The sequence below is a fragment of the Cricetulus griseus genome, chromosome 2, assembly GCF_003668045.3.
Source record: "Cricetulus griseus strain 17A/GY chromosome 2, alternate assembly CriGri-PICRH-1.0, whole genome shotgun sequence".
NCBI lineage: Eukaryota > Metazoa > Chordata > Mammalia > Rodentia > Cricetidae > Cricetulus > Cricetulus griseus.
Window position 1 is genome coordinate 107,119,678 of NC_048595.1, and position 144,179 is coordinate 107,263,856.

General features: G+C 39.6%; 2 protein-coding genes and 1 pseudogene across 3 annotated transcripts in view; 2 read left to right on the top strand and 1 right to left on the bottom strand.

Moving 5' to 3' along the window:
* Positions 1-3,106: 3,106 nt before the first annotated feature.
* Positions 3,107-95,537, top strand: Znf292 (zinc finger protein 292). 2 transcript variants are annotated; one of them, XM_027403394.2, is made up of 8 exons: positions 3,107-3,305; positions 60,184-60,338; positions 60,522-60,600; positions 60,703-60,838; positions 74,156-74,358; positions 78,118-78,254; positions 80,792-80,933; positions 86,608-95,537. In XM_027403394.2, the coding sequence occupies exons 1-8, from the start codon at positions 3,144-3,146 to the stop codon at positions 93,715-93,717; spliced, it is 8,124 nt and encodes a 2,707-aa protein (XP_027259195.1). In that variant the 5' UTR covers positions 3,107-3,143; the 3' UTR covers positions 93,718-95,537. The 2 variants fall into 2 exon arrangements, with proteins under 2 accessions (XP_027259195.1, XP_035295821.1); XM_035439930.1 differs by lacking the exon at positions 3,107-3,305 and adding an exon at positions 34,774-35,202.
* On the bottom strand, positions 40,188-41,485 carry LOC100767280 (annotated as a pseudogene).
* A 48,373-nt stretch (positions 95,538-143,910) lies between the features above and the next one.
* Smim8 (small integral membrane protein 8) overlaps positions 143,911-144,179 on the top strand; it is a 5,668-nt gene continuing 5,399 nt past the window's right edge. Inside the window, exon 1 of the mRNA XM_027403395.2 lies at positions 143,911-144,064. The gene's annotated coding sequence lies outside the window, so the exon portion shown is untranslated. The remainder of the gene's footprint in view (positions 144,065-144,179) is intronic.

The window sequence follows — 144,179 nt, forward strand, 5'->3', positions numbered from 1 at the left end:
CCTTAGTTGAATCCATATGCACTGTCTTTTTTTTTTTTTTTTTTTTGGAGGGGTGGGGCGGTGTAGAGACAGGGTTTTTTTTCTATAACAGCCCTAACTGTCCTGGAACTAGCTCTGTAGACCAGGCTGGCCTCAAACCTGCTACTTAATTGAGAGTGACTTCGCTCTCCAAATGTTTTTGCCTCAATCTCCTGAGTGACAAGACTATTAGCCTCTGCCACTGCACCCGGATTCTACACACGTTTTCATAAAAGATTGTTCTGTTGTGGGTGTTACAATCACCAGTCACTCTTCCACGGAACTGTTCCTTAAAGATAGAGATCATTTTTTATTCTATTCTAATTTTTCTCAGACCAGCTACTGCCTGCTAAATATTGAGTTCTATTTATATTATTTACCCCCCAGACCTTATCCTTTCCTTATTTTTGCATACATATAATGAGGAAGAGATGTAGAAATAGATAGGATTCACAGATGCTAGATGAAAGTAAAAGGTACAGCTGCTTTTATATGGCAGTACTAGTACTCAGAATCAATGTAGTATCCCAGTTTCCTTTAAAAATTATTCTATATGTGTGGGTATTTCACCTGCATGATGTCTATGCACCACTTGCATGTCAGGTGTCAGAAGAGGGCATCTGATACGGTGGAACTGAAGTCACAGACAATTGTGAGCAGCTTTGGCTGTGCTGGGAATCCGACCCCAGTCCTCTGGAAAAGCAGCGATGCTCTTAACCCCTGAGCCCATCTCTCCAGCCCCTAATTCAGTTTCTTTAGCTGTAAGTGTATCATGGTCTGAAGTTGTAATGACATTTTTAGGTGGCGCCCCGCCCCCCATGACCAGGGCCTCATGCATGTGCTCTACGATTGAGCTACATGCCCAGCCCTAAGTAATCATTTAAAAACTATCATTCAAGCTTATTTCATTTGGGATATAACTCGCCACATCCCCCTAAACACACATTTTTTCCCCCTCACTGTAGAAGAATTGTGGTGTAATTCATTACAACTGAAGAAAAAGTGAACTCCCATAATCTTTGATATCTTACAGTCCTTAGATTTACTAGTGAATTGGGTAATCACATATTTCTTTTTCTTTTTTTGAGACAAGTTTTCTTTTGTAGCCTTGGCTGTCCTAGAACTAACTCTGTAGACCAGGCTGCCCTGGAACTCAGAGATCCGCCTGCCTCTGTCTCCCAAGTGCTGGGATTAAAGGTGTATGCCACCACCACCTGGCCACTTATTTCTTTTTATACTTTTTACTGGAATCCTAAAATAGCATAAGTTGATAAGACTTCATTTCAATACCTGAATAATGTATAACTTGGGAAAGCAAACTGCAGAATTAAAAATTGTTAGCAAGGAGGGTACAGGATAGCTCTGTGGTAGTGTCTGCAGGCACCAGGCAAAGACAAAACAGCTGCCTTCATTGTTGTTTTTTCATGGCATTTGAACTGTTAATCCACTAGGGGAAATCCTTAGTCTTTCAATGTGCTCCCCTGGTCTCTTGCATAAGCAAACACTAGAAGACTCTGTCTCGTTAATATCTAATGCTGATGCTGTTTTCCTAAAAGGTTTAGTTGTGCTTGTTCATTTTATGTAATGATTTTTAAACATGCATTACAAAACATTCACTGGGGCAACATTATATTTAGAGAACATTTTCCATCTAATGTCCTTCTGCCTCTATCTCCCAAGTACTAGGATTACAGGCTTGTGCCACATCTGACTTTATTATATAACTTTCCTGACAAGGCCACTGTACACAATAGAAATTACTTTTTGAGACAGGGTATTACAATGTAGCCCAGGCTGCATTGGACTAGCAGACTCTAGGCTTCAGCTTCCTGAATGCTGCTGTCCTGCTTGAGCCAACAGTCAGGAAGAATTTTTACTTTAGATATCTATACTTAGAAAAATATAGCTGTCAGAACATAATAGAAACTTGACTAGTTATCTTATCTCTATTGTTTTTTGTAAAGGATTCAGTTGTAAGAAAGACCTCTTGCCTCTTATGTTAGCATTAGATTGCGGGTTTTTGGTTTGTTTTTACTGGCCTGAAACTGGCTATGTAGCATAGTTGAACTTCTGCTTCCACCTGGGGAGTGGTTAGATTAAACACGTCGCTGTGTGCCTTTGGCCTGGTTTTTGCAGCGTGGTGTACTGAATCCAGTCCAAAGCATTCTACCAACTGAGTCACACCCCCAACCCCCAAACATTGGTTTTGCTATTAGCTTGATTATGAAATTTATGGTTAAGCACTTTGATTTTCCGACTACCTCTTACCCCCCCTCACTTTTAAAAATTATGCTTGTTTTAGGGTCTCCTATAGCATGGGCTGGGTTGGCCGAGAAAATACTATATAGCCAAGGATGAACTTTTGAACATCCACCAAGTGCTGGAATTACAAAGATGTACACAATACACAGCCCTTTTCTACAGTTCTAATGCCAACTATTCTTTGCTTTCGGCTTGCAAGTGAAAAGTATGGTTTAGAAGGTCCGTCTGTTTGCAGCATCAAGGGAGAAAATGCTGGTGGTATTTATTTATTGACACCCTTCTTCTTTTACTCTAGCATCCTTAATAGTATTCTTTTTTTCTTGACCTACTTTCAAGAGCCTGCATTAGGTGTTGTTCCTTGTAGCGTGCAGCAGTCTTAAACAGCGGCGAAATAGATTTATTTTAGAAAAGCTTTTGTGCCTTTAGAACCGCCTGGCTACAATATTAGTCATTTCGGTCTGTTTGAATTCTCTCCAAACTATACTTTTCTTGTGTTCGCTACTAGGTTTTCCAGAATGAGATCTGAACGTCATTCTGTTTTGACCCAATTGTTTCCTTTGTGGCCTCCAACACCTATGGAGAGTGTCTCCAGGAGGCGTTCTTGGGTGGGCGCAGAGACCAGGGCGAGCGCCGGCTCTGCACTCTGCCCTGGCCTCCAGCTGTTCTGCAGCCCGTGCACTCGCCCGGGCTGCGGCCGCAGCAGAAGCCTCAGCTCGCTGCAGCCCTGCACCGGCAGCTCGCCCCGCACCCGGCCTTTGTACGTGCGCCCAGGCGTGCCAGCGCACCCGGCACGTGACCCCGCCGAACGTGGCATTGTGTTATCACGTGACCCAGGTGCGTACGCGACGGAGCGGGCTGCGAAGATGGCGGACGATGAGGCCGAGCAGGAGCGCCTAAGCGGTGGCGGCTGCGCGGCGGAGCTGCGGCGCCTGGGCGAGCGGCTGCAGGAGCTGGAGCGGCGGCTGTGCGAAAGCCGGGAGCCCGCCGTGGAAGCGGCCGCCGCGTACTGCCGGCAGCTGTGCCAGGTGAGCCCCTCCCCCTCCGCGGGCCTGAGCGGCCGGAGCGCGGGCGGTCCGCGCCTTTGTGTTCGGCGGCCGGGCTGGGCCGGGTGGCCTCCGGCTCCGTGCACGCTCCCGGGTTGCGCCGCGGGCTCCCGGCTGGCCCTCGCGCGGCGGTCCCCGGGCTTGGCCGGTGCGCGCAGTCGCCCGGCCTTTGTTGTTGGGTTAGGCTCCGACCGTCAGGTCTTTGTTGATGTTCTCGAGCCAATCCCGCCGGACCTGCAAGCTGGGAGTGGCGGCCGTGTCTGCGCCGCGGCCGTTGCTGCTGGCTGCTGTACGCGGTGCAAAGGAGCTGTCACCGTTCCGTAGTCGGTTGTCCCTTGGGGGCGGCTTTTCAGCGTCGGTTTCTCCTTTACGTTCCGGAAGAGTAGGATTTCCGGCCCTCTGCACCCCCACCCCAACCCCACATTTCTTGGGTTCTTTTCCTGTTGAGTGTCTTAGTTGACAAGGGATTTGTGCTTGGGTCAGTTTCAAGACCGTTCCATTCTTTTCTTGCCCAAGGACATTGCTTTTCAGCAACGTGCTCTAACTAGGGGTTAGAATGTTAGTAACAATTTGCTTATGACAGAATCAGAGCTTGGGTCTACACTTGGACTTAATCACGATTCCCCCCAGATAACATGTGGATTTCCCAAGGAGCTGCTGCTTGCTATGGAGGACATTGATTAAATGGCCTAATTGAGGAGGAAGTAGACCGTCTTCACTTAGGAGTGAACCTAATGGATGTGTCATTGTTGAAATTTTGTTTTGGAAACACTGGTCTTTGAACGGTGGTGGAGCATTGTAGGATTTCAGAGTTACACCTTACCTCGCCAGCTTCCAGATTCTGACATCTTTTCTTTATAGGCTCAGGGTACCTGATCACATACAGAAGATTCTCCATTGCTGTGTGCGCTGTATGCTCATACATTATTGAATTGCTGTTCATTATTTTCAAAAGAACTTTGTAGGGTCGAGGATGACTTGTTTACAGATATATGTAATCAGAAAGTTGCAGGCAACATTAACGAGTCATTGTTTTAACCTTTGTATTAAAGAACTTTTTAAATTTTCTGTGCCCTGAAAGTGTCCATTTATTCTTACTTGGACTTTATGTGCGAAACTTATTTTAAACATGAGAAATTGTTTTGGTATAATTTACAAATAAGAAGGCTTTCCTTTATAAGTGGAGTCCACTATTTGGGGTTTTGTTCATTAAGTGGACTGGGGGTGGGGTGGGGTGGTTTATTTTGAGATAGAATCTTACTGTGTAGTCCTGGCTGGTGTTGAAATTTGGGTAGTCGTCTACTTCCCCATCCCAAATGTTGGGGTTACAGATTTGAGCCACCATGACCAGTTTGGAGTCAGCTTTTTAACCAGTGGGGGAAAAAATACTAAAGTATGTTTTAGTTTGGCGTATTATTCCTTAGTAGTGTCCACTGGTTATGGTTTTAAGGATTAATAATACTGAGAAAATGAAGTCTCATGTAATAAAGACTGAAGGGCGTTCTTTTCTTTTTGACAGTTGATATAAAAGTATCAGTGTATGTGTGTGTGTCTGTATTCATTCGAGTGTGTGCGTGTATGTAAAATAGTACTAGGATTTGACCTGAAGGCCTCTATTGTGCCAGGTACACCTCCAGCTTGTAAAGGAATGAAACATTTTAAAAAATAAAAGTAATTTCCTATATTGGGTTTACTAAGTGATAAGTCTTAAGGTACATAAATCATGTCTTATTCTTGCTGACAAAAATCAGACAGTAATGAAATAATCAGTGGTTTTCAAAAACTGTAAGTTATAATTCATATTGAGGACAGTATTACGAAGCACAGGCTGGCCCCCTCAAACTCATTAGTGGAGGATGACCTTAATCTTTGGTTTTCTTATTTCCAAATCTCCAGTTCTGGGATTACAAGTGTGTTCCATGATGCTGGGTTTTACTCCGTGCTGAGGGTTAAATCCAGTGTCTCTTGGGTGCTTGGCACCCCCAAATTATGAATTATAAAAGCCATCTCTAGAGCTGGTGTACTGCTCTAATCCTGCATTTGAGAAGCTGAGGCAGGCAGATGGGATTTTGGGGCCACTCTGGGCTACATAAAGAATGGGGGGTGGGGCTCTAAATGGTGTCTAGACATCTACCTCAGTTAACATGGTATTTAATGTTAGAAGTAGGAGGAGATAGAAATTAAGTCTTGTTTTCTAACCTTGGAATTACAATTCAACCTTTTCTACATTTTTCTCCTGTAGAACCGGGCTGCTCACATGCTTTAGGAAGGCCAGAATGAATAAACTTTTGTCAGCCACTGGGCTTCAGAGATAATATTCTGTGAGCATTGAGCAGTGCTCAGTTTTTTTTTTTTTTTTTTTGCTTCTCAATTTTCTGTTTATTTATGTAAAGATTTGTGCTGTGTGTGTCAGTATCAGTGTGCATGTGCCGTAGCGTGTACAGGTGAGAGGAAGGCTTGCACGTGTCAGTTCTTCCCGTCTGCCTTGTGGGTCCCAGGGATCAAACTTGGGACTTGACTGGGCTGAGCCTTGCTAGCCCTATTTTATTTCTGTATTACTAAAAAATATTTTTAAGGCTTATTTTTATCTAATATGTATGGGTGTTTTGTCTGCATTTGTGTGCATCATGAATCAGAAGCCTAAAGGTGGTGTCTAATGCTTTCCACCTTTGGGGTGGGGTGGTCTCTGCAACCAGAGTAACAGTCTGAGGGTGGCAAGAAGGTATTTCAGTTCAGCATGACTAAATAGCCAGTGTTTGCAGGAGAACTGCTGCAGCAGGGGGATTCGGGTCCCAAAGAAGCTATGTGGAGTAGGTGGGGGGTGAGGTGGGTGGAGCATGAACAAGATCTGAGTGTGAATCAGGTGGCTGCCAGCACAGTGTAATTGAGAAAATATCACACCTTTTATACTGTTTATTGGCACCTAGGATTAAATGGGAGACAAGGGGAATGTGAGCTGGGATGTGGTTCAGATCAGGAATCTGGCATTGACCTTGACAGTAGGCATCAGTCATATGTTAATGAAGGGCCTCAAGTTTATCAAGCCCCCAAGGAAATGGAGAGACTTACCCAAATGTCTGACCTTGGGAAAAGGACTTCTGGGGAGCTGACACTATACTACAATTTGTCTTACTCTGTGGGCCTGGTCCCCTCATAAAGCTCCCAGAAGGGAAGGCCCTGATGTCCTACTCTTTTTTCTATTATACCGCACCATTCTGATTTCTCAGTATTTGTTAACTGAACTCTTGCCCTTAATGGCCTCAGGCTCTGAGTCTGAATTGTAGGCATCTCATCCTTGGGATCAGGTGTGGCTAGTAAATCTCTAACATTCCTGTTCTTGGTGTAATGAGGAGGGCACATTGGAATTGCTGGTTCTATGGTGGTGGGTTTTTTTTTTTTTTTCAAAGAATTATTTTGTTCAGAGTGCTACCATTGTACACGTTCTTATCCTTTACCAAAGCCCACACAAAATTTCCCTAAGGAAAGGCATTAGTATTGAGAATCATTAAAAATGAAGATGCTGGAAAAGTGTGGGTTTGCAATGTTGAAATGCTGGAACTTTGTCAAGCAGCAATGGTCACCATGTGTTGGTTCTAACTTCAGGACTGACCCCAAGTAGCTTATTTTAGACAGATTTAAGCACAGTGCACTTTGGTGAAAAGTTTCCTGGTCAATCTCATGTGCACATTAAAGTTTAAGATGTGACATCTTTTCTAAAGATAGGTTCTATAGATTGATAAGCTACACAACAAGAGTCTGGGGGAAGATTTGGTGTGACTTTGGCTATTCCCCACATCCACTTAGCCTTCTGGGCAGATAACAGGTTACACATCCCTTACTTTGAAGGACCAACCCTGTGTGTTTTACATTTCTGGTTCCCTTAGTGCTTATTTGTGATCATAAGGACCTCCATGCCTCCCACAGGACCTGGAGTTACAGTGTTATGAACACAAATGTGGGAGCTGGTAACCTACTGAAGGTCCTCTTCAAGAGCACCAGGTGATTTAACCATGGAGCCCATCTCTCCAGCCTATTTATTTATTTTACAGTCGTTATTATTCTATGTTTGTGTGGCATGTGTGAAAGGAGTCCTGTCACAGTGTGACTGCTTTTAAAATTGGATTGCACTTTCACAGTGGGACCCAGGGTCAATTTCAGATCATCACGTTTGTGTAGTAAGCACCTTTGCCTTTAGAGCCATTCTTACAGCCCTGTATTGTAAACTAAGCCAGGTCCCCACATTCTGGAATCTGAGGCAGGAAAATTGCTGAATTCTAGGCCAGTGTGGGGAACCTGTGTCAGAACAACAGCAACAACAAAAACCTAATAACAACAAAAAACAATTAGCCAACTGTTTACCATCCCCCCTTCTTTTCCTTTCCTTTAAAAAACAAAACAAAAGTCTCAAAATGTACCCAGGCTGGCCTTGGTCTTCTTCCCTCAGCCTCCTAAATGCTGGGGTTATTATAGGTATGTACCACCATGGTTTGCTTGCCTGCCTGCCCACCCTCCTTCCCCTCACTCCCCTCCTTCCCTCCCAGTAATTGTACATATATTTGGGACAGCTTATGTTACTGTTGTACTTGTATTTGTTATGTAATGATTGAATCAGGGTTATTGTTAGCTCCACCACCTCAAAACATCAATTTTTTTTTGTAATAAAGCTATTCTATATCCCTGATTCTAGCTAGCTATTTTGAAAAACACATTACATTATTCTTGTTATTCTAACATGTAATAGGGCATCCTATTCCTAATTGTAACTTTTTACTATTAAGTAAATTCTGTTTGTTCCTTCTTCAGGCTCTGGTTCCAGTTTTGATTCTATATATGACTGAGATTCTTTGTTTTGTATTTCCGTGTTGGGTTCCTTTAATTAAACTTCATATCTTCCAGTTTAGTCCCTGTTTTTGCAATGGCAGAATTCTGCCATTTTATCAATGGATGAATAGTATTCCATTGTATATGTATCTCACATTTTCTTTATCCGTTTATCAGTTGATGGGCACTTGGTTAATTTCCTATCTTGGTTGTTGTGAATAGTCTCCACTGGATATGATATACTGATTTCATTTCCTTTGGATGCAGACCCAGCAGTAGGATTTTTGTTTTTTTGTTTTTGTTTTTCGAGATGAATCCCTATGTGTAGCCCTGGCTGTCCTGGAACTCAGTTTGTAGACCAGGTTGTCCTAAAACTCACAGAGATCCACCTGCCCCTGCCTCCCAAATGCTAGGATTAAAGGCATGTACCATCACTGCAGGATTTTTGTTGTTAGTTTTGTCTTTTTTATAATAACCATTGACTGGGTGAGATGATTCTGTGGTATTATTCTTCCTTTCATTTGAACCCAGGACCTTGCAAATGCTAAGCTAACATGCATTATCATCTAGCTGCATCCTCAGCTACCTTATTGGGGTTTTCAGTGTTGTTGTTTTTTTTTTAAGATTTTATTAATTTATTATGTATACAGTTATCTGCATGCATGCTTGAACACCAGAAGGGGGCATCAGATCTCATTACAGATGGTTGTGAGCCTCCATGTGGTTGCTGGGAATTGAACTCAGGACCCCTGGAAGAGCAGTCAGTGCTCTTAATCTCTGAGCCATCTCTCCAGCCCCTGTGTTTTGTTTTTGTTTTTGTTTTGTTTGTTTTTAATATATCATTCTTAGAAGTTTCTGTCAAAGTGTTTTTGGCCATTTATGAGTTTGTTTTTTGCTGTTGAGTTGTTTGAATTGCTTGTTCTGAACATTAACCTATTAGAGGAATAGTTTGTACAAACGATTTTTTTCTTCTTTTAGAAGGTTCTCTTTATCTTGTTTCTTTTTCTGGACAGAAGTTCCGTAGGGACTTTCTAGATGTAATATCTGTCACTTTTTTTTTGCTTTTAGGGTTATATCCAAAAAGTCTTTGCCCAGTCTCTCTCGCTCTCTGTGTCTCTCTCTCTTTCTAGTAGCTTTATAGTTTATATCAAAGTCTTTTTCTGTTTTGAGTCATTTTTGTGTAGAGTGAGAGAAAGGAGTTCAGCTTTATTTTTCTCCTATGAGTATTGGATTTTCTCAGTTCCTCTTACTGAAGACAGTATTCTTCCCCAATGTATGTTCTTGGCGCTTTGTGGAACACCAGTTAGCTGTTGATGTGTGAGCTAAAAATCAATTTAAATTTTGAATATTACCTCAACAGGAATTGGGGCTGGAGACTACAGTAAACACAAAAAAATAGAAATTGCTTTTGACCCCTATTTGACACAGACAGTCCTGGCCTTCAAGTCATCCTTCTCGCCTGCTGTGCAAGTGAAGAGAAAAATAAAAGTCTAAAGTTTTAGTTACTGGGAAGAGTGCAGAGCAATAGAACATGGATGTATGAGAGAACCTGTTGTAGATCTTTAATTTTCCTGTTTTTTAAGAGTCAGCTTAAAATTATTTTATGTAACTATTTTAATTGCATTACATATTTTCTTAATATTGTCTCATAATGAGATAATAATGTCCCAGGGATGATCTGACATTGTTTCAGAATAATTTCTCTAGTTCCTAATGTAAAGCCTGGCTGTCTAGATGGAACCTTTTGAATGGTTATGCTGTTGAACTAGCCCTGACAGTATTTTCATTGAGTGTTTACTGCTATGGGTCAGGAACCGTAGCCATGATTCCTGGCGTCAAGTAGTTTACAGTCTACAGAAGAAACAAGTAATTTTTAATGTGATCTGTCTTTCTTATTTCTACGATGAATACAGTTATTTGTTTAGGGATCTAAATAGGAACATTCGACAGTTCTTAAAGGCACTTAAAGATAATGCTCATTGAAAAAGAATCTAATTTAGTAGTTGAACAGTGGTTCATTTGGGTATAATGTTTGTTTACAACATTGTATACTGGGCTGGTTGTTGATTGTGACTGTTTCAAGTCTTTGTCATATGGTACCTAGCTCCTGTTTATAAACATGTTACTGTTTTAACTACTGGGGACTGAACCTCAGGAGTTGGTGCTAGCCAAGTGTTTTATCACTGAGCTATACCCCAAGCCTAGTTCTTTTTTAGCACAGTTGCAATTACTTGAAACAGCTGTTTACAACAATCTGCCATCGAGTCCCAGCTTTTTGGGTAAGCTGAAGGTAAAGCAGCTCTGCAGCCAGGTGAGGTCAAGCAGGGGCTCGAATGTAAATTAAAAAGAAATGGAATGGAGCCTGGTCTGGTGGCTCCCGCCTAACCCTGTAGTCCCTGCGGTGAGGAGGCTCAGCAGTAGGAGGGTAGCTCTGAATCTGAGGCCAGCCTGGGCTATATGGTAAGACCTGCTCCCTCAATCTGATGTAATTGAGATTCTGTTTCTTTTTCCTTTCTTTTTTGGAAACAGTCTCAATCTGTAGCTCTGGCTGGCCGGAACTTGCAGTGTAGACCAGGTTTGCCTCAGGCTCACAGAGATCCGACTGCCTCTGCCTCCCAAGCACTGGGATTAAAGATATTCTGAGTTTTTAAGGAAGCATTTAAACCAGGCAGGAGGAATGAGAGTTCAAGGCTAGCCAGGTGGCTGGAGACATGACTCAGTCATTGAATGCTTGCTGCTTTTCCAGAGGACCATGGTTCAGTTCCCAGCATCCAAGTTGGATGACTCATAACCTTCTGTAACTCCTGCTCCAGAGGTTCCACCATGGACATCTACAATATGACATAATTCTCTCTGTCGCTCACACACATACAACTAAAATATTTTTTAAGTCAAAAAGCATTTATATTCGAAGGCCTAGGTTTAGATGGTATAGGAGTTGTAAGATGCCGGGACTCTAGGAAGATATACATTAATACAGCAAGATTTAAATGCCAATTCATTAGGTCTGTCCAGAGATGTCAGAAGACTATGTATCAAAAAAGAAAATAGTTTTGCTTTTGCATATTGAGAGTTGACCCTGGAGCCTTGTGCCTGCTAGGTAAGCACTCTACTACTGAGCATATAGCCCTTTTGTCTTTGTGAAAAAGTTTTGCTAAATTGGCCTAACAAGTCTTGAACTTAGTATGTGGCCTAGGCAGTCCTTGAACTTTGTTTTCTTTCTTTTTAAAATTACTTTCTTAGGGTATGGGGGTGGGTGGAGAGTAGGCTAAGTGTGGAGCTCTGAGGAGAACTTGTTAAGAGTTGTCTCCTTTCGCCCCATGCTTTCCAGTATTGAACTAAAGTTGTCAGGTTTGGCAGTAAGCTCCTTTACTTACTGAACCATCTCATCAGGCTAGGCCTTGGGACTTTTTAAACACTTCTTTTTTATCCTGCTTTTCCCCACCCCCCAGTAACTTGGGGCTATAAGCCTATCCTTGGGGTTCTGTCAGGATATGCCCTCAGCTGCCACCACTGAGAACATCACCTGTGCACATTCACTATGTTCACTTTTTAAAGAGCCCTGTCCACCTCCCCGACCCTCTGTTTCTCTTCTCTTCTGCTGCTCCTGTCCCCAGAGGCTGGTCTCCCTTCTCTCCTCCTTTTTCTCATTCATGTTCCCCCAATAAAAAAACCCCTCCTCCCAAGTTCTGTCGCATGGCATCTTTCTCTGGTGCAGTGCTTTTAAAAATTACAACAAAGCCTGTTGTTTTAATAATAACAAAAAATGTGTTTTATTGCTAACTCTGCCTTTTTATTGAAAATGTCTAGTATATTATGTGTCATAAAAGGCTGTGTGATGTATATATCATATAGTCTAATACTTATGTAATAAGCTGTACCATTTAGATTTGTGTAATGCAAGCATACTGTTTAATCTTAGAACAGTGACAAAACTACCTGGTGATGCATTTGTCAAAATGTATTCCTGTTTTGTGTGTGTGTGTGTGTGTGTGTGTGTGTGTGTGTGTGTGTGTGTGTGTGTGTTTAAAGATTTATTTATTTATTTATTTTAGTGTGCATTGGGTTTTGCCTGCATGTATGTCTATGTGAGGATGCCAGATCCCCTGGAACTGGAATTACAGACAGTTGTTAACTGCCCAATGGTTGCTGGGAATTGAACCCAGGTCCTTTGGAAGAGCAGCAGGTGCTTTTAACAGCTGAGTCATCTCTCTAACCCCTATATTCCTGTTATGAAGCAACACATGATTGTCCATTGAAATAGATAGTAAATATTCAGATCCAAAGAGGCAGTGTGTGTGTGTGTGTGTGTGTGTGTGTGTGTGTGTAATCTTTATAGTTAAAGGTAACATAGTCTACCTTGTATTTTCCTGTGGTTGTTTTCTAGTACTTGGCAGATGGAGCCCGGGCCTCCATGCTAGGCAAGCACTTTACACTGAGCTACACCCCCAGCTGCCCTGTTTTGTTTTTTATGTGTGTTTGACTCAAAATATGTTGTGGAAATAATTTTGTAACAAATCATATAACTCTTTGGCTTTGTGTTTTAAAATTGAGCAACAGTCAGGCATGATGATAACGAACCTTTGTAATCTCAGCACTCTGTAAACTACAGTGTGAAATCCTGTCTAAACAACAAGAAATCCCAACAACAAACAACAAAACTCTGCCTGATAATTGTGGTTTGGGATTTTGTCTGACTAGGCAATTATTGGTAGATATTTGGAAGAGTAAGTAATTTATTTATTAATTTTGATTATTTTATGTTAGAGTGTTTTGCCTGAATGTGTGTGTATGTACCATGAATGTACATGTACATGAATGTACCATGTACATCCCTGGTGCCTGTAGAGACCGGAAGAGGGCGTGGCTTCCCTGGGATGTCACTCAGTGGTAGAGTGCTTAAGTAGCAGGACCAAAGCTTTCATTTCTAAGTTGTAAAAATGTAAGGGCAAAGTGTTTGAAACTGCATAAGCATGTTCCTTAAGAGACTAGCCTGATTTTGATTAGGGGCGCTCTCAGTTGGAAGACACATTAAATCAGAATATAAGATGGCTTGCTTCTTAATTAGGGATAATTACTTTAGGTATTGAGGGAGTAATAGGCCATTTAAGTTTTAAAAACTTAAATAATGCTCATGGGAAATATTTTAAATGTTCATAATTAGTATGGTTTTGCATACTGAAGATGAAGTCCTACTTTCTAAAATATGCTTATGTCAATTTTAGCAAGGGAGGAAACTTCACCAAACTTCTTTCTGCTTTATACGTTTTTTGGTCTGAAATTGAAATGAGGAATGAGAAGATGTGCTCAGTAGTTGTCCTTTATACCTTTGTTTCTTGGTTTATTTATTGATTGTTTTCAAGTGCTGGAGAGCCAAACCAGGAGTCTTGATCATGCTAGCAAGTACTCCACCAGTGATTTACACTCTGCAGCTCCTGGGGACATTGGCTTACAATACAGAGAACAGGGTTTTGTTCTGAGACCAGGTCTCAGTGTAGCCTGGGGCTTGCTGTGTAGCTGAGGAGGACCTTGATCTCCTGGTCCTCCTGTCTGACCTTCCAAGTGCTGTGGCTCCCTGAGTGCTTCCTGGGTGTACCTCAGAAGAAAACTGTTATTTTTTCCCCTCTAACTTTGCATTAAAAATAAATGATCTTCAAGTATACATATTTAGCCCAGAAGATTTTTTATTATTAAATGCATGCTTTCTTTATTTAATCAGAGTTGTGGAGTGTATCTCTGCTGTTATTGCTTATAAAACCCAGGGAATATATATATTGTTGAGCAATAACACCAGGTAGTAAGAGCCTAGTGATAGATATAGTAAGTGGAATATGGGTTAAGAGAAATAGAGCTTTTTGAGGAAAAAATGCTTTTGAGACTATGGCTTCATGCTGGCCTCGAATTCACTGTATAGAACAGAATTTCCTCAATTTATAGCAATTCTCAGCATATTGGTTATTGGAATTACAAGTATGAGCTACTACACCTTTTTTTTTTTTTTAAAAAAAAGTATCTTAAAAGATTTATCTATTTATTTTATGTGTATGAGTGTTTTTGTCTGCATGTTTGAATGTGTGCCGTGAGTGCCTGGTACCCACAGAAGACACAGTTAGGGAGATCCCCTATAACTGAAATTACAGATGTTTGTGAGCCACCATGTGGGTGCTAGGAACCAAACCTAGGTCTTGTGGTGGTGTTCGAATCTTCTGGGAGAAACCAAAGACTTAGACTCAATTTAAATGTAGAATAAATTTATTCTTGCTGCTAGCATAGGATCTTAGAGCCAAACAGCATGCCATGTAGAAGGAAGGTTAAGGTGGGATTCTAAAGGAGACATCAGAAAGGTGTGTATTATTATCACTATCCATGGAACCCACAGCTGGACAGGAAAATTGTCTTACTTCCTACTGTCTAGTAATCAAAGATCATTTTATCCCTTCCCCATAGTGATAAGCAGGTTTTACAGAAGCAAGGGCAGCTGTTAATCTATGCAGGCCACTAAGATCTCCCAGAGCAAAAGGCCTATGGCCCTCCAGGGACTCCTAGCTCTATATTAAGTTTCTTTAGTCATCACAAGGGACCTGTGTTTATTATTCCTTAGGTCTGAACACTCTAATGACTTCATTTCTGGGCAGTCAAAAACACAGTGCCATCAGGTTAGGACTGACTGTCATGTCCCCACAGGTCCTTTGCAAGAGCAACAAGCATTCTTAATTGTTGAGTCATCTCTCCAGCCTCTTATAGTTTTATTTAAATAATCAATCAATTTGAGATAGGGTCATCTCTTATTGTAGTTCAGGCTGGGCCCAAACTCATGGCACTCTACTTTAGTCTCCTGCATGTTGAGCCACCACACCTAGAACCTCTCTCTACTCACTAATCCCAGCCTTTAAAAAAAAAAAAAATTGTCCTACCCCTTCACTATGACTTTGGAAATTTTGTAGAATAGACTCATTTTATCATGTTTCTTTGTGATTTGATTGTACAATCTAATAATAGCATCTTAATTCTTATCCCAATATTAGGTCTTCTTGCTTATGAAGTCTTTTGTCTGTCTTCCTCATTGGTAGTCTAGCACTTGAAACAATATTTTTAAAATTTAGGTTTTATAAGAACTTAAGAAAATCTGTAGTTTAACTTGTGCTCATGAGATGTAACTTTCTCTTGCCACTCTGAAACAAAATTATCACACAGTGCTTACAATGTGTAACTCCTCCCTTCTCCATGGAACTCAGACCCTGTTAGATGAGCACTCAAACATAGCACTCGCTATACTCTCAGTGCCTCCCTCCCCCTTTTTTTTTCCTTCTTGCAATGCTATGACTGGGATATTGGGGCATCTGCATACTTTCATGGGCTCTGTCCCTGAGTATATTCCCAACCTCCCTCAAAACATTCTATTTGACTAGGAGAAACATCAAATTTAAAATAGTTGTTTTTTGAGTCAGGCTCTAGTGTATCCCACATCTGGAATTTACTGTATAGCTGAGGATGACCTTCAGTTCTCAGGTCACACTCCATTACTGAGGGAAATTAGAGCAGGAACTCAAGGCGGGACCAGGTGTGAGGACTGAAGCAGAGACCACAGAAGAATGCTGCATACTTACATAACTCAGGATCACCTATCCAGGGGTGACACCACCCACAGTGGGCTGGACCCTGCCACATCAATCATTAATCAGGAAAATGCCCCACAGACTTAGCCATGGGCCAGTCTGGTGGGTCATGAGCTCTGTTGAAGTTCCCTTTTTTTCAAATGACTCTTGCTTGTATCAGGTTAACAAAAACTAACCAGGGCAATTGATAATTGTATTTTCAAGTCATCTGTTGTTACCACTTTGAAAATAGCACCATCATTGATTTATTTATCTCTTTGTTTAAAGCCTGCATTTTAGAGAAGGTAAAAAGGCTTTTTGCAGCGATGCATGTAGGTATGCTAGGCGGCTATTGTTTTAGAGATGAAACCTTTCCTTTGTTCACAGAAAATGAAATTGTTTTGAAGATTTCCTTAGCTTGCCCCCAAACTTAAACTGGTGGCAAGTGGGGTGGGGTGGGGTAGGCTGGGATGGTTTTTGAGAGAAGCTAGGAAGTTGAAAGTATAGTTTTAGAACTCCAACTTGAATTCCAACTATGGTCCTTCTATTGTCTCTGTTCTCATATAGAGCCCCAAAGCAGAATGATTGCTGATGTAAAGGGTACACACTAGTTTATTACGATTAGAAGGTGCAGATGCAGTCTCCCCTTCACCCAAGAACCTTAGTCTTAACAGTAGTGAACTACTGGGCACTCTGGGTTTGAGTCAGTGGCAAAGCACCTACCTAGTTCTCATCCCTTAGACCTAAGAGAATGGAGGAGGGACCAACTTCAATTACTTGTCTAGATAGTGATTTTTAAGCTAAAAAGAAAACCAAACATCTCTTTTCTCTCCAAAGTTTTACTTCTACTTTGATGTATAAAATAGAAAAACTAGTCTATGAGCATTCCACCTTGAAACATGTCTTGTCTTGTCTAAAATAGAAAAATTAACCTCTGTAGAAAGTTGGGCAAAGATTAACAACATCAGTGGTGGGATTGAGTTCATACATAACTTTAGTATTAGTTTCTTCCTGAGTTGGTGAGGTTTTACTTTTCTTGTGTGTCCTCATTCTGTCATCTTTTCTTACGTTGAAAGACAATCAGCAATCTTGCTTTAGAAACACAGACTTTCCCCTTTTATGTTATTAATGTTTTAGTTAGCAAACAGAGTAGTGGGCTTTAGTATGATATTTTAATGTGTATCACTATACTTGTATGTGTTCCCCATTACCCTCCCTTGTCTCTCATACTTTCCTTGTCTCCATTTCTCCCCCAGATAATTCCTCTTCTGACTTACATGACTGACCAGTTGATTGATTTGATTGATCAGTCAGTCTAAACTCTGAATGGGCGGGGCGGGGGGGGGGTCCAGTATTTTGTCTGTCTTCCCTTCTGTTAACCTCCCATTTTTCTTTTTGGTGGTTGGGATGAGGTCTCCCTATTAGCTTAGACTGGCCATAGCCTTGTAATCCTCACACCTCTGCCTCTCAAGTTCTGGTATTACAGTTGTTTGCCACGAGTTCTGGCTGTTTAAGACTTTTAACCCCTCTAGCTTTTAAAGGGGTGTGGCACAGTAGTGGCATTATCTTTAATCCCAGGACTCAGGAGGCAGAGGCAGATTGGTTTCTGAGTTCAAGGCTAAGCTGGTCTGCAGAACAAATTCCAGGCCATCCATAGCAAGACTTTGTCTCCAAAAAGAAAAGGAAAGAAAGGAGGAAAAAAGAAAAAGACTTAATTGTGCTGTTTAGTCTCTCTGCCATAGTAAGGCACCTTAGATAAGCTTACTGCTTTGGTGCTTAAGACTTTATATCATATCTGGAATCATGGTGCTGGTATATATATTGTATAATATAGAAACTATACTTTTGTCAGAGGAACAGCAAATATTAGATAATAGTGAAATGCATAAAGGTAGTGTTTTTATTCTGAAACTTAATTGGAAAGAACTAGACCATTCTTACACATATTTCCACCTGATTTGCACTTCAGATTTTAACTTTGTCATTACTTAGTGGTGTGTGTGTGTGTGTGTGTGTGTGTGTGTGTGTGTGTGTGTGTGTGTGTGTGTGTGTGTGTTATGTGCCACTATGGTCATATGGAGGTCAGAAGACAACTTTGTAGAGTTGATTCTTTTCTAACACTGGGTAGGTTCCAGGGATTGAGCTCAGGTCATCAGCCTTCATGGGCAAGCACTGTAGCTCCCTGGGCCATTTTATCTCAGATTTTCTTTTCCTCCTTGGGTTTTTAAAGAAGTGACTGTTTATCTCTCTCCCCTTCTCTTCCTCTATCCCTAGCCCCCTTTCCTCCCTTTCTTATCTGTTTTCTCATTTCCTTTTGAGACTAGGTCTGGTTTGAACTTGGGATCCTCTTCCCTCAGCCTTGAAAGTATCTGGAATTGCAGCCTGTGGCACCAGACCATGGTAGTTTCTCTTCCAAGTTGCTTTTTAAAACTCTACACATGTAATTAGCATCTCCCAGCTTTGCCTGTATCGTCATCACTTTTCTTTCCTTCATTGTTTTAGTCCTCTAGTCTGTAGACAGGCACATGTGTCTTTCTCATATGTTTTATTCCATTGGACACCTGTCTCCACGTAACATCCTTCCTCTGATGTTTCCCTACATTGGAGATTTTTCCTGTCCAGGACAGACTTTGCTTTGGTTGGTCTTGATTTCTGTTACTTAGTGCTGTACTTAGTAAGGAACCATGGTTACTGTCTTCATTTCTTGATCTTCCATTTCAGCTTGAATTCCACCAATCATTACATCAGTTTAAAAGTCATTTGCTTGGAAAATCTATACTTTTTAACTATAGACTTAAGAAAGCAATCTGGCAGCCCACAGGTTGTTTAATGTTCTTTTGTTTTTTTTTTTTTTTTTTTTTTTTTTTTTAGAAAAATACAGTTAATATTTTAAGATCACAATTTGATTTTTAAAATGAGTTTTATTTTCCTTATTGGAAGAATCCTAACTTAATGTGTGATTTATGGGGCTGAAGTGGCTGCCTACTAAGCCCTTGTTGGTTCAAACTTAAAGTCTCATAGTGCAAACTAGCCAGAGTTGTAGCAGTTCACCTGTCATCCCAGGAACAAGCAACCCAGATGTGTGAGACAGACCTTGCTGGACTGATCCAGTAGCAAGCACAAAAGGTACTAGGTTTTGGCAAGTTTCAGTAGCAGGCACAGAAGGTGCTAGGTTTTGGAAAGTTTGTGTCATGTGAGAATAAGTTGTTCTGAACTCAGGAAGCATTGGTCAGTCTCTTCTGATTATACAGTTTGCCATGAATATAATCACACAGTAGAAGGTTCTTAACGAAAACAATTTGAAATAATGTAGCACAGAGTATGTTTACCTTGGATACTGAGGAAAGGTAAGAATTTACAGCAGTGAGGACTTTGCACATGTAAAAATACGTAAGAATTTTGCTCCATCATCTTATGGCCCACATTTTGAGAGAATAGATTCTTCCAGTTTAAAGACTTTGGTGACTAGCCAATGGTTTTGCTGTGCAGTCAGTGTGACTGAGACGATAGAAAGAGTTGTAGGAGGAAAAGGACCAGGGTCAAAATCTAGGAAGATAGGCTGCTTGAGACAAGACCAGCCAGCATAACCAGTCTATGGACCAACCAGCCTTTAATACCTCTTTGTAGGGAGAGGTCTCTAGGTACCTGTAGCTCTGACCACACCCACTTGGCATGTGGGATAAAGATCTGAGGAGAGGGCCACTGGTCTTCACTCTCGGGGTTCTGGTCAGGTCTCGGAGAGCTGCTGAGACAGGATTCTCAGTGTGCCAGTCTGGGTTATCTGTTTCTCATGTAAGTGACTACCCCTCAATAAATAATCAACGATATCCATATCCCGTGTACGGTTATTTTACTCTACACCTCTTTGGTGAATAGTCTACAGAAGTTACATCACTAGTGATTTTCTACTATAAAGGCCTTATCTAGAAGAATTTGTGAAATCATATATCCCAGAAAGAAACAGAAAAACAAAGAAGAGTTGATGAAGAGTCATGTCCAGCACAATAATCCAACAAATCCTTCCAGCCCCCAACTAATAGAGAAGAAAAAGAAATACCAGCAATACAATGAACTGGAATATTTCCCAAGTAAATTTGTAGAAAGTAGTCTCAAGGTGCCGATACACAATGTAGATTAAACTGCCTGCATTAAAAAACAAGAACCAGCTAGATGTGGTGGCCCAAATATTTAATCCCAGCATTTGGGAGGCTAGTTTATATAACAAGTTCCAAGCCAAGCAGTGCTACACAGTGATACCTTATCTCAAAATTAACAACACCAAAAAGCAATACAAAATAAACCTCACAAACAAGTAAACCACAAGAACCTGCAAAAAAAAAACCTAGAAGCTTAGTGTCTGTGGATAAGAATCATCCTTCCCTGCAAACAGAAGCTGTGGACAAACATGTGTAGCTGTTCTTAGTCTGATAAAGTAGGCTCCAAATGAAAACTAGTAAAAGAGATATAAAGAAGACCAGTGCATTGCTGGGCGTTGGTGGCGCACGCCTTTAATCCCAGCACTCGGGAAGCAGAGGCAGGCGGATCTCTGTGAGTTCAAGGCCAGCCTGGTCTCCAGAGCGAGTGCCAGGATAGGCTCCAAAGCTACACAGAGAAACCCTGTCTCGATAAAACAAACAAACAAAAAAAAAAACAACAACAAACAAACAAGAAGACCAGTGCATCTTGGCAATAATAATCGTAAATATTATGTACCAGTTGTTGGGGCTCCCATTTCAAATACCAAAAGCACACATAGGTCCTGAACATAGTAAGTAGAAAACTTCAATACTCTATTCATATTTAGACTTAAAACCAGCAAAGAAACTTTAGGCCTAAATTATGCCATCAATTTAACAAATAACTCTAGAAGGTTGTACCCAACAGGTTAGTGGATATATACTCAGCTGTACATGGAATCTTCTTCTCCAAGATAGATCACATCATGGGATCACAAAGCAAGCCCTGGCAGATACAGAGAATCAGGATAATTCCTTGTATCCTGTTATACCACAGAAGAATAAAAGCAGAAATAAACAGCAGGAGAATCTTCAGAAACTAAAGAATACAGGACACTGACCAGATACTATTGTAGAATATTATTTTAAGGTGTGAGACTTTTGTTAATGCTGCATTTGTTTAACTCTGAAGCTGTGATTTTTTTGTCTGCCTAGCACACCTGATGGTTTAATAAAGAGCAAGGCAGGAATAAAGTTAGGTAGGGCTGGCAGGCAGAGTATAAATAGGAGAATGGAGGAGAGAACGAGAAGAAGGAGAGGAACGTCAGAGGCCAGCCACCCAGCTACACAGCAATCCACAGAGTAGTAAGAGTAAGATTTACAGAAGAGAACAGGAAAAGCCCAGAGGCAAAAGGTAGATGGGATAACTTAAGAAAAGCTGTAAAGAAACAAGCCAAGCAAAGGCCAGGCATTCGTAACTAAGAATAAGTCTCCCTGTGTGAGTTATTTGGGAGCTGGGTGGTGGGGCCCTCAAAAAGACAAAGGGGCAAAACCAACCCATAACATAAAGACACCATTGAGTGGACAGTTGGTCATTGAAGAAATTAGAGAAGAAATTTAAACAAATGGAAAGTGTAGCACAGTCCACCAGATCCTCTGGGACACAGCCAAGGCGGCCCTAAGAGGGAGTTTATACCTATAAGTGCTCACATTAAATAATCAGAGACGTGTACCTTGGGCTCCAGAAAACCAAAATGAAGCCATTCCTACATGAAATAGAGACAACAACAACAACAACAACAACAAATCAGAATTGGTCTTTGAAAGGTAAACAAGATTAACAAACTCCTAGCCAAACTAACAAGACCCACATTGATAAGATAGAGCCAAAAGAAGTTGTTAAGACAGCCTGCACTCCAGTGAAATCCAGATTTGTAGAAAATACTTTGAAAATGTATATTCCCCAAAGTTAGAATCCCTTGAAGAAAAGGAAAAACTTCTAAATGTGTTTGACTAACCAAAACTACAGCCAGAATATATAAACAGACAAATCATTATAAGCAATAAAATTGAATCTGTAACCAAATCTGCCTATAGTGAAAAGCCTAACACCAGGTGGAATCACTTATTCTTTTTCCTTTTAAAGAGAGAGTCTTACTGTGTAACATGGCTTGCCTGGAACTCACTATACAGAACAGGGTAGCCTTAAACTGACAAGTGATCCACCTGCCTAGTGCAGGTGTGTGTAGAGGACCAGTGTAGATATAGGGAATCTTTCCATTGCTCCTTCTACTTTATTCTTATAGGCAGTATCTCAGATCCAGTGCCCACTGATAACGTTGGTCTTACTAGCCACCTTTCTCTGGGACTCCCTGTCTATCTTCCAAGACTGGGATAACAGTGGGGTGCTCCTAAACCACCCAGTGTTTATGTTATGTAATGTGGTGTGGTCTTTTTTTTTCGGGGAGGGGAATTTGAGACAGGGTTTCTCTGTGTAACAGCCCTTGCTGTCCCAGAATCAGGAGGCTGACTTCAAACTCACAGAGATCCACCTTTGTCTGCCTCCTGAGTGCTGGAATTAAAGACCTGTACCACCACACCCAGCTTGAGCTCTGGTCCTTTTGCTTTTGCAGCAAGTGTTTTAACCAGTGAACCACTCATCAGCCCTCTATGAGATTTTTTCTTTGTTCTTTTTCTTAGAAAATATGTAGAGCTGGGTGGTGGTGGCACATGCCTTTAATCCCAGCACTTGGGAGGCAGAGGCAGGTGGATCTCTGTTGAGTTCGAAGCCAGCCTGGTCTACAGAGCAAGTGCCAAGACAGCCAAAGCTACACTGAGAAACCTGTCTCAGAGAAAAAAAAAAAAATTAAGTTATGTTGAGACTGGGTCTTGTGTAGCCTTGGCTAGCCTCAGGTTTGTTCAATAATTGAGGGTGATCTTGAACTCCCAGGTCTTCCTGCCTCCTCCAAAGTGCTGGGATTGTAGGCATGTTTTCACTTGCTAGGCTAATCTTTTACATTCTTTCAATTTGTTTGTACCTTTGTGACTTTGCAAAGTCTTCCTCTCACTTGATGAACATTAGTTCCTCATGCCTCCTCCTCCTGAGTTGCTAGGGTTACAGACATGTGCTACCATGCCTGGTTTTATGTGGTGCTAGGACTTCATGAATGCTAGGCAGACACTCTACCAGCGCAGATTGCCTATGCTTTTGTTGTTGCTGTTCTTTTCCTTGTAGGATAGAAGAAGGAATTGTCTCTCTTTACTGCACCAGGCCCATGGCTGGGGTGTGTATGGCAAAATCAGATAAAGAACAACCTTTAAAAATAACATGAATTAAAACCCTTTGGAAATGAAGGCTCAAAGAAAGGAATATCTATTTTATGCTTAGAGTGGTGAAGAGGAAATGGTTACAGAGCTGTTTGAAGGGACAAAGCAGGTAAGACCTACTAATAATTAACTAGAGTAACATTGCAAGACCTGTTTCTTGAAATTTCAGCAAAGGCTTCACCCAAAGGTTGCAGGATCAGAAATGCCAGTAGCAGCTCAATGTCAGATGTTGGAAAACGTATCTGGGCTTGGTGGCACAGGCCTTTAATCCCACTACTCAGGAGGCAGAAGTAGGCGGATCTCTGTAAGTTTGAGGCTCATGTGGAAAACAGGTTCCAGGACAACCAGGGCTGTTATACAGGGAAACCCTGTCTTGAAAAACCAAACCAAACCAAATCAAATCAAATCAAAACAAACAGCCAAGTTGGAGACCTCACAACTGGAAAGTAGATCATATAGTTTCCAGGCTGAGAATGAAGGCTGGAGTGCATTCCTCACAGCCACAGTAGAAGTCAGCCCAAAGACAAAGAACCTGGAGTCTGATGTAGAAAAGATGCAGCAGCAGAAACTTGTAGGGAGGAAGGGTGAGCGTGAGAAAGAACATGTTGCCTCTTCTTAGGGGCTTCTATTCGTAGGGCTGCTGCCACCCAGTTAGGGGTAAATCTTCTCTACTAACCCAGAAACCATCCTTCCCTGGAAACAGATATTCCTCAGACACTCTTTCATAATAAAATAGTCATACACTATACCCCCTCTGCTCTGCTAGTCCTGTAGTCAGGAAGCCACAGGCACAAGACTTGGAATGATTAATGTTGTCAACAGGGTGGAGAATCACCAATAAGATAAACCTCTGAGTATACCTGGAGGGCTTGCTTTGATTAGGTTGATATGGGAAGACCCATCCAGTTAAGGCATTTTATCATAGCAGCAGAAAAAACAAAGATTTCTCATGTGATGATGTTAAGATTGTGGAGAATAAGGCCTGCTTTCAGAGATACCATGTGAAATTTAGGAGCTGACCAGAAGTTTCCAAGGTGCTTGGAAGGTGGTTTGAAATAAGAGTAACTTCTGCTGCCCCACCCCCAGTACAGGATGGTAGTTTGTGTAACTGTCAGGTACATTGAGTTGCTTTGCTCATATGAAAGAGGAAGATAGTGTGTCTATGCAGCATATATATGCACACAAACTACCAAAACAGAGCCATGAAAGTCAGCCTACCAGTTAAAGGTACAGCTCTGTTAGTTTTCTTGATAGGTTTAACATGGACAAAATGTAAGAAACCCAAGTGGAAGTGACTGGAGATAAATATAATGTAGAATTCATTGGTGGTCAACCTGGTACTTTCTCTTGCTATTTAAATATAGGCCTTGTCAGAACTATATAACTGGCTATAAAGTTTTGGTGAGATCTTGGAAGGAAATGTTGATGGAGACTTTTCTGTCCATCACAGAACCAGAGAATCCTTTGGTTGTGATTCTGAAAGCAAGGAGTTGATTCAGAAGTGCATTTTGGATTATAGTGTTGCAGATTATATGTGATATGTAATGGAAGATGAAAATGCTTACTAAGAAATAGTTCTTTCAGTACATAAAGAGCAACATAACACCAGACATAGAGGTGATGTATAGGAAAGTCTGTGTTGGGATAAAAGAGAATGTAGTCTATGAGAAGCTTAAAAGAATAGTTAAAAGAAATACAACACCCCCCACCCCCCCACCCCACCCCCACCCCCACCCCCGCAAATGTGCCTTTCCTGAAAGAAATATTGGGTAGCTCAAAAGAAGGCAAGTTTTCTAGAGTACAGGAATGAACTACTGAGAGCTAAACCAATTCCCATGAATTTTCTTCCAGATAAAAATAATACATTCACTGACCAAGCCAAGAAGGGGAAGAAAAAATAAAAGTGGTTCATACTTAGGTATGAGGGAACACATCTATAATTTTAGCTATATATTGAGGAGATTGAGGTAGAAGGACCATTGGAACCTAAGGGCTAGGGCTAGTTAATATTACAAGATTCTTTTTACATATTAACGGTAATTTGTAATTAATGTTTATTTATGTAGCTTTCCCAGCTAAATTACAGAATTTTTGGAGGGGGAGGGGTTAGGCCCAGGTAGATGCAGTGAGCTAAAACGAGTTAGAACATGTTTACAAAAGCAAGGATCATACCACATTCCCCCTCCCCTAATATATGACACATTCGAATCATTTGCTCGTCCATGGAACCTAGCCTTGATGTTAAAGAGTAAACTACCATGATGCATTTTCTTCACTCTAGTAGGTTTGCAGTTATGCAGTTATGCTCCTCAAAGTCATCGACCCCTAAAATAGTCAGTGAGATAGGGAGTAATTATATTTCCATAATAGTTAAAGTCTACATGTCTTAATGTGAGCAGCCAGAAAGCATAAACCTAAACCATGTAGCCTAAGCTGGCCTGGAACTCACAGTGATAGTCCTACCTCAGCCTCCTGAGGATTAGGATCACAGGTGTGTGCCACGATTCCCTTCCTGACGTGTCTTAAGTAGTTCTTAGAGACAATAAAAATGGAAGAAAAATATGTATTTTCAAGGAAGCTTATAGAAGGTTTCTCTGTGACTACAAATGTCTTTAGTGCTAATCCCATCTTTAGTACTAATCCCATCTGTCTTAGGTTTCTATGCTATGAAAATACTGTGACCAAAAGCAGTTTAGGGAACGGAGGTTTTGTTTTGCTTACAGTTCCAGGCAAGGGTCCATCACAGAGGGAAGTCAGGACAGGAACTTAGAGGTAGGAACTGAAGCAGAGGCCATGGAGGAGCACTGCTTATGACTTACTCAGTTTGCTTTCTACCTTCCCATGTATTGCACTGTACACAATGAGCTGGGCCTCCCACATCAGTCATCAATCAAGAACTGCACTAAGCCAGTCTGGTGAGGTCATTTTCTCCATTAAGGTTCTCTCTTCCAGAATGACTCTGACTTGTGCTAATTGACATAAAACTAGCCGGGACACCCTCCCTCTGTGGTATTCTTCCAATGTCTTCTCCTCTTAAGCCCCTCCCATTTCCCCCTTTTTGTCCTTCTTAGCACATACATTCTATTCTGCTACTGAATATGGAGCTTTCACCCCTACCCTCTAACTCCCTCCCCCCTTTCCACTCTTCTGGCCTCTACATTAACTTCAGGTTATTCACCGAAACCTAAAGATTGAGGTCTTTAGGATCCAGATATAAGAGAGATCAGGTGGCATTTGTCTTTCTGGGTTTGGATTACCTGACCAAGAATATTATTTTCCAGTTATATCCACTTATTTGCGGATTTCATTTTTTCTCTATAGAATTCCATTGTGTATGCATACCACATTTTTATTAGCCATTCATCAGTTGATGGACACCTAGGGTACTTGGATAATTCATAGTGTCTAAATGTGTTATCTACTCAAGGTACCAAGGAAGAAAAGTTATCAACAGTCCTGCCCAGCTGTAAATCCTGGAAACTACAGTAACAACTAACCTGGCAAGACATGCCCAAATGGTGCAATAGTGGCAATGTCATTTTGGAGATAACCAGCAGATGTCTGGTTGGCCATAAGGCCTGCTCAGTAGGATGTAATACACTTGGTATTATCAATATAGCCAAGAACCTACAACTAGAAAGATCATCAGCCCTAGAGGAGAACTTACTACTGCCATTTACTCAAGTTGATAAAGTACCTAACAGCCTTCTAAGTAGGCATCTTGATACTCACAGATAACTGGAATCTCACATATCAAAGAAGCTTCTCTTTGTAGCAGACAGACTATTACAGAGAACTACAGCTTGTCAAAATGTAGAGAATAAGTTACTAGAGTGTCCATCCCCAAATAGCCCTTACACCAAAGACTCAGGTGACAGTCATAGGAGAAGGGACAAAAAGATTTTAAAAGCCAGAAGACTGGGATGACTTCTGTGAGATAGTGTCTTCTGGACACGACAGGACTGTTGTACATAAAAACTATATGTTGGTTGTCTGTCCAAAACCACACCAGTTGACATCCCATCATGGCTGGGGGAAGACCTCACAAGGCCTCAGCCCCAGTTGAAGAGGTACAGGCAGTAAACGGCTGCTGAGAGAGGGAGAGTCAGTTTTCTCCAGGGATGTGCACCTAATAGGTTGCCCATGCTGGAGTGGTCAGCCCTAACCCATGTACATATAGGGAATACTAGTTAAATTCAGGAGGTTATATATGTATGTCTATAAATATAGAAGAGAAGTGTGTTAACTTGAGAGGGTGATGAGAGCACATGAGTTGGCAATGATAAAAATACATTGTCCTTGTGGATGAAACCTTAAAGGAAAAATACAGTTTAGGGAAAAATAATTTAGAGTACGAGAATCCTTAGAGAAGCAAGCCCAGTGCCTTGGCTGTTGAGTCTAGTCCTTTCCCTCCCCCACCCTTTTTTAAAAATAGTGTCTCACACTGTAGCCCAGGTCTCCTGTCTCAGCCACTTGAGTGCTGCATTGACTGTAGTGAGTCACCACACAAAGCATGTTTTGGTTTTGTTTTTTTTTAATAGTTGTTTGAGTACACTCTAGCTCATCTGTTTCATTAAAAGCATGCACTCAATCTCCACCTCTGCTCCCTAACTGCTCACATTCAGTTACAGACAAAAGTTCATGTGCTGATTAAATATGTTACATTTTGTTAGTTCAGGATTCCAGTTGTATATTAACACTCTAATCTCTTCTGGTTACTATGTGACTATAAGTTACCTTTTACCTTTTGATTAAGTGGCATCGTGTTTATTTTGTGATTTTTTTTTTTCATTTATCTTATCATTTTTTCTAGTATATACCTATAGTTTCTAGACTCAGGTCAAATGACAGTCATAGAACTATTCTACGGTTTAACCACAAAACACTGTTCTTCAACTTTTTATTATTCTCTTTTAGGATTTCATACATAAGTGTCCCATATTTGCAATCTTTCCACATTCCCTCCTTCCCCCTCCTTTCTATGTCCCCTCAACTATTCCTCTCTAATTCATCACCTTATGTTTTATATTACATACTTATAGAAGTGTGTGTGTGTGTGTGTGTGTGTGTGTGTGTGTGTGTGTCTTACACAATAGTGAGCACGGTGGTGTTGCCTTTATTTGCATGTGTTTAGGGCTAAGCTCTTAGGATTGGAGTGATTAAACAAACAAAAATCAACAGAAAACTGCCTGGTTGTTCCCCCCTTTATAGCCATTTGCCAGTAGGTCTTTATCTAGGAGTGGAGCCTTGTGAAATTTTTCCTTCATCTGTGTTAATGTGTCAAAGGACTTGTGCAGTTTCTGGGAGTTTCCTGGTATATTTTAATTTGACTTCTTTTTCAATTTGTATTGCTTTCACTTTTTCAATTTGTATTACTTTCATTTCCTTCTCTTGTTTTACTGCTCTAGCTGGGACTTCAGGCACTATATTGAAAAGAGATATAGAGAGTAGACCACTCTGTCTTATTCCTGATTTTAATGGACATAATAGTAGGTTTTTCTGTTGCTGTAGTAAATACCTGACAAACAGCATTCCCTTATAATTTACTAAATTTGTTGTCTATTGTAATGTTTTCCTGTTCATCTCTTAATTTTGTTGATGTGGTTTCTCCCAACTCCTCACCCTTTCAGTTAATTCAGCTGAAGTCTGTCTATTTTGTTTGGTTTCTTTTGATGAACTAGATCTCTTACAGTTATGATTTTTGTGTTTTTCTATTTTCATTAATTTATACTCTGGTTTCTGGGTTTTTGTTTTTGTTTTTTTTTGTTTGTTTGTTTTCTATCCACCAAATCTGCAAATCTGGGTTTGGTTTGTTCTTGTTTTTCTAGATTCTTTAGGTGCATCATTGAGCTACTTATGCTTCCTCCTCCTCCTCCTCCTCTTTGGTGTAGGCACCCAAAACTATGCATTTCCCTTCAGGGACTGCGTTAATGTGGCCCACAGACCTTGGTCTGGCATGTTTTCAGTTTCATATTTCCTTTTTAATTTTTTGTTTGAGTGGTCTTTCCATAATGTGTTGTTTAGTCTTCATGAGTTTGTCTACTTGCTAGAGATTCTTTTGCTGTTGATTTTGAGATAGATTGCTTAGCGTTGATTGTCAGCTTGAAGAGTTCTGGAGAAGACAAGCTTTGGGACAGGTCTCAGAGGAATTATTTGGATTTGGTTGTCTTCTGGGCATGCCTGTGATTAGGTTTGTTGACTGGGCAGCACCTTTCTGTGGGCCTGGGTCCTAGAGCTGATACCCTTCTACTTCCTGGCAGTGGATGCTGTGTGGCCAGCTGTCTTCAGTTCCCACCACCAGGTCTTTTCCCACTATGATAGATTGATTAAAAAAAAAAATCGTTCTTCCCTACATTGATTTCCTCTAGGTATTTTATCACAGTAACAGGTACAGTAAATATGGCCATTAGCATTCATAGTGAAGTAAGGTAACTAGTTAGTGCATGGGTTATTTTGTATGTCTTTGCATTTTGTGTTTTCTTAAATCTTAGTTCTATAGGGTATGGATTTCATCTTCTACCTAAATTAAAAACAAAACAAACAAACAAAAAACCCCACTGGCCTTGGTGGCTGTTTATATTCATAGCATTCCAGAAGATAGAAGCAGAGAGAATCAGGAATTCAAGGTTAACCTTGTCTACATGAGACCATATTTCATATCTCATACACCTGTCCCCTCCAAAAAAGAGGCAACACATAAGTAAGAAATTTATGATTTGCTCATATTTTGTTGAAATAACTTTGGGGTGTTTGTTTTTTAAGTAGAGGGGTCTGGTGATGACTCAGTGGTAAAGAGTGCTTGCTGTTCTTTCAGTTTGGATCCTAGCACCCAGGTAGCTCACAGTTGCATACAATTCCCATTCCAGGGGATGTGCTACTTACTTCTGGCCTCTGTGATCACTTGCATACAGGTATATGTTCATAAAATAAAATTTAGCCGGGCGTTGGTGTCACACGCCTTTAATCCCAGCACTCGGGAGGCAGAGGTAGGCGATCTCTGTGAGTTCGAGACCAGCCTGTTCTACAAGAGCTAGTTCCAGGACAGACTCCAAAGTCACAGAGAAACCCTGTCTAGAAAAAAAAAATTAAAATTCATTTTAAAAATTAACAGAAATGACAGTATAAGCACCACATATATATGTTTCTCTTCAAGATTGCTTGATCTTCAGGTTACAAATATTTAATTTGTGATTATGTTATGGTTTTGTTACAACCAGAGATGTTAGGGTCAGAGCCAGGACATCAGTTTGTATCTGAGTACTCTGATTTCTATTATGATTTCTTCATCCGTGACATAGAATTGCATTTAAAATTACCCTAGGTTGGTAGGTGTATTCTCTTTGTTAATAGAATATAACTTTATTGCACTGTGTTCAAGGAATGTGAAAGGAATAGCATTTGCTATTTTATCTGACTTTTGTGCATGCATGTGTGCAGATTTATTAGAATGGCTTACAGGATATGGTCTGGGTAGTCCAACAATGGCTGCCTCATACTGGAGAGGCTGAGAATCCTGCAGTTCCATTCAGGAGACTGGATGTTTCAGCATTCACAACTGGTGCTGACGGCCTGGAGGATTTATGCAGAGATAACCATAGCTGGACACAGTGCAGAGGTCAACCAGTTGTGGGGAGCCCAAACCCAGTGGTTACATTGCTATCACAGCTCCTGCATTTGTGGTTCAGGGAACATCACAGAAGAGGAGTCAGAAAGATTTTCAAAGCCAGAATATGAAGAAGTATGCTGTGACTAAGTCTCTCCTAGAAATGGCTGCATAAGTAAGACTGGAAAAATGGCAATATCAAATATATGTTAATGTGGAAGAGGAAGTATATATATGAGATCCCAGCTCTAGACAAAGAACTGTTGGCAACTAATGACTGCTGAGAGAAGGAGAAGTAACCTCTCACAGGGAGGGCCACTATGGTTATATAGCAAAATGGTCAGCTCTGAAATCACACACACAACAAAGCCAGACTCAGCTGGTGGTATTTATGTGTTTGTGCAGAGATGTGTATATATGTGTGTGTTGTAATTATAAAGAAAAAGAGGCTAACTGATTGGGAGGATCTGGGAGAGGCCAGTGCTACAGTTCTATTTTAATTAAATGTATTTTCAGAAATTCTGTTTTAATTAAAATGTATTAAAACACAATTTTTAAATGTATGGAAATATTTGTCTTCATTTTTAATGTGGTGGCAGATTTTCCCTTGGCCTCCAGTGTTCCTCTTGAAGAGACCACAACTCTTGCCTGTCAGACTTCGTTCCTTTCTCCCTGAGTTCCAGCTTTTATGGAATAGTGTCTTGGTGCGTCTTTCTTTCAGTAATCATGCTGAGTATCTCAGTGGGTCTTTATGTTCTCAAAATTCAGGTCCTTCTAGGAAATTAAATGGAATTAGTTTGTTTGTTTGAATTTCCTTTGTCTATTCTGACCTGGAACTCCTCTGTCATTTTTAAATGGAACTCTACTATAGTTCTGTAAATCTTTTATGTTTTCTCTCCTAGCTTCTAGAGACATTTTAGAAATTCATTTTCTAATTCTTGTTGTTGGAATATCATTTTTACTACTTAAAGTTTTTATTAGTTTAACCTATAAGTACTCCTTTGTTACATGGTATTTTTTTGTTCATAAGTGTATATTTATTTACACTTCTCTGATAATACTGATGCTAAACAGTTTCTTGAAAATTTTATTTTTCCTTGCAACATGTCTGCTTCACTTTGAGTTGATTTCTGTCATCTTGTTTGAATTTCTCATGTTAGAAGGTTTTTAAAATGACATGTGGTCTTTGAGGGTCCACATTTAAAGATGCAGCCCTAAAGAGCTTATTCAGAGCTCCAACTCTGGCTAGTTGTTTTGTTTTCTTTTTTAATTTTTTATTAAACCAGGACCTATTGGTCTTGGTCCCTGGCAAAGTCTTTTCTTTGTGAGCCCCAGGAATGGACTCAACTAAAAATTAAAGGTTCTGGCAGTGAGAGCAGAGCTCTTTCTCTTTGTTGTGTAAAGTTGACTTAATACTGGGAAATAAGAGATGCTTCCTCTTTACCTTGTCAGAACATCTTTATAGACTATGCCCGGGATGTAGCTGAGTCCTGCTTTGCCTGGCTTTGTTCATTTAGAGAATGAGGAACAAAATAAAGCAGGCTTGGCTAAGTGAACTTTCCAAACCCTCACATTGTTAACCTTCTTTACCCTTGTTTCCAGAGGAGCCTTGTGCTCCCAGTTCCCACACCTTTTGGTGATTTCACAGTAAGCACTGTGTGTGATTGTGTTTTTTGAGGCTGTACTCAGACTCACTCCTGCTTCTACTTTTGTATCCCAAATGTTGGCTTAATAAGTGTACATCACCGTAGTGACTTTATGTTTCTTTTTTATTACATTCTTTATTATTTATTGTGGGTGAGGCATGTGTGTCCTGTGTAAGTGTCAGAGAACAACTTTCTGGCACTGGACCTCTCCTTCCGTCACTGGTTCCCAGGGATGAAACTCAGGTTGTCAGGCTTGGTAGCACCTACTCAACCTTCTCAACTGTCCCTATTTTTAGACCTAAAGTTTCCTGAAAAGTCATTTTTTTTTCTTGGAGTGTTACTATTACATATGCTGACTTACTCATTGTATTGCTGTGAGGTACACTTAGGTGCCTAAGGCATTTAATTAGGGTCTTACTTACAGTCTTGGAGGCTTAGTCCATTATCATCATGGTAGGAGCATGACAGCATGCAAGCAGATGATGTTGGAGTAGTAGCTGAGAGTTCTACATCTTGATCTACAGGCAGAGAGACTCTGGGCTTGGAATGGACTTTTGAAACCTCAAAGCCCACTCCCAGTGATAGACTTCCTCCAAAAAGGCCACACCTTGGATCTTCTCAAATAGTGCCACTCCCTGATGACTGAGCATTCAAAATGATGAGCCTGTGTGGAACATTCTCATCCAAACCACCACATATGCTTTTCACAGCTGTTGATTTTTGTTGCTGTTTCCTGGTTTGTTGTTCAGGGGTGGACACTGCTGGTGTTTAAGCACATGTCTGTACATTATAAATATCCATATTCTCTGACTTCCAGTTGTCTGCTGTTTTCCTGTTTATTGAAGGAAATTGCTATACTTTTAGTGAGAGATAGTGCAAGTTGTAAATATGACTATTATACCATTCTATATAAAACTAAATAATGTTCTCAAACTAAATAATGTTCTCCCTATTTTAAAATAGGGCTTACCATATGGTCCAGACCTGCTCTCAAACTCCTTGAACCCTCTCAAGTGTTGGTATTACAGGCATGTGCCACCACACCTAGCAAAATAAATGTTAATAACATACATTTATCAAAAGCGTGGGGTGGAAGTCAGAGTTATAAGATTTTGTTCAATTACCACATTGTTGAAAGGTTATATGATGCTATGTTGTGATTATGAAACCAATATAGTAAGCATGCGCTTTAAGTCATTGATTTTTGAAATAGGATCTTGGTAGTTTGGGCTGTCCTGGAACTGACCATTATCTAGACCAGGCTGTCCTTGAACTCAGAGATCTGCCTGCTTTTGCCTCCCAGGTGCTGGGATTAAAGGTGTGATATTTAAAGGTACAACGATGAAGTAATGGAACTTAAGAAAAACAACAAAAGGGCCCGGGCGTTGGTGGCACAGGCCTTTAATCCCAGCACTCGGGAGGCAGAGGCAGGCGGGTCTCTGTGAGTTCATGGCCAGCCTGATCTCCAGAGTGAGTGCCAGGATAGGCTCCAAAACTACACAGAGAAACCCTGTCTCGAAAGAAAAAAGAAAGAAAGAAAGAAAGAAAGAAAGAAAGAAAGAAAGACAACAAAGCTGCCTCATGTACACCTTAATACACAATGTAATTATAACTTTCTCAAACCACTTTAATGTTAAAACGATCTCATTTAAAACTGAAACTCTTGTTTAGAAAATTTGATCATTTGATCAGTAAAGCCTATTTTTTCCCCTTAGTCACTAAATGAAGACTAGGAACTGTAACTTGTCTTCATTTAGTAATTGTAAATTCATGAGGGGGAAAAAACTACAGATACTTCGTAGCATAATAAAAATCTTAGGTCTGGGCAAATGGCACATACCTGTAATAAAGGCACTGGGAAGACCAAGACAAGAGTACCCACATTTGAGGTCAGTATGTACTATATAACTATATAACACGACTTTTTTATTTTTTTTAAATTTTTTTATTAGTTCAAATTAGGAGCAAGCTTGTTTCACATGTCACTCCTTTCTCCTCTCCCTCCCTCACTCCCCCCTCCTCCCCACTCCCAACCTAACCCCCCACCCCATCCATCCTCCACTCCCCAGGCAGGCTAGGGCCCTATATGGGGGCTCCCCAAAGTCTACCACATCATCCTGGGCTTGGCCTAAGCCCTTCTCCATGTGTCCAGGGCAAGAGTGCATCCCTTCATGTGGGATGGGCTCTCAAAGTCCCTTCTTACACCAGGGAAAAATACTAATCCACTACCAGGGCACCCCTGGAGTGCAGAGGCCTCCTCATTGACATCCATGTTCAGGGGTCTGGATAAGTCCTGTACTGGCCTCCCAGACAGTATCTGGGGTCAGTGTGTTCCCCCTCATTCAGGCCAGCTGTTTCTGTGGGTTTCACAAGCCTGGTGCCGACCCCTTCGATCTTCATTCCTCCCTTTCTGCAACTAAGTTCCAGAGTTCAGTTCAGTGTATATCTGTGGATGTCTGCCTCTGATTTCATCAGCAATTGAATGAGGGCTCTAGGATGGCATAAAGAGTAGTCATCAATCTCATTTTAGGGGAAGGGCCTAGTTCCCGGGTCGGTCGGCGGAATGCTACTTTTTTTTTTTTTTTTAACTACACCTTAGGAACGAGAAGTTACAAATATTCATTTTTTCAATAAGCAAAAATGTGCAAAATGTAATGCAAGAAATAAGCAAAAATGTAAATATCCCATAAAGAAAACACCCATAATATTCCAGGGTTAACAACACCATTATTTCATTAAGAACGAGATGTATTTGGTGGTAAAGTTGGTGTTTTTGTTTGTCTCATTTTCTTTTGGTCTTTATGAAGGGAGGCAGTATAGAAAATACAGAGACATGACAAAATGAAAGGAGCACCTTACCTCAGAATGTTGAAGCCTCTCACCACTGGAGAATCAAGAATTTCAGTGCAGTTAGCAGCATTTGCTGAGAAGGTATTCCCTTTATATGGAGATTTTTAAATGATGTGTATGCATGAAGGGTTGGACACATGAGTGCAGGTGCATGTGAAGTCAGAGAAACAGATCTTCTGGAACTGGATCCAGTTCACATTGGTTGTGAAACTTCCAACATGGGCACTGGAACCGAACTTAGGTCCTATGGACAAACAATACATTCTCTTAGCCACTTAGTCTCTGTGGTAGTTTGAAAGAAAATGGCCCCAAAAGGAAGTAGCACTATTTATTAGGGGGTGAGGCTTTGTTGGAGGAAGTGTGTCTCTGTGGAGGTGGACTTTGAGGTTTCATATATGTTCAAGCCACACCCATTGTCTTAGTTTACTTCCTGTTGTCTGCAAGTCAAGATGTAGGACATTTGGCTGTTTCTCCAGCACTATGTCTGTCTGCACACCACCCTGTTGCACCATGGTGATAATGGCCTAACCTCTAAAAATGTAAGCCACACAATTAAATGTTTTTCCTTTATAAGAGTTGCCGTGGTCATGGCATCTCTTCATAGTAACAGAAACCCTAGCTAAGGCAGCCCCCTTTCTAGACCCTTGATGTTTAATTTGAAATAACAATGGGCTAGGCCTGAAGCCTGAATATATATGACCTCTGATAAGGCCTCTTTCATCAAGTGGAAGCCATCTACTATATAATGTATAATGTACACTTTCTTCAACTCAACACCTTTAAAAGCTGTAGGCTTTGTTTACAGTAGAACTTGTCCCCCTTCTGGACACTTTTTGGCAACTATTACCTGGCATAGTCCTGCCAAGTGCCCCTCAGCAGCCACTAGTGATCCCATTTAGGTTTCCTAGCCATCCCTTGAAGATAATAACTTCAAACCCCACCAGAATTCTGTGTATGACTACTGTAGACACCCAAACCTACATTGTGCTTTTGGATGTGTCTTTTCTTCTGAGCACCTTTCTTTTAAACAGTACATGAACCCAGGACCTGGCATATGTGCATGCACTCTACCAACACATTCCCCCCACTTCCCTTCTTGGCAGAGTGATTCTGTTCATGGTGTATTTCTGAGCAGTGACATGTCAAGAAAATAAAAGTCTACTGACAGGAACTGGGATTGATGTTTCTTGGCAAAGATTTCCTTGTTCCTAAAAGAGAATCACATAAGGAGATGATTTTTGCCTCCTGGTTATTGCTAAATCTGTGTAAAAAGCCTGTTTGTTATACTCTTGAATGGTGGAAGCAATGATAACAGGGTTGAAGAAAAAGTTGAGTAAAAAAAAAACCAAACCAAAACAAAAATACTAATTTTGAACCTGCTCTTTCTCTTAGTTTCTTCTGTGAAGACTTTCTTATGGTATACACTGCTCTGGTTTGGATTTTCTAAAAGTAAGCATAGACAACAAAGAAGTCAAACTGTAGCTGCAAATTGAGGGAGAAGTACTTGCTACTTAGAGTTGTGGGGAACAATACATTGACACTTTGTAAGTAAAGGTTGTTTTGTTATTATAGAGTAACTCTGCTAGTTTATAGTTGAGCTAAATTACCAGAAGATTCATTTGAATGCTGCAGAGGGAATTGGCTGCTTGTCTTTGCTATTTACCTATTGTGTGTTACTGTGCATTTCACTGGATCCTCTGACATTATAAAACAGAATTAAATGTTCTTTCTTTACAGTAGTGGATGATAAAGATTAAACTCAGGGTGTCAAATATGCTAGGCAAATACAAAGCTACGTCTCCAGCCCTCTTCCTTTTTACATTTTGAGACAGTAATACTTAGTTGCCTTTTAACAGGTTGGCCTTGAACTCATGATCATCCTGCCTCAGCGTACTGACTGACTATAGGGTTGTACTCCCAAGACCAGATCTAAATTACATGATCTCTAAATCACTTGTAACTGAAATGACTCTGATCATTTTTTTATTCCTTCCTAAACACTGTATACGTTAAGACAATGATACAAAATGTAACTTAGTAATCAAATAAAGTATAACTGTTACATTATATTGTAGGTATTTTCCATTTTACTGACATTAGTAATATTTGTTTGACTAGTGTTTTAATAACAAGGGAGGCTATACTTTTGTCAGTATGCTTTTTTGCTATGAATGTCAACTCTTAAGACTTTTAAACAGATTATTAGCACTAGCTTTTAAAAATTTTTATCTTTTTTGTTTCTTTTTTGTTTTGGAGACACAGCTTCTCTGTGTAGCGCTGGCTGGCCTGGATCTCACTCTGTAGACCAGGCTAGCCTTGAACCCAGATCCTCTGCTTCTAAGTGCTGGGAGTAAGTCACCATGCCTGCTCTTTGTCATACCCCCACCCCTCCCCCATATTGAAATAGGGTATTACTATGCACCTAGGCATAACTTGAACTCATTGTGTAGCACAGACTGACCTTGCACTTGAAGTAATCCTCCAGCCTTAACCTCCTAGATGCTGAGATCATCAGTATGTGCCACCATGCTAGCTTTTATTTTTATTTTTGAGAAAAAGCTTCATTATGTTGTTCAAGCAAGTATTAAACTCTTGGCTTAAGCCAGCCTCCTGCTTATTCTTCCACTGTGGTTGAGACTACAGACATGTACCACTTTATCCATCTAATTTAGAGCTTTAGTAATCTTGAGACCTTTACTGCTGACACCAAATGCAGTCTTTTCAAGTAGCTTTTTCTTGATACTGCATACCTGGCAATAGACTCCACAGGCCAAAGCTTTGTCTTCAAGGATACCCATACTTTAGGTTCCAGGGCACAGATTGCCCTGTACTTCATCAAATGTGGCTCCAAAGTTAAAGACTTTTATAGTCCCCTCTTCAGATTTTTTGTTTTGTTTTCAAATTTTGACCTTTTAATCTTTTTAATTGAAAATAGGGTCTTTTCCTCATATAATACATCCTGACCACAAATTTCCCCTCCCTCTACTCCTCGTAGTCCCCCCCCCCCCAGATCCACTCCAACTCTGTTTCTTCTTCAGAAAAGAGCAGACCTCTAAGAGATAACGGCCAAACAGGACAAAACAAGATACAGTAAAGCAAGGCGAAATCCCCCATATTGAGGCTGGACAAAGCAACCCAACAAGAGGAAAAGAGTCCCAAGGACAGGCCAGAGTCAGAAACACTTGCTCCTACTGTTAGGAGTCTCATAGAAACTGCAAGCTTACAGTCATAACATATATGCAGAGGACCTGGTGCAGACCCATGCAGGTCATCATGATTGCCATCGAAGTCTCTGTGAGCTCATGTGAGCCCTGCTTAGTTGATTTGGTGGAATAATTTGTTAGAATGATTCAAAGAATTCAGGAAAATGCTAATTGTTCTAGACTGTGATGAAGGACACAGGTACAAAGGATGAGGCTTAGGGGCTTCCCTGTCCCTGTGGAGGTAGAATATGCCACCCCTTTGAATGTTAATGCTTAAGTTTTGTTATATAAGCATGGTTCATTAAGTTATAGATCATTGGAAACTAAACTCAATCCCTAACTCTTTTCCTTTCCTCAGAAGCTTCGGCATAGTGGGACTGAAAGTCCCAACCTAATTCTGACATGGCCATTCTATTAACCAGTCTCCATCCTGAAGTTATTTTGGCTCCTGTCCAAAAGAGAGACTTCGAAACTCAAGTAGACATCAAGGGTTTTAGAAGTTCTGTGCTAGAAACTGAATGTAGAAACCAGGGATGGGGTCCCATATCGCTGAATGCCTATGGCCCAAGCTGGAAAGACTGGCAGCTTAACAGCACTGTTACAGAATGGTTGCATCACTGAATTCCCAGTGTTCTTGCTTTTTGTTTCACGTTGGGTTATCCAGGAACTAATGCCAGCTTGTAATTGCTCTAGTCAGTCACCATGTAGAGTTCTTTGTTTTTTTTTTTTTTTTTTTTTTTTTTGCTTCCCACTTCATTACTCATCTGAATGGTCTAGCTAGTTAAGAGCCTGGAGGATATCACCAGATCTATGAAAAATGTAAAGTTACTCCTTATCTCAGGGATATTTAGGAAATAAGTAATAAGAATTCTGCAAGAAAAGTGAATCAAATTGGAATGACATAACAGTGGCTGAGCCATCTAGGAACTAAGACATCAGCCTCACCTCATTTTCTGTCCTGACCAGAGAGCCCTTCTCATAATTGCAAAGTCCTGCACCCTCTTGGAGAATTCTTTGAGAGTGGCTTTGTGGAGAAACATGAATCCCCCTTTTCCTAGTATTTGGATCACCTCCCTTCATTAATAGGTAAGGAAGGAGTAGGTCTGGTGGTGCATATCTGTAATCCCAGCACCAGGGAAGCTAAGGCAGGGTGATTTAATGGATTTGAAGCTGCTCTGATTTATGTAACAAAACCCTGTCTGTGGGGAAGAAGACAAACACAAACCTGTAGTCCACCCCCCCAATAAAAACTCAATCTCTGTATTTATATTTCTGCATATTTCCAATTTGGGTGGAGATCCAGAAGTTAGCTGGTTGTTTCTGTCCCCACATAGCACTTTATACCATGAAGCTAAGTATAACGGGATGGTGAAATGAGGAGAGGTGTGGATCTAAGCAGACCAGGAGTCTAACGAGTCTTTTTCCCTCAGGGTACCCTCTGTCTTTTATTTGAGCAGAGGATGCCTGGATTTGCATGTGTGATTAAATATGTCTTCAACATTGAAGCACAGAAGTCACCAGTTGTGGAAGTCTTCTATATTATAAAGACATTTAGAGTCACATATCATTCAGCATAACTGTAAAGACTTTGGGGAGTTTTTAGTAACTGATGATTTTATTTATTTTTTCATTTATTTATTTATTTATTTATTTATTTATTTATTTATTTTGAGGGCTCTTACTGAGGCTTTTATTTTGACTCAGCCAATCACATAATTACAAAGCTGGGGTTTCCAGCAGGGCTCCAGGTGGCCTAAGGAAGTGGTGGCATGGGAGACGCAAGCACTGGGCCGGCCTTGAGCTGCCTTGATGACATCAGGGACAGGGTCTAAGCAGCAGGTGTTTCCAGAATCTCTATCCACTTTACTTGGCCAAGGGGTTCCTGAAGCATCAGCCAGCAAACTTGGCCTTGCAGCCCAGCTCTTCCTCGATTCTAAGGATCTGATTGTACTTGGCCAGACACTCAGATTGGCAAGGGGCACCAGTCTTGATCTGCCCAGTGCAGAGCCCCATCACCAGGTCAGCAATGAAAGTGTCCTCAGTCTCCCCGGAGCAATGGGACGCCGTGACACCCCAGCCATTGAACTGAGCCAGCTTACATGCCTGCAGAGACTCAGTTACAGAGTCAATCTGGTTGACTTTGAGCAGGAGGCAGTTGCAGGACTTCTCACTGATAGCCTTGGCAATCCTCTTAGGGTTGGTTACTTTGAGATCATCCCCAACCACCTAGATGCCAGCACTAGCTGTGAACTTCTTCCAGGCCTCCCAATCATCCTGGTCAAAGGGGTCCTCGATGGACACCACTGGATACTCTTGGATGTAGGACTTATACAGGTCAGCCAGCTGGCCGGGTGTGCTGGGGTCATCAGAAGACTTGAAGCCCAGGTCATACTTGCCAGACCTGAAGAACTCAGAGATAGCCACGTCCATGCTGTTGACAACCTGGTCCGTGTAGCCAGCCTTCCCGATTGCATTCTTCCCCAGCTCCAGAGCTTCTTTGTTCTCCAGGATGTTGGGCGTGAACCCGCCCTCATCAACCACATTGGTGGCATCCTTCCCGTATTTCTCCTTGATGACATTATTCAGGTTGTGGTAAACCTCTGCCCCAAAGCACATGGCTTCCTGGAAGCTGGACGCCCCCTCGGGAAGGATCATGAACTCCTGCATGGCCAGCTTATTGCCAGCGTGGGAACCACCTTTGATCATGTTGAAAGCCAGGACAGGCTGTATGACTTCAGGGTTGCCACCCAAGTCAGCGATGTGACGGTACAGGGGTACCCCCTTTTCTGCAGCACCAGCTTTGCAGACATCCAGGGACACTCCCAGGATGGCATTTGCACCAAATTTAGATTTATTCTCAGTGCCGTCCATCTCAATCATCAGCTTGTCCGTCTTCTCTTGCTCCACAACCTTCAGTTTCTTGCTAACCAGAACAGGTGCGATAGTTTTATTGATGTGCTCCACAGCCTTTGAGACAGGCTTCCCCATGTAGCGAGTCTTATCATTGTCGCGGAGTTCTATAGGACTTTGTAGATGCCAATGGAGGCACCGCTGGGCACAGCCGCTCGGAAGAGACCTTTTGAGGTGTAGAGATCAACTTCAACAGTGGGCTTCCCACGGGAATCAAAGATCTCTCGGGTGTGGACCTTGAGAATAGACATTTTCTGGCAGTCGGGAGGGCGAGCAGGAAAAGAACAGAGGTTCCTATAAACACGCTGGAGAGCATTTAGGAGGGATGTGCACACAAGCCGGTTCCTGAGCTGATCAGGGTGATTTTAACAGCTGGACCTTTATGTTGTTTGTGCACTTTCTGGTGCCAGTATCTTCCATCTCTTTAGTCAGTGAGGAAGAGAAACATTTTTCTTTTTGAAAAAGTTTCATAACTGAATTATGAGTGATATTTTTTAATTCAAAACTCATTATTACAAATATTGCTTCGACCTTGTAATCATTCTTTAATATCTTTAAAATTGGTCTTGTATGTGGGGTCTGCAGAAAAATAAAACTTATCAAAATAGTATGTCACCACTCTTCCTATGTGAATTGAAGTATTCTCTTACACTCTTCATCCCATGCCTGTGAACTCTTGCTTGCTCAAGTGTCTTCTAAGTAATTTCTTTTTGGGAGGGTGGTACTCTTGACTGGAGAAGAAAGACTATTGCCTTATATTATTATATTTTATTTCCAGTATAAATAAAATGTTTATTATCATGCTTTCCATACCAGTTTTGCATATAAGTTGTATTTCTTTAGAACTTAATTAAATGAAACCAGACAAAATAGCTTCTCAAATTTAAGGTTTATTTTAATCACATGTATCAACCATGGCACATAAATGTATGTCAGCATATTAAGCATTAGAATTTATAATGTTAATAAAATACTAAAATAATTTTTCAGTAAGGAAACTATAGAACTTAACATTTAATTATATTAAAGTTTATTTACAAATTCATCTTTATTGAGTTATATGTTCCTGGTGTTAATTAAACTTTATAAAGTTAGTAAGAAAGTGAAGTGAAATAACATACAAGACTAACTTTTCAAATAATTTTCAGGTACCGTGCTTATGTTAGCCAGAAAAAAAAAGTTTTGAAAGTAAATAAAAATGGGGAAATTACCTCATTCCTGATTGAATTGTGATAAACTTACCTAATTCTGCTGTTTATTTTATTCTTCTGAATGGACCACCCCCATGGACATTCCTGTTTGCGGTAGCCAGATGTGATAATCAGAAACTCTCAGAACCTTGCAGCTGTTGGGACCTTGGAGAGGGCATATCAGGAATCTAGACTTGCCTGGAGACATCCTTTTATACCTGACTACCTTAAAGTGTTTCTTCAGCACTGGAGCAGTAGCAGCATGCTCAGTGAGTGGTAGCAAACCCACCTACTGTCTGTAGAAAAAGAAAGGGGCGGGGCATCTGAAGAGTCCTAATTCTCCTTAACAAAGTAAGGGAACAGAACAGGGTAGTTAACCTCAGTTTAGAATTTACCCTCTCACCCACATAGCAATGCTTATTCCAGAAAATATTCTTTAGTATGTACAACTTTAGTATGCTCAACTATGAGCATATTAAAGGTACATTTTCCTGGTTTTTCTTTCTGCCTTAAGTAATGATGATATTTATTCATGTATTTGCAAAAGTAAGTAATGTATATGGTAATATCTTGCTTATACAAATAAAGCCTGTCTGAAGATCAGAGGATGGAGCTTGCCTCTAGCTAACTATAGAGGTCTGGAGTTCTGTACAGACAGACAGGAAGTGAGATGGCTGAAGGGGGAGAGGATTTAAGTGGGAAGAAACAGGAACTCTCTGGACAAGAGTTCATTGAGACGCTAAGGAGGTAGAGGTGGCTTTGGCTTGCCCTTCTCTCTGATTTCTCAGGATTTTCCTCTATATCTGACTCCAGGTCTTTGTTAAGAACTCCTTTTTACAAATGTGTGGATAACTTAGCTTGCATAACCTTCCAAGAAATTGTATGACTTAATGCTAAAATAAAATTACTCATAGCCATTAATATTGCCTAATTTGGGCAATTTCATGTGACTTTTCACCAGTTCCCAACTTTTGAAATGAAGTTTCATGACTTGTAAAGACTTAATCTGAGCACTTTACAGTTGTGATAAAGACAACATACAGTTTATGAAAGAATATGTAAATTATTATGCATTAAGAGTGTTGTAGCTTCAAACAAAAGCTGAATATTCTACTAACTTTGAATAGAATTAGGAGTGCATTATAATACATAACCTTGATGGCATTAGGAAACTTTCCCTTCTGAGAGGGGCAAACCTATTCTGTTAATATACATTCACAAGAGATCGAAAAACCTACCACACAATTTATACTTTGTCTAATAGTAATTAAATTTTTATTATTGTACTTTAGCTAGATGCTGTATATTAATTACTTTTGATTGCCTTAGTAAATAAATGTTCAACTCAATTACCAACCTTGAGATTTTTATTTTAGATGTGTAATTGTATCAAACATTGAAGATTATCTAGACTCTAAAATATTTGTTTTACATTAAAGTGAGTTGAACAGTTTATGACTTAAAATATCAGATAGATTATTCATTAAACAAAAGTAAATGGTATGGTCACAATTGTGTGTTAATTTAATATAACTTTTGTAAGGGGAAGTGTCTTCAAACTCAGCTGTTTAACATGTTGTGAAATAATGAACTGTACGAATTTCTCAAATTGCCTAATACAAATATAGAATATATAGAATACTTTGCAAGTTAATGTACCCTTGAGTTTTATCCATACTGTATTATGTAATAACTTCCCTTGAATCTGAGAAGTATTTTTTTAAATTTATTTTTATTTTATTTGCATTGGTGTTTTTTGGGCATGTATGTCTGTGTGAGGGTGTCAGACTTGTAGTTACAAACTACAAGTGAGCTGCAATGTGGGTGCTGGGAATTGAACCCGGGTCCTCTGGAAGAGCAATCAGTGCTCTTATTTACTGAGCTATCTCTCTAGCCCCTAATTTGGGAAGTGTTTTGAGTCAAACATCTGAATACTCATTTAAGTAGAACCTATGTCATATTTTGTTATCAAATAAATTACAAATGAACTTATTTAAAACAATTTTTCATTTTCTTTTGGTCCTAGAAATAAATTTTATTTAAAAAACTGTCAAAATAATTAATAAAAGTGTAATTAAGGGGGGAAGGAATGGAAGGAGAGGAGGGAGGGGAAACTCCAGTCAGGATGTAAAATAAATGAAAAAATTTAATTAATAAGAAAAAAGTGTAATTAAGGACATGGGGAAAAAAAAAAACCCATAATCCTCCAAAGGAAAGGGCAGCAGAGTTGTATTTTAAAAATCTTTTTTCTTATTAACAAAGTTTTATTTTGAGTTTTAATTAAAATTTCATATATCATTTCCCACCTTTCCCCCCCTCCCGTTCTCCATTGTCCCTCAAATTCCTCAAATTCAGACCTCCTCTTAGTGAATAATTATTGTTACATATTTATGTGTGTACACATGGATATGTAAATGCAACTTGTCCATTTAGTGTTGCTAATATGCACATGTGTTCAGGGCTGACCTCTTGGGGTTGGATAATCTATCAGGGGTCTTGTCCTAGGAGAAGACTGATTCTCCCTCTCTCCAAAGCCATTAAGTACTTTGTCTAAGGGTAGAGCTCTGGTGATTTCTCCTATTTTTATTGGCATGTCAACTGGTATTGTCATTGTGCTGGTCTTGTTTAGGCAGCCATATTGTTGAGATTTTATGGGTGTGATTTCCCTGTAATATATAGATGAGTCTCATAGCAGACAGCATGGTTCTGGCTTCTAAAATCTTCCAGTGTTCCTTGAGCCTTAGCGGTAGGGGTTCTTGTTTTCTGCATTTTGACAATTTGTGGGTTAGCTTCTTTGATGTGTGGTGAAAGAGAATTAAGTATTTAAAATGCAGTTAGAAATTACACAGATTTAGGAAAGTGGGCAGTAGATTTCCCTATAGGGCACATGACCTCACCATCTACAGTATTTGGCTAGGTTTACAGTACTCAACATGAATTTATTCCTATTGAGCAGTTCTTAAGTCTAATTAATAGGTAGCTGCTGATTATACCCAAGATTATAAGTGACAGTATTATACCCTTGGGGATATCTTGCCTTGATGGTCATTATGCTTCTTAGTCTTTACAGCTAGATAAGAATATCCCTTCTTTACTCCCTTGGCAGCTTTCATAGCAACCTCAAATATTCAGGGAGGAGGCTTCCAGGTCAATTCCAGCTTGATTTCCTTGGAGTACTATGTTCAAAGTGTGTGGTGTCTTCAGCAATAGGTCTTATATTCAAGTTGTGGGGGGTAATCTAGAATGGCAATAACCTATATTGTTTTGGGAGTTTCTTGGACTCCAACCAACAACTTTAAGAGAGGCAGTTGGGTTTTTATTAGTCTCTTGACTCTTGGGGGCAGCATTGTCACTCCAAGTTGTATAACTTCATTTGAACTCTGTGCATGCACGCACATGCATGTGTGTGTAGTCTCCTTTTTCAAACATCTTTAGTATTAGTTATCCCTCTACTCTGCCTATCCAGGTAGTGCACCCCCATGTTTTTCATTTTCCCCTCATACAGCACTCACGTTATACTCCACAAATGAGAAAGAAGATATGGCATTTGTCATTTTGGATCTGGGTAACCTTACCCAGTATATTTTCTAGTACTGTCCACTTACCTGCAAATTTCATTTTTCTTTACAGATGAGTAAATACTCCATTGTGCTTATATACTACATTTTTTTTATTCATTCATGTAGTCTATTTTCTATTTTCTTGCTGCTGTGAATAGAGCATGAAGCGATATGGCCAAGCAAGTATATGTGGAATAGAATGTGAATCATTTGGACATATGCTGTGGAATGGTATAATTAGATCATATGATAGTTCTACTTTTTGGGGGGGGTTCTTTTTTATTTAGAAACAATCATTTTACATATCAATCCCCCATTCCCTCTCCCTCCCAGCCTCCCAAGCCCCACCCATATCAACCCCCCCAACCCACCCCTACCTGCTCCCCATTTTTTTATTTAAAGATGTATTTATTATGTATAAAGTGTTCTGTCTTGCATGTATCCCTGCAGGCCAGAAGAGGGCACCAGATCTCATTAGAGGTGATTTCTCCTATCTTTATGAGCCATCATATGGTTGCTGGGAGTTGAACTCAGGACCTCTGGAAGAGCAGCCAGTGCTCTTAACCACTGAGCCATCTGTCCAGTCCGATAGATCTACTTTTAGCTTTCTTTCTCCACACTGATTTCCATAGCAGCTATACTGGTTTGCAAACCCACAAATCATATATATCCTTACCAATATTTCTTGATCTTGGCCATTCTGACTGGGGTAAGATGAAATCTCAATATAATTTTAATTTGCTTTTCACTAATTGTTAGTAATGTCGAGCTCTCTCTCTTTTTTTTTTTTGAAAAGATTAAAAATCGTAACCACTTCTGTTTCTTTTGTGAACTCTGGAGATCTGTAACAATCCCTTCCCCTTTTGTTTTTGTCACTTTTTTTTTTTTGTTTTTTGTTTTTTACTGTTTTTCAAGTTCTTTTGACTATCTGGGATATCAATCCTCAGATGTATAGTTCACAACTCTTTACTTAGTTGATTGTTCTTTAGCTTTAGTGTAATGATGTCCCATTGGTCTTTTTTTGGCCTTAATTACTTGGCAAATGGAGTCCTGCTCAGCAAGTCCTTTCCTGTAGATACTGCTTTTGTCTTTAGCAGTTTCAGAGTTCCAGGTACCACATTGAAGTCTTGTGCTGTTTGATAGATAGGGGTCTAATTTCATTCTTCTACATGTGGCCACTCAATCTTCCCAGAGCTTTGTTGGTGATGACTGTCTTTTCTCCAGTGCATATATATGACATCTTTGTCAGATACCAGGTGGCTATAGTTATATGCACCCATATTCGGTTCTTCTGTTCCATTGGTTGGCCTGTTTTTGCGCCAGTGTTGTGCAGGTTTTTTTTGTTTGTTTGTTTTTTGGCTATTGCTCTGCAATATATCTTTAATCTAGAATTGTATTACTTTGGCCATCCTGAGTCTTCTGTTGCTACTTATGAATTTTAGGGATCCCCTTATTTCTGTGGAAAATGTCATGGGAATTTTGATCAGAATTGCATCATTCTGTACATTGCTTTTGGTAGAATGGTTATTTTCACAATACTGTATCATTTTATGAGTATGGACTGTCTTTACATCTTTTATCTTAAATCTCTTTAGAGATTGAAAGTTTTCATTTAGAAGTCTCTCACCTCCTTAGTTAGATTTATTTCTGCCCCCCTTTGAGGCTGTTATGAATGAGAGCATACCCATGATTCTCTTTTCAGTGTGTTTGCTGTTGGTGTACAGAAAAAAATTGTAAGTTGATTTTGTTTCCTACAAATTTGCTGAAAATGTTTAACATTTTTAGAAGTTTCTGGTAGAATTTTCAGGATCTCTTATGTATAATTGATGTCTGTCTTATCATCTGGAAATAGAGATAATTTGACTTTCCTATTTGTATCCTGTTGGTTTCTTCTCTTGCCTTACTGCTCCAGCTAGTACTCTGAGCACTACATCAGAAAGGTGTGTGGAAGTTAGATGGTTCTTTCTGATCCCTAATTGTACATATTTCTCTCATTATTTTATTTTATTTTGAGACAGGGTTTCTCTGGGTAGCCCCAGCTGTCCTGGAACTCTCTCTATAGACCAGGCTGGCTTCAAACTCAGAGATCCACCTGTCTCTGCCTGTCAACTTCTGGAATTAAAGGCTGTGCTAACACAGCCCAGCTTGAATTTTTATTTCTCTATGATGATGTTGGCTGTGGATTTCACATTTACAGCCTCTATTTTTTTATATGTTGTTGAAGATTTCCTCAAGTTCTCCCTTCTCTGGGACCTTTACTCACACTAGGAAATTGCTTTAATAATGCTGTCTGTAAAAGTACTGTTAGGATAGGGCAGCAAGTGCACATTGGACGTGACTAACAGACAAGCTATGAGTGAATAGAGTTCCCACTGCTCCCATGCTTTAGTTGCTAGGGCAGCTCTGGGCTACTTCCTCCTCCTCCTCCTCCTCCTCCTCCTCCTCCTCCTCCTCCTCCCCTTCTCTTCCTCCTCCTCCTCCTCCTCCTCTACCTCCTCCTCCTCCTCCTCCTCTTCAGCTTGTAGTATCCTGATACTACTTGTATTAAGACACCAAGGTGGTCATGTTGCTCTCAGCCTTGGAGAACTCCACCACATCTGTGCCTTCATCCACCAGTGCATGAAGCCCTTGCTCCAGAACTCTGGTGGTTCCTGCTGGTGGTGCAGTTGCCATTGAAAGTGATGGACATAGGTAGTCCCTGAGGTGTAATGTCACAGACAGCTATTTTCACATTGTTGGGAGATCCGCTGCACTAGGTCACTGCTGTTGTTGTTTGAATGTTAAGGATCTGTTGCACCTCCTCCATGGACACGTGACACATGAACATGACAGCTGTTGTCAATTAGAGCACATGGCAATAGCGGGGCAATGAGAGTCACAGAATGGTCATCATGTTCTTGCCATCAGACATCTTTTGGGTGAGCTCACGTACTGTCGGTGTGGAGTACTAGTGGCTGCCAGGCATGAAGAAGTATAGGCAGGGAGAGGGTACCTTATTTGCAGGCAAGTGGTTACCTTCCTTGTGGTAGCTGTTGTGCCCAGGCTCTGGACTCCCCAAACCACCAAGAGGCCCAGATCTATGCAAAAGCAACGAGTCTTCTTAATTTACAAGTTAACTTGGGTCCTCCAACTGTCCGACACAGCGGGTGGAGTAGGAGGGACCCCGAGCAGCAGTGAGGCAGGGCATATATTGGGTATAGAGCAAGGGGCGGGTGTCTGGGGGTCTGCTAGTTGCATAGTAACAGTCTCAGGATTGGCACAACTCTGGGATGGGAGAACCTGACCTGAGTTGATTGGTCAGCTGCAGCTACAGAAAGGTTGCTATCTGTGCCTTGAGCTATCTCAGGGCTGTTGCTAGTACTGCATGCCACCATTATCACTAAAGCACATCCAAAGCCTGCCAGACAACTTCTGACTGGTTCCTTACCGAATGGAGGGTATCTGGCAGTTTATTCCCAGTAATTGGAGCAAGATCGGGCAAGGTGTGTATGGGGGTGGGGGTTCAGCACATCCTGCTGAGTCAGAGGCCTACATCTTGCTGGGTCTTTTCTACAGCCTGTTATAGCTGCCAAAGCAGGGGGCTGAGTGAGGGTCTGGGCCCTTCAGTAGCAAATAGCGTTTAGGTCACTATAAGTGGGTATGAGCAGTGTTAGGCTTTGAAGCAGATGTGATAAGTCATATTGCTTTCAAAGCAACAGGTCACACCTGTGTTTTCAGTTGATGGACTGAAAGGGTGGTGAGGGCTCAACTACTGTGTCTGACACTTCAGGACAGGTGCTACACTGTGTTCATGATTCTGTCTAGATACTCCTCTCAGATCTTGCTGATGAGGAGGATACCCTACCCAGACCCATGGATTGGGTCAGCTGAAAACTCTGCAGGCAGTCACTGGTTTCAGCTTCCTCACAATGTCCCAACACCAACTCAAGCAATTTCTGTGTAGTGTCTTAGCTCATTTGTTCCCAGCCTTACTTTAACCTAAGAAGTTACCAGTCCTGATGATCTTCTAGAAGCGCCCTGAGCTCACTGAATCGTGGTGTGGGGCTCTAGGTCTATGAGCATAGCGCATAACATGGGGCACATACTTGTGGCCTTGTTGTACTGTTGATACACTCCATCTAGAGGTTACTATCTCTGTAGTATGTGGAGGTAGGATCAATGTCATGCTTATCACTGATCACTTGACACTAAACTGATGGGCACATTGCCCAAGCCTGCAGGCTCATGTCAGACGCAGCTGCAGAGTGCCTCAGAAGCAGGCACAGAATATTTCTCTGGTACTGTCACTATTGAAGACATGTTAGATTTTGTCAGAGGTCTTTTCTGCATCTGTTGAAATGATTACATGATGGTTGTCCATTTGTGTGACTTTATTAGTTTTACTGATTTACATATGCTGAATCATCTTTATCTCTAGGATAAAGCCAACTTGATCAAGGCAGATGATCATTTTGATAAGTGTACTGTTCATAGTTCTCTGTAGAAAATCAGGTAGAATTCTGCTATGAATTCATTTGTGCTTGGGGTTCATTTTAGTGAGAAATCTTTTTTAAATATTTATTTTTATTCATGTTCTGCTTATGTATATGTACATGTATATTTGAGTACCCATAGAGGCCGGAAGAGGGCATTGGATCCACTAGAGTGGGAATTAACTAAGAGTCTTGAGCTCAGATCCAAACACTGGTCCTCTTTGGAAGAACAGCAAATGTCCTTACCCACTAAGCCATCTCTGCAGGCCTCTTATTTGCTGTGGTCTGTTGGAGTTGTTGAGCTCTTCCTGGTTTTACTTTGGTGGTTTAGATGAATCTTTAGATTAATCCACTTCTTTAAGATTTCCTAACTTAATTGAGTATAGTTTTTAAAACTATACTTAAAATATTCTGGATTTCTTCTGTGTCCCTTGTAATGGATCCATGTTCATATCTGATTCTGTTAATTTTGGTTCTGTCCATCTGTCTGCCTTTCTTTTGGTTGATTTAATTCAGAGGTTATGTTTTTGTGTTTATGCCATTAATTTATACTGTGACTTTTATTATTTCTTCCCATATGCTGAATTTTGGTTTGTTCTTGTTTTTCTAAATTCCTGAGTTCTAACATTAAGTTATTTATTTGTGTGCTTTCTGTTTTTTTTTTTTTAGGACCTTATAGATATAATTTACTTTTCAGGACAGTCTTCCAGATGTGTGTTTCATTGTGTTTTCATTTTCCTTTAATTCTGGGAATTTTTTTACTTCTTTGATTCATTTATTATTTAGTGATATGCTATTTAATCTCCATGACTTTGTATAGTTACTAGACATTCATTTACTTTATTGCATTGTAGTCAGATAGGACACATAGGATTGCTCAGTTTTTCTGAACTTGTTAAGATTTGTTTTTTTTCCCAGGATATGTTCTGTTAGAGAAGCTTCCATGGGTTCCAGAGTGGAATGTGTATTCTTTGAAGTATAGGGGAAATATTTTATTAGACCTGCTTAGTCCATTTGATCAGTATGAACTTATTTAATTTTTGTCTAGATGACCTATTTATATGAGAAGGTAGGATATTGAAATCACCTCCTATACTGAATTCCAGTATTATCATTTTATGAAATTGGGTGTCTCAGAGTTTGGTGCATGTGTGTTTAGTATTGTAATGTCTTCTCAATTAATCATTTCTTTGATTAGAATGAAATGTCCTTTATCTCTTGTGATTAGTTTTGGTTTGAAGCCTGTTTTGTCAGAAATTAGGACAATGACAACTGCTTTCTTCTTGGTCCCATTTGCTTGGCTATGCTTTTCTATCCTTTCTCTTTAAGGTGGTGCCTATCATTAAAGTTTCTTGTAAATAGCAGAAAGATTGTTTTTTTGTTTGTTTGTTTGTTTGCTTTTGTTTGCGACAGTATCTCTATGTAACCCCTATGTAGAGCATTCTGGCCTCAACTAATCCTCCTGTTTCTGCCCTCCTAATGCTGGTTAACATTAAAGGTCTTAACCAGCCTGGATTTTGTTTCTTAATCCACTCATCTGACTTGTGTTCTTTCGAATGGGGAATTGAGACCATTAATGTCTAAAGTTATTGCTAGTAGGTGCATATGTGTGTGTACGTAGTTTATACTATTATATTTTGTTTTAGTCATTATAGCTTCCTTGTTTTCTTTCTGTAGTCTCTTGCTATGTTGATTCTTCTCTTCAGTATTAAGCATTGCTTATAGTGTTCTCTGTAGGACTAGTTTGTTGAGCATGAATTCTTTTAGTCTGTTTAAATCATAGAAAATTTTTGTGTTTTGTTTTTTGTTTTTTTTTTCCTCCTTCAACTATGGCGTAACTCAAAACCAGTACCACCTGTAAAACTGATGAATTGCCAACTTTGGCTGCCAGCAGGAAATGTAGTCTTGGCTGCTTCTGGACCACAGGTTCTGTGTGCTGAGCCTCAGGAAACCCTACCCAGAGGCTTTGACTACAAGATACTCATTTCTTCTTAATCATGGCTAATTCTTCAATCCCAGCTGACCAGAACTACAAACTCTGGATTCAAAATTGGAAGGATACTAAGGGACCCTCAAAGTGTCCTTCTGAAATTTCATGAACCAAGCCTTGAATCATATGCACAGTTTTTCGTTTTAAATTTTTTTTATTAGTTCAAATTTGGAACAAGCTTGCTTCACATGTCAATTCCTTCTTCCTCTCTCTCCCCTCCCCCCAAACTCTCCTTCTCCAAACCTTACCTGCCCCCCACCCCATCCACCCTCCACTCCCCAGGCAGGGTAGGGCCCTCGACATGCTCTCCCCAAAGTCTCCCCACATCATCCTGGGCCAGGCCTAGGCCCTCCCCCATGTGTCCAGGCCGAGAGTGCATCCCTTCATGTGGGATGGGCTCTCAAAGTCCCTTCTTACACCAGGGAAAAATACTAATCCACTTCCAGGGACTCCCTAGAGTGCGGAGGCCTCCTCACTGAACCCATGTTCAGGAGTCTGGATCAGTCCTGTGCTGGCCTCCCAGACAGCAGTCTGGGGTCCATGTGCTCCCCCTTGTTCAGGGCAGCTGTTTCTGTGTGTTTCACCAGCCTGGTACTGGCCCCTTTGATCTTCATTCCTCCCTCTGCAACTAGGTTCTAGAGTTCAGTTCAGTGTATATCTGTGGATGTCTGCCTCTGCTTCCATCAGCCACTGGATGAGGGCTCTAGGATGGCATAAAAAGTAGTCATCAGTCTCATTGTATTAGCCAGTCTCATTTTTATTAGTTCAAATTTGGAACAAGCTTGCTTCACATGTCAATTCCTTCTGACATTGACATTCCCTTCTGGGGAAGGGCATTTAGGGTAGCCTCTCCACTATTGCCTAGATTGTTAGTTCATGTCAATCTTGTAGATCTCTGGAAATCTCCCTAGTGCCAGATCTCTCCTCAGACCTATAATGGCTCCCTCTGATATGGTATCTCTCATCCTGCTCTTGTCTACTCTTCCCCCAACTCAACATTTCTGCTCCTCCATTCCTCCTCTCCCCTCCTCTTCTCCTCTCATTCTGTCAGCTCCCTCTCCCCTACCCTCATGCTCCCAATTAGCTCATGAGATCCTGCCCCTTCCCATTCTCTGGGGTCCATGCATTTTTCCCTTAGAATCGTTCCTGTTTCCTAGTTTCTTTGGTGAAGAGGATTGTAGGCTGGTAATCCTTTGTTGTACATCTAAAATTCATATATGAGTGAGTACATACCGTGTTTGCCTTTTTGTGACTGGGTTACCTCACTCAGGATGGTTTCTTCTAGTTCCATCCATTTGTCTGTGAATTACAGGATTCCGTTGCTTTTTTCCACCGAGTAGTACTCCATTGTGTAAATGTCACACATTTTCTCTATCCATTCTTCAGTTGAGGGACATCTAGGTTGCTTCCAGGTTCTGGCTATTACAAACAATCCTGCTATGAACATGGTTGAACATATGTTCTTGTTTTAGGAATGTGCATTATTTTAGTATATGCCCAAGAAAGGAATTGCTGGATCTTGAGGTAGACTGATTCCCATTTTCCTGAGAAACCGCCATACTGATTTCCAAAGTGGTCTTACAAGTTTGCACTCCCACCAGCAATGGAGGAGTGTTCCTTTTTCTCCACATCCTCTCCAGCATAGATTGTCATTGGTATTTTTGATTTTAGCCATTCTGACAGGTGTGAGGTAGTATCTCAGAGTTGTTTTGAGTTGCATTTCTCTGATGGCCAAGGATTTTGAGCACTTTCTTAAGTGTCTTTCAGCCATTTCAGATTCCTCTGTTGAGAATTCTCTATTTAGTTCTGCACCACACTTTTTAATTTCATTGTTTGGTGTTTTGGTGGCTAGCTTCTTGAGTTCATTGTATATTTTGGAAATCAGTCCTCTGTCAGATGTGGGGTTGGTGAAGAACTTTTCCCATTCTGTGGGCTGTCGTTTTGTCTTACTGACTGTGTCCTTTGCCTTACAGAAGCTTCTTAGTTTCAGGAGGTCCCATTTATTAATTGCAGATCTCAATGTCTGTGCTACTGGTGTAATGTTCAGGAAGCGGTCTACTGTGCCAATTCATTCAAGGGTTGTTCCCACTTTCTCTTCTAGAAGATTCAGTGTGGTTGGATTTATGGTGAGATCTTTAATCCATTTGCACTTAAGTTTTGTGTATGGTGACAGATACGGATCTATCTTCAATCTTCTGCATGTCCAAATCCAGTTGTGCCAGCACCATTTGTTGAAGATGCTTTTTTTTCCGTTTTATAGATTTAGCATCTTTGTCAAAAATCAAGTGTTCGTAGGTGTGTGGGTTAATATCAGGATTTTAAGTTTGATTCGTTGGTCTATCTGTCTATTTTTGTGCCAATACCAATCTGTTTTCAGAACTATGGCTCTATAATAGACCTTGAAGTCAGGGATGATGATGCCTCCAGAAGATCTTTTATTGTACAGAGTTGTTTTGGCTATCCTGGGTGTTTTTTTTTTTTTTTTCCATATAAAGTTGAGTATTATTCTTTTAAGGTCTGTGAAGAACTGTGTTGGGATTTTGATGGGGATTGCATTGAATCTCTAGATTACTTTAGAAAATCTCTAGAAAATTTTGGCAAGATTGCCATTTTTACTATGTTGATCCTACCTATCCAAGAGCTTGGGAGATCTTTCCATTTTCTGGTATCTTCTTTAATTTCTTTCTTTAAAGACTCAAAGTTCTTACTGTACAGGCCTTTCACTTTTTTGGTTAGTGTTACCCCAAAATATTTTATGTTGCTTGTGGATATTATGAAGGGTGATGTTTCTCTGATTTCTTTCTCATTGCATTTATCGTCTGTATATAGTAGGGATACTGATTTTTTTGAGTTAATTTTGTATCCTGCTACTTTGCTGAAAGTGTTTATCAGCTGTAGGAGTTCCCTGTCAGAGTTTTTCAGGTCACTAATGTAGACTATCATATCATCTGCAAATAGTGAAAGTTTGACTTCTTCCTTTCTGATTTGTATTCCTTTGATCTCCTTTTCTTGTCTTATTGCTCTAGCTAGAACTTCAAGTACAATATTGAAGAGATATGGAGAGAGTGAACAGTCCTGTCTTGTTCCTGATTTTAGAGGAATCACTTTGAGTTTCTCTCCATTTAGTTTGATGTTGCCTGTTGTTTTGTTGTATATTGCTTTTATCTTGTTTAGATATGTTCCTGTTATTCCTGTTTTCTCCAATATCTTTATCATGAAGGGATGTTGGACTTTGTCAAAGGCTTTTTCAGCATCTAATAAGATGATCATGTGGTTTTTCTTTTTCAGTTTGTTTATATGGTTGATTACATTGATGGATTTTCACATGTTGAACCATCCTTGCATCCCTTGGATGAAGCCTACTTGATCATGGTGGATGATTTTTCTGATGTGTTCTTGAATTCCATTTGCCAATATTTTGTTGAGTATTTTTATATCGATGTTCATGAGGGATATTGGTCTGTAGTTCTCTTTTTTAGTTGTATCTTTGTGTGGCTTGGGTATCAAAGTGATTGTAGCCTCGTAAATAGAGTTTGGCAATGTCCCTTCTCCTTCTATTGTGTGGAACACTTTGAGGAGTACTGGTATTAGCTCTTGTTTGAATTTCTGGTGGAATTCTGCAGTGAAGCCACCTGGCCCTGGGCTTTTTTTGGTTGGGAGGCTTTTGATGACTGCTTCTATTTCATTAGGGGTTATAGGTCGATTTAAACTGCTTATCTGTTCTTCGTTTAATTTTGGTATAAGTGATATCTATCCAGAAAATTGTTCATTTCCTTTAGATTATGAATTTTGTGGACTACGGGTTTTCAAAGTATGACCTGATGATTCTCTGGATTTCCTCAGTGTCCGTTTTTATATCCTCCTTTTCGTTTCTGATTTTGTTAATTAGCATGCTCTCTCTCTGCCTTTTGGTTCGTTTGGATAGAGGTTTGTCTATCTTCTTGATCTTCTCAAAGAACCAACTCTTTGTTTCATTGATTCTTTGTAATGTTTTTCTAGTTTCTACTTTATTGATTTCAGCCTTCAGTTTGATTATTTCCTGGCTTCTACTCTACTGTGGTGAGTTTTCTCCTTTTTGTTCTAAAGCTTTCAGTTGTTCTGTCAATTCTTTATTGTGACTATTCTCCAGTTTCTTCATGTGGGCACTTAGTGCTATGAACTTTCCTCTTAGCACTGCTTTCAGAGTGTCCCGTAAGTTTGGGTATGTTGTATCTACATTCTCATTAAATTCTACGAAGTCTTTAATTTCACTTTTTATTTCTTCCTCAACCCAGGAATGATGCAATTGGGTGTTATTCATTTTACATAAGTTTGTAGGTTTTCTGCAATTTGTATTGCTGTTGAATTCTAATCTTAAAGCATGGTTGTCTGATAAGATACAGCGGGTTATTTCAATTATTTTTGTATCTGTGGAGGTTTGCTATGCTGCCAAGTATGTGGTCAATTTTAGAGAAGGTTCCATGTGGTGCTGAGACGAAGGTATATTCTTTTGTGTTTGGATGGAATGTTCTATAGATGTCTGTTAATTCCAATTGTGTCATAACTTCTGTTAGATCCTTTGTTTCTTTGTTAAGTTTCTGTCTGGTGGTCCTGTCTAGTGGTGAAAGAGGGGTGTTGAAGTCTCCTACTATAAGTGTGTGTGGTTTTATGTGTTGTTTGAGTTTTAGTAATGTTTCTTTTACAAATGTGGGTGCCCTCATATTTGGGGCATAGATGTTTAGGATTGAGACTTCATCTTGATGGACTTTTCCTGAGTATAAAATGCCTTTCTTCATCTCTTTTGGTTGATTTTAGTTTAAAGTCTTATTTGTTAGATGTTAGGATTGCTACACCAGCTTGTTTCTTGGGTCCATTTAATTGGAAAATCTTTTCCCAACCCTTTACTCTGAGGTATCGCCTGTCTCTGAAGTTGAGGTGTGTATACAGCAGAAGGATGGATTCTGTCTTTGTATCCATTCTGTTAACCTCTATCTTTTTATAGGCAGGTTAAGACCATTGACATTGAGGGATATTAATGTCCATTGATTGTTGGTTCTTGTTTGTTTTGGATTTATTGTTAGTGGTGTCATTGTGTGTGGATTTCACTCTCCTGTTTCTTTTATTTTTTGGTAAAGTATCTGGATTATCTATTACCTATGTTTTTGTGAGTGTAGTTATCTTCGTTGGGTTGGAGTTTTCCCTCTAGGATTTTGTGTAGTGCTAGATTTGTGGATATGTATTGTTTAAATCTGGTTCTGTCATGGAATATCTTGTTTTCTCCATCAATAGTTATTGAAAGCTTTGCTGGATTGAACATAGGTTGGCATCCATGTTCCCTTAGTGTTTGTGGGACATCTATCCAGGACCTTCTGGCTTTCAAAGTTTCCATTGAGAAGTCAGGTGTGATTCTGATAGGTCTGCCTTTATATGTTACTTGACCTTTTTCCTTTGCTGCTCTCAATAGTTTCTCTTTATTCTGTAAGTTTGGTGTTTTGATTATTAGAGGCGAGTTCTTTTTGTGATCCAGTCTATTTGGTGTTCTGTAAGCTTCTTGTACTTTCACAGGCATATTCTTCTATAGGTTGTAGGTTTTCTTCTGTGATTCTGTTGAATATGTTTTCTGTACCATTGAGCTGTATTTCTTCACCTTCTTTTATACCTATTATTCTTAGATTCGGCCTTTTCTCGGTGCCCATATTTCCTGGATATTTTGTGTTAGAGATTTGTTGGACTTGAGATTTTCTTTGGTTGATGACTGATATCTTCCACAACTGAGATTCTCTCTTCCATCTCTTGTATTCTGTTGGTTATACTTACATCCTTAGATTCTGTGTGTTTATCCAGCCTTTGTATTTCCAACATTCTGTGTTTTCCTTATTGTTTCTATTTCAGCTTTCATGCCTTGAATTGTTTCCATTGCTTCCTTCACTTGTTTGGTTGTTTTTTCTTTAGATTCTTTAAGAGAGTTACATATTTCTTGAATTTTTTTGTTTTTTCTTCTATTTCTTTAAGAGATTTTCTTGAATCCTCTTTAAGGGTCTGGAGCATCTTCATGAAGTAGATTTTTAGGTCTGTCCCTTTTTCTTCCTCTGTGTTGTGTTTTTCAGATCTTGCTTGTGTGGTGTCCCTAGATTCTGGTGGTGTCATATTGGTCTTTTTGTTGAGTGTGTTCTTATTCTGCCTTCTTCCCATCTCTTCTTCCAGTGGGTTCAGGTGGGATCTCTCTATCTCCTCTTGTCACCCAGTGGTGTGTGTGCCAAGACTTCAATGAGAAGTCAGGGCGGTCAATGGGGAAGGAAGAGTCCATATGCACAGCTTTTTATTATCTTTTATTTCCCACAGTAGCTTATTAAGCTCTGAATACTTGATGACTTTCCTAGCCCAAAGTTCCAGAGTCCTTCCACAGTCCTCCTCAAAACAAGGTCAGGTCTGTCACAAATAATGTATCAATTAGTTAGGTTTCTGTTGCTGTGATAAAATACCATGACTGAAAGCAATACACTCCATCATCTAGGAAACTGAAGACAGGAACTCAGAGCCCATGGAGGAGTGCTGCATACCTACTGGCTTGCTCCCCATGACTTGCTCAGCCTGCTTTCTAGTACTCAGGACCACCTTCCCAGGGGTAACACATCCACAATTGACTGGGCCCTCCCATATCAATCATTAATTAAGAAGATGCTCCACAGGTTTGTCCAACAGGCAAATCTGATGGAGGCAATTTCTCAGTTTCAGTTCCTTCTTCTCAAATATCTCTAGCTTGTGTCAAATTGACAAAAAACAAACCCAGGACAAGGTCCACCTTAATTTCAGCTCCCATTAGCCGTAGTCATTTTACTGAATTCACTTTCAAATCCTAAATTTTCTTTATTCCATTCAGTTTATGTGTTTGTGTTTTCGTGGCTATCACAACTTATTAATAACCTTTAAGTTTATTGAGCTGCCTGTGTTTTCTTTAAATACCTTGAAATTTCCGATAAAGTTTGTGATTGTTCATTTACATCCTGTGTCCTGAAGTTCATCTAGGTAGTTCTCGTTGGAGAACAGTACTATAGGACTAATGGGTTTGAGGAGGTGGTGCCACACTGCTAGTCTTTTTGTTGTTGTTTTTGTGATGTGGTTGTAGCATGTTAATTTCTTTCATTGGTTGTTTCTGATGTCATGTTCTAGCTTGCCTCTGGCTGGGCTGCTTCAGGACCTGAGGATGGTAAGAGTAGCTGATGGAGCTACTCTTAAAAGGTGGCTTTGTAGGACATGGTTCTTGAGGGACTATCCTAGAAAAGCCAGTGTAGGTGTTTCTGGACAGGAGCTATGCCTGAGAGTTTCAATGGCATGGTAGAGTTGGTTCTGTAGTGCCCAATTTTAAAGCAGCCATGATGAAATGATAGTGCTGCTTAGTGAGTCATTATTCATCCCTTTATCTCTTTGACAGAACTACATCTGTAATGCTTAATACAAACTGCTTTCTAAAAATACTTATTTACTTTGTTTTTTTGAAACAGGGTTTCTCTGTGTAACAGCTCTGGCTATCCTGGAACTTGCTCTGTAGACCAGGCTGGCCTCTAGCTCAGAGATATCCTGTCTCTGCCTCCCAAGTGCTGGGATTAAAGGCATGTATGACCACTGCCTGGCACAAATTGCTTGTTTTGTAGTTATTGTTCAAAACTGTTGGAAACATTGTTGTCTAAAATGGTTGAAAAAGGAAAAACAGTTGATTTGTCAATGTTTGAATATGTTTTATTGTTCCTTCCAAAACAGACACTCCTTGAATATGCAGAGAAATGGAAAACTTCAGAAGACCCCTTACCTTTACTGGAGGTATACACAGTGGCCATCCAAAGTTATGTTAAAGCTCGACCATACCTTACCTCTGAATGTGAAAGTGTAGCCTTGGTTCTGGAACGCTTGGCATTGTGAGTAGAACTTTGAAAAAATTAATTAATTTTTTCTTAAACTTTATTTTCTCTGGCTTTATGGTTATTTAATCTAAAATAGATTTTATTTAAATAGTTAATGAAGACTCTGCTGATACAAGAATTATTATTTTTGTTTTTCTTTTATATTCAATAATCATTTGTATCCTTTTCTTTTTTTAGAAGCTGTGTTGAGCTTTTACTCTGTTTACCTGTTGAGTTATCAGATAAACAGTGGGAACAATTTCAGACATTGGTGCAGGTGAGATTATTTACCTATCTAATGCGGATGTAGTTTAATGAGTTTTGCTTATTTGGTTAAACTTTAAAGCATCTAAATCATGTGTTCATTTAATATTTGTAGGTAGCTCATGAGACGCTGATGGAGAGTGGCAGCTGTGAGCTCCATTTCCTAGCTACTCTAGCTCAGGAGACTGGGGTGTGGAAAAATGCGGTACTGTCCACTATTCTTTCCCAGGAACCAATGGATAAGGATAAAGGTAAATTTTAGAGAGAGAGAAGAGGGAATGGAGAGAGAGAGAGAGAGACAGAGAGAGAGAGAGAGACAGAGAGAGAGAGAGAGACAGAGACAGAGAGAGAGAGAGAGAGAAGAGAGAGAGAGAGAGAGAGAGAGGAAAGCAAATGAATCATTAGCCTAAGAAAAAATATTTAACTTTGATTATAACTCATGTGAAGATGTATCAAAGGAGGCCTGTTAATTACATTGTATTGAAATACTTAAAACCTTTCAACTTTATTTGGGGCAAGATGTATTTATAGGAATTTAGAATAACCAAAACTATATATTTTTTTCCTCTCAACATCTTTTTATCCAAAGAATTTTGTTTTTTTGTAGTACCCTGGAAGGTAGCAGTGTAATTTGTATGTAATGATAAATTCATTTGACAGATGAAAAAGAAGAAATAGGGTAGTACCTGATTTTCCTCAAAATAAGAGTAAGCTGTCACTGCTGGAACTCTGAAGTCTTCTGTTTCTAAGATTAAGTCTCTCAGATTGTTGGAAGTCTTATTGTGTTTATTGTTTTATGTAAAGATCCCAGTTAAACTCAAACTATCAGCTACCCCAGTAATGTCTGACCTAGATAGCTAGGTTACGAATATTAGACAACATTTAAAGCTATGCCACAAAGAACAGCAGCACAGCTATCTCCTAGGTATTTTTTTCTTTAAATTACTCTGGCAAGCAGTGGTGCACATCTCTATATGAGGTTACTCAGGCCTATATAGAGAGTTTCAGGCTAGCTGGGACTACACAGTGAGACCCTGTCTCCAAAAAGTAAAATAAGAAAAACGATTTCTTGTGAAAGTTAGTATAGATTTTACCCTAAACCCTAAGATAGTGAATAGATACTTAACTGGAATAATAAGAAATCCACATGTCCAGTAGAAAAGGGCATATAGTTATCTACTTCTTTCATTACTGCTGCTTTTCTTAGTGACTGCTGACAAAGTATAGGTAATTTTGCTCTGTGACAGTTGGCTATGAAGGCCATGAGATAGGGATTTAAGCCAGTGTTAATGAATGCTACTTGTACTCTACATCTGTTCATCTCTTAAGTATTTCATCAGACAAGTGGTTCCCTCCTTTCTTCTCTTCTGCCATCTCCACGGTGCTTTCCTGAGTGTTCTATTATTACCCCTTCTTCTAAGGACATCCAGGTCTCTGCTGTATTAAAACCTTAGAGAAATGGAGAATAGATCCGTCTTAGTTAGGGTTTCTATTGCTGTGAAGAGACCTTGTGACCAGGGCAACTGTTATAAAGGCAACCATTAATTGGGGCTGGCTTACAGTTTCAGGGGTTTAGTCATCTCACATGGTGGGAAGCATAGAGGTGTGCAGGAGATATGGTGCTAGAGAAGGAACCGAGAGTTCTGCATTTTGATCTGAAGGCAACAGGAAGAAACACTGTGTCACACTGGGTATAGCTTGAGCATATGAGACCTCAAAGCCCACTCCCACCATGATACACTTCCTCCAACAAGGCCATGCCTACTCTAACGAAGCCATGTCTCCTACTCCCTGTGGAAGCAATTTTCTTTGAAACCGTCACAAGATCTTACTTACTTTACTTGTGATGGTAGTGTGTTAGACAGGATCTCACTGCATACGCTAGAGTAAACATACAAAGAATGGCCAAGCATCTAAAGGCCGTCCTTGTTAGTTTACATTTAGGCCCTTAAAGTTTTAATGGAGTATTTGAACAGTGGTAACCCACTTAACCCTGAGTTTAGTTCATTACTGAATCTGTTAAAATCAAGCAATAACAACAACAAACTGCTCTTTGATTTGAAAGTGTGATCATGGTCAAGGCTCAGAAACTGTGGATGTGGGTTTGGGTTAGCAAGTAAATCAGTGTAAGACAAGTAGGTGGTCTCAGTGTGTAAACTATCCAAGCCTCAAACTTGGGATGCTTCTTCTGCCTTAGCTTCCCAGGGAAGATAGGAGCCACCCCCTGGCTTCAGGTGAATGTCAGGGGAGTGCTAGGCTTTTTTTTATCATACTACTTGTGCATTCCTTTAGTTGTAATGGAATAGGAAAGCTACTTAATGCTCAATTATTTGTCTTCCTATTTTAATGCTCCTCTGAAACATCACTGAAAAATGAAATCATGCCAAACAATTGCAAAGAATGATAATCTATAATTCAGTCCACCTTCAACCCTATTAAGAGAATCTTGATTGTGAGAATTACATTTCATTAGTTTTTGTCTTTCAGATAGGGCACAGTTTCTAAAGCTGGCCTTGAACTACACAGTGGAGGATGACCTCCAACTTCTAGTCCCTCATCCACATCTCCTAAAGGCTGAGGTTACAGTCATGTACCACTATGCCCTGGTTATGTAGTGTGGGGAATCAAGCCAGGGCCTTTGTATAGTAATTTGAGCTTCAACTACAGTCTGCAATTGAGAGGTAGGGGTGTGTGTGTGTGTGTGTGTGTGTGTGTGTGTACACATGCACACGTTTTCACAAGTCACATAATACATTGTATAGGTATTAATGGACAATGTGTTCCAGTACCTATGAAAGCAAGAGAATAATGTGGGATGTTATACTTGAGGAGCAGGAGAATCTCCTTTATTTTTGGAGGCAGGTTCTCTTCCTGGAACCTGTAGGTCATCATTCAGTTAGACTGATGGCCAGTGAGTTCCATGAATCCATCTGTTTCTTCCTCTGCAGCCCTGGGATTACAAGCACACACCACCATGCCATGCTTTTATGTAGGCACTAAGAATTAAACTCAGGTCCTTCGTGCTTGAACAGCCAGTACTTTCCATCCCCTAGCCCCCTCAACTGAGTTTTTAAAGGCCACTATCATAGTCATGCTTAGTTTTTTGTTTTTGTTTTTGTATGGTTTTTGTTCTATTGAATTTTACTGTCAATTTAGTCTGTATCCCAAATGTAATACGGTGAGCTTTAGGTCACCCCATTCATTATAATAATTTGTAGTTAGTACAATAATTATGTTTATGGTTAGCCATTTCTCACAAGTCATTGCAATCATTACAGTCACACAAGATTAGTTTTCTTTTTAAAATTTATTTTAAATTATATGTATATGTATGTGTGCATATGGCCATGTACACATGGGTAAGTGCCCCAGGAGTTTCAAATCCCCTAGAACTAGAGTTACAGACAGTTGTGCACCACCCAGTGTTTGTGCTGGAAATTTAGGTACTCTGTAAGAGCAGCAAGTACTCTTGACTGCAGAGTCATTTCTTCAGACCTCCTCATTGTTGCTCTTGGAGTGTTATGTCCCCAGTCTCCCTTCTGTATTTTTTAATATATAAATGATGTTTTAAACACTAATTTTTATTTTTGTTTATATATGTGTCTACCTGTGGAGGCCACAGGATCCCTTGGAGGTGGAGTTAGAGCTGTTTATGAGCCTAATGTGGGGGCTGGGATAACAAATGTGTGTCCTCTGGAAGAGCAGCAAGTGCTCTTAACTGCCGACCCATCTCTCCAGACCCACATCAGTGATTTTCTTAATGCTAACTTTGACTACTACATTCATTTTGTTTCCCCAACTTAATCAAGATTCCTTGGGTACTGTATTTGTTATTCGAGGTGTTTTTCTTTCTCAGTGTCTATCAGTAGCAGATCTGTTGGCATACAGCTTTGCAGTTAAGGTCCCTAATTATAGCAATAAAAAGACCTCTTAAAGCCAGCCACAATACCATGTGTCTGTAATTCTAGCAGTTTAGAGGCAGAACGATCTTACAATTGAGAACAGCATGGGCTACATAATGAATTTAAGACCGGTCTTAGCAATGCTCTGGGATCCTGTCTCAAAAATCCAAAGGCTGGTTGGTAAGTACCTGCTTAGTATGCACAAGGCTCTGTGGTATGATCACCACTACTGGGGATGGGATAGGGAAGGTCACATTCAGAAATTGAGTCTCTGGTGTGCTCTTAACTTCTTATCTGTTTTCAGCCATTTTATCCATAGTACTTAATTGTTGTTTTGTTTACCAAATGCATCTATTTCTTATATCTGGTCCACAGTTCTCTACTTTTCCTTTAAGTATTGATGAAATACCATAGCCATTGTTCAGTTCCCTTAAGTAAGAGAATTCTCTTAAGAAGCAAGTTTGACTTCATTTATTATTTTTTGTATTATTTCTCTGAGATATGCTGGCTACCAACTTGCTGCAATCCTTTGCCTCCTAGGTAATGTAACTACGCTTGTGACCCTCAATGCCTAGCCTCATTTACTGTCTTTACATCCTTACAGAATGATTAATGAAGGACTAATATTTTATGTTAGTATGGCGCACTGCCAAAAATTAATAAATCAGTATAAATACTGTATTATTAATGAAGTTCAGTGTTTCGCTCAGAGTTCTTTAATCTTACTGAACAGCTTTCATCTGTCCCAGGAACTAACCCAGGGTACCACACTCCATTAGTCGTCTTTTTAGGTTCTTCTTGGGAATGTTAGGTTTTCAGACCTTACCTTTTTTGATGATCTTGACAGTTTTGATGAGTACTGATTGAGATATTTTGTGCAGTGTTCCTTACTTGAAACTTGTTTAATCTTCTTATGATCACATTGAGAGGTTCAGGCTTTGAGGGAAAGGATCACAGAGGGAAATGCCATTGTCAGCTCATCATGGCACCATGATTTAACCATTATTGATGTGAACCTTGACAGTCTGCTTAGCTGAACAATGTGTCAGTTTTCTGTACTCTGAGCTTGTTCTTCTTCCCATGTTGTGATTTTTGAAGGATGTTTCTATGTGCATCCCACACTGAAGAGGTAGGAAATTATCCTCAACCTCCTGGAGCAAGCAGAAGCTGCATACCCTGTTCAGAATTCTGCACTTACTTACGCTTTCTCCGTTTACTTACTTGCTCATTTATTTAATATTAGTGTGAACTCATGGACATTTTTTAAAAGTTCTTTGATCAGAGTCTAATACTAGTGTTATTTTATAGGTCAAGTTACTCTAGCTTTTGGCTAGGACTTGTTCATTTTTCCTGATTGCGTTGATGTAACCCTATCATCAATGGGTTTTGTTTTTTGTATGAGCTACTTCCTTGTTTTCTCCTATTACAAGATGTTCCAGGCTTTCTTCCATGTTTCCCTGACTCCTGGGTCTTTGGTGTTTATTGCTATTATGGTGTCACTTTCTCTAGGTCCTTTAAGTGGACTCTGTGTGTGTGTGTGTGCACACGCACGCACGCACATGTACATCTAATATTTGTATAATAAATATATGGATGTATATTGTTGTTTTGTTTGTAGGAATGTGTTCAGTGCTAATGCATTACTACATTCTTGCTTATTATTTCTGTCTCTTAGTGTGTGTTCATCAGACATTTGTCATATAATTAGACTCTGTCCCCAAACTATTTTTTTGTTTTTGTTTTTGTTTTTTTTTTGAATAGTGGAACTCAAGCCTCAGCTTCATGTTAGGTGGATAAACTGTAGCTCAGCTACATCATTAGATTTGTCACGTCTTGGACTCTCAAGTTTTGGAATTCAAATACATGAACACTCAATTTTTTTGCTGTAAAGTTGTACATATCCATCCATAACAATTTCACTGTCCTAAACAATATCTATACATTCTCCTCCAAACCTGACAGCTACTGATCTACCTTCTGGTTGTAGTTTTGCCTTTTCTGTGCAATATTATTGGAGACTTGCATTTGATTTCTTTGACATAACAATATACATTTAACCTTTCTCTGTCCTGTGACTTAATAATCACTTGTTATTATTGGTTCGTATATCATTGTACAAATGTACCATGATTTAACTGACCCATCATTTTTAGTGGTTTGAACAAAGGTATTGTAAATGTTTTATGTAGGTTTCTGTGTAGTTACAAGGTTCCACATGAATTGGGAAAATGCTTAGGAGTTGATTTCTGTATTTTGTCATAAAACTATGTTGAGTTTCCTCTGAGACTGCTAAACTGCCTTCCAATGCTTATGTGAGATTTTGTATTTTTGTCAGCATTGGGTGGTAACTGTTGGTACTCTAGAACCTTCACCTGCAGTTGGCTACTTTTGGTGTTTTGGCCATCTGATAGGCATTGTGGAAATACCACATTATTTTAGTTTGCATTTCTGCAGTGGTAGATATCTTTTTAGAATCCAGTATCTTTTTAGATGCACATTTGCCATTTGTTTTTCTTTTGTGTGTATCATTTTTAGTATCAAATAAAACGTAGTCACACTGAACTCTTCAGCATTTACCCCTTTGTTTTTCTGTTGAAAAAATTTAGTTGCCCTCTTGTCAGGCTTGTCATCCTTTTATTGAGTCTTAGCCCAGAATCCCCTTTCTTCATTCTTGAATCTGATTTATAAAGCTTGTCCAAATACTACCTCCACCTCTTATCCCATGAGTAGTAGTAACTGTGTCTTAGTGAGATTTCTTTTGCTGCGATAAAACATTAAGAACAAAGCCACCTTGAGAAGGAAATGTTTATTTCATTTCACAGCCCATCATCCTGGAAAGTTACACTAGGAACCAAAGGCTGGTGCAGAGGCCATGGAGGGGGGCTCCTTACTGACTTACTCCTCCTGACTTGCTTAGCCTGTTTGTTACATTACCCAGCACCATATCCTCCAGGGAGGTCCACTGTGAGCTAGGACTTCCCTGTATCTATCAAGAAAATGTATCACAGACCAGTCTGGTAAAGGCATCAATTGAGTTTCACTTTTTCAAAATGACTCAAGGTGACATAAAACTAGACAGCACTTTCTGCTGTAAACCTGAGTACAGTTATCTCTTGAGGCCATGCTTTTAGTTCTTTTAAGGTAATGTTCAGAAGCAGCATAGATGAATTATATGATGGTTTTGTTGTAAATTTTTGACAGGGTGCTGTACTGGTTACTCTAGAAGTTGTATGATTTTACAGTCTTATTATTAACAGGCTTCTGGTTTCTCCATATTGTCACCAACACTTATTTCTTTTATTAGCCTATCTTAATGTCACAAAGTGGCACACTGTTATTTGGTTTTGATAATTTGTGATGTTGTATATGCTTATTGGGTGTTTGTATACCATCTTTTGAGAAATATCCATAGCCATTTTACTGCATAGCCATTTTGAATGTGAATCTGAGTTATAAGTGTTCTTAATATTCTGGTTATTAATTCCTTATCACATAAATGATTAGCAAATGTTTTCTCCTATCAGTTGCTGTCTTACTGTTTTGACTATGTTCTTTGATGAACAGAAGTTTAAGAAACTCCTGTTTAGTTTTTGTTTTCATTGCCTAACTCTTTGCTATAATAGCTAAGAAATAATTTCAAAGTATAATGTAATTAAGATTGTTTCCTATAATTCATTATAGGAGTTCTATAGTTTTGAGTCTTATGTTGGTTAGGATCTTTAACCCTTTTAAAGTGAATTTCATAAATGGTACAAGATTAAGGGTCCAGCTTCATCCTTTAGTGGCTTACTAAAGGTTATCCAGTGTTTCTAGCACTATTTGAAGAGGTTTTTCTTTGTCTGTTGAGTTATCTTAGAATACTTTTGATGATCACTTGATTGTAGGTGGTAGGATTTCTCCTGAATTCTCTTCTGTTGCATGATCTGTGTACCTGGTTTTTTTTTTTTTGTTTGTTTGTTTGTTTGTTTTGTTTTTGATTTGTTTTTGAGACAGGGTTTCTCTGTGTGGCTTTGGAGCCTATCCTGGCACCCGCTCTGGAGAGCAGGCTGGCCTCGAACTCACAGAAATCTGCCTGCCTTTGCCTCCCAAGTGCTGGGATTAAAGGTGTGTGCCAACAACGCCCAGCCTGTGTGCCTTTTTTTATGCCAGTATCATATTAGGGTTTTTGTTGGGGCTGGGGGGAGATCTATCAGTGGCCATACATTAAAAAAAAAAGAAGCATTTTCCCTCTGCCAGGACCTCTTCAGTTTCTAAGAACTCCTCAGTAAAGAATAGAGAACACCTCCTCCACCTGTCATCAATGTTTTTCAAAATGTTCTATCTGCTAGAGTTTTTGTGTATGATGTATGTGTATATATGTGCACATGTGTTTATGTGCATGCATGCATGCATGTGTATGTGTGTGCATGTGTGTATATGTGCATGCATGTATCTGTATGTGATGGACTGTGTATGGGTGGGGTGTGTGTGTGTGTGTGTGTGTTTGTATGGGTGTTTGATTTTGTGTGGGCATGTTTGTGTGTGCACATGTGGAGGTCACAGGACAATTTTGTAAAGCTTTTTTCTATCTTTATGTGGGAGTGCAGGTTATCAAACTCAGATCTTGCCAGGCTTGTATAGCAGATGCCTAGTCCTGCTGAGCTATCTTACCAGCCTTTTATCCCCTTTGTTGGGTGTGTTTGTTTCTTCAGTGGTCTAGCCTGGAAAATTGCCCATATCCCATAAATGACCCCACATTCATAGGCCCTAATTGAACTCAGTAGGCAATTTTTTTTTTCTTAAGGCATGAAAATAGAAAGACAATGTGTTGGAAAGGATTCTAGATAGAATTGGGGAGGACAGTCTGGGAAGGAGTGAATTTGAACAGAATGTTAGATACATGTATAAAATTGTCAGAATGAATTAAAAAGTTTCACAAACAACAGAAACCATTCCAGTATCCTAGATTCCTGGAAGTGACTGTATTCAAGAATGATGTTGAAGACTAGGAGGCCCTGTGTTGAGGTCAGTGGTGGATGGTGGGAATAGAGGCAAGTGGATATATTGACAAATCGATTAGATGACTTGGATATATTGGTAATATATTCAGGGGAGGCCAGTTTTGAGGCTGACTTAAGTTTCTAAGTTGAGCACGGCTAAGTAGATGTAAGTATGGGGACATTACATGTTGTGGTGTAGAATTCTTTTTTTCTTTGTTTGGGGGATTTTCTCATTTGCTTTTTCTTTTTGAGCATCTCATTATATATCCCAGATGGGCCTAGAATTTATGTGTAGCCCAGGCTGTCCTCTAACACATGACAGTCTTCCCAGCCTCTCAGTGTTGGGGTTCCAGGCGTTAGCCATCATGTTCAGCAGGAAATTCTTTAGTGTGCTGTTGTGCTTCTGGAGCAATGCATCAAAGACACAACACAGTTATTAAGTCTAGGCATGAGAACATTCACTTAGTAAATTAAGTTGGCTCCACTGTTAAATTTTTTTTTTGTGGGGAATACAAGATCAGTGGGACAAACTATTTTACATAGAACACAGTGTTTGTGCTATGGTTTATCACTTACAAAATATCTTTAATATTCTTCCATCTCCTCCTTTTCTTTCTTCCACTCCTCCATGTCTTCCTTCTCCTTTCCTTTTTCCTCGTCCTCCTCCCTTTTTGAGACAAGGCCTTTGTAATCCTGTCTGGACTTAATTTACTTTCCTCTGCCTCCCAAGTGTGCATATTAAAGATGTGTGCCAACACACCTGGGTAAATTTTTAATATTATAAACGTGACATTTTATGGAAAGGAGACTTTTTAATTAAACTGGTTAAATATCATACACTTAGTTTGCCATTTTGTTACTTAGCTTTATTGATAGACTTGAAACCAGCTAAAACCTTCTTTTCACTTGAAGTGTGTAGATTCAGAGAAAGTAGACAGACTAAACATGACTACCATTAAAATATTTTATTTATTTATTTTTATGGTGTGGAAGTATGAACAGCATGAAAGAAAGTAAAACTCTTGCTTTATCTAGGTTTTCGGAGATAAAGACGATAAACCTTTGCTAGGTGTGTGAGCACTAAAGCACATTGCCTCTTGTAACTCTGCAGCCCTATAAGGAGATATGAGGTTGGAGTTAGTGAGTGAGGCAAAGTAGTGAGGGAAAGGGGAGGAGTTCAAGAGGAATAGGAAGAGTGGCAGGAGCGGGGGAAGTGACTTTAGCACATGAGTTTGAGTGCTGGTATAACCTCCATTTGAATTGTTTCCTTTGGGATCTACAACTCTTCACTGTTGTAAAGTATAATTTTTCAGATTAGAAGTAGATACAGTAATCAGAAGTTTTCTCTGGTCCTACAGAAAACTTGAAATTAGAAGTCAAAAAAGACATCATAGTCTTGGTTATTCATTTTTGCCAAATGATAGAGCTACATTATCATATAAAGTTCCTTCTGCTCTAATATTCTATGCTTCTTAGAAAGTACCTATGATTTGAAAATTTTAAGACTAATACTTTTTATAATTTTTTAATATCTTTTTGTTACTTTATGTGTATGTTTTGCTTGCATGTATGCATGTGCTTCACGTGTGTACCTATTGCCTGGGGAGGTTAGAAGAGAGCATCATATTCCCTGAGCCTGGAGTTACAAGATGGTTGTGAGCTACTGGGTGGTGCTGAGCAAAGAATACAGGTCTCCCTGAAGAGCAACAAATACTATTTGCTGAACCAATTCTCTTGCCTAATATTTATTTTTTTAATACACTGATCTAACAAATTATTCTGCACAGGTTGCCATTCTAATTTACATATTCTTGTTTCAGAAACTTTTTAGGGATTGTTTAAAATTGCTCTTTTAGGAAATCCCATCAATTTTATTTGGTATTTACCACTTTGAAATTCTTTCTTTACCACTGTCTTCCAGATTCTATTGATCATATTGATCATGAGTTTTCATGGAAGAATTTGTAATAACTCCCAGACTTTGTATCTCTGGAATTTCCTTGAGAGAGAAGAGAGAGAGAAGAGAGAGAGAAGAGAGAGAGAGACAGACAGAGAGACAGAGAGAGAGAGAGAGAGAGAGAGAGAGAGAGAGAGAGAGAGAGAGCTAAACCTGTGTTTTTCTTACTGTCAATTACTCATAGTGTAAATATCCTTATTTTAACTATTTTAATAGTTATTTAAAACTTTTAGAGTTTGCTTTGGTAGTGAACTATATTGAAAATATGTTGAAATATACATGTCCTAACTGGATAACATAGACTTATGAAAAGAAATGAATTATATTTATGTCAGGTACTGAAGTACTAGATACTTGTACATCTAATTTATTTGTGTTCGGGCTTTATAATTATTTTCTAGTTCACTGTAAAGATTAAGTGACTCGTATGTATAGAAGTCTGGGCTGAATTAAATGTTTAAATTTGGAATTCTATATTACTGTTTAAATATTTGTGGCTGAAATACTGAAGAGTCACAGTAATGGTGCGTTACAGACATGGCTCTTCCTAGTAGAACAGGGGAAAGCTAAAGCTTCTAGATTGGAACATAGGATGCTGACAAGAAAGGGCCATCTTATAGTCGGGGTCTGTGTTTCCTCGGGTCATTCAAAAATGGAGAGTCACCCCAGGATGTAATTTTAGGCTCTCTGTCTTTGGGGAGAAACAATTTCTATTAACTGAACCTCCAACCTCCGATCAGAAACTTATTCATTGATAAGTTTCATTCCTTCATTCATTTATTCATTCATTCATTCATCATTCATTCATTTCATTCATTCATTCATTCATTCATTCATAACCAAAGCCTCTTTGATCTATATGTTCTCTGAAGGAAATCATCACAACCTGCAACCTTAATCCTTTTTGTATAGTGTTTGCAGTACCCAGTAATTCAAGACCTCCAAGTGTGCCAGATAGTCTTGTGACCAAAGTCATGCATGGATGGGAACCCTTTCAGAAAAACAGCTCTATAATGCTAGAAAACAGTTCTCTACTATGATTTCTTCAAGGGCTAGGTACCTTCAACAAACACTAATACATTCTACTGTTACCCTAGATACAGAAACAACTGTTACATTCTAATGTTTACTCTAGATACAGTGACTCTACTAGATTCCCATTAGGTACATCTTCCATGAATTCGTAATTAGAGAAAATTTACAGAACATTTCAGTTGTTCCTTCTTAGAAGTTTTCTAAAGGCTTCAAGTTAGCCATCAATAAATAAATGTTTAAACATGGTTTTTATTCAGGTACAGAAAACTTAGGAAAGTGTTTAAATTCATAATTGTTGTCCAGTGTAGTGACTCAAGCCTTTAATCCCAGCATGCAGGAAGCAGAGGTAGGCAGATCTCTGTGAGTTTGAGGCCAGCCTGGTCTACAAAGTGAGTTTCAGGACAGCCAGTGCTATACAAAGAAACCCTGTCTTGAAAAAAACAAAAACAAAAAAACCATACATGTTAAAACATAAGTTCTCCTTCACAGATACAAGATGACTGTGTTGTAGAGAACCAAAAGAGCACAGGTTTAAACAGAATAGAAATAAATTGTACATATGTAGTCTTAGCCATATGTTGAAATAAGTAAATCACAAATACATTTAAGGGATTTGTTCTTTCCAAACTTTCCCCTTTCTTTTTTCTTTCTTTTTTTTTGGCATATTTTTATTTAATTTGAAACATCTATTAAAAAGGCTTCCCCTTTGTAAAGATTAAATAATATTGTCAGTGTTAAAGTATTAGTTGAATTTCTTATTCTAGATTATCAAGTACACTTTATTATCACCCAGATAATTGTGTGGTGTTCTGGGTTGTTCAAGAAGAAGTACATTGAGAAGAATAATTTATTGTAATTTTAAAAGAATTTGATGCAGATATTTGTATAATCAAGAAATTTATTCCAACTGGGAGTGGTGGTACACATCTTTAATCTGGAGGCAGAAACAGGAGGATTTCCTTGAGTTCAAGGCCAGCCTGATTTGCATAGTACATTCCAAACCTGCCAGGGCTATATATTGAAATCCACTCTCCACTGGTACCCCTCCATTTCACCCATACCCCCCATACCCCCACCCCCACCCCAAAATACAACAGGTTTCTTTAACCCTTTCTAAATGGTGCTTTAAGAAAAAAAAAAAAAAAAAAAAAAAAAAAAACATTCCCTGTAACTCTAAAAGTTGGCGAGTGTGAGGCAGAAGTGGGAGGGAGGTCCCATACCTTTTACCCCGGCACTCAAGAGGCACTGGCACGTGGGTCTATGTGGGTTTGAAGCCAGCCTGGTCTACAGAACTAGTTCCCATATAGCAAAAGCTACACAAATAAACCCTGTCACAAAAACAAACAAACAACAAACAAAAGTTGGCAAGCCTAGTGTGGTATCATGTGCCTATAACTATAACATTTGGGAGACTAAGACAAGTGGGTCACAAATTTTTGGCAGGTCACAAGTTTTAAGCCAGCTCGGACTATTTACCGGAGTTCAGGATAGCTTGTTTCAGGGGGTTGGGTGGGCACTATGACCTTGACCTCCTCTTACTTAGATAGTCAAGTATTGTGTGATACCTTCAGTGACAGTAATGGAAAATTGCCAAAAGGGAAAAGTTTTAGTTTCTTGTGTTTAATTGCTTCTAAGTATTTATATTGCAGTTGAATTACCAAATGTTAATAATTTATTATGTCTTGTTTTTTTAAGTGAATGAATTTTTAGCTTTTGAGGGTCCCATCTTGTTGGATATGAGAATTAAACATCTAATCAAAACAAATCAGTTAAGTCAAGCAACTGCTCTAGCAAAGCTGTGTTCTGAGCATCCCGAGATTGGTACAAAAGGTAGTTTTAAGCAAACTTACCTTGTCTGTCTTTGCACATCATCACCAAATGAAAAGCTAATCGAAGAGGTGAGTATATTTTTTGTTAGTAATTATTTTTTAAAGTGGATAAATTATTTCTAATTAGATTTAGAGTAGAATATTTTGGACTTCCTTGATTGTAAGTAGTGGAGCACTTTTGTGTGTCTTACAGTAGGTATGCTCCTGGGTAAGGGCGCTTTGACTCTAAGCTGCTTTCAGAATCTCACGTGACAGATTGGACCTTCTAATTTAAATAATGTGCATCCTCTGTTTTTGACTAAATTCAATATGGTGTCTTAATAGTGTCCATTTTTGGCTGTATTTATGCCATAACCTCATTTTTATTTGATATCAGGGTAACTAAGAATATTTTTAGCTAATTTAATTTAACAAGAAGAGTAATCCTAGGTAGAAATCATGTAAATTATCTCTGTGTATGTAGACTATATGTAAATAAACATATAATGTTATATAATAAAATATACCACTCAGAAATGAAATATTATTTGTATATTTAGTGTAAATGCATATTTTTTTATAAAATTCTATTTTAGCTTAGTTTGGCATAAAGTGCAGAGTTTGTACAAAAATCTGGAAGTATAATTATTATTAAAAGGAAATTCTACATTTTTGTGCACTTAATTTTATAATTAAAAGTTGAAATAGCAATTTATGTTTAAAGAATTTAGATAAAGATTAATAATGTGTTTGAACTGCAAATGTTCATTGGTATAGTACTCTGTGAGCACTGTTTTCAAGTGCCTTACATCTCTCCTGTAAATGAGCAGTAAAATGAAAATAAAGGTATTGTGGAGGTCAAGCCTGCCAAAATTCTGGCATAGATGGGGCAGCTTATCTCCATCTTTTACTGAGGAGCTATTAGCAGTGTGTAGTTGCTGAAAAGGACAATGGGGGAGGGTGGGGCAATGCTGATCAAATTCCTATGCTCGCTCCAGTAAATGGCCTCACAGTCATACACACATGGGCAGCACTCACTGGATTCTGGGTTTGTTTGTTTGTTTAAAGAATAAGGTAATTTGAGAAGGGAGATGATACTGATAGAAAATTCTCAAGAGTTAAGGAACTTTTAATGGACTTACATGTACAAGGACTTGATTTGTTAAAAAGAAAGACTGAAATACAACATGGGGAACACAGTTACCAAACATATCCTATGTACAGTCCCTAGAAGTCAGAAAAGCCTGTAATTAGAGTTCAGAACATGGTGAATGCCCACACGAGGGTAAAGGTTGTCTGTTTGGAATGTTTTTTGTGCTTTTTCTTGTGGATGCAAAAGTAAGAAGCTAGACAATAGATGAGCTTCCTGAACATGGTGAGATATTAGAAAAATTCCAGCCAGTTCCTAAACTGGATGAAGTGAACCATGGGCTTCCAGTTTTGAATATTAGTCTATTAGTTTAGACATTGTCCAAGCTATAACTATCTTTACTGTTTTTTATTTTCATGGAGTTGGCATTTTTCAATTCCATGTATGAGAGCAAATTTAAAGCTTAAGCTTTCTAATTAGTTGAAAATGACATCTGGCAAATATGACAATTTCTCATAATAGCCTTTGAATTATGTGTGGTGATAAATGTACAATATGTGTTCTATTCGGTGGGTAGAAGGGGTGGACAGCAAACAAGGTGTAGTCCCTGCACTAAAAAGCTTATTAATGGAGAGCTAAGGAAGCGCTTATTCGATTACCTTTGACTTTAAGACTGAGTTTGTAGTCTTAAGAACTGTGTTTCTAGATCTTTAAATTACCGGATCTTGAAATACTCGACTCATACTCCCTTTTAGTGTAATTCTCTAGAGTTAAGCACCAACAGTGCAGCCTGCTCTGAGACATACTTGAGAAAGATTCTCTGGGGACCCTAGGTAGCTCTGACATTGTGCAGTTATACTATTCTCCTTTTCCTTGTTAGGCATGCAGAATTTACTGTTTTGTTTTTTTCTTCTTGTTCTTAAGCATGGTTCACTAAGATCTGTCTCCTCCATCTAAGGAAAAATGTCAATCACCATGATCAGATTTCAGGGTCTGTGTATATGAATATATCCTTGTTAAACATCCCTTTTCTGAGAAATAGATTGCTTTTGTAATATTTGTTAGAAACCTATTTGACACTTGTTACTTGTTGTCCCAAAAGAGGAGAATATTTTAAAATTGATTTGTCAACCAGGCCTATTATTTCTGTTACAAGGGAAAAGTAGTCATGTGACCTGCAACTTGAAACTTTCTAAGAGGTATTATTACCCCCACTTAGGATTTGTGTTCACAAATATCTTCTATTCTCTATTTCTCACACACACACTTTTTGTTTTCTTTTGCTTGGTGTAAGATTTGAGTTTTAAAAGTATGTTCCCTAGAGAATATGGGGATGGGTTTAATTAAGAGTCAGATGTGACCTGGACTGATAGTCCTGAGGAAATTCTTGTCTGTGTGAGTCAATAGGCAAGAAATTAACTATTTCTCAGTAGTAATAGCACTGTTCCTAGTAGATGTCAGACTTATGGGGCTGTTAGAAAGGGATGTTCATCTGACTTCTCTTGAAATAACGAGCTTTTCTTGAATTCTTGGCACATGTAGTAGAGATAGTTGATAGCATTAGTTTTTATAAAATTCTATTTTAACTTAGTTTGGCGTAAAGTGCAGAATTTGCACAAAAACCTGGAATCACGTCATTAATGTTTACACTTTAAACATTAAGAGGTAATTTAATGGAGATAATTTCATTCGGAAAATAATCATACATTTGGTGACATTTGAGCTTTCAACAGGAATCACAGCTTTTTAAAAGAAGTAATCAGGAGATTCAAATAAGTCATACTTTGAAGAGATAGAGATTTTTAAAAACTTAGACAAATAAAAAAGCAAGGTTTAACACTGTGGGACTTCAGCATGCTTAGATCTGTGGAGTTCCGAGATGAGGACAGCCTAAATTTAAGCCTGTATTGAAGTCATGACTCTGCCAATAAACTTATAGTTTAAGGTAGTTTAGACCTCTACCTGTAGTCAGCAAATCTGAGTTCTGAATTTTCTCTAAATTTGTAACTTTTTAAGCACAAACATACCACCAATGAAAAATTCCACATCTGCCATCATGTGATGGGTCACTGCAAGACACGGGTGCATTATAGATACTCCATGGGATAACGATCTCCGGTCAGTGTGTATAAGATGGGAAAAGAAGTTTTATATTCAGATTTGGATCCCAAACCTAGTATCTCATTGTATATATGCAAATAATTTAAAAAATCTGAAAGGTAATATGTATCTGGTTCCAAGCAATTTCAATTTAAGCAACACTCAGCCTGTGGTAGTATCTCTCCAGCAAGCTCTTGTGTCGATTATCCATGCTAATTCTGAAGGAGCTGGCCCCATTAAAGAGTTTGCTCACGTTACTGTCATCAACATGTTAGGAAAAAGTTTTAAAAACTTGGATTTGTCTGGCTGACGTTTGCCATCATGAACGCATGTTAGAGTAATTATTTAACATTAACAAAACTCTTATAAAAGATAATATAGTAAAATGACAAGAGTTTAGGTATTTGATGTCAGTCGGATATGGTTTGTTTTGATTTGTGGGTCTAGCTCTTAATTGTCATAAGCAAATTACATAATTTCTTATGTATATAAAAGGTTATACTTTCTAGTGCTAAAATTATAATTAAATAACATGTAAAATGTTTGACATTGTATTTAATTTATTGTATTTTTTAGTCCCTTTTTTTGTTGTTGTTGTTGAACTGTGTAACTAGGATCCTAAATCTACTTCATGGCCTATTTCTGTTTACTTTTTCTAGATTTCGGAAGTTGATTGCAAAGATGCATTAGAAATGATCTGTAATTTAGAATCTGAGGGCGATGAGAAAAGCGCCCTTGTTTTATGTACTGCCTTTCTATCACGGCAGCTCCAGCAAGGAGATATGTACTGCGCTTGGTGAGTTGCTTTTCTGTTTTAAAGGAGATTTCACTAAATATGAAAACGAAGTGGTGCACACCGTCAGTCTCATTACTCTGAGGACAGAGGCAGGCTGCTCTCCATGAGTTCCAGGCTAGCTTGGGCTACATAGTGAATTACAGGCCAGCCAAGGCCACATAGTGAGACCCTGTCTAAAAAGGAAACAAAAACAATTAAAAGAATACAAAGTAGTTTTTAAGAATTCTACAATTTAGAAGTTTTTAAAGATTGTTTTCTCTTACCAGGACAAAAAGTGTTTTCAGGTACTAAAACCTGTGCAAACAGATTATCAAATAGTTCATAATTTAATTTTAGAAACTCTGGGCAAAGGACAATACAACTAAAAAGGTTTACTTTATCAGAAGCTACTTATTTCAACTTGTTTTTACTATCCTGAGATTCAAGTATATATTTTTCATCTGCATATGATCTATTTTGAGTTACTTAGCAATAATATATGAAAGTGCAATTTATTTCATAGCTGTAGAGGTTACTCCTCTTTACTGACTTCCTTGGTGTTCTCTTTTAGTGCATGCTTCCTGATCTGGCACAGTCCCTTTGGGAGACTGCAGCTTATATTGGCTCCTGTTGACTTAAAAAACTTGATGGGCAGAGGGTAGTAGGAGCAGATGGGGTGAGGAGACAGGAAGAGATGTGGCAGGGAGAACTGGGGTTGAAATGTAAAATGAAATTTAAAAATGGCAAAAAAAAAAAAAACCCTTGATTCCAGCCTTAGATTAGTGTTATCTGAGACTATTGTTTACACTCAATGACATTATTAGTCTTTGAAGAGAATTTGGCTTATAACATTCTAGCATTTAAGGATATTTGCTAGGCAATCCATGGCATGTGATGAATGTAGATACGCAAGGTGAATAAATGGCTTTGTAATCAAATACAGTGTAGTTGCTTCTTGTTGTGAATAAAAAGTTAAATATTTAATACAGAGGGGGATGGGATTGCTCTAAAAGTCATGGATGACTACAACGTGTTTATCAAGGAGAAACAGATTTGGGACATAAGATAATGTGAAAGTCAGTGATAACTAGGGGATCATTGTGACATTGCTTTAAAAAGACATCAAAGTGTATTTTATATGATACACAGATGCAGTCTGTTATCAACTCTCAAGGGCATCAGGAAAAACTTCATGTTTAAAAAATAGTTTAAATGCACAGTTGGGAGTTGTTTGGAAGATGTATAGAGAGGACACCACAGCAGAAAGTGAGTGAAATTGCAGAGCTTAGACAAACACCAGAAAGCCAGTGAGTTAATCCAACTAGGAAGTTCTGAAGGCTTCCTTATGTTTATGCCATGAGATGATAGAAATGTAAAAGAAACATAGTTATCAGTTTCAAGTATAACAAGATGTTGAGGAGGGCCTTTGGGTCAGTGATAATGATGCATTCAAGTAGAAAGATGGTGAAGTGGGAAGAATGGCAGATACCATTTTCATACATGGTCACTCACTGCTTAGAGAGAGGATGCATCCTGAAAAATGTGTGGTTTGAAATCGTTTGTCATTGAGGAGGCTGCAGTGGTGTGCCTCTCTAAGATGGATAATGCTATGGATACAGTCAAACTGTATGTGGCCTACTGTTAATTGAAATGGTGTTATGGGATTCATGATTCTGCTAAGGTTCAGGTTTTGAAGATTCGAAATAGATGAGGCTTATAAAGAACTAGGTGAATGTGGCCAAATTTTACAGGCAGATCTTGAGGTCCTCGATAGATGTTAAAATCCAGTAAGTGAGCAGTTCTGTGAGCAGTGAAGAGGACAGAGTTGTAAGGAGCGGGAAACTGAAGAAAACATTAGCAGAAGCTGGCATTGGAGAGAACATTTACAGAAAATGATGAAGCAGGAGGAAGTAAATGATGTGTAGAAGAGAAATTGGTACAGTGAGCATATTTATCATTTTATTTTCTGTGAAAATAAAATAGATGAACTTAAATTATAATCTTACTTTTATTTAACCTTTATGGCACAGATGCATGCTTTCCTTCTGGGAACTGTGTCATTATTGCCTCTTTTGTTCATCTAGTAATAATAATAACCTTATAGATAGATTTTGATTTAGAAGATCCATTCTTTATGGGGTGATAGTGTAAGGTTCTATCACTGAGGGACTAGATTAGTGTGTTTTTAATCCTTACGCCTTGTTAGGTATTATGCACACTCTTTGTACTTTTATATTGCAGAGTTCAAAGTCCAAATGTGACTCAGGGGTTCTCATTATATAACCTTTTGAAGTGTTAGATATTTTCTTACTAAAAGAGTACAACTCTGAGATTGAAAAGTACTATCAATAAAGTAAGAAACTACATCTCATTTCTGTTTGGTCTTCAGAAATCAGGGTGTAGACTTGTTTTGTATTTAGGCATAATTCTATCCATAGAATTAGAATTTAAAGTCAGTTTTAATTTCAAAGGCTGGATTGACATATTCGATGATTATTCTATGATTATTGCATTACTCCTTCTGCTTATCCTTCAAACCTTTTTTTTTTTTTTTTAAGGGAACTCACTCTGTTTTGGAGTAAATTGCAGCAAAGGGTAGAACCATCAATACAAGTGTACCTTGAGAGGTGTCGTCAACTTTCTTTGTTAACGAAGACTGTATACCACATTTTCTTCCTGATTAAAGTCATTAATTCAGAGGTAAGAATAATCAAGGTATCTTCCCTTAATTTAAACTGTATAAATCATCTTTAATAAGTTCTTAACTTTTGTTATTTTGACACTTCCTTCAGTGATTTTTTCTTTCTTTCTTTCATTTTGGTGCTTTGGGCTTTGATTTTTCTTATTAATCTTTTGAAATATTTGATCCAGAGAAGCCTAAAATGCTGGGGTCCAGTCTTGGCCCACATTCAGGTCCTGAGGCAGGGAAGGGACATTGGCTCAAGGAAAAATCCCAACCACTATGTTGATTGCACTCAAGTGGCTCTGAATGGCTTAAGCCATCTCTTTTTTTAAAAAAAAAAAAAATTATTTATTATGTATACAACATTCTGCTTCCAGGTATATCTGCACTCCAGAAGAAGGTACCAGATCTCAACACATGGTTGTGAGCCACCATGTGGTTCCTGGGAATTGAACTCAGGACCTCTGGAAGAGCAGCTAGTGCTCTTAACCTCTGAGCCATCTCTCCAGCCCACGCCATCTTAATTTATATTTAAACAGTTTTTCTTACCAGGGTTACATGAACAGCTTTATTATTGGCTCCCATTTTTTACTTTTAAGAAAGACATCATATTTTAAGGAATACATCATAATCATTATGAAAGCCGCTGTTGTTCCCCTTTATGCTTTCCCAGATACACTTTCCCACCCTTTTCATAACCTTATTCTAGACATAGAGTTCAGCATTCTTGCAGGCTTAACTAAATACCAAGGCAGACATATCATGCTCTTATGACACTATGTCACCTGACTGCTACTTCCCGTTCTAAAGTTAAAAAGTAATGGACATGGGCACAATGCACAATTTTTGCAAATTCCTACACTGTCCCATAGACTACTACTGGTCTTTGCCAAGTGAGAGTCTGTTTCCACAGGTGTCTTGCCCCAAGGAAACCCATTGGACAGATAGTCATGTGCCCATCTGAGACTAGGCTGCACAGCTCCTGACACTAAGAGTTCTGTCAGGGTCCACAAGAAAATACGTCGTAGATGACAGCTGATATTCATAAAGTTGCCCCACCAGATGAATAATTATCTGGTGGAGGATAAACTCATAAGTAAGGTTTATGAGACCATTTTCAATTAATCACTACTGATGCTGTCTGTAATTCTCTTTGTGCGCTACCAAACCCCCTCTAAAATGGCCATGGGATTCTTCCCACAACTTTTGGCAGTGTGTTCCTCATTTATTGGGCACTGTTCTTGTGAACTGACAGAAGGATGACTTCTTCCCATACTGTATAATTCTGATGAATAAAATATACCTTTATAGTTAAGCCTTTGTGCCACAAAATGGTGAGAAATTTAGAAGTCTGTTTTCCATCATTAGCTAGCTAACACAACAATTAAGTACAGTTAACTAAACTGAGTTCTCTGAACGGATCGTAAATTAAACTTTCATAAATTATACACAGGGACAGAATTGCAGGTGTCTGATTTGTTGAGTCAAAGTCTTTTCGATACAAAAGCGGCCTAAAACTCCTATGGCGGCTTCTCTTGCCAGGTCTAGCTGATAACATGGGGCACTTCCTTCCTACTCATAGTCCTTAAACAGTTAACACTTGGCACAAACCTCTAACGTCAGTTTATGGTACAAGATCTTAAGCTCATTTAACTAAATGTTTATGTTTAATTCTCGAAATTTATGTGGGTAACAGGAAAAATCAATCAATTAACCAAGTTTGGAGAGAAACAGCTTTATGCCCAGAAATAGCCTTTGTAACTTTTTTATTACCTAAAGTTTGTTGTTAAATGTGTATGTAAGCTGTGTGAACAACAAAGCAAAAGAGAACTGGAAAGAATAAAGAGCTTGACCTTCAGATAGTGTATGTGAGTCTTTTCCCCTAATAGCTAGGAAATTTTCCTAAGCTCCGCTACTCTGAAGGCATTCTTTTCTGCAACCCTGGTGCAGTTCTGAGAGCTGGTCTCACAGGCTGCAGTAAAGTTCATATGAAACAAGACCTCCTCCTACCATCTATGTAATATTTGCCATTTTTTTCTTCAGTGTGCCTAGTATGTGTCACACACTACTTTGGTAGTTTAGCTCTCTGGAAGATTAGAAAGTGTGGAAAGGAATATGGATATCATTCTGTTGCTGACAGTAGGTCATTGTATATTGTCTAAAAAACTGCTATAAAGCAACCATAAATACTTGATAAAATATTTATCATTGAATTTATACAAACAGTAAGAAAATAGCTCTCCCCTTCTAGGATTCAACATAAAAAAAAAAAAAAAAAAAACCAATAACTGTAGCACAAAGCTTGAACTAGGAAGGGGCTAGACTGTAGATCAGTTGGTGGAGTGCTTGCCCTAGCATTCAGTGACCCCTGGGTTTGATTCCCCAGCACCACGTAGACCAAAAGTGGTAGAAAGTCTATTTAACATAGATTTGGGGGCTGGACTGTGACATGGTTGCAGAAGCAGGTAAAGAACTGCTTTGAAGAGACACATCAATACAAGATTCTCATTAAAAGCTCTGCTTAGAGTGAACTCACCATCCAGGCTTACAATTTATGTGACTTAACCCCACACCCTTGTTTCTACCTACTGGTTGTTTTGTTTTTGAGACAGTCTCATGTAGCCCAAGCTGGCCTTGAACTCCCTATGTAGTCAAGGGTGACCTTAAACTGCCTTCTGTGTGTAAATATTAGCATGTAAGGAGGATAGAATTAAACATACAAGCATAAAAGCCATAAACTGTATATAAAGACATGAACAAAAGTCTGAAATAATTTCACCATAGTAGAATTAGGACTGGAGGAAAGGCTCGGAGCTGAAAAACCACATATTGTTCTTGTGGATGACCTACATTTTGGGTTCACAGCACCCATATAAGGCAACTCGCAATCACCTAACTCCACTTCCAGGGAATCCAGTGCCTCTAGTTTCTACTGGTATCTGCAACTCATTTGTGCAGACACATAATTAAAAATAATGAAATTAATAGGGAGATGACTCAGTGGCTAAGGGCACCAGCTTCTCTTTGATTTGATTCCCAGCACCCAACTAGCAGCTTACAACTATCTGTAAATCTAGTCTCGGGAACTGATACCCTCTTTGAGCCATCAAAACATCAGGAGCATATGCAGAAAAATAAAAAAGAACACTAAAAAAGAATAACTAGATTAATTTGTCTAGTAGTATGAATAATGTGTGAATAAATCTATAAAAAACTGAAAAGGTACAAAATAGTAAAGCATGGATAACACTATTTGTCTTAGTTTGGGGTTCTGTTGCTGTGAAGAGACACCATGACTATAGCAACTCATAAAAGGAAAATATTTAGTTGGAGCTAGCTGACAGTTCAGAGGATTAGTCCATTATGATCATGGTGGGACATGGCTGCATGCAGGAAGACATGGTCTGGAGCAGTAGCTAAGAATCCACATCTTGAGGCAACAGGAAGTGGTCTGAGACACTGGGTAGTATCTTGAGCATATATGAGGCTTCAAAGCCTGCCCCCACAGTGACACTTCCTCTGACAAAGCCACACCTATTAGTGCCGTTCCCATTGAGCTTATGAGGGCCAATTACATCCAGACTACCACACTATTAAACAATGACACTATTTAAGTGACCAGATTTTAAATGAGTCAGAACTTCTGGAATTGCAGAAACATAATAGTTGAAAATTTGAAAATATCATAGGTAGAGCACATAGGTTATATGCAGGTGAAGAAACTGATAAGCAGATGCGGCACATTTGAGCCCACACATTTACCAAAGAGATCAGGATCTTGTCACTGAGCTCTACTCCTAGCCTTGTGTTACTGATTTTTTTCCCTAAGGTAACCTGTATAGGAAGTCACCTCATTTCAATTTAAATGTATACAGATCTTCTAAAGGTATTATCATTGCATAGAATCTAAAATTTCAGTGTGACAATGGGTTATTTTAATAATGTACAAATTCTTTTGAAAATAAATAAAATCCACTACTCCATCCTTTTTAAAAGTTCCTTTTATTACCAGTATTTGGTCATTAATTCTTAAATATATTTTTTATATTTATTTTGTCCTGAATAATTTCTTTTTCAGGAATGTAAACAAATCATATCATTCTGCTTTCAAGCTCTTCCTCTGTTTGTCAGCCTCGCTAACTCTTTATTTTTCATGTTATATCATATGGTACTGAAAAGGGAACTTCTAATGACTAGGAATGCTGTGGCTGGCGCCTGAGCCCCACTCTCAGAGAAGGGGAGGTGACCCTCCACCACTTGGATCAACATTCCTATCTCTGCTAATTGCTGGTCGTAAAGATCCTTTGACCCAGGGGATAACTGGCAGACCCTGTGACCCTGTAACACTGAAACTCTGTGCCCTGTCTTATTTTACTCAAATGTATCTTGCTTAAAATATATAGTTACTGCTTTACTCTGTACTTTGTATTACCTTAACCATGGAAACTCTGAAATTCGTGGCCTTCAACCTTATGGTCTTCCCCTTTAAAAGCTTCTCTTTATGGCTGATTGGCATCTCATTTCCCCGCCATGGAGTAGGATCCAAGCTGGCCAGCTTGAACAACAACAACAACAACAACAACAACAACAACAACAAGAAAACCTTTGCTTTTGCATTGGAGGTGTCGGCTCCTTGGGGTCTCTGGGGTTCTGTGAACCTGGCCCAACAGTATCACAGTTAAATAAATTGAAATAGGGCAGGAAGTTTCGTAGGATATTACTGTGGAGTTTTCATAGTCAGCTTGTGTTACTACTTACTGTCTAACTTAGTCAACAGCATGGCAGAGTAAAAGGAACTGGGAACTAGAAGTCAGGTTAGTTAGGTATCAGTCTTGCCTAATTACTGACTACTCTCATCAACTTAACCACTGTGGGCTTCAATTAAATACAATTTCTCAATTTTGTTTTAATTTCTCAATGAAATGAGTCAAAGCAATAGGGTAATAAAAGTGATTCCACCTTTATTCTTACTCCTTGTAAGGAGGCTGTGTTGTTAGGCCTCATGTTGGGAAAACTTGGACTAAAGCTTCTCTGTCCATGATGACTGCCATATTTAATGTGCCCAGTGGTCCTTCATAGTAATATAACGTAGACAGTAGAATACTCTCACATCATATTAACAGTTTTGTTGACAGTGTATTTTGATTAATTGAGACAGGAGCTCATCTAACCCAGGCTGGCCTGGAACTTGATATGCAGGTGAAGATGACTTTGAACTGTGGGTCACCCTACCTCTACCTCCCAAGTGTTTGGATTTCACGTGTGTTCCATATCCAGCAGGGTAGTTTGGTATAGCTTTATTGATGTGGCTATGCCCTAAAGATTTTATTATCTATTGATGGAGAGAGACACATGAATTATTGCAATATATACTACAGACCTTTCTACTACATTGTAATGTTGGTCCTCCTAGTACACTGATTAAATAGTGGCTTATAAAGTAGTTGCTAAGTGAATGACACCAGTGAGTTGTCTACCCTGTCTATGTTAATACTCAAGTAGTCCTAAACACAGAGAGGAGAGAAAGTTCATACTCACAGAAAAAGTATAAGTGGTGTCAAGGCAAACAAGAGGATGGAATATTTGAGAAACTATGGTTATCTTCCTGAAAGCCCAATTTTCTTTTAAAAACAAAATGCATTTGTGCTGGATAGTGTAGATTAACTTTTCATGTTTTTGTTTGTTTCACAGACTGAAGGGGCTGGACTTGCTACTTGCATAGAATTATGTGTAAAAGCTCTTCGCTTGGAATCTACAGAAAATACTGAAGTGAAAATATCAGTATGCAAGACCATTTCATGTTTGTTGCCTGATGATCTGGAAGTGAAACGTGCTTGTCAACTGAGTGAATTTCTTATTGAGCCTACAGTAGATGCATATTATGCTGTGGAAATGTTATACAACCAGCCGGACCAGAAATACGATGAAGAGAATCTTCCTATACCAAATTCTCTACGCTGTGAGCTCTTACTTGTTTTGAAAACTCAGTGGCCCTTTGATCCAGAATTTTGGGATTGGAAAACCTTAAAACGACAATGTCTTGCACTAATGGGCGAAGAGGCATCTATTGTGTCTTCAATTGATGAACTGAATGACTGTGAAGTGTATGAAAAAGTAGATTACCAAGATGAAAGCAGAGAAGCATCTGTGAATGGTCTTTCTGGTGGACTTGGTATTAATTGTGACCTGCTGATGGATACTGGTGATGAAAAGCAAAAGAAGAAGGAGATAAAACAATTAAAAGAGAGGGGGTTTATATCTGCTAGATTTAGGAATTGGCAAGCCTACATGCAGTATTGTGTGCTATGTGACAAAGAATTCCTTGGACACAGAATAGTACGGCATGCTCAAAAACATTACAAAGATGGGATTTACAGCTGTCCCATATGTGCAAAGAATTTTAATTCTAAGGAAACTTTTGTCCCTCATGTCACACTGCATGTTAAACAGTCTAGTAAAGAGAGATTAGCTGCTATGAAACCATTAAGAAGATTGGGAAGGCCTCCTAAAATCACAGCTCCCCTTGAAAGTCAAAAGACTAACACTAACACTGTGGCTAAACAGGAGCAACGACCCATAAAAAAGAACAGTCTCTATTCAACAGATTTCATAGTGTTTAATGACAATGATGGTTCAGATGATGAGAACGATGACAAAGATAAATCTTATGAGCCAGAGGTGATCCCTGTCCAGAAACCAGTACCTGTTAATGAGTTTAATTGCCCTGTAACTTTTTGTAAAAAGGGCTTTAAGTACTTCAAAAATTTAATTGCTCATGTAAAAGGTCATAAAGATAATGAAGATGCCAAACGCTTTCTTGAAATGCAAAGCAAAAAGGTCATTTGCCAGTACTGTAGACGGCATTTTGTAAGTGTCACTCATCTCAATGATCATTTACAAATGCACTGTGGCAGTAAGCCGTATATATGTATACAGATGAAATGTAAGGCTGGTTTTAACAGTTATGCAGAGCTGTTAGCCCACCGAAAGGAGCATCAAGTGTTTAGAGCAAAGTGCTTGTTTCCTAAATGTGGCAGGATTTTTTCACAAGCTTATTTACTGTATGATCATGAAGCACAACATTATAATACCTATACTTGTAAGTTCACAGGTTGTGGTAAAGTTTACCGTTCTCAGAGTGAGATGGAAAAGCATGTGGATGATCACAGTACTCCTGAGAAAGTGCTGTCTCCTGAAGACCAACTTCATTTGTCTGGAAATGATGTGGCTCAGAACACAGACGGGAATACTGGGGAAGGGAGAGCAGTGCTTCCTCCAGGGAGTAGCATTGAGAAGAGTGTAGGCACAGACAGAAGTGTTGATTGGGATAAAAGCCAAGCAGAATCAGCTGGGACTAAAGAAGGCCAGCTCTCTGCCTCTGAACTCAGGCAAGCTAACGTACCATTGTCAAATGGTCTGGAAAACCCTGATAATACTGCTGTTCTTCCAACCAGTAAAGTAGCTGTGTCCATCAAGGTGTCTCTCAACCATGGGATTGAGGATAACTTTGGAAAGCAAGAAAACCTTATGGTGGAAGGCACTGGTGAGCCACTGGTGACAGATTTGCATAAACCAGGTGAAGGTGCTGCTGTTGGTTTGTGTCATCTAAGTCTCCAAGAGCAGAAACAGCACCTAAGTGAAGCCCAGATTGCTCAGACTCCTTTAGCACATGCAGAATCTCTGAAGATGGGTGACCTTAACCCACAGACCTTAGAAAGACAGGTGAACACTCTGATGACCTTCTCTATACAAAGTCAGGCGGGACTTGAAGACAGTCCACAAACTTCCAAGTTTGAATGTGGAGGTGATGTGAAGACATCATCCAACCTTTACAATTTACCTCTTAAGACACTAGAAAGTATTGCATTTGTTCCATCACAGCTCAGCCTGAGCAGTTCACTGGAAGCTCCATCGGTCCCTCCAAAAGCTCCAGTTCAGAAATTCAGCTGCCAGGTCGAGGGATGTACTCGAACATATAACTCCTCACAGAGTATTGGAAAACACATGAAAACAGCACACCCTGACCAATATGCTGCCTTTAAAATGCAGCGCAAAACTAAAAAAGGTCAGAAATCTAACAACTTAAATACACCAAATCATGGAAAGTGTGTTTATTTTTTGCCACCCCAAGTGAGCAGCTCTAATCATGCTTTTTTTACACCACAGACCAAAGCCAGTGGGAATCCTGCCTGTTCAGCCCAGTTGCAGCATGTCTCGCCTTCCATTTTTCCAGCTCATTTAGCAAGTGTATCTACTCCATTGTTATCCTCAGTGGAAAGTGTCCTAAGTCCAAACGTACCTTCTCAGGATAAGCATGGACAAGATGGTATATTATGTTCACAAATGGAAAATATGTCTAATACTACCTTGCCAACCCAAATGGAAGATCTAACCAAAACAGTTTTGCCTTTGAATATTGACAGCGGCTCAGATCCTTTCCTTCCTTTACCCACAGAAAATAGCTCTCTCTTCCCTTCACCAGCAAACAGTGATAATTCTGTTTTTTCCCAACTGGAAAATAGTACAAATCATTATCCCTCACAGACAGAAGGAAACATGACTTCCTCCTTTCTAAAAGGAGGCAGTAGTGAAAATGGAGTTTTTCCCTCACAAGTGAATATTGCGGATGACTTCAGTAGCACCAGTGCCCAACAGTCTGCATCTAAGAAAGTGAAAAAAGACCGTGGTCGAGGCCCGAATGGGAAGGAAAGAAAACCCAAGCACAACAAAAGGGCTAAATGGCCTGCGATTATCAGAGATGGGAAATTTATCTGTAGCAGGTGTTTCAGGGCTTTCACAAACCCCAGGTCCCTGGGTGGACATCTATCTAAACGGTCTTTCTGCAAGCCACTGGATGGAGCAGAAATTGCACAGGAACTTTTACAGAGTGACAGAGAGCCTTCCCTTCTGGCCAGCATGATTCTTTCCACAAGTGCAGTAAATATGCAAGAGCCACATCAGTCTACCTTTAATCCAGAAGCATGTTTTAAAGATCCATCATTCCTGCAACTTCTTTCTGTGGAAAACCGCTCGTCATTTTTATCAAGTGCATTTCCTAGAAGTGATGTGAGTAACTTTAATAGCAGTGTTAGTCAGGAAGGCAGTGAAATTATTAAGCAGGCTTTAGAAACGGCTGGCATTCCCAGTGCATTTGAGAGTGCTGAAATGATTTCTCAGGTTGTTCCTATAGGCAGTGTCTCTGATGGAGCACCAGTAAGTGCAACAGGGATGCCAGCTCCAAGTGCGACACCCTTGTTACAAACTACTTGCCACCCGAACACCTCACCGACAAACCAGGATAAAACACCAAATTCCAAAGCTTCCACAGTCAAGGAATGTAACAATTTGCCTATCTTTACAACAAATGACTTACTGCTAAAGACTATTGAAAATGGTTTGTGCTCTAATTCATTCACTAATTCTACTGAGCCACCGCAAAATTTTGCCAATAATAGCACACATGTTTCTGTTATAAGTGGCCCTCAAAATACAAGATCTAGCCCTTTGAATAAAAAAGGAAATAGTGCATCTAAGAGAAGAAAAAAAGTTGCTCCTCCAGTAGTTGTACCCAGTGCTTCCCAAAATGTGGTACCAGCTAACTTAACAATGGAGCTCACAGCAAAGAACCTTACGGTCCCTGATACCAACATTAGTTCAGAAGTAATTCCAAATTGTGAACCTGAGGTTTTGGTGGAAAATCTCACACAGAAATTAAATAATATTGACAATCATGTCTTTATAACTGATGTAAAAGAGAACTTTAAAGCCAATCTTGAACCACACACAGTGTTATCCCCTTTAACATTAAAAACTGAAAATGGTGATTCCCGAATGATGGCTTTGAGTTCATGCACATCAGTGAATTCCGATTTGCAGGTTTCTGAAGACAACGTTATACAGAACTTTGAAAAGACTCTTGAAATTATTAAAACTGCTATGAATTCTCAATTACTTGAGGTAAAAGGTGGATCTCAGGGTACTGGTGAGACACCACAGAATGCTCAGATAAATTACAGCATGCCGCTTCCTTCAGTAAACCCTATCCCAGAAAACAAGTTACCTGGTTCTTCTCAGTGTTCCTCTTTCCTAACTGTGATGCCAACAAAAAGTAACATTCCTCAGTCTGAAGCATTGCATAAGGAGGATCAAATACAGGAAATTTTAGAAGGTTTGCAAAACTTAAAGTTAGAAACTGACCTCTCCACTTCAGCTTCCCAGTGTATGCTAGTAAACAAAACAGTAACGCTGCCCCCTACTCCTACTAAATCAACTGCAAATATTGCAGTCCAGCCAGTTTCCGAAATGATACATATCCAGCTTAATGACAGAGTTAATAAGCCCTTTGTGTGTCAAAACCAAGGCTGTAACTACAGTGCCATGACAAAGGATGCCCTGTTCAAACACTACAGTAAAATCCACCAGTACACTCCTGAGATGATTCTTGAAATTAAGAAGAATCAGTTAAAATTTGCTCCATTTAAATGTGTAGTACCTACATGTACCAAAACATTTACAAGAAATTCTAATCTCCGGGCACACTGTCAGTTGGTGCATCATTTTACAACAGAAGAAATGGTGAAGTTAAAAATAAAAAGGCCGTATGGAAGAAAATCTCAGAGTGAAAATTTGTCAGCTCCACAAATTACTCAAGTGAAGAAGCAGCCACTCATAGCAGAGGAAATGAAAACAGACTTACAGCCTGCTGTAGAGTTGCCACCAGTGACAGATGATGCCCTTGGCAATGTAGCAGTAATTTCAGAAAAACAATTTACAGAAAAAAAAAGTCCTGAGAAACCAGAAAGTTCTTCACAACCTGTCACAGTCACTGTTGAACAGTATAATACAAATCTCACAAATCTGAAAACCAAAGGAAGGAAAACTAAGAGGCATAGAAAAGAAAAGGAAGAAAAAAGAGAGAAAACCCCAGTCTCCCAGTCCACTGAATTTCCAGCAAGATACAGCCCATATAGACCTTACTGCTGTGTTCACCAGGGATGCTTTGCTGCATTTACAATACAGCAGAACTTGATTCTTCATTACCAGGCTGTACATAAATCAAATCTTCCTACATTTTCTGCAGAGGTTGAAGAGGAAAGTGAAGTTGGCAGAGAAAGTGAAGAAATTGAAACTAAACAATCAATGAAAGAATTCCGGTGTCAGGTGAGTGACTGTTCTAGAATTTTTCAAGCAATTACTGGCCTAATACAGCACTACATGAAACTTCATGAAATGACTCCTGAGGAAATTGAAAGCATGACAGCTGCTGTGGATGTTGGCAAATTTCCATGTGACCAGTTGGAATGTAAATCTTCTTTTACAACTTATCTGAGCTATGTTGTTCATCTTGAGGTAGACCATGGAATTGGAACAAGGACAAGTAGAACAGAAGAAGATGGCATATTCAAGTGTGACTGTGAGGGATGTGACCGGATATATGCAACTCGATCTAATCTCCTCCGACACATCTTTAATAAGCATAATGACAAACATAAGGCTCATCTGATTCGGCCAAGAAAATTAACTGGCCAGGAAAATATATCAAGTAAGGCAAACCAAGAAAAATCAAAGTCTAAACATCGGGTAACAAAACACAGCAGATCAGGAAAAGAAGGAATAAAAATGCCTAAGACCAAGCGAAAGAAAAAAAGTAATTTTGAAACCAAAAGTGCAAAAGTTGTGGAGATTGAAGAAAATAAACCTTATTCTCTAAAACGTGGAAAGCATGTATATTCCATAAAGGCTAGAAACGATGCCTTGTCAGAGTGTACAAGCAAATTTGTGACGCAGTATCCATGTATGATAAAGGGGTGTACTTCTGTTGTTACAAGTGAGAGCAATATAATTAGACATTATAAGTGCCATAAATTGTCCAAAGCATTTACATCGCAGCACCGCAATATTCTTATTGTCTTCAAGCGATATGGCAACCCACAAGGAAAGGAAACTTCTGAGCAAGAGGATGGTAAAGATGATATGAAAGATCCTGACACATTTGTGTTAGAGAAAAATGATAATTCAACAACAGCTACCACTCCACAGGAAGAAGGTATAAAAGGTGAAAAAGATGAAATGGATGAGCTAACAGAATTATTTATTACAAAATTAATAAATGAAGATAGCACAAATGTAGAAACTCAAGTTAATACTACTTTAAAGGTAAATAATGATTTTCAGGAAAATAATTCCTGCCTATCAGAAAAACAAAAGGCAAGCAATTTGAAGAGAGTTCATAAAGAAAAAAGCATCGTGCAGAATAAAAAAAGAAAGGTTGATAAAACTGAGCCAGAATTATCGTTGGGGGTAAATAATGCACACAAAGACGAAGAGACCGCTGTGGCAGTTCAAACCACTGAGGAGCATCCTGCATCCTTCGACTGGAGCTCCTTCAAACCAATGGGATTTGAAGTGTCATTTCTTAAGTTTCTTGAAGAATCTGCAGTGAAGCAGAAGAAAAGTACTGACAGAGACCACTCAAGCAGTGGAACTAAGAGAGGGTCCCATTCACATTCAAGGAGAAATGTTGATAAGACCTCTGTGACCGGTGGGAACCATGCGTGTCCTTGTAAAGAAAGCGAACTCTTTGTGCAGTTTGCCAATCCCTCGAAGCTTCCGTGCAGTGAGAATGTAAAAATTGTTTTAGACAAGACTCTTAAAGATTGCACTGAGCTTGTCCTAAAACAGCTTCAGGAAATGAAACCTACTGTCAGCCTAAAAAAACTTGAAGTACTATCAAATGATCCAGATAGGACTGTTGTGAAAGAAGTCAGTATAGGTAAAGCCACAGGCAGAGGGCAGTACTGACAGTTAGCTCATGTACTATAAATACATATCATTTGTAGTTTTATTTTAAATAGAAAGCCATCAAGCATGCTGTAATTGTAAGCTTTTTAATTTGTTGACATGAATCAACCTAGCTTTAAAAAAAAATGAGGAAAAAAAAAAAGCCATGACATTTGTCATGTAGAACTTTATTTTATCCCTATGGGACTTGAGCAAAATCGATACTTCAGTTATTGTAAATAATTGAGTTAAACCTCAAACTTCTGTCACCCAGTTGTCCTTTCCATGAACTATACTGAATTATCTGTGTGATTGGTATCTTTTCAGCAGATCACCACTCATGTATAGCAGTACTCTTTATTTGTAGATAGTTTTTGTATATATTTATTATTGTAAATCATTTGCTGCCACCAGCAGTCTGTAAGTCTAAATGAGTAAATGATACATTTATATTTGCAATTTTAATTTTAACAAAGTGATCAAGTTTTTAAACTTTTATTATTTTAAATTAAGAACTTTTTGAACTAAAACTAGAAACTGCCATAGTTAATTTTTTTTAACATAAAACATTTACAAGATGATGTCAAAGTGGTTCGCACGGTAGGCACATTACAGCACTCTGCTTTGTGAGTTTGCCATCCTCTATTCTTGGATGGTATTCATGTGAAATTTGAGCAGATTCTTTAGTAGTTTCATATAGCTTCAGGTTTTTTTTTTTCTTTTTCCATTGCTTCTAATTGGATATAGTTATGAGTCCATGAAATGTAATGGAAATGTGAATAAAGACTTTACTACATTGAAGATTTTAAACATTGGTATTTTAAAATATCCTTTGTCAATGTGATAGAAACTAGTAGTGGAGCAGTGTAAATATTCAAGGTGGTGGTTTGTGAAGTAGCCCAGTATTGCCTTAAATAAAATCACATTTCAGTTCTTCTTTTGTATGTGATCTTATAAAGATTTTTTTCTTCCCATTTTCTGAGATTTATGGATGGTGTATAGCTTTAAACTGTATAAATTTTTGTGGAAAGAATTTTTTTAGACATTTTATAAATTTTAAAATTGGTATCATCAAAGTGAGCCCATCTTGTGTTTATAAAATGCAAGAATCCTTACCATTTATAGTTATATAGATGAAACACTTTCTATAAGGAAGTCATATGTTTTGATTTTACTATTTATAGGCCTTAGGTTGTGCAGATTGTCTGTATTTTTCACATTGTCTAATGATACTATTTTTCATTAGATTAGTCTTCAAGAACAGTATTAGTCATGATTGATGATTTGATCACTCAGTATCTAATTCTTGCTCAGCTTTATTCACCAACCTATGCTGGAAGGTAGCAGTTATTCTCGGAGCACTGACAGCCACGTGGAAAGCACAGCAAACGTCAATACTGCAAACAAGGCATCCTTGGAATAGTTCCTTTCATTTTTGTTTGCCATAATTGTTGTTTTGTTTTCTTTTGTTCGACATAATATAAAGCAGTTACATTCACAGTGTTAGCCTGAGCTGTGGTATTGTGGTCACATGGGTGTGTGTATCCCCTGTACAGCATCAGACTTGCAGGAGAAATGAATCACTTACCTGAAATTACTGGGACTCTGAATAAATAAGCATGGTGAAGGAATGAACTTAATTGCTTTTGGAAACGTAAAGTTTTATTATTAAAACATTATAGTTTTATTTGGGGGACTTAGTGAGTTGTGTTGAGTAGTTGGTTTTACCTTAAGGTTTCTTTCAGTATGCATAAAACTTGACACATTAAAATCCTTACCATTTGGTAAACCCACTGTTATTTATTAATGTTAAAATAAAGGTGGTTTTCATGGATGATTTATATTTTTTAAACAACTGAATAATTTTTTGTTCATGGGATGTTTCCATATAGTTTTCTTAGGAGTCCTCCTAACTCTTAAAGATGGACACTTAGCAGAACTGTCTGACAGAATGCAGCAGCAGAGAGATTTGCCACCAGTCATTGTACATTAGCCACTGTAGCATGAAATGCCAGTCCAGAGCCAGGCATTGTGGTTCACACATATAATCCTAGTCCTCAGAATTGCCTCAGAACCCAGGTCAGCCTGTGCCACACAACAAGGACCCGTCTTCCAAAACAAGAAAGGGTAGAGACAGCGTAGAGGAGAATATCAGTATAGTATGCATTTTCTTCCCTGGTTAGAATGTTGACCACTAGACACTTCTTCAGCTATCTACTGTATTTTCAGAAAAAGGCTTGCCAACATTGGGCAGCATTTATTTGTTTATTTTATAGGTAGTGAATGCTAAAGTAATTATGAGAGTGAGTTTTTGTGAGTGTGTGAAATAAGAAATTATAAAACAGGATCAAATTTACAGAACAGCATGCTGGTACAGTTGATATGGAATATAATGTCTCAGTATTAACAACACACACACACACACACACACACACACACACATATATATATATGCTCTTTTTTTTTTTTTTAATTCAAGACAGGGTTTCTCTGTGTAGGTATGGCTGTCTTGGAACTCACTTTGTAGACCAGGCTGTCCTTGAACTCAAAGAGATACACCTTTCTCTGCTTCTGAGTGCGGAGATTAAATGTCTGAGCCACTATGCCCAGCCTCAGTCTTCTTAAAATATCTTCTTCCTGCAACCTAAATATACCCAAGTTTTCATCATTAAAGACTGGATTTTTTTCCCTCTTTTTAAATCCCAACGATTTTAATATTACAGTTTACAAGTTTATTATTTAAAATACCTCATTACCTAGTTTTTAAATAGTTCTGGACACTTTCAGCAGTGTTAAATTCAGTTATGTTTTAAAAGGCCAGATAGAATTTTTTTAGAAAGAAGAAATAGGTGGTCTTTGAGTTTATATTAGTTGAACAGATAATTGAGTACTCAACTTAGACAATTAAAATTATTCAGCAAATAGACTGGCTAAATTGGAGATTCACAAGAAGAGAGACTCTTCCAAGCTTAGCTGATCATGGAAACATTTTTCTTTGTTGATGTTTAAACAGTGTGTCCCACTATATTGACGTCTGGGGACAGACTGAGAATCGCTGTCTTTGCTCTATTGGTAGATGGCTTCCTTATGTTCAGAGACTGTGCTGTATCCCCAGCACTTTCTGTTAAGCTCAGAACCGATGTGGCGTGCACCATCTCAGCTGTATAAACATGGTGATTCTCCTCATGGGCCTACCATTCCAATTTATTGGCCTTTATGTAGTATTGCTTGTTAATAACTTGACTATCATTCGGTATTCAATAATATTTATTGAAAATAGACTAGTGTGCATTTTTACCAGTCTTCCTGTAAAAGCCCCTGCTAAGCTTTAATGTTCTAGTCCCACTCATTCTCGCGACTTTCATTTTCCTTCCGTTCTCAGCTTCCAGCCCCCTCCACAGGACAGAGAGAGGTACTGCAGTTAACTTTTCCCATCGTGATTTCTTTTACTAGGTATGCCCTAGTAGCTGGTATTCGTGCAAGTAAAGATAGGGAAAGAGACTTTTCTATCCAATTATAACTCCTTTGGGTCCAATCATAGCTCATTTGGTTGTACAGTCCATTTCTACACTTTGTATTTGCAACCTACCTAAAATTACTCTTTTTCAGAACCACCACCAATGCCCACAAACACCTCCTTTGCGTTTTCATACCTGTTGGTTATTTTTTGAGATTATTCACTCCCTTGAGAGCATTCAGTACAATTTGTAACAACTTGAAATTTATATTCTCTCCTCACTCCTCTCCCTTCCCTTCCCTTCCCTTCCCTTCCCTTCCCTTCCCTTCCCTTCCCTTCCCTTCCCTTCCCTTCCCTTCCCCTCCCCTCCCCTCTCCTCCCCTCCTCTCCTTTCCTCTCTCCTCTTTTCTCTCCAGGGTTTCTCTGTGTAGCACTGGCTGTCCTGGAACTTGTTTTATAGACCAGGATGGCTTCAACTGACTTGCTTTAACTACAGAGCGCTGGGATTAAAGGTGTACACCACCACCACCTGTCTTTCATGTCATTTTTGGCTGCTCCATCTGTGGCTTCTAGTACCTGGCCTCTATATCATGTGATGTATGTTTATGTTTCTGTGTGCCCATATTACCATCTCTGGCTCCAAGTACTTGGCCTCTGAGTCATTGGAGTGTTTGTGTTTTTAGTCCATTCTGTGGAGGTCCACATTACCAGTGTATGCCAAGGAGCAAACTTAACATCATTAAAGGTGTATACCAGGGATCTACTTCAGAGATAAGTATCACACACCCAGACCATTTGCTACCTCCCCTTTGATCTGTTCACCCAGTATCCCTGTGTGGAAAGGTGAAGTCTCTGTGGTTTTCAAACCTAAGTCCTTTGATGCTTCATAGTAATGGTCAGATGTGGTCATTTCTACCTCCTACAGAGAAAGAAACCTTTCTACTTGTCTTCGTGGAATAACCCAAAGCACAATCATCTCTTACGGGGAACGTTATCCCCTTGATTTTCTTCTTGAGTGTTTCTTCTACCACTAATTGGCTTGATCCTTTGTAAGATGAAATGCTTAGGAAGTAAAACCCTCATTTTCAGTATACTTTGGAATGTTTATTTGGGGTTCAGACTATATCTAAAAGCACTTCTTGTTTTTCTTCTTTGCCTATTGTATTTTGGTTATATTGGTTTCATTTTAAATTCTCAAACCAATAATAAGCTTTTCATGTCTCAAGGCCTTAATCATAATAGATTCTTTTTCTTGGAATGTTTTTACTATGCTACAACTTACTCATCAATTGTCTTTTTTTTGTTTTTTTTCTTAAACCACAACTGTTTATTTACAAAACACTTGGGTTTCCTTCATGCCCTCTTGCGTTACTGCTTTTTCCTCTTTATTGAGATCACAGTTGAATTACAGAGTTAATATTCTCAAAGGAGTGATGCCAATTGTTGAAAGACAAAATAATCAAATGAGATGATGATGTCCTGTAATGTGCTTTGAGCGAAAGAAAGACTTCCACATAGAAATTAGGGCAGAAAGTTCTATAGCTAATTATAGGCCAAAAGAAAAGAATGTGTTTTAAGGACCTGGTAGAGAAACTTTTGAGGAGATGTAGAAAGCTGGTAAAAATGAGGTGTAAGCAAGGCAAGGTAAGCAAAGGCTAGATAATCTGGTGTCTTAGACACTCATATTGGACTTTATCGTAACCAATGAGTTACACAGATGAATAAGATACTCGGGGTTTTAAATTTTAAGTAGTGTGTAAACAATCTAGTGGATAATTGAAGTCTTAGAAGAATAGTTGTCCCAGTCATTCAGGAAAGCAAACACTGAGTAGAATGGTAACTAGAAGACTGTTAGATTTTAGGTAGGCTTGAGTGATCTAGAATATTTGATGGCATTTGATTATTGTGGATTATGGGGAAGGAGTGAGATGCAGGCAGTAGAAAAAATAGAATGTGTGTGGGTTGCTTTGAATAAAGGTTATGCCACTTCTGGTAGGACTGGACCAGAAGTTTTAGGAATGGATGACTGTGAAGGGAAGAGTGTATATAGATAAAGATTCATAGTTGGGTGTGTGCTGGGGAACTCCAATTTTTTTGTTTTGTTTTTCAAGACAGGGATTCTCTTTGTTGTTTTGGAGCCTGTCCTGAAACTCGCTCTGTAGACCAGGCTGGTCTTGAACTCACAGAGATCCACCTGCCTCAGCCTCTCAAGTGCTGGGACTAAAGGCATGAGCCACCACTGCTTAGCAAGGGAACTCCAAATTTTAAAAGAAGAAATTATATTTAGTTTTAGAAGCCATTTGGAATTGGTAACTGGAGGTTATCTTGGGTTCCTGTCCAAGTTCTAAGAGATGTTGAAGTGCCCATGAAGGATTTGGTAAGTTGAAATGTGAGTAGTGGTATATATTGACTTATAATATGTTGACTTTGGTAATTTATGTCAATGGTAGTGTTACTCGCCAAGCTAGTACAGAAGTCAGGTTAGGAGGATCAGTGGTGGATTTGAGGCTCCTGTGGGTTATCAAGGCAAAGAGTACAGCATTCCTAACTCAGACAGTTGTGGGCTTCAAATACATTGAAGGAAACATTGTCTTTCATCTCTTGGGCATGTATTTTGTTAGAATTGAGGACTGGGTATATGATAAAATTTGGGCATTTGCCATTTTAACGTGAGGGGAGTTAATTTTCGAATAAATGTGGTAGTGGATGACAGGTCATACAAGCATGTAGAAAATAAAAGGTGGTCAAGCAGCTAAGCCTGAGGAATGCCAACACTTGGAGGACAGAAGAAAGTGAACCAGCAAAGTCTTGGGAAGGAAGAGAGAAATGAGATCCAGAAAGATCAGAACAAGGTGTGTGGTCATACCAAATGACATTGGGAGATGCACTTGGAAGAACTAAGCCTTACTATTAACTTTTATTAGTCATTTTAATTTAGAGAATTTTTAAGTGTTTTTCTAGTTAAGCATAATCAATAATGATTGCCAACTAAAGGGGTAGAAATTGGGGTAATAGATGGAACCTGTTCCCCAAAAACAAAGTTTGGAATGTTAGAATCATGCCAGAGAACACAACTTAGATGCATTTAAAAAGTAGAATTGTTAAACTCCTTGTTGGATATAAGGCAACAAATTCTCAGTAAAAGAAAATGAAAATCAGAATGGTAAAAATTTGGACATGGATAAAGATTAGTCAGATGATATATTCAGTTTCTCATTTTGAAGACAGTATGTGTAGCATCGTATGCTTGATCATGTGGTAGTCCTAGTGGCAGTCATTGGTTTGGAAGGCGGTAGTTGCTTACTCCTAGTGGTAATGAATGCATCAGTGAATTAAGTATGGGTAGTAACAGCCAAGAAATGGAATAAAAGGGACTGGGGGCCTTTCTTGTGTTGGAGAGGGCATAGGAATAAGGCTGAACATGAGTCTGAACATCATTGAGTTGTAAGAATTATCCAGCTAACAGTATCGAGAGGTGACCATAGAGGTAGACCTTTAAATTAGCATGGAGATGAATTAGGAATAATGAATTTAACTGATATGGTACAGGTTGTGTTGACACTTCATACGAATTTGTTCTAGAAGACTTGCTGTCCTAAATTAGGCACAATAGAACAGTGCTTGTGGGTGGTCCATGCAAAGAACCTGGAAAGCAGCATCGTATGTATATCTATTGTTATGGAAGATACAGACTGATTCAGTTGACAGAGTACAAATCTGTGAAGCAAAAAGAATGACTTCCCCAGGAAACTCATTTTCGATACCATAATAACAGAGCAGAAGCAATTAAAATACTATGAGTAAAAGAATATGTAATTGAGAACAAGTATTTATGTATTTATTTAGTGACCATGGGGTTGGGGCGGGTGGGGGGAGAAAAGAAAGCTTTGTAATTGAATTCTCTTAAGTTCAGTGTCAAAGTCCAGCAGAAGTGTGCTATATCCAGCCTTCCTAACCCTTTTTCCCATATATCAGATTAGCTAATGACAAGTTTTTGTTTTGAAGGCAGGGTCTCAGTGTGTAGCCCTGGTTGACCTAAAGCCTAGAGTTCTGCCTCCCTCTGCCCCTCCCATTCTACATCTAGCCTGTACCATTAACTTTTCAGCTGCTCAGTGTGCCTGTTAAGAACTTATATATTCTACTATGTATTCCTACACCAACTCTAAACATCCTTTTTAAATTATACTCTAATTACATCATTTCTCCCCTTTCCTCCAATTTCTTCCATGTTCCCTCATCCTCCCTTCTCAAGTTCATGGCCAATTGTGATGTAACAGCCATGATTGTTACATACATACATACATACACACACACACACACACACACACACACACACACACACACACACACACAATCTGTTGTGTCTAGTGTTGCCTATATGCATATGATTCTAACCATGGGTATTTTAAATCCAATTGAGGGCTGCCTATCAAGTATCCTGCATATCAGACATTTGCATTAGGATTCATAACAGCAAAATTGTAGTTATGAAGCAACAACAAAATTGTTTATGGTTGTGGGTCACCACAACATGAACTGTATTAAAAGGGTCATAGCAGTAGGAAGGTTGAGAGCCACTGCTCTAGAGTAGGACCCAGTGGGGTTTTCCCCTTTAGCAAGTCTTTTGTCCTTGTTCCAGGCTTGTTTAGGAAGCCACCTTGTTAAGCTATCGGGGTCAAGCCTCCCTTGTATTTCTAGCAGATAGAATCTTGCAGCATTCTCCCTCACCCTCTGGCTCTTAGAATCTGTTCCTTCCACAATGTTCCCTGAGCTATAGGTGTAGGTGTTGTGTTGTGGAGTTACCTATAGGACTTGGGAACACCACAGTCAGTTGTCTGCATTTTGACCCATTGTAGTTTTCTGTATGTGTCGTCTAATGCTACAAAGGGAAGCTACCTTAATGAGGGGTGGAAGGGACAATAATCTGTGTACATAAGGATAAGTATGAAGACTGCAGTTAGAAATTGTGCTAGTTTAATAAAGTGACAATAGGAAGTTTTCTTTTAAGATCCAGGACCTGACTAGCCCCAGGCTAGGTTTCCAGTAGCAGGCATGCTTTCCGGTTGAGTGAGCCTTACGCTCAATTAGATGACTTAGGATTATGTTGTTCCAGTCATAGGCATCACAACTGGGTGGTCTAATCCGCAATTTACATTTTTGTATGTATGTGAAAACGTGCACACACACCTGAACATGCCCTATGTCATGGTGCATGTGTAGAGGTCAGATGGTGACCTCCCATGTCAATCCTCATCTCTCGAGACAAGATCTCTTGCCCACTGCTGTGTTTGTTACTGGCTGGCCAGCAAGCTTCCCAAGATGCTCTCTGTGCCTCCCATCTGGGATTCCAGACAGACCTTTCCATACCTGATTTTGGATCCTGGGATTCAATTTCAGGTTCTCAAGCTTTCAGAGCAAGTACTTTTGCCCACTGAGCCACATTCCCATCCCCTCTAATCCCATTTTAAGATGCAAAAATTGCATTATACATTATAGAAGGGGTTTGAAACCATTGAACTTGCTTCCTTCCAGCCTGCTTTCTGTGGGTCGTGATTTGGAGAACATAAGCAGTTAAATACAAGGTGGTGGCAAATATTCCTGATCTTGGTGATTTGGAACAATATTAAGAGTTAAAGGATGGTCTTTTAAAGCCATGTTTGCCTTTGTTTTTTGTTAGTTATTTGTGTTCAAGGGAAACTAGATCCCACCCAGGAGTTGTTAGCCATGTTTGCCTTTGTTTTTTGTTAGTTATTTGTGTTCAAGGGGAACTAGATCCCACCCAGGAGTTGTGGGGAGTAGGGAATAAGGAAGAGAAAGGGCTGCTCCAAGATGCCTGCTGCATCTGGGAACCAGTAAGTTAAGTGCAAGGTGCCAGGAAATGAGAAGATGCCACTGAGGCTGAGCAGACTGACTGCATTGCCTCTGGGTGTGAATGGCCCGTTTGTAATCCAAAGTTGTAGCTACAAGTTGTAGTTTGCTGCCCTTGAAACTAGCAAGGTCTTTTTGTTCCCCCAAATACCTTTGAACTCGGCAAAAGAATGTTCACTTTACACATTTCATATATGAAGATTAGCCTAAGTACCCTGAGAGTGGATACATTGGATAAAAGGGACAGGCGATAGGGGTGGCCTCATACCATGTTCCCACTATAACAGTGAGGTGTTCAAGACGTCACTGGGCTTCTGAGGATGTATAACATGTCTCAAACTGTTCAGCAGATTATGCCAGAAAATTCTTCACTGGAAGAAGTTGAAGAAGGTCCCATTTCTTACCAAGCCAAAATAGCCCCTTCTGTATGGGGGTTTTAAACTGTTAGCTGATATTTGGGGCACTTGAGGTTTGCAGGGCTGCTGTATATAGACACTGCTGCCAATCATACTGTCCCATGCTCAGCAGTTTATCTTGTTTGCTGCCCCCCAACCTAAGAGCTGGTAAACTCATTGGATTTACATACTGGAAGAGGCCTACCTCACATTGTGAGACTTGAGTTTGATCTCCAGCACTTTTGAAACAAAAACTGTTCATTAACCCTGCTTTGAAACAAAACCATCTCAGCTGCATCCTTCTTCTACATTCTCAGACTTTGTAATCTGGGCATTTTATAAAAAGGCAATTGGGTGTTGGTTTAAACTACAACACACACACACACACACACACACACACACACACACACACACACACACACACACACACAACCTTGCTGCGAGAAGTTGGCATTCTGACATAAGAAAAGTAGAGAAGCTGAGCTTAAACTCTCCTCCTGCTGACCTGAGACTCAAGGGCTGTGTGTGAGAGACTTTCCATGTGGCATTCATTGTACATGCACTCACTGGTCAGAGTGGAGGCTCAGCCATGGGAAGGACTCGACAGTGAGCAAGCAAGAGCCTGCTGACTCGCAGCACTGGTTTTCCTAAGGGTCTGCAAGTATTTGGAACTTTTCTGTTCAAGGCAATATGTTCATTAAATTAGGAAGCTAATAATTTTATTGATCTTGTGTAATAGTTTTACCAAAGTGAATTGTGTAAATTTTGACAAACGAGGACATTGCAGTGGGTTCTCTAGGGACCTTATGCAGAAAACTGCAGGCAGTTTTCCTTTTTGTAGTTAACCCTTTTTAATGGTGAAAAACTAAATTAAAATGTACAACTTAAAAAAAACAATGAAATGAGCATTATTACTTATTTGTAACAGTGAATCTACAAAGCCAGCCTCCTGGCTCTAGGCTTGGACTGTACTGTCCTACTTGGCCACGGGCACATGGGGCAAGTTTTCAGATTTCATTTTGAATATGAAAAGCAGGCAATGATGAATTCTTATGTTGAGACAATTAGAAGTTATATCACACATGATGTGCACTGTTCTCTTACATTTAAAAGGGTTTATTATCTATGTTACCTACAGAAAATGACGCTGAATTGTTTTTCCAGCAAAATCTTGATTCCACATTAGCTCCCATGAAGAGCAGTTGAGGGAGTGGGATAAAAGACAAATGCTGTGCTCCGGAGGCAAATAGCAGAACAACGTGACAAACTCTGGTTACGGTGAGGCTCTTCCCAGCTCGAGTGCAGTGTGTTTAATCTTCGGCCTTCAGGTCTATTCCTGGGCTCCACTCTCCCCCACCATTCCCCAAACCTGATATCCCTGGTAACCAAGAGAATGATCTGAGATTTGAGTCTTAAACAGTAGGCTAGGAGTTAGGGGTGCTCAGTGATAGATTAGCTTAAGGCCTAAGGTAATGGCCACACAGTGCTTTAAAAACAGAAAGGGGGACTTAAAGTCTGCATTCCTGTGACATACCTTACCTTTTTGTTTTCCTAACCTAGTAAATGTTTGTGGGCAGCTTTCTCAGAGTCAGTGCTGTGGAACAGGGAGTAAGCATGCTCCAATAGATTGCAAGACTTTTGTGCCCAGCCAGTAAAGAATTCCCACCTCAGATCATAAGAGGCACAGAAAGCCACAGCAAAGCCTGGCTCTGGAGGAAGTGAGAACAGTAATAGTTATTGCTCATTATCTCTACACAGCTCCCTGTTTAACCATAAATGCCAGAATAGCTAATATAGGGGAGAACTGCTTTTATTAGTGCAATGCTATTATTTAACACTTCTAAGAGACCTGGACTGCTTAATGGAAGGTGTATGTAGTAACTAAGACTACACACAAAGCTATAATCCTGTCAAAAGTGGAAAGAAAAACTGTCCCTGTTGACAAAAATCTACAAATCCTGTGATTACCTTCTTTTCCCATCTTCATGGGTATTGTTCATATTAGCCCAATCAAAACAGTCACAGTCTTATTTTGTTTTTTGACATAGTCTTGTTATGTAGCCCAGGCTAGCCTTGAAGTCAGAACCCCCTGGTTTCAGCCTCACAAGTGCTTAGATTACAGGTGTGTATGCCACAACATCCACCAGCACATTCATTTTTAAGGTACATGCATAAATCAATAAATATTCAAATGTTTTTAGTGCTTATCTCAGAGAATTTTATTTGGACACAAAATCTTGCTATGTATCTCAGGCTGGCTTTGAAATCCCAGTGTTCCTACATCAGCCTCCTGAGTGCTGGTATAGGCATGTACCACCATTTACTTTTATATAATTTGCTTCCATTATAGCAGTTAACATTGATCCATCTAAGGTTTGCCATTATCTTCTGGAATGAAATTGTCTGGGTCTGAAACTACATGTTTCGTACAATGTCAGTTTGGGGTGTTAGGGTGGCTTAATGGGTAAGGGTAACTGATTGCCAAGCCTCCTGACCTGAGTCCAACCAGTATCTGCCCACCATCTTGTGGCTCCCTATTCTTATTCAACTTAGCCAATTTAGCACCCAGTTGTCATCTACCATTAAGTCCTGTGAAGCAAATGAACTTATACACACACACACACACACACACACACACACACACACACACACACAGAGAGAGAGAGAGACAGAGACAGAGACAGAGACAGAGAGACAGAGAGGGAAATGTGAAAAATTGTGTGTATATGTGTAAATATGTGTGTGGGAGCATGTGGAGGTCAGAAAGACAAAAACTCTCCTTCCACCTTATAAGTTCTGGTGGTCGGACTCAGGTCAGGAGGCTTGTATGTTACTTGGGGCCCTAACGTGGCAGCAGGACGAATTCGGGTGGCTGGCAGAAAGATTTATCCTTACATTAGGGTCTGGAAATTCAGCCAGAATTACCTTTGCATTTTCTATTTATCTACAATAAGGAACATAGGCTGATATGAGGTAGACATTGAGTGCTTATGATAAAGTTGAATAGTTAACTGTTTTAAAAATAGGAAGGTGCTAGCTGCTGACCCATTTGTGGGTAAGTAAAGGACCCTTCATAACGGAAAGAAAGAAACCATTTACACAGGGTGAAAGAAAAGCAGCAGCAACAGTCCCTACATGATGCTGCTATTAGATATGTCATCCAGACGGTTCTGGATAGGAAACCTGAAATACTGGATTTCAACATTCAAAACTGGATTCTTGTTGTGTCATGTCACATTAGGCAAGTGACTGTCAATCTGGGTTTCAGTGGTCTCATTTGTATTCTTTAAAGATTCATTTGTATTGTTTTAGTTATGTGCCCACGTGTGGGTACATGCGCACGGGTGCAGGTCCCTGCAGAGGCCAGCGGTGTTGGATCCCAGATCTGGAGTTACGGACCTCTGTGAGCAGCCTAATGTGGCTCTGAGAACCAAACTCGGGTCCTGCAAAAGAGCAGCAGATGCTCTTAACCACAGAACTCATTGGTAATTTTAACTTTTTTTTTTTTTTTTTTTTTTTTTTTTTTTGGTGCTGGAGAGATGACTTCTCGGTTAGGAGCACTGGCTGTTCTTCTAGAGGACCCGGGTTAGATTCCCCTTACCCACATTGTGGCTCCAGTTTCAGGGAATCTGAAGCCCTCTTTTAGCCCCCAGCATGCATGTGATGCACATACATACTTGCAGGCAAAACACCCATACACAACAAAATTAAAAAAAAAGCATACAGTAACAGAATATTTTTAATTTTTTAGTTCATCTAATGAAATTCAGGAATATGTACATTGCTGCTAACCAAGTACTATGGGTTCATTCCTGAAGATAAAATAACAGATGTCATTCTTCCCTGCATTGCAGATTCTGACAATCTAGAGGGAGAGAGAACTGTATAAGCAGATGACACAGGGAGATGTGATGTACCGGACATCTGAGAGATGAGACCGTTGCTTTGCCTAGATGCCCCTGCTCACTTTGCACAGCAGGGTTAGCGTGTAGGTGTGTTTCTGTGTCTCCCCACGTCTTGCTTTCCTGAAGAAGTAGTCGATCTGAGCCTTGAGACAGTTTCTCCTGGTTAAAAAAAAAAAAAAGGAAGAATAAAATCATATAAAATGTTGAGTGAGCCCTTTACATGTCACCGCAATGCCATGATTTCAAAGAATGGAGAAACCACCATGACTAGTTTTGCATGGCTGCCCCATATGTCCCTCTGTGTGGTTTTGTAGAACAAGGTATTCCTGTATAGCCCAGGCTGACCTCAAAAGTGCAGTTATCTTCCAGCCCCTGTGCCCCCAAGTGCTGGTACAACAAAATTTGTAATTTAAAGGTAGTCTTATTAAAAGATCTTGCTGTGGACTTAGGTTTATATAGTAAAAGACTTACTTTACCTTTGCCAAATGTATATACTATGTTCTAGAACTATGGATGAAGGGAATTTGGAGATTGTTTGTGCCTTTCTAACACACATTGTTAGTAAGTAGTCATGTGCTGTTTAAGGTGACAGAGAAGCTTGCTGTGGAGGTGAGGTTACCCCCTCCCTTCCAACCCACACATGTTATCTCAAAAGTATTATCCAGGGCTGGGCTGGTTCCCCTTGACCTATGGCAAAGAACAGAGAACAGCAAACAGCCTGAGTGCAAACATCATGGCTTTGAGAATGTGAGTAAATCATTTATTTGAAAACACTGCCTATGAACACTATTGGAAGGTAAAGCAAAGTAGTTTCCCAAAGCTAAAGACTAGGCTACTGTTTATCCCATGACATTAAAATGAGGTGTTGGGAATGTCTAGTTAGAAATCTCACTCAGGGTGGAGACATCATGTCTGGGTATCTCTTGGTTGATCAGGACCTCCAGCGTCCACTGTGTGTAGGGTGTCTTCCCCAGTGGTTCCTGCTGGATGATGTGTGTGATATTTTACTACCTATCTGCTGTTTGCTGGTTTATTTACTCCTGTTTGCTATCTGCCTAATAAACTATGTGAGACCAAAAGTTCGACTATTGTAGATCATTCTCCAGATAGAAAAACAAAACAAAACAAACCACCAAACAATTTAGAAATATTCCTTAACATCACTTTCAGGGCTAGAGAACATACTATTTTATCCAGTGACCTCTGAAGTACAAATAAATGAATGTTTCCAATATCAAGTTTTAAAAAGCACTTCCTCTCTTCACTCTTCACTCATTGTATCTTCAGATCATACATTATTTGCTTTTGAGACTTGAGAAATGAATTTCCCACACAAGCATCTTTTAATTCAAGTTTAAATTGAACTCTTGTTTTATGAGACAAGGCATCCCTGTGTAGCCCAGGCTAGCCACACTGTATGATCCTTCTGCTTTGGCTTCTCGAGTTGTTGGAATTACAGACATGAGTCAATACACCAGGCTATCCTCTTTGTTGTGCTGTTTTGTTGTCTAAGACAGTATCACCCTGTAGTCAAGGCTGCCCTGGAACTCAGTCCTCCTTCCTTAGCCTCCTACAGCTGTGCTAGATAGATTTATAGGTATGAGGCACATACATTCACTCTACATTTTGCTCTTCCTAAGGTAGTGAGTGCACAGTTAAAACTCCAAGGGCACTATGCTGGGAAATATCTGTTCTGGCCTCATAATTAATGAACCCATCATCCCTTTCCCACATTACTGAAATGTTTCAAAATCACATTTCAATTCTACCAAGCAGCGCACCAGCAGTTTCTTGTGTCTTCAGTACATACAAGATGCCTTCTCCGTTTCCTCTCCCAATGTCAATGTAATGAACTAGTGAAGAGGAAAAAAAGAAAAAAGAAATGAAACAGCTGAGTCTAGATAGAATGTCTCAGTCAGGAAAGGGTCTGGGGTAAAAAGACACAAGCTAAGTCCTACATTTTAAGTAATTTCCCAAAGCACCAACCTCCCCAGCCCTGTCACCACCAACCCAAAAATCAGTTTTGATAAAGTTGTCATATGGTTATCTCTACATTCAGACAAACAAGCAAACAAAAAACCTTGGAAATGCAGTTTTTGCCCAGGGCAAATTGCCGTGCTCAGCCAAGTCGGGATTCTTTCATGTGAAAAGGAAAACATCCTGGAGAGAAGAGGCAAAAGGAACACCAAGTATTTCTATGAGAAATGTCTGTAACTTGTGGGGCACAGGGATATAGAGGGACTATGACGAGTCTCTGATCTTGGGCACAGGTGGTGGTTTTTAATATTACCATCAAATTAATTAGGAACAGTCTGCTCCGGGAAGATCAGTTTACCAGACTAGCTTATCTACACCAAAGTCAAATCTCAAGTTACTGTGCCCCTTTAAGATAAATACAAGTGAAAGCTCTCAGTTAGCTCAGTGATTCATATTTGTTTAGAAACAGGATAAAGGGCCATCAATTTAGTTAATGACAGTTTATAGAAAACGTGCAGCCCTTGTCTGCATTATTTCCTTAAAAAGTAGGAATCTGGAGTCTAGTGCAGCATCAATTTATTATTCTGTAGACTCATCCCCAGCGTCACACCAATTATCTCCATCTTTAACAGGAGATACAGCTGAAAAATAAGAATATTAATAAAAGTTACAAATGTATTGATTTTATCCAGATATGATAAATAGAAATTTATATGTATCTGTCTGATAACTCATCTTTCTGATGAGTGTGTGTGTGTGTGTGTGTGTGTGATGGTTGCTGCAGCTGCAGGCGATGAAACACGAACCACACATGGAGTTTATTGGGAAAGGGAACGGAGGGAGGAGTAGGTGTTGGCCAACTGGGAACAGAGATGGAAGGGAGAAGGAAAGAGAAAAGAGGTAAAGAGACACCGAGACAGACAGGACAGGAGAGAAGAGGGAGACAGGAAAAGTCCAATCTGCCCCAGGGGAACAGCAGGAAAGGGAGGAGAGTGGGAAAGAGAGAGTGAAAAGAGAGGAGTGGGAAAGAGAAAAGAGCAGAAAGAGATGAGGGGGCAAAAAGACTATTAAGTGGATGGGGTCTTTCTTTTAAAGAGGTCCTTTGCACCTGAGTGCAGACTCCGTGGAATCCTGGGCTGACAAGGGTGCATTCTGCCAGGTGCCAGGGGCAGGCCAGCATAATGCCCAAATCCTTATATTCTCACCTTTATTTATTATTAAAAAGATGAGGAGTTAGGTGGGGCAGGTCAGGGAATAAGGGCGTCAAGTTGTTAAGACTACTTCCTGGTGACCTGGGGCATTGACTATCTTTGGGGGCACCTGAGAAAGCTGGAGTGTTGCCATGTCCTGGGGTAACTGGTTGTTTCATTGCAGTCCAGGCTGTATGGAAGCTGTATGGAACTCTCTGGCACCTCTCAGACCTGTTTGGGTGGGGCCAATTCAGCTCACTGTAACTTATAAGAATCCCTTAAGTTTGTGAAAACATAGGTTTCAGAAACACTAGCATTTCCATTGTTCATGATCTCTACTGAAATATGCATTGTAGAAATGGCAGTAATGCCAGAAATGGTTTCGTTGAAAGCATTAACACTCTCAAAACTGACAGTACCTTTAGCACAATGAAAACACCTTAATCTTGAGCTTGCAGTGTGAAAGGGCTGCGGCTCCATAGAGTTGTGTAAGGCTATGCAGGAGAAGCTTTGTAGAGCTGTGAAGATAGGATGCTGTGTTGAACTATGTAGGAAGCTGATGGAAAAAGAACTGTGCAGGCTGTGATTGAGAGAGTGTGTGCTGAAAGGGAGATGTAAGAAAAAATGTGAAGGTATGTAACTATGCAGAATGTATTCTATTTTAAGGTTAGAATTTATTCAATAATATGAATGTATGATTTCACCCAACATTTTTAGGCCATACAGATACTTCAGTAGTCTAGAATGAACTCACAGGAGTTGAGATTGAAGTTTGTTGATAGTTTGAAATCTACTTCTGTACAAGAGACAGGTTACTGTGTTCTAGATTAAAAGGCACATGTCTTCATAGCCTATCCATTTTAGTGACACATTGCCTTCATGAGGGCAGTACAATAAAGAGCAGTTGGAACACACTGGATTCTTTCTACACTTTCTTATGTTGTCTTCCTTGGTTAACTGTACACTGTTTACCTAAGTACTTCTAACTCTGAGTTCACACTTTATTACACTCTCCCTAAACTTGCATTTCCATAAATTGTCTTACTTTTTTGGCTTATAGATCTTCAAATGTCTTACAGCATCTCAGATCCTGTATGGAAGTGCCCAAACAGCTTGCCTTTTCTTCCTTTTCTGTCCACATGTCTCTATAGGGGTTCTTGCTGGCATGCACCTGTTCATTTAGATATCTGTGCTTTTCCTTACCCCAGTTTTCTTTATCAGTACTCCCATCCCTGCTTGAAAACCACCCCCAGACTATACACATTTCTTCACCAAGTCTTCATCAAAATGCTGTATGCACCACAGTAAAAGATGTATTCTTTTACCAGTGTTAAACCAGTTCCCCTGGACATCAGCAGCCTGTTCCACGGGAGGAAATTTCATACTTGTTACTCTAAAAGCCCTTAGCAGGGAGAGCATAGATAGGCCAATGATCAAATTGCCTTTTGAATATGTATATTAGACCTTTAGATGAATGCTGCTCTCAGTTTTAGTTTTTTTTTTTTAACGCTTTGTTTTGACAGTGGGAAGCAGTTGGTCATAACTGTCCAAAGTGCTAAGAGTAAGTGAACGTTGAGTGGTCTGCCCTAAATGGGGAGGTTTATATCAACTTTCCCAAGGCTCAGGGAGAATTATTGAAGAGGGAATGGAAAGAATATAAGGACGAGAGGTTGGGGAGGGGCACTTGTTTTCTCTTTGTGACATAGCCATTGCATACATGTGCTCACAATGGCTGTGAATACCTATAGAAGACCAAGCCACTCAACAGTCCATCAGGAATAAAGGAGACTCCAGAGCAGCTACTGTGTCACTGGCAGCTGCTGGAGGAGAAAGTTCATTTTTTCTTCAGGAGATGGAGAGTTTGTTGTCTATGCACCAGTTTAATGGTCTCAGCACAATGCACTTGTGAGCAGCGCTAACTGATCTACAAAAGGAGAATCTCCCCTCTCTCTGTCTCTGTCTCTGTCTCTCTCTCTCTCTCTGTCTCTGTCTCTCTCTGTCTCTCTGTCTCTCTGTCTCTCTGTGTGTGTGTGTGCGTGTGCGTGTGTGTGTGTGTGTGTGTGTGTGTGTGTGTGTGTGTGTGTGTGTTTGTGTGTGTGTATCTGTGCATGTAATACTAAATATTACCTGCTTGTCTGTTTTCAGGGATGACTGTTTGGCACTACACAACCAATTGGTGTGCTCTTCCCTGGGGAGGACCACCTCTCATGCTTTCCTCAGTTATCTACAATTCTTTGTGCAGGGTTGAGACCTCTTGGGCTTTCTCCAGCCAGTGTGACATGCCCATTGGAGTCTCCTTATTCAGCCCACATTTGTGCAGTCATGTGGATGAGATTTGATGGGTGTAACTTCTTTTTTTTTTCCCCAGGGCTGCTAGGCAAGCACTCTACCACTGAGCTAAATCCCCAACCCCTCTTATTTTGTCTTTTTTTCCCAGGAGGGTGTAACTTCTGATACTGTTGGATATCCACTGGAGACGACTACTCAGACCCAGGTTTAAGTCAGCTTCCTATTGCTTTAATTTTTGTGGTTTTGCTGAACCTAGAAAATTATGTATTTCTTTTAGCTTTTCCTGTTTAATGGAATACAGGTTTTTAAAATATTCCCTTTATAACATTCTGGATTTATTTGGTACCTGTTGAAATCTTTCCCTGTTCATTTCTGATTCTGTTAATTTGGGTCCCTGCTTTATTTCCTTTGATTTGTTGGGCCAAAGTCTGTCAATTTTATCTTTTCAAAGAACCAACTCTAGGGGGTATAGCTCAGTGGTACAGCATTTGACTGCAAAGAACCAACTCTTAAATTTGTTGATTCTTTGTGTTGCTTTCTTTGTTTCTATTTCATTGATTTCTGCTCTAATATTTATTATTTCTTCCAACCAACTGTCTTTGGATTTGGTTTGTTTTTGTTTCCCCAACTTTTGGAGTTATATCGTTGAGTCATTTATTTGTGCTCCCTCTTTTTTTTTATGTAGACACTTAGAGCCATAATTTCCCTGTAAGACAACCCCAGGATGTCCCAAAGGGTTTATTGCATTATGTACTTATTTTTTTATTTAACTCCTAGAAGACTTTCATTTCTTTCTTGACTTATTCTGTAATACCTTCATCATTCATTAGTGACTTGTTTAATTTCCATGACTGTGTATTTACTAAAGGTCTTCTGTGGTTTGTTTAAATTTTCTTTCATTGTGGTCAGAATGGCCCAAGACATGATCTATTTTAGGAAAGCTTTCATGTGCTGATGAGTAGATTTTGTATTGTTTGGTGTTTGAGTAAAGTGTTCTGAGATATTTATTCAGTTAATTCTGATGTTAAATCAATTAATTCTGATGTTCTGTTTTTTGGTTTTGTTTTGTTTTGTCCCAATGACCTGTCTATTTGAATAAAGTGGGCTATTGAAATCCCTTACTATTAATAAATTGATGTTCATCTGTTTCTTTAAACCCAGTAGGTATTTTGGGGGCGGGCACAGTTCAGTGAATATATATTTAGGGACAATATTGTCTTCTTGATTCAGTGTTCCTTTGGTTAGAATGCAGTGTTCCTCTTTACCTCTTCTGATTCAATTTAGTTTGAAGTCTGTTTCATCAGCTATGAGGGTAGCCATGGTGCTTGACTCCTGGTCCCATTGAATTGGAGCACTTTTGTCCATCCTTTTATCTTTAAATCTAAAATGTCTTTCTTGGAAGTAGCAGATTTTGTTTCTTGATCTATTCAGTCAGTTTGTATCTTTTGATTGGGGAATTGAAACTATTGATATTTAGTTATTGAAATGTATGTGCTAGTTGTGGTCATTGTTTTGATGATTTCTATACTATCCCTGTTTGAAGCCTGAAATAGTGCTTCCTATAGTTTCCTTGGGTCTGTTGGATATCCCCTTCCCCCCTTTTAGCCTATTTATGTCATGTAATTTTTTTCTCCTTCAATTATGGCAGATAGTTTTGGTGGTGCATTTTTGTAGGTTGGCCATTATAATCTTTTAGGACATGAAATTCATTGCTTCAGGCTCTTCTAGCTTTTGAAGTTTCCATTGCAGAATCTACTATTATTCTGATGAGTTTTCCTTTATATGTGACTTGTGTTTTTTCTCTTGCAGCATTCGATATGCTTTCTTGTTTTGAATACTTGATGTTTTCATTATGAAACACCATGGGGATTTCCTTTTCTGGTATTGTATATTTGATATTCTCTGTGCTTCTTATATTTGTTCGGGTGTGTCTATCCATGGTTTGGAGAACTTTTCTTGTTGTAGATCTGCTCAATGCCATTCACTTGGGACTCTTCTCTCTTATCTATGAATATATTTATTCAAAGATTTGGTTTCTTCATGATATCCAACATTTCTTGTAGTTTTTTGTTTTGTTTTGTTTGTTTCTTTCACGTTCCTCACTTATTTGGTCTATTTTTTTCCTTAGAAACCTCATATTCTATCTTCTACTTGACTCATTCTATTTTTTGTGTTGTTGTTTTGTTGTTTTTGCTTTTGTTTTGATTTGTTTTGTTTTTCAAGACAGGGTTTCTCTGTGAAACAACCCTGACTATCCTGGAACTCACTCTGTAGACCAGGCTGATTTTTAACTCACAGAGAGACTCATTTTCCTTTTAAGTCTTTCCTTTGACTTTTCTAGTTGGACTTGAATAAATAAAGCCATGCCTGTTTCTGATTCCCACCTCCTTCATGAACCCCCTGAAACAGGTATTAATCCTTTCTATTTTTGTCAAATGCCAGATGAAAAGCCATTATCCATACTATATATATATCAGCTTTTCCAAAAGGCCAAAGATGCTAACTGGTCAGTATGATTCAGGGTGTGGCTAAGAAATGCTGACCTCACAGGCTGGCTATGTTCATCATTTTACAAAGAAAACTGGAGGAAGGTTTGGGTACAAAATCTAGAAGAATACTAGAACTTGAAGATAAGATCCTGTTGCTGAAGACAACATATATTTTAGCAATGGGATCTAGAAAAATCAAGCTGGCACTGACCTGGAATGTTGTTCTCTACTGACTAGCTTCCATAATGCTGGAAGTGTCTATGAACACTATACAGGGAGAAAAGTAATCAATAGTCTTACCTAGATGCAAAATCCTGTGAGCTATATTCACAACAGTCTGGCAAGATAAGTCCATTGGTATACTGGTGGCATAAGTGTTTGGGAAATAACAAAACACTTTCTGATTGCATATATATAACACACACTTCACAAGCCAGAAGTCATAGCAGATATTGTTAGTTGGGCAAGAATCTGTTGCTGGTCAGGTCATAGGCCCTAGGAAAGAACTTACTACTATACTGCTGAGTGCACATAATACTAAACTGCACCTGAATACTTGTCATTATATTCATAGATTAGTGATGCTTTCAACAAAGGTTCTGCTCCACGCCATTGAAAGAAGATCTTCACCCAAGACTCTTGAGAAAGAGATTTATTTGGAAAGGAGAAGTCCAGGAGAGTGGCTGCCTCTGCCAGGGTGAGAAAGGACAGCCAGCAACTGAACAGGTAGAGGTGCTCATATGGGGCTTCTCAGGGGTGGAGTTTTCCCAGGGAGAAGATTTTCGGCTCAGGGATTGGTTAGTTTTCCTGATCACAGATTGGTTGGTTTCAGTTGGTCAGAGGCAGAGGTGCTCTGTTTTCAGGGTCAAACTGTGTTTCTTTCACTGGCTTTTTTTTTTTTTTTTTTTTTTTTTTTTTGGTTCTGGGTTCAGAACTAAAGTGTTTCTTTCACTGGCTCTGGTTCCAGAGTCAGGGTGTTAGATTTCGTGCTCAGGAATTGGTTGGCTGCCTGCTTAGTTGGTTGCCTGCTTAGGGACTGGTTGGTTTTCCTGCTCAAGGATTGGTTGGTTTCATCTTTCCGTTGGTCAGGGGTAACTGGCTCTGGTTTCAGGGCAAAACTACTGTATTTCTTTTACTGGCCTTTTTTCTTTTTTTCTTTTCTTTATTTTTTTTTTCCTTTTTTGGCTCTAGTTTGGGGGCCGGGCATATTTCTTTCACTGGCTCTGCTTTTCAGAGCCAGGGTGGGTTTCTTTCACTAGCTCTGGTTTCAGAGCTACACCTACACCTTACAAGATCAAACCAGATAGAATTCTAGTGTATATAGGGAGACACTCAGAAATCCCTCCCTCTAACTGAGGAGCTATTGGCAGCTGATGGCTGCTGAGGGAGGAAGAGTGCGTCTTGGGATGCAGTCAGTGGATGGCCCTACACCCAGGCACACACTAGGGGCACTCTGTGGACTCAATGAGTTTAAGAAAAAGAACATGAAGCTCAGAGGCTAGAGTGGTAGAGAGGTATACAAGAAGTTGGGGGGCATTGATCAAAGCACCATGCTCATGAATGTAATTATCAGATAATTTTTAAAAAATTAGAAGAACAGGTTTGATAGCTAATATTCGCTGTCAACTTGCCTGGATCAGAATCACCTAGAAAACCGAGGCACATGTATGTAGGAGTATTTTGAGAGAATTGGCAGGAGGGGAAGATCCATCCTGAATATGGAAATATTCCAGAGGCTGTGAACCCCACTAGCATAAATGGAGAAAATGAGAAGGTCAGAGCCCTTCTTTCTCTGCTTCTTGTCCTGCCATTAAGTCAGCCACTGACTTCCGGGTGGTCCCATGACCAAGAAATTTACCTGGCCCAGCTGGAATGTTTCTTACCCTGGCCAGAAATCCTATTCTCTGCTACTTTTTCAATCTCCCCTCTGAAAAAGTAACCCTAAAATTGTTTAGGAACCGGATTAGTCATCAGGGTCACCAAAACGCTGGAAAGGATGAGGCTGCCAAGACACCCAAGTACATTTTTGCCTTTTAGCCAAGAAAAAAAAGCTGATTACTTTTTGTGTCTTTTAAGCTGCCTAGCCAATTTCTCCCCCTTGTTCTTAACCATGCTCCTCAAGCAGAGGTAACCCTAACTCTTGTTGTAGGATTGGGGTGGACATTTATCTGGCTTCTTCAATCTGAATTTGGGGTACTGGGTGTATATGGCAATTTGGGAACTCTCCTCTAGAGGGTCTATCTAAAAGACCCTGCCAGATGTAGGGAGGAAAGGATGTCTGGAAAGAGATGTGCAAGAGAAACAAAGGTAAGTGTTATTGGCCTCAGCAGGGACTTTGGAGAAGCCAGAATATGGGATATGTGCAAATCAATGTCCATTAGAATCTTGATGGGCTCATAGCAGCGCCCATTGACTGGGCTTCTCATTTTTCTTCTGGCCTCCAAAACTGGATGACTGGTAACTCAGTATCTGTTTTCAGGCACTTTGATAAATGTTAGAATGTCTAGAATCACAGTGTGGTGTCTCTCCTAGATGGCTTCTAAAAAGGCACAGAGAGAAGACATTTACCCATCTACCCATCATTTATTTTTTTTTAGGTTAAAACAATAGTAGGACTATCTTTGTTGTCAGCAACTAGATATTGAAGTGTTGAATTGAGCCAGTGTCTGAAGTAATATATCTAGACATAATTTTATTATCAAGAATAAATGTATCAGTATGAATTATAACTCAAATGAATTCAAAGCTAGTATCTGGGGATTGCGATCCTTTGGACTGTTAAAAATGTGATTGTTTTCTTGTTGGGTGTTATACTGTGGGTAAATAGACCAGCCCAAGACTTTCTCAGAGGCTCTGATGAAAGGACAGAGAACTTTAGTCCTGTGCCCTTGTCCAAGAGGGTACTTTGTAAGGCCAGTCAGTCTATGGCTGGCAGTAGCGCCTCAACAGCCAAGGCTGAGGCTCCTGAGGACCCGACTCTTCCTGCTAGGATATGGATATCAGTCCTTTGGCAACTGTGTTTGAGGTATCCTGTGTTCTCTTTGCCAACATTACCTGTTTTACTCTGTTATCTTGGCCCTTCCCCCTTTCAAATATTATATAAGATGCCTCATTAAAAAAAATAAACTTGCTTGTTGCTTGGCATAAGTTATCAACTTATTTAAGACACCCCTGGTCCTTGTTGTTGCTTTTGTCCTTTTCTTTATTTCTCATCCCCAGTCCTCTCACACAACACGTCAATGTTTGGCATGTGGAGCATTGGCAAAATCATCAAGAGTGAGTACAGCGTTGATGAATATGAGTGTAAAAGAGTCAGCCTAGGGGACCACCTGAAAATAATAAGAAAAAATTATGAAAGGAAAATGGTAGCCAGGCGTTGGTGGCATACGCCTTTAATCCCAGAACTAGGGAGGTAGAGGCAGGCGGATCTCTGTGAGTTCAAGGCCAGCCTAGAGCAAGTTCCAGAACAGCCTCCAAACTAACAGAGAAACCCTGTCTTGAAAAAACAACAACAAAAAAAGGAAAATGGTAAGTAACTAGTTAGAACAAAGGGAAAAAGGGGGAGAGGCAGAATAGCTGAAATTAAAACTCGAAATAGCTGGTTCTAAAGAGCAATTTTCCCCTTTAGATGCTTGGTTTACTTCTGATTCTAGTTCTTGTAACATTTTGAGACGTTCTTTCATTATAAAAAAAATCTGCCCTTGGTTCCCTAAAGAAGGTTCTATAAACTTAAAGACATGGGAATATGTAAGTGAAAGCTTTAAGATAAACTTGTCACCTACAAGGACCGAGTGAGTTTCCAAATGATGATCTTGGAGTGTGAGTGAGTTTCCAAATGATGATCTTGGAGTGTGGAATTTGATAGGAGATTGCTTAGACTCACAGCATAAAGTTGACTCAATTATGAACACCCTGTAAATTTGGACAGTCTACTCAAAAACTGGGAAAAAGGTAAAAATGAAAAGTCAAAAAATAAAGAGGTCCTGAGGACAAGAAATTGTTGTTAATTTTACTTCATGATGCCTCAGAAAACTAGGAGGAAGTTAGTTCCTTCCTTCCTCTCTCTCTCCTTCCTTTCTTCCTCCCTCCTTCCTCCTCTTTCTTTCTTTTTCTTTTTGTGGTACAGTTTTAAAATCACCTGAAATTGCTCTGACTCATTTAGCTGAGCCAATTGTCCCTCCTCTTTTATTATACACAGAATTATTTGATCTCCTTTAGAAGTCTTCTGCCCTTCATTTTCAGACGCCAGAGGAACCTGAGCCTCCTGCTAAAATATTTGGGACAAAAAAAAATCCTGCTTGTTTTTTTCTGGATTTCCTCCTACTACAGCAGGAAATTTTACAGTAGAGAAAAAGAGGAACCAGTCAAAACATTGTGGCAGTGACTGTGTAGAGTCTAGACAGTATGCAATAGAACTAGCAAAGGTTATATTGAGTGAGGTAACTCAGACCTCAAAATGTCAAACGTATGTTCTCATCTGCTGTTCCTACCTCCAAGTCTTCAGATATAAGCATACTTCTTATCCCTCACTAAAGAAACTTCTTTTGGCAACAGATGAGGCAACAAGAAGTGAACTGAGACACTGCTTGTGACCTGAGCATGTATTAAACCTCAAAGCTCACCTCCACAGTGACACACTTCCTTCAACAAGACCACATCTACTCAAACAAAGCCATACCTCCTAATAGTGCCACTTTCTATGCGCCTATGGGGGCCAATGACATTCAAACTATCACAGAACACAATGAAAAGTTTAACATTTGCGTAGAGTCCTCAAAACATAAAAAGGAAAATGGAAGCATGAGTGGTTAAGAATTGTTTAAACTTAGTGAAAAAGAGACACAGATTCAAAAAGCTTTCAAGTAGCAAGAAGCTTTTTTTTAAGTACAAAAAAGGATGATTACAAAGAAAAACATAAAATTTCATAATAAAACTACTAAAAATTAAAGGAAGAAAACCATAAAAACAATAAGATAAGGAGATATATTTCAATGAAAAATATAACTGCTAACCAGTTAACAGAGGACTTAAGAAAACAATACATGGCATGGAAGTTCTAAGAGTGGTGACCTAAAATATTGTGCCCCATGAAAATCACACGATTTGAAGACAAACATGTTGTAATATGTAATGGGTATTATAAAGTAGGCTGTGGTCTAGGGTGAACTAAAGTTCCTTCCTGTGTGTTTTTGATTAGGGAGGGTAACAACGTCTTCTATAGGTGTAGGTTTTACATGTGTGAACTCACACAAATGTAAGTTATTTTTAAAAGTGACAGGGCCGGAGAAATGGCTTAGTAAGTGAGGGTGCTTTCTCCCACATTCTTGGCAGTGTGAGTTTGATCCATGGATGTGAGTTTGACCTACATAAAGATGGAAGGAGCTGACCCCACAAAGTTGTTCTTTGACCTCAACGTGCATACCATGGCATACATATCCATACATACATTTTGCACACACATACATAAGAAGAAAATGTGTTTTTACTAGATGTAGTGGAGGCTTATCTTCTTGTCCTTATCCCTTAAACAACATTGTATAACTATTACCTAGTACTTATAATTTAACAATATAATCTAAAGAATATTTAATGTACAGTGCATGAGATAATGTTAAAGTCAAATACTTTAGTGTTCATGTAAAAGACTTTGTAAGTCCTAGAAGGCTATACACATGTTGTCCACATCCTATCAAACACCAATAGAAATAAAAAACCTTTTAAGCAAAGTTTACAGATCCTAAACAATGTTTTTAAAAAGGGAAACTGGAGTTTCATAGAACTTGGGATTCTGTACTCTCCAAGCATGTTTTTCAAGATAAGGAAGTTAAAAAAAAAGTAGGCATACTTAAAATCCCAGTACTCAGGAAACTAAGGCAGAGGAACTTCCCTGAGTAGGAGACCAGCAAGTATTAGACCAACCAGGGACTTTATAGTGAGACTGTCTCAAACAAAACAAAGGGGAAAAAAAGTGCTACAATAACTGGACCTGAGTGAGGATTGTGAAGATTTTTGACACAAGGTGACACTTTGGACATGAATTTTATGAAGATCAAACTGTTGTCCTTAAAGTAGGTTGCTCATTGGGATTAGTCGGCAAAGTTTCCTGATGAAAACAGTAAAGTGCTTCACCAAACTGCAGTAGCTTTTTTTTTTTTTTTTTTTTTTTTTCTAGGCAAGGATTTTCTGGGGAATAAAAATAAAGAAAAAACAGTAATATTGGATAGGTCAGTATTTCTTGTAGTAGATATGAAGAACCCTTTGGACATATATGTTCAAGAATGGTATGCTGGATCTTTTTCAGCTGTTTGAGGAACCACCACCCTAATTTCCATAATAGCTGTACCTGTTTGCAGTTCCACTAGCAATGAATAAGTGGTCCCCTTACCCTGAGTCCTCACCAGCATGTGCTATTTGATCTTGGACATTCTAACTGGGGTAAGAGAATAATCTCAAAGTAGTTTTAATTTGCATTTTTTCTGACAGCTAAGGTTGTTGAACATTTTTTAAGTTTTTCCCAGCCATGAGTATTTCATTTTTCAAGAACTCTCTGTTTAGTTATATATCTCATTTGCGGGGGGGGGGGGGGGCTCAAGACAAGGTTTCTCTGTGGCTTTGGAGACTGTCCTGGAACTAGCTCTTGTAGACCGGGCTGATCTCGAACTCAAGAGATCTGCCTGCCTCTGCCTCCTGAGTGCTGGGATTTAAGGTGTGCGCCACTGCTGCCAGGCTATATATCCCATTTTTAATTGAGTTATATTTTCTTAATATCCAGCTTTTTAGATTCTTTATATATTTTAGATACCCTCTACCAGATTTATAACCAGTATTTTTCCCATTCTTTGGGATTCTACTTTACTTTTCAAAAAAATAAATATGAAAGGAATTTAAGTGGAGTCACTATGTAATGGTGGAGACAAGGCTCCAATTAGACATCTGATGCCACCAAGTAAACCTCCAGTGCCAGGACTGGGTTACATCTTGAATCATTGACTAAAGGGGTCCTATAGGCTTCCCTCCCAATCATCATAGGCTATTGTAAAGGCTATTGGTTACTCTCCATAACCACAGGGTAATTCTCTGTCACTAAAGCTAACTTATGTCATTTAACATAGAGAAGTTTATCAGGTGTCGACTAGAAGTTTAACCTCTACAAACTAGTGTTCCTGGTGCTGGAAAGCATTCTGCACAATACTAGAAGAGGAAAGTAATCACCAATTTCACCCAGCTACAAACTCCTGCATCCTACAACAGAGACGTGACTGCAAAATATATAGGTAAAATGTTGGAAGAAATGTTATATGGGTAACCAACCACTTTTTGATTGCATTTAAGGCCCACTCCATGAAATGGAATCCATACCTGATGGATTACCAAGAGCCTGGAGCTAAATAGGCCATAGGCTTAGGGAAAAACGTACTACTACTCAGCTAAAGGACCGTAGCATTACAATGACTCCTAATATATTGCTGTATACATAGTACACAGCATCACTCAGCCCTCGTGGGAAAAGCTTCATCTTGCAGTAGATGGTAATTAACAAGAAATCCAAAACTGGACAATGTACAGAGAATGAGAGTCTTCGGAGCACTCGGCCCTAAATTGTAAGGAATTTAAGTGGAGTCACTATGTAAAGCCCTGCCCCTAAGATTAAGTATTCTGTGCGAAAGAGTGGGGAAGAGAGATTGTAAGAGCCAGAGTAGTAGATGACTCCTAGGAAACAATGTGTTGCAGACATAGCAGAGTGGATAAACATGAAACCACAGAGACTTGTGACAGCATGCACAAAAACTGCACATGTTCAAACCAGATGAAAATCTGAGCATGTAAAGGGAAGTGGACACAGAGTCCGACCCCTGACCAAGAAGATGTTTGCAACTGATACCTGCTGGGAAGAGATCAGTTTTTTCTAATGGAATGATATGGATATACCAACATACTCCAGGGACGGCCCCATTCCCACAAGTAGGTGGCCAACACGAAATGGACTCCATTTTTGTTTGGTTGGTTTGGTTTGGTTCCCTGTTTGTGTTCTTTTTTCTATGTTTGTTGTTTGGTTTGTCTGTTCTGTTTTTTGTTTGTTTGTTTGTTGCTTGTTTCTTTTTTGAGGATTTTTTTTGTTGTTTTCCCCGATTTTCTTAGGAGAAAACATGAAGCTGGGTGAATAAAGAGGTAGGGAGAATCTAAGAGGGGTTGGGGCATGGGAAATAATATGATCAAAATATATACAAAGTTTTCAATAAAACTTCTCAAAACTTCAGCAATAGTAACATAAATGATTTCACTTCTTAGTCCCAGTGATTAAATGTGTCACTGTAGGTAACCTCAATTCTCAACACCATGAAATGCTACAGATGAATGGAAAGCAGTAACTGACTGAAATACATGAAAACAAAGTTGAAGAACACTGATCTATGACAAAATAGATACCAACACTATGAGGTGGGAAACTGTAACATGTCATGTGTTCCCTACCTGAGTATTACACTTGGTCACTGGTCAGAACATCATAGACATGGACTAATGTCTTTGGGACTGTGGTACAAAACACCCTTTCCTCCTTACGTGTTGCTCACTACAGAAACTGTTATGATAACAGAAAGCTGACTGGCATGTCAGGTGATGGCATGGGTAGCAAGTGTTTCATGAAAGGGTTCTGGTGATAACTTAGTTCCTACTGTGGATGTTGGTTACCTGAGTATGTTCTGTTTGTGAAAAAAATCTATCAATCTCTACATTTAAGATTTGTATGCTGTGGTACTGATACATCACACTTCAACTAATCAAAATCGTTACTTAAAATATTAAGGTGGGCAGTTTGAACCTGGAGTTTGAACCAGAACTTCAGGTTAGGATATCCAGAGCCAGTTTACTCAATCCTGCCCTCCAATGTAAACCATCCCACCTAACTCTGAACCTTACCCCAACTTAAAAATCTCTAGAGTTAGTCCTCTTCTACCACCCACTCCCCTATCAGCCACCCCACCCACTGTGCAGACCTGGGAATGACTGGAGTTTATATGATTCCCAGAGCCAGTTTACTCCTCCCCCGTATGTACACACTACATCCACCTCACCTACTGACATGATCTGGGACAGCTTAGAATCCTAACCAGAAATTCACAAAGGAACTCCCAGAGCCTGCCCACTAGTCTGCCTGATTTGCTGCCACCCCACTCACTACTGGTCCCAAAGCCTCTATGGAGTCCAACCCAGAATTCTAGTTAGGGACATCCATAGCCAATCCCCCCACTGATAAGTTCTCTTATTATCCATACTACCCACCATAGCAAACAGATCTGGGGCCCCTGGAAATCTGAACCTGGAACTCAGAGTAGCCACAATAGTGAAAACAAAGCATCCTTCATCTGGTCCATAATCTAATAAATTGTGGTCACAGTAAATCAAGACCCAAACATGCACTCAAGAAAGCTAAGAGCATATGTCTACAACAAGGAACACCATTAACAACTAATTCCAAATACCTATATCTCATGGCAAAAACCATAATCCATCAAGACCATATGCCTCCAGAAACCAGGACCTCCATTGCAATATTCCTTGAGAAAAACAACTGAGCTGGTGCACAAGGAATTCAAAACATAGTTACAGAGCCTGCACATTCTTCTCGGGGTCTGGGCAGTAAACAGATGGAGCTAGCAAAGATTATATTGAGGGAGGTAACCCAGATCCCAAAAGACAAATGTCAAATGTGTGCTCTCATTTGTGGTTCCTAGCTCCAAGTCTTCAGATATAAACATACTTCTCATTCCTCATTAAATAATCTTCTTTTTGCAACAGAAGGGACTATTGAAGAAAACCACAACTGATCAAAATGTAGAGAACAAGAGATCGGGTAGTACCCAGTGTTAGTATTCAGGCATCTGCACTAGCCTGTCCTTGGAGTTCTGACAGGATAGGCCCTCAGCTGCAGCCACTAAGAGCATCACCTGTGCACATTCACTATATTCCCCCTTTAAAAGGGTCCTGTCCACACTCCCTCTATTCTCTGTCTTTGTCTATCTGTCTCTCCCCTCCCTTTTCCGATTTTCGTGATCCCTTTCCCTAATTAAAAACAAAAACAAAAACCTCTGCTTGAACCCTGTTGCACGGCCATCTTGAGCACTGCTTTTTTTATTATTATTATTACAAACCCACTCACAATGGATATATCTACAATAAAACTCCTGCACTTAAGGTTCAGGGATCTTTGTAGAAGAGAAGACAAAAATATTTTAAGAGCTGGAGGAACAGAAAATTTGCTATGAGATTGTGTCTTCTAGGAATTCAGAGAGGTTACACCCATGAAGTCTTACCAGCATGACTGCCTAAAAAAGACCTGAACAATGAAAGGGGGAAAGCATGTGAGGCTTTAACCCTAGACCAAGAACTACAGGCACTTGGGGAATGCTGAGAGCAGAAGAAATGATCTTCCTCAGAGAATAATGTAGAGAACAAAGAAAGGATATCAAAAGATGAAAGGAAAAAGATCAAGTCACATGTAAAGGACTTATAACAACATCTGGGTTTTTAAAGGAAACTCTGAAAGATCGGCCTGGACTTAAATTCTACAAGCTCTGAATGACCACAGATGCCAGCCCAGTCTAGATACCTAACAAAACCATCACCAGTCAGAACAAGAAAATGATTTCATGATAAAAATACATTTAAAGACTTTATGTCCACAAAGCCAGCTCTACAGAGATTACAAGAAGAAATAAGTCAGTCTGAAAGAAATATTAGCAACACCCAAGAGGCCACAAAGAACTACTAAATAATCTCAGAACAGTTAACAAACAGGTCTAAAAAAACAATACTCAAACAGCAAAATAACAGGAATTAATAAACTGTTTAATAATAACTCAATATTAATTGTCTTTATTCCCCCAACAAAAAGACACAAACTAACAGATTGGACTAGAAAATAAGGTAAATCTTCTGCTTCCAAGAAACTGCCTTCATTATCATGGACAGATGATACCACAGAGTTAAAGGATGGACAAAGTTATTCCAAACAAATGGAACAAAAACACAGCAGGCAGGGTCCTTGCTAGGGTTTTATTTCTGTGATGAAACACCATGACCAAAATTGCTTCACTCACAATTCCATATAACAGTTCATCATCAAAAGCAGTGAGGCCAGGAACTCACATGGGGCAGGAAACCTGGGATCAGGAGCTGATGCAGAGGCCATGGAGGGGAGCTGCTTACTGGCTTGCTCCCCTTGGCTTGTTCAGCCTGCTTTCTTATAGAACCCAGGTCTAGCAGCCGGAGGATGGTACCACCCACAGTGGCCTGGGCCTTCCCCTAACAATCACTAATTAAGCAACTGTCCTAGAGGCACACCTGAAGCCTGATCATATGGAGGCATTTCCTTAACTGAGGCTTCCTCCTCTGATGACTCTAGCTTCTGCCAAGTTGACAGAAAATTAACTAGTACACATAGTTATTCCAATATTTGACAAAATATACCTCAAACCAAAATTAATGAAAAGAGACAGGGAGGATATTACATAACCATTAAAGGGAAATTCCACAAGGGGATATTATAATCCCTAACATTTCCACACCAATCACAGTGGCATCCAATTTAATAAAAGAAACTCTATTACATCTAAAACACATATAAACCCTAATACAATGATAATGGAGTACTTTAATACCCTATGTTCACCAATAGACACATCATCCTGATAACAAGTAAATAGATACTCTGGAATTAAATAATATCATGAATCTAATGGACCAAACAGGTGTTTACATTACATTCTACCCAAACACTATAGAAGACATATTCTTCTAAGCTGTCTATGAAGCTTTCCTTAAAACTGACCCATATTATGCAACACAAAGCAAGTCTCAATATAGGAAAATTAAAATAACATCCTGCTTCCTGTTTGATAACTGTGAATTAAATATCTGGTTTTATTGACAAAAGAAACAGCAGAAAATAAACAATCTCATGGAAGCTGAATAGCACACCATGGAATGAAAATTGGGTCAAATACAAATCAAGGAGGAAAATTTTAAACTTCCCAGAATTGAACAAAAATTAAAACACATCATACCAAAAACCAATGGGCGCCAACTAAGGCAGTCAACTCCTCCCAGCCAACACACAAGATGAAAGATTTCTGTACCCTGATAGTAAGTCTTTCTGCTGACCCAGCAAACCAAACCAAGTTGAATTAAGAATTAAAAGTCCACGTTTAATGAGTAAAATTCTCCTGGATGTTCTTCTCACCCCCATAGAGGAGACAAGGAGAAGGAACCAGAAAACCACCTGGCAGGTCTGGAGACAACATCTTAACCTGCAGGAGTGGTCTTGAGCATCTCTTGGGGAGGAGCCAATTCCCTTACTTTCTGAGATTGGGTAGGGTTTGGAATGAGGGGAGCAATTGGGAACAAGACAAAGTGGTCCACTATTTCCAGACCTGTTGAAATATAGTTCTTGAAGTCTTACCTAAACCAGTAAGACAAATAAAAAAGATCAAGGGGATACAAATAGGAAGGGAAGAAGTCAAAGTATCCTTATTTACAGATGATAAGATTTTTATACATAAAAGACACTAAAGACTCCACCAGGAAATTCTACAGCTAATAACATGCAAGAAAATATAAATATGAAAAGTTAGCCTCCCTATATACAAACGACAAACACGTGTGACACTATTCCTGGGGATGTGTGAAAAAACCCCAGATAGAAAATTGAGGACAAACCAACATACAGATAGCACTAATGAACTTGATTGGGTTACTTACAGGAGTTGCAAAGACAGTAGCATTGCCAAGTTTGCCCTGGCATGGAATAGACAAGCAGGAAACACAATAGCTGGAAACCTGGAGCACACGGTCGGAGTCAACTTAACAGGTTGAAGAGTATTCTTTCAGTTGGCTCTGGTGACCTTAACTTCTAGTCAGCTCAGCTGGTCTTTGTGTCTTCTAGACAGTCTGACGGGGTCTCTGCGTCTTCCATGTGACCGGGCTTGTCTGAGTCTCCTCTTGGCAGTCTTTACTGTTTGTATACTGTTGGAGAGGAAGGGATCTAATGAGTCTGGTAGTTTCAGGGACTTTTTGAAGTCATTTTGAGTTTTATTTCGTTTCTTAATGAGCTTCCCTGGAGTATTTCACCTCCCATAGAACATCCCATTGTTTCATTCCCTATAAACATCCTGTCTTAAGCAGTTTTCCTCCAAGATGAAATGTTTTAATCTCAAAGGGAACTATTACCAACAACATACCAGGAAAGACATTAGGAAACTAATACCTTTCACAATAGCCTTTAAAAGAACTATCTTGGAATAACTAACAAAGGAAGTGAGACACCTGTATAATATATATTTTTTAATTAAAGAAGACACCAGAAGTTTGGAAGCCATCCCATGCTCATGGACTGGTAGGCTCTCTATTGTGAATATGACCATCCAACCAGAGTCAGTGTACAGATTCAATGCAATTCCCATCAAAATTCTGACAAAATTCTAAACAGAAATTGAAAAAATAATCTTAAAATTCATATGAAAATGCACACACAAAAAAGATAGTTAAAACAATCCCGAACAATAAAATAACTACTGGAGATCTCACTATTCCTGATTTTAAGTTGTACTACAAAGCTACAGTAATGAAAAATAGCATAGTATTCTCATAAATATAGACATGTTGAGCAATGCATAGAGTTGAAAACCCAAAGATGGGCCCCATACCTGTGGACACGTGATTTTTCTTTAACAAAGAAACCAAAATTACACATTGGAAAAAGAACAGCATCTTCAACAATGGTGCTGGTCAAATTGGACAACTACCTGTAGAAGAATGAAACTAGATCCATATCCATCACCCTACACATAACTCAACTCCAAATGCATCAAGGACTCCAACATAAGACCTCATCCCCTGATTCTGACAGAAGAGAAAGTAGTCAATGTACTTCAATTCATTGGTGCAGGAAAGAGCTTTCTGAACAGGACCCCAATAGCACAGGAATTAAAACCAGCAATTGATAAACAAAACCTTTTGAAACCTTTAAAATCTGTGCACAGCAAGGCCACCATCATTTGAGTGAAGCAGCCTACAGAATGATTGAAATTTTTACCCATTAAATATCTGACAGAGGGCTAGTATCTAGAATATGAAGATTACTAAACAAAACAAAACCTCAATGTTTTATGGCTCCCATAGGCTCATATGTTTGAATGCTTAGTCTATAGTTGGTTGAACTCTTTGGGAAAGATTAGGAGGTATGGCCTTGTTGGAAGAGTGTGGCTTTGTTGGAGGAGGTGTGGCCCTGAGATTTGGCTTTGGGGTTTCAAAATCCCAGTTAGTTTTCTGTCTCTCCGTCTCTGTCCTTGTCTCTTTGTCTCTGTCTCTGTCTCTGCCCCCCTCCTGTTGTTTTCTAACATATAAATGCTCAGCTACTGCTCCGGCACCATGCCTGCCTGACTGCTGCCATGTTATCTGCCATGATGGTCATGGACTCACACTCTGAAACTGTAAGAAAGTCCCCACTTCCAATTCTTCCTTCTATAAGTTGTCTTTGTCATGATGTCTCTTGACAACAATAGAAAAGTAGTTAAGACACAACTAGCAGAAAAACATTTTTAAAATACCCAAGATCTTTGGTATCAGGAAAGATCAAATTTAAAACTACTTTGGGATCTCATCTTATCCCAGCCAGAATGCCTAGTATCAATAAAAATTGGCAGCAGATGGCAAAAGATGTGGGTAAAAGGGAACACTTATTAACTGCTGATGGGAGTGTAAACTGGTACAGCTCCTATGGAAACCAGGCTATAGGTTCCTCAAAAAGCTGACAATAGATCTACCAGATATACTGCTCTTGGGCATATCCTCAAAGGACTTCACATTTTATCACAGGGGTACTTTCTTAACCATGTTCATTGCTGCTCTAGTCATAATACCCAGAAATTGGAAACAACCTAGATGTCTATCAACTGATAATGGCATAATGAAAATGTGGTACATTTACACAATGGGATATTTATTATTCAGCTGTCATGACCATTCCTGATTTTATGAAATTTGCAGGTAAATGGACAGAACTGAAAACAACCATCATGAGTGAGATACCCCAGACCTAGAAATACTTGCTTCTTTTCATGTGTGGATATTAATTTTTAGGCCTTAGACATACCCATAGAGGTTGGGTAGACAATAAGGGACCATGGGGCAAACAGGATCTTCCAAGGAAAGGGAAATAACATAAAGTTTAAATAAAATTAACATATAAAGGGGGTAATGCCCCAACTAGATATCATATGCTATCAAATAAAACATCCAGTACCAGAAATGGGTATCATCTTTTTTAGTTGTTTGCCAGTGGGGTCCCAGAGACTCTCAAATGTTATAGGTCAATGCTATTAGTTACTCTCTAGAATTGATGATAAGACCCCATTGTTGAATGCACCACAAACTTATGCCATAAAACATGGGGTAATCTAGCTGATGCTCAACTTCAGTAGTACACTTCATAGTAGTTTCATAGCTGCTGACTAGTGTACATAGTGCCAGATGGTGTTAGACACACTACCAGAGGAGAAAATTAATCATCAGTCTCACCCAGCTATGAACTATTTAAGCTACAATAATGATCTACCTAACAAGATATGCCCACTCATGCAATAGTGGCATGGATGGAAGTAATCAACCATTTCTATTGGATTTCAGGCCCACTGTACAAGTGAGAACCTAAACCTGACAATGTCAGTGAGGCCAAAAACCTGAAGCTATATGAAAAACCTATTACTATTAGTCTGCAATCAAACCGCTCCCAATGGCCAATTCCTATATAGAGAGCAGTGCATCACTCTACCTTCATCAGGGAAGTTTCTTCTTGCAACAGAAAGCCATTAAAACAGAAATTCTGGAATGGCCAGCCCTAAATGGTAAGTCTATACCACACCCCTCCCCTCATGGATCTATGTGGAAGAGCAGGCAGAAAGATAGTAAGAGCCAAAAGTGGTGGATGATTTTAAGGAAACAGTGTTTCCCTGACGCAGCAAGGCAGATGCACACACAAGTTTACAGAGACCCATGCCAGCATGTGCAAACTTTCACAAGCCTAAGCTGGACAAAATGTCAGCATGGGAGAGGTAGGGTAGACATGAAGTCCTATCCCAAGCGGAGGAGTTGTTTACAATTGACAGATCCTGGGAGAAGGGAAGTTTTGTTCAGTGGAATGACCCTGGGCATACTGACCACACTCCAGGGCAGGCCCAATACCCAGGAGCAGTGGCCAACACAAACTACCCTTCATGTGTTTGTATTGTTTTGTTGTTTCAGAAAGAGAAATATAGGGGAAGATCTGGGAGGAGTTGGAGGAGGACAATGAATATGATTAAAATGTGTCACATGAAATTCCGGAAGAATAGATAAAACATGATATGCCATGGCTGGCTGATAGTCATGGAGGAGGAAGAGGGGAGGTTGGGTGAAGGGGTTGGGAGGAAAGGAGGGAGGGAGGGGGAAATGTGATCGGTTTGGCAAAATTAATTAACTAATTTTAAAAGATAGTAGACAAAACAATGGAGATGGGAAAGCAAGACAATTAACACTGATTGTCAGCCTGGCAGAACCTTGTAAAGGATGTTAGCACAGATGCGAGCCTCTGTGTACCTGTAAAGGATGTAAAGATTAAGTTAGTTGACATGGAAAGACCACCCTAAGTGTGGGTGACATGGGCTGGGGTTCCTTGACTTTGTGTAAAAAGGAAATATTGAAATGATTACCAGCATTCATTTTCTCTACAATGTGACCAGTTCCTTCAAGCCCCCGCCACCATGATTTCCCCATCATTGTCAGCTACACTCTGAAACTGTGAAGCAAAGCAAACCCTGACTTCCTCAAGATGATTTTGTAATGTATTTTGTCATAGAAACAAGACAACCAGCTAATATAGAAAATCAGTGAGACAAGTAACTAATACAGCAAGACAGAGGCTGGAATTGCAGTACCAGCTTTTATCTTAAAACAAATGGAAAATAAATTCAATCTATATGAAAATGTAATAGTGAGGATATTACTTTGTATAACAAATATATACTAGTAAGAAAGATGTCAAGAATATGACACAAAAAAGAACAACATAATCCTGCTATCCTTTTCATCTTGATGAATTTAAATTTTATCAGCATATTACTGTGTCCCTTTCCCTTATTTCATCAGATGTTTTGAGTGATGAAATGTAAATGAATAGTAAATAGTAAATGAACAGTAAAGCATCTTTTATCTGTCTGCTCATCAGTGCTCTACCTCCTGGAAGAAAATGTGAAAAACACAATCTCCATGGATGAGATAGAGAATTCCCCATTTCTTGGGGGATGGTAAAGATTTGCAAACCTAAAATAGAAACAAAGCGAGCTTCCTCCAGGGTCACACTTTTCCCTGTGAGACGTTCGCTCTCTGGATTTTAATCTTTCCTCTGTGAATTTGTAACAACTGCTGTTACTTACAAGAAAAGCGCTTAGCTTATCACCAGCTTACCTTATTTAACTTGGCACATTCACAGCTTGGCTGCGAATAAAAACATTTACGCTATAAATAACCTTGCCCATCTGTCTTATACCAACTTCCACATTACTTAAAGAAAGTGTCCATGTTTCCAAATGAAAGGAGTAAGAAGAGAAAAGGCGGGGGTGTGGGAGTGCCTAACATCAAAGATGAAGCAAAAAGTCTTTATTATTTGTTTGAAATTGAGACCTTCAGGGGTTTTTGTTGCTCGAAGTGGGTGTATTTCTTTTAGTGGAGTCATTATTGAATACTCTTTTAGGGATGCCAAATCACTTTATTAAACCTTATGCATCTCAGTGGCTCAGTTACTTGTTTAATGTCCTGAAATGGTAGAGTTTAAAGTAAATGAATGTTCTAATCTTCCCAAAAGGCTCTGTGCTTTGTGAGTCTAGGGTAGTTTTGCTCAGAACAAATGCCATTGTATTACAATAAAACTGACCCAGTCAACTGTCTATGCAATGATGTTAGACACATGTTCAAGGTTGCAGAGAAAGATCACCACTGCAATCCAAGTATCTGTAGAAGGTAAACTTGACTCTTGACCAAGTGGGGGAGTGCATTTGCTTCTTCTTATAACCCAGGTAGTGAGTATGCCTTTCCCCCACTGAAGGGGTCTGACTTCATAATCTTATTCAATTAGCTTATCTGGAAAGAACTGGCACATAGGAAGTGAAGGAGTATTAAAATATTTGATTAAATTGTACAAGGTGGCAGAGATAAAAGACTTTAATTCTTTGTCCTAAACACAACTTTTATAGTATTTGATAGAAAAGACTCATATTTCATATTTCTTACAATGATCACCTACTATAAAGATTTATGATTAGACCTCTTTGTATTTAAATTGTAGCCATGGGAAACAGTTGCTTTATCTCTTTTGCTGGAGCTTTATTGGGCTAAAAATTAGAATTTTCAGACTTTTTTATAATTGAAAGCAGATTATTTTCTCATACAATATATCCTGATTATAGTTTCTCTTCTCTCAGCTCTCCTAGTTCCTCCCCACCTCCCCTCACCCTGGATCCACTCCCTTTCTGTCTCTCATTAGAGATAACAACCAAACATGACAAAACAAAATGCAATAAGATGAAGCAAAACTTTCATACAAAGTTGGACCTGGCAACCCAACAGGAGGAAATGAGTCCTCAGAGCAGGCACAGGAGTCAGAGACCCACTCGATTACACAGTCAGGAGTCCCATAAACGTGCTAAGCTAATAGCTGTAACATATACATACACAAAGGGTCTGGAATTCATACAAGCCCTGCTTGTTCTCCTGGTGTCCTCCACCCCCTCTGACACTTACAATCTTTCTGCCTCCTCTTCTGCAGGATTTTCTGAGCTCTGAGGGAGAAATCTGATGGAGACCTCCAGTTTAGACTCTCTCCACATGATATCTGGCTGTGGGTCTCTGCATCTGTTCCCGTCGGCTGCTGGAGGAAACCTCTCTGATGATGAGCATAGCAGAGTATCATTAGGAATCATTTTATTGCTCTTCTGTTGTTTGTTTGCTTGCTTTTACTGGTAGTATTTGATTTTTACCCTAGGTCTCTTGGCTATCTAGTCCTCAGACAATGAGCTAAATCTATACATTCCTGCCCTCCAAGGAGAAACTATGTGACGATGCCCCTACAAGCTTCACAGCAGGTAAGGAAAACCGACCAGAGTGAGGTAAGAATGAAATTCAGCTCAGCCCGATTTTACTGTAACCAGCACTGGAACAGGACTTCTAAAGTCTGACCCAGACCATTTTACTTTAACCATATTTTAGCACTTCACAATTTTGAAAAAAAAATAAGTTTTCTGATAACAATTAAATGAGTCCCAAGTGCACAAGAATTTAAGACATGTTTACTTTGAGATTCCTTACAAGGTACATCTGGTTTCTTTTATAACAATGGGTACTGTTGACTCAGAGACAATGCCCAAGATTTAGGAGATATATGGGAGATATAGGGAGCTTATCCAAGGTAAACATAATGCTTATGGGTGCCAAGACTGTCCTGGCCCTAAGATAATGTAGAAAAGTCACTTTAGCTTTGTAAAGGGCAATTGACATCACTCATGAGAGTGTTTTATGGTCTAAAAGCAATGCTCAAGATTTAGGGGGAAAGGCCTTAGATAAGTAAAAATATAAATTATGGGAGCTATGGGAAAAACTTGTGTCATCAGATAGCTAAGGATCACCAGGTTGTACAAGGACATCATTCCTAGTGTCCCAGGAAGAACAGCTTTGCACTTCATTCCATGGAAGATGTGAGCTGTGTGTTTAACTTTCCTAGCATTCTCCAGTGCTCATCTGTGTGCACAAGGCACTCTGCCCTTTACATAGAGGCAACAGTCTCTGATTGTTCTGCCCTGTTTTGTCTTCTTGGTTTTGAGATAGGGTCTTGTATAACCCTGGCTGGTCTGGAACTCATCATGACACTCGAATCACCGTGGACTCCTGATCGTCCTGCCTGGACCTCTTAAGTGCTAGGATTGCAGCATGCCTGACAACAATGCCATTGATACATAGAAAAGAAACTTCCCTATTTCTTAAGCCAATGTCCTCCACAAGCAGTGCCACTGTAAGAAACATTTAGATATTTGTCTTTATGGTAAAACTTCTGTTTATGACAAGGACATCAAATCTTTTTATCTCTTCCACCTAGTAAAACTTTTAGCCAAATGTTTTAACCACCCCCCAAACCTGGTAAAACTCCTTTTTCCAAAGGCTCCACTGTAGGAACCAGTGACAAGGGAAAAACACCCTGCCCATACTCAACCCCCAAGCCTAATACCAAAGTAAAGGAAAATACCCTGCTCCTGGCTTAACCTGGAGTACCTGAGGCTTGGAAGTCCACACCCTGTGACTCAGCAATATCAGCTGAAGGATGTACTTGCCATGCTGTACTTTTCCACTGGCTCACTGCACATGCTCCAAGAATCCCGTAACAGCCCTCCCATTCACCCAGCCCTCTGCTCTGTTTCTTCCTGTTCAGAGCCAGCTACGGTTCAGTTATTCTCCCCAATAAATCTCTTGTGTGAGTTTTGTTGCATGGTGTGACTTTATTCCTTCGCTCCTGATCGTCAAGATGTCCTTGCACCAGAAAAACCCTTACATAGGAGATGGATAGGCTCTCCTAGCATCTGTGCTCCTCCTCAGGGCTTAGGTTGCAGGCAGGATCCCATCCCTCATCCCCAGTCCACCTGCAACAGATGCACTTTCTGGATCACTACTCAGCATCCCCTCTACCAGCAATAATTTTGTAAGCTTCCCTTTCAGCCAGTTTAAACATTTTCCCGAGTCCAATGAAGTGACTGTTGAGCATCCAGCACCCCTCTGGTACTCTTGGAGGCAGAGAGGTACTCCTCAACCATGGTCTTTCAGGCTACATCTGTCCCTGTTCACTGACCCCATTCCCCATTATCCTCAGAGCCTCAACTCTACAGCTTCCTTAGGTCTGATTAGGCTACTGCAACTCTTTCCTGCCCCCTTTATTTTCTGCCTGTAATCTCCAGCTTCTCTATGTCCTCATAACTTTTATGATGGTGTGTAAACTTGTTCTGTCCCTTTCCCATGGATGACATCTCATTCCTGAGCTCAGTTTTTCATTGCCTTCTGACAAGCCTTCCGTGTTTATCGAAAGTACTAGTACCAGGTGCTGAGTCTTGTCAGGCTGTTAGTCCTGGTCCCCATTTCTCTTATTTTAGCTCCAAGCCTTATTTGTTTTTTTGTCTGGTCACAGCCCTTCCCTTACTATGTGAATGTACTGCCTTTTTAAATTATTGTTGGTGGATCTGTAAGTCTGTTGCAGATGTGGGAGCCAGAAGTGGGTCAGAGTAGGTGAGAGAGAGAGAGAGGTAGCATCTTCTATATCTATCAAAAATGTCCTGTCTCTAAACCTTCCTTTGTTTTCAGCTTACTGGATTCAGTCTTTACAAGAACCTGGGTATCTTTATGTTTGAGTTGTATTAAATTGTTGTTTTATGCTGCTCCACTTCAATAAAAACTGGCTCAGGAATTAGGGTATGCTCCCTCCTCCCAAACCAAGTGTGCTGGTTCAAAGGTTTTCTCCAAAATCTCTGTCCCATGTCAGGCAGGCTACTTGACGATGTGACAGAGAAAAGAGCAAAACAGGACAAAAGGATAGACTTATTCCCATTAGGAATTATGGCTACTCATTTCATGCACTTTCTGATTTTGGTTTAACTCTCTAAAACTTTTGCTAAGGTAGGAATCTTATCTCAAGATTTATAAGACTATTACATAAACTTTCTTCACCAACCCTACATCTGAAAGAGCTCTGATTTCCAAACCATATAAAGAACTAAAAAAACTAGACATCAATAAACCAAATAATCCAATTAAAAATGGGGTACAGATCTAAACATAGAATTCTCAACAGAGAAATCTCAAATAGCTGAGAAACACTTAAAGAAATGTTTAACATTCTTAGCCATCAGGGAAATGCAAATCAAAATAATTTTGAGATTCCATCTTACATCTGTCAGAATGGCTAAGATCAAAAATGCAAGTGACAGCTCCTGCTGGTGAGGATGTGGAGCAAGGGGAACACTTTTCTGTTGCTGGTGGGAGTGCAAACTTGTATAGCCACTTTGGAAATAAATATGGAATTTTCTCAGAAAATTGAGGATTGACCTACCTCAAGACCCAGCTTTACCACTCCTGGGGATATACCCAGAGGACGATCTACCATACCACAAGGACACTTGCTCATAGCAGCTTTATTCATAATAGCCAGAAACTGGAAACAACCTACATGTCCCTCAGCTAAAGAATGAATAAAGAAATTGTGTTACACTTACATAATGCAGTATTACTCAGCTGTTAAAAACAATGACATCACGAAATTTTCAGGCAAATGGATGGAACTAGAAAAAAAAATCATACTGAGTGAGGTAACACAGACCCAGAAAGACAAACATGGTGTGTATTCACTTATAACTGGATATGCTACAATCCACAGACTCAAAGAAGCAAGGAACAAGGAGAGCTCATGTGGGGACACATGAACCTCATTGGATGGGGGGTGGGCATGGGAACAGGAGGGATCAATGGGGGGAATATGGAGGGAGAGAGTACTGAGAGAGACAATTGGAATCAGGGGGCATCTCAGGGATGAGCTAGAAACCTAGTGCAATGCAAACTCCCAAGAATCTATGAGGGTGACCCTCGCTAAGACTCTTAGCAATGGAGGATATGGAGCATGAACTAGCTATCTTCTGTAATCAGGTAAGACTTCCAGTGGAGGGACTGGGACCCCAAACCAGCCACAAAACCTTCAACCTACAATTTGTCTTGCCTACAAAATGTGCTGGAGATAAAAGTGGCACATAAATTATGGGAGTGCCAACCAATGACTGGTCCAGCTTGAGTCCTATACCATAAGAGGGAGCACACTGCCTGAAGGGCCAAGATCCAGAGGCTGTATATCCCAGGGACCTAGAATAGAACCAAACATGACTGTCAAAAAAAGTCAATGAAGTGACTCCTAATGATATTCTGTTATACTCATAGATTGTTGCCTAGACTCAATGGTCACCAGAGAGGCTTAATCCAGCAACCTATGTAAGTGGATACAGAGATCCACAGCCAAACATTATGCAGAGCTCAGGAATCCTGTGGAAGAGGAAGAGGAAAGATTGTGGGAGCCATAGGAGTCACGGATACCACAAGAAAACCAACAGAATCAACTAACCTGGGCTTGTAGGGGCTCACAGAGACTGAACTGTCAACCAGAGAGTTTGCAAGGGACTGACCTAGGCCCTCTGCACATATGTTACAGTTGTGTAGCTTGGTCTTCTTGTGGGATTCCTAACAGTGAGTGCATAAGCTGTCTCTGACTCTGTTTCCTGCTTATGGGACCCTTTCCTCCTACTGGGTTACCTCATCCAGCCTTAATAGGAGAAGAGATACCTAGTCTTACTGCAACTTGATATGCCATGGCAGGCTGATAAACATGGAAGGCCTGCCCTTTTCTGAAAAGAAAGAGAGAGACAATGGGAGATTGTGGGGAGGAACTGAGATGAGAGGGAGAGGAAGGGGAACTGTGATCTGTGATTGAGCTAGAAACTAATTAAGAAATAAAATAAGAAACAACAACAAAAAAATTCTAAGTATATTGGGTATGGTTAAAAATCTGTACCAAAAGGGTTAACTTAAAATTTGCAACACTAGGTGTTGATAATTAAAAATCTTTACATAGGTAATATTAAAGGATCTATGTGGTGTGATGCCATTTGGGGATATAATCAATACGTGGTTTGCTGCCATCTTAGCTGTTGTATCCCATCTGGATTGAGGCAGCCATGTGCTTGGCAGCCATCTTTGCTAGGGTTGGAGATGATAGATGCCATGTTATTTCACTACCATCTTAATTAAAGGTGACCACATGTTATCAGCTAATCAAAGAGGCAAAAGTAGATCTCCAAGATATTTTGGATTGGGATGGATATCTTGTGTGTGTGTGGTGATTCTTGTCCTGAGAATAAGAATAACAAATGAGGAAAAATCATAAAAAACAAGGCTTACTAAACAATAGGATTTAAAAACAGCATCTATATTGCTAATTTCTCCACCTTCATTAAGAAGTTCCAATGTATTACTCAATCTTATAACCTCATCTTCCATAACGTTTACATGGTTCTTATACATAATCTCCTCCCAGAGAATTGTAAATGAGTTTGGACATTTATAAAATTCTCATCAACAACCTTCTCCCAGAAGAGCTCAGGGGAATCTGGGAACAGGCAAGGGCACCAAACTAATTCTGCCCAGCCAGTTGAGGCTTAGGTTGTTCCAACCAGGTTCTGGAGTAGAACTACACTACTGGGGGTTGTGAGGGACAATTTTAGCAAAGAGACCCATTTATAACTTGCCTCCTGGTCTTTCTCCATAAGTCTGCTCTTAAAGCCATAAATTATGAAAAAAATTTAAGAGGTTGTTCAGGACAAACCCTACTGGCCAGGGATAACCCTACTGGCCATTTCCAAGGTGTCATCAAGAGGAACATTGGGCTGTCTACTGCCCCATGTGGCCCTCAAGGCATGGGGACATAAGACCCAGATCGCCCTTCAGCCAAACTCCTAAGGCTAGCCATGAACAACCGAGGGGGCCTAGGCTCCCATGGCTTCACCACTGCCGTCTCCAACAGGGAGCCACAGGTGTTTATCAGGGTATCAGGGCAACCCATCACATTTCCTCTGGATACCAGGGCTACTTACTCAGTCCTAATGGAATTTTGGGGATCCACCTCTTCTTCCAGTTCCCTTATTGTCAGGGTCCCTTATTACCAACCTCACCAAACCCCACTGCTTAATTGTATCTTTAGGGGTATATTTCTTACTCATTTCTTTCCAGTGATACCAATCCATCCCATTCTCTTGCTGGGGAAGGACCTCCCAGCCAACGTGGGAGCCTCTATTTACCACACTCCACCAATTAGTTTGACGCCAGGCTCACTGGCTATTTCCCTCCTTCTCCTGCAAACCATAACTAGACAAACCTTTCCCTTTACTGGCCTCCCAGGTGGATCCCCAAGTATAGGGTACACAAAACCCCTCTATAGCCAAACATCATTCCCCTCTTGTCATCCAATTACAAAACCCTACCAATTACATTACCCAGGCTCATTACCCACTATCTCTCCAAAGTCTCAGGGGACCTAAGCCTCTAGTCTCTGATCTCTAAAGAAAGGCCTTTTGTGCCCTGTCTTAGTTTTGATTTCCATTGCTATGAAGAGACACCATGACCACAACAACTCTTACAAAGGAAAACATTTAATTGGGGCTGGCTTACAGTTTCAGAGGTTTAGTTCATTATCATCATGGCAAGAAGCACGGCCACATGCAGGCAGACATGGTGCTAGAGGAGGCCCTGAGAGTTCTACCTCTGGATCTGCAGGCAACAGGAAGTGAACTGCATGTCACAGTGAGCATAGCTTGAACATAAATGAGACCTCAAAGCCCACTGCACAATGGCATACTTCCTCCACCAAGGCCTCAACTCCTAATAGCACCATTCTCTATGGGTCAAGAATTTAAACACGAGGCCATAGAAGCCATACCCATTCAAACCAACACATGCTCATGGCTTCTCCCTTTAACACACTAATTCTCAGTTTAAAAAGCCAATGGAACCTACTACTTGGTTCAAGATATCCAACTTATTCACCCTGCAGAAGTTCTTCTACACCCCATAGTACCCAAGCTATACTCCCCTTTCTACCACCCCCTCAGGGACATCTCATTTTTCTCTCCTAAACTTCAAGAGTGCCTTCTCTTCCAATATCTTTGCCTTTTCTTGGACTGACCTAGACACCCACCTTTCTTTCTTTTTAAAATTTACTTTTCTCTCATACAATACATCCTGGCCTCAGTTTCCTCTCCCTCCACTCCTCCCAATTCCTCCCTCTCACCTCCCCTCTCCCCCAGGTCCACCCCTCACAAGCCTCCCAGATTCATCAACTAAACACAGCAAAACAAGTTAGAATAAGAGTAGGCCCTCATATCAAGACTGCATGAGACAATCCAGTAGGAGGAAAAGAGTCCCAAGAGCAAAGGAGTCAGAGACACCCCCACTCCAACTGTTAGGAATTCCCACAAGAACACCAAGCTAACAACCATAATATATATGCATAGGACATAGCTCGGACTCTGGTTGTCGCTTCAGTCTCTCATGTGAGCCCCTATGAGCCCTGCTTATTTGATTCTATAGGCCACATTCTCCTGTTTTCCTCAACTCCTCTGGCTCCTATAATCCTTCCTCTCCATCTTCTGCGGGGTTCCCTGAGCTCTGCCTGATGTTTGGCTCTGGGTCTCTGCATCTGTTCCCAACAGGTGCTGGGTGAAGCTTCTCTGATGATGATTGGGCTAGAATCCAGTCTATAAGTATAGCAGAATATCATGAGGAATCATTTCATTGGCTTTTTTGGTGAGTGATCAGGTGTGCTTGGTTGTGTCCTGGGTCTCTGGGCTATACAGTTTCTGGTTCCTGGCCCTCCAGGCAATGTTAGTCATAGGCTTCCTCCTGTGACATGGGCCTCAAGTTAGACCAGTCATTGGTTGGCCACTCCCACAAGGTCTGTGACACCATTACACCAGAACATCTTTCAGGTAGGGCAAATTATAGGTGGAAGGTTTTGTGGCTAGGCTGGTGTCCCAGTGGCATTACTGAGGCTTTGTCTGGTTACAGAAGATAGCTGGTTCCGATTTTGTATCCTCCATTACAAGGGGTACTTGTGAGAGTCTCCCTGATCGATTCAATGGAGTTTCCATGACAGTAGGTTTCCACATCGTCCCCCAAATGCTCCCCAATTCCAGTCATCTTTCCTAGTACTCTTGCCTCCATCACCCACCTCCCTCCTGATCCCTCCTGTTACTTTCTCTCCCTGAGTCTGTGGATTGTCGCATGATTTTCCTTTACATAACAGTGAATATCCACTTATAAGTGAGTCCATACCATGTTTGTCTTTCTGGATCTGGGTTACCTCACTCAGGATGATTTTTTTTCTAGTTCCATCTATTTGCTTGCAGATTTCATGTTTTTCTTTTTAAATGCTGAATAATGCTCCACTGTGTAAAAGAACAACATTTTATTTATTCAGTCTTTGGTTGAGGAACATCTAGGTTTTTTCCAGTTTCTGGCTATTAAGAATAAAGCTGCTATGAACATAGTTGAGCAAACATCCTCATGGTATGATTGGACATCCTTTGGGTAAATGCCCAAGAGTGGTCCAGGTAGATCATTTCCCAATTTCTGAGAAACTGCCATATTGGTTTCCATTGTGGCTATACAAGTTTACCCACCATCAAGGGAGGAGTGTTCCTCTTGCTTCCACATCCTTGCCACCATGAGCAATCACTTGAGTTTTTTTTTTTTTTTGTCTTAGCCATTCTGACAGGTGTAAGATGACACCTGTAATTTTGATTTGCATTTCACCAATGGCTAAGGATATTGAACATTTCTTTAAGTGTTTCTCAGCCATTTGAGATTCCTTTATTGAGACTTCTCTATCCTCTGTATCCAATATTCAAATTGGATTATTTGGTTTGTTGATGTCTAGTTTTTTGAGTTCTTTATATATTTTGGATATTAGCCCTCTGTTGGATATGGAGTTGGTGAAAATATTTTTCCCATTTTGCAGGCTTCTGATTTGTCCTATTGATTGGTGTTCTTTGTCTTACAGAAGCTTTTCAGTTTCATGGGGTCTGGTTTATTATTGATCTTAGTGCCTGTGCTATTGGTGTTCTGTCCAGGAAGTCTTTTCCTGTGCCAATACATTCAAGTCCATTCTCTACTTTCTTTTCTATCAGGCTCAGTTTATCTGGTTTTATATAGAGGTCTTTGATTCACTTGAACTCTAGTTTTGTGCAGGGTGGTAGATATGGATCTATTTGCATTCTTCTACATGCAGACATCCAGTTATACCAGCACCATTTGTTGAAGATGCTTCCTTTTTTCCATTGTATTTGGCTTCTTCGTTAAAAATCAGGTGTCCATAGATATGTGGATTTATGTCTGGGTCTTCGATTAGAGTCCATTGATCAATGTGTCTGTTTTACATCGATACTTTGTGGTTTTGATTACTATAGCTCAGGAGTACAGCTTGAAACCAGTCCAGTTCCTGTCCCTCACCGAAATCCCACCAGGGACAAGTAACTGGACTGGTTTCAAGCTGTACTCCTGAGCTATAGTAACCAAAACCACATAGTATTGATGTAACACCGAAATCCCACCACATCTCTGCCCAACTAAAAGCACCTTATAAAACCCCAGACTCCTTTTAGACGGTGTTGCCTTCCCTTCTTTTGGGATCACAAGCCAGCTCTATCCTGAATAAGGCTTTGCCTTTCTGCTTCAGCAGCTCTAGGTGCTCTCATTAAGCCATACACTTTCCACACCCATTAAATGCGTATTTCTAGATATCTCCTCCTATAAATATATAGAAAACACACGGAACGAAAGCTTATTTGAATGTGAGAGGCTGAAAGTCAAAGGCCCCAAGAAAGCAAATTCCATCCTGCACCCAGGGATTCCAGGGCCCGGGCCCTGCTCTGCGGCCTCCCGGGTATAGGTGGCGCTGTAGTGCGGCCTTTCCCTGCGGCGGGCAGCAGAGGGAGTGCCCGGGGAGGGCCGGGCGGAAGGTGGGTTCTGCGTTCTGCGGTGACCGGCGACCGGCGACAGCACGGAAGTGGGGAGACTTGGAGCACAGCTGCCCGGCATAGGTGTCCACGCTGGAGCCTCGCTGTCTTCGAGAGTGCCCAAGGTCAGGCTCTGCGGGCTCTCGCAGGCGTGTGCTGTGGTTTGCACGCGATGCTACAGCAGGTTGCTGACAGCCGAAGATACAGACTTAATTGACCATAGTTACTTCTGGAGGCTTC

What these genes read in the sequence shown, in the direction of transcription:
- Znf292 (XM_027403394.2), top strand. Translation starts at nt 3,144, where the DNA reads ATGGCGGACGATGAGGCCGAGCAGGAGCGCCTAAGCGGTGGCGGCTGC. An exon ending in ACTGCCGGCAGCTGTGCCAG is followed by an intron (nt 3,306 to 60,183) that starts GTGAGCCCCTCC and finishes CTTCCAAAACAG; the next exon opens with ACACTCCTTGAATATGCAGA. An exon ending in AATTTCAGACATTGGTGCAG is followed by an intron (nt 60,601 to 60,702) that starts GTGAGATTATTT and finishes TAATATTTGTAG; the next exon opens with GTAGCTCATGAGACGCTGAT.